Genomic DNA, 112,822 nt, shown 5'->3' with positions numbered 1-112,822 from the left:
CCGCGCCGACCGCACGGTGGGCCGGAGGGTAGGGGAGTGCGCACGCAGCGGGCCGGAGGGCGGGGGAGTGCGCGCCCGTGCGCATGCGCACACGCACACGGGCGGGAAAAAAATCGCCGAAAATCGCTTGTGCGCATGCGTATGGGCCTCCCCTGACCCGGAAGTGCACCAGAAATGACCTCTTCCGGGTCGGGAGAGGCCCATACGCATGCGCACAAAGGATTTTCGGCGATTTTTTGCCGATTTTTTAGATCGTCGCTGCGCCGCGCGCTGTGAGAGCGGGCGGCGGCAGCGGGCGGCGGGGGTCGTCGCGGGCCGGATTGGAAGGCCGATTGGGCCGCATCCGGCCCGGGGGCCGTAGTTTGGGGACCCCTGCTCTAGTATCAACGTCTTTCATTTACCTGTAGAGGACAAATGAATCTTTAAAAATACAAATAGGACCTGAAACAAAACTGTCAGGGGTTGTTGTGGCTACTATTGAGTAACGACCCTCCACATCTGCTTGTCTTTCAGGTGTTTTTATTGGTGCATATTATTTGCAGTGCAAAGTGTCCATAAAACATGTCTGCATCAGTCTGAGTCAGAATATCGCAATGCTTGTTTTCTGTTTCACGCCCAACATAACAGCCTGGGAACTGCGAAGCGCCTCCCCCTGCTCCGACGGGGAGCCGTTCGCCTCAATTCCGGCATGGGGGGCTTCCACTTCTCTCTCTTCCTCCCCTTCCTCATAAGCCTTCCCCCTTACAAAAATGATGCAATATGACGTGCTCCTCATCAGAATTCTAGGATACTCCATTGCATCCTCCTCCTCTTCGTTATCTGTTCTCTGCCTGCTCTCCCTAAGTAAATAAATAAATAAAAAAACAGTCAGCATTGTGTGTCAAGTGTGGATGCTTAATTCTTATTGGACTAGATTCAGGTAGGTAGCTGTGTTGGTCTGATGCAGTCGAAATATATAAATAAAAAATAAATAAAAAATTGTCCAGTATCTGAAGAAGTGTGCATGCACATGAAAGCTTATACCAAGAACAAACTTAGTTGGTCTCTAAGGTGCTACTGAACTTTTTTTTATTATTGGACCTGGGGGGGGGGTTTGGCCTGTAGCGTTTTTTCTAAATAGTTTAATAATAAAAAAGCTGTTTAAAACACCTTAGGGGTCCCACAAGCCGGCTGATATCTCCCCTCTCAGAAGTGGATGGTGGGATTTTGTGACACAAGAATCCACACTTGGATAATGAGCTTGCTAGGGGACAAGTTAATACCCTGCTGCCCAGCACCTTGCCAGCATAACTGCCAAGGGACTAAAAGGTAGTCTCACAATGTTATTCTCTGACACTGAGCCCAGAAATAGGATTGGAGCCATTGTAAAACAGTACTCCCAAATGCCCATTTCAACAAGTCTGTGCTGCAGAATACCATGGCACACAGGAGCCAACTCCTAAGGGTCATACTCCCTTCACCACCTCCATAAAATATTTGAGGGGGCTGCCCCCCAACATTGAGAACCATTGCCATTCAAATGGTGTGCATGCACCACATCATGTGACTGATTATGCATGGTGGGGCTTACCTGCCCCCCTATATTTTAATCAAGTTAACACCCCTGCCATCGCAAATGGTCTCAGAGACCATTGAGAGATCAAAAGAAGAGTAGTGTTCCCCCATGAGCACATGGCATCAGCAAAGGACTTCACAAAGCATGTTGACGCATCAGGGTTTGTTTTCGTGCCAAGTTTTAATGTGCTTAGCTAAAACATGGATAGTGGAAAATCCAGATCTTAAGGTTCAAAAGCCACCCCTAAGTGTGTGTGCTGCCATGCCAGAATTAATTTCAGAAAGTCTCCTAATTAGAGGCAAGAATTGTGGGGCAGAGCAAACCCAGAGAATAATAAAGGAATGAAACAGGGAATCCCTTTATCTCTCATGTCAGTTCAGTAGAATATACAGACAGGAACAATGTGTTTCCCCACACTTTTCCATCTCCTTGTTTTCTCCACAATCCTTTTCTGTTTGCAAAAACATTGAGGGTTGCAGCCTATTAAATTCTGTTGAGAGTAGACCTATTGAAATTAATGGACCCAAGTTAGCCATGTCTATTAACTTGACCAGGTCTACCCTGAGTAGGATTAGCGCTGAGTACAACTCCAAGGCAGGAGGGATCAAGGGATTTTGAGCCAGAACTCTAGGCAACCACTCCTTTGTTGGTTATCACTTTGACAGAATAAGGAAACAGAACACAATGCACTCACCCCAGGAATCTCTCTCCTGTGCACTCTAGCCAGTATTTTTGCTTTTCAAGGACCAAGAGGACCCCTGGTGATGGTGTTGCCTTTGTGGAGCTCGCCCCAGCACTCCTTTAAATATCTTCTTGATCTGTAAATACCCAATTAGAGAAATGCCAGAAGATTGCACTACCCTTTCCTCCAAAGTAAACTCCGAATGTGGGAATGCTGCACCCAGGTCTGTGCCATACCCTGCCCCCGTGTTGTTCTTATTGACCCAGTGTTCATTTTAATTTTATAGGAGTGTGCTTGTTATATTTTCCTTGGAGTTGGAAGCACAGCCATTTGGGTGCTGCAAGTTCCCGCTGCGGATTTTCCTGTGCAAATGGGTGGATGCAGGGGCGTTTGGATCGCAGAATGTTTTCCCAGGTATTGTAGGGACATAACAAACACAGTGTGTGGTACAGAGGGAGAGGCTCTGGAATGCAATAAACCAGAAGATCTGGTCTCTGTTTACAGCTCCACTTGTTTGACCTGGGATCAGTTGTTTCCCTTTACTGTAGAATAAGAACAGAAGTGTTCTTTATTTACATAATCAGCCTCCTCTTAGGCTTCTGTAGCAGTAGTTGAGGTGGCAAAACCCTCAGTTGGTAGAGCATGAGACTCTTAATCCCAGGGTCATGGGTTCGAGCCCCATGTCAGACTAGAAGATTCCTGCATTGCAGGAGGTTGGACTAGATGACCCTTACGGTTCCTTCCAACTCTACAATTCTATGATCTCTTCATCTCATTGGGAGTAAGACTTGTCACAAATACACTGTTATGGGTTTGGTTTTTCCAGATTATTGTGAATTAGCTTATCACAAGGTGCTTCCAATACTTTGGCCCCCTTATGAGAAGAGAAGACTCCCTGGAAAAGACCCTGATGGAGGGCACCAGGAGGAGGGGACGACAGAGGACAAGATGTTTGGACAGTGTTCTTGAAGCTACCAACATGAGTCTGACCAAACTGCAGGAGGCAGTGGAAGACAGAAGTGCCTGGCGTGCTATGGTCCATGGGGTCACAAAGAGTCGGACACGACTAAACGACTAAACAACAACAACAACCTGTAACAACAACAACGTTATTGCAAAACCTTGCAGTTGATGGTAAACAATGGGAGCATAATGGTCCTTCCACTTTCTCTCCAGCCTTTGTAATAACATGCCCATCAGATCAGGGCTGTCTCAAGCCGGTCGGGCACCCTGGCGCCCTGGCGCGGAGATTGCTCCGGCGCCCCCGCCCTAGTGGGCGGACGCAGTGCGCAGCATGGCTTCCACGCGGCTTTGCCGCGCAGCGCCCTCCTGCCAGCCCGGCACCCTGGCACCCCGTGCCACCAAGACTACCCCTAGAGCCGGGCCTGTGTCAGATATTAGAGAGGACCCAGTGAGACAGCTGGAAGCAGCTTAAATTTACATAGACAATAAGTCAGACAAGAGAGCTGGGAGTTCAGCTCAGGCTAGTTCAACATGAAACAATCCAAGGGTGAGGTCTGCAGAGCTCACGCTGGTGCTTTTTGAAAATAATATGCTCCCAAAATACTCTGCTTGCTTACGCATAAGCAAAGGAGGCTCTTCAATAGAGCAAGGTGGGACCATGCCCATGCCTTTTAAAAACACATACTCCCTTAAAAAATGCATGCACCCTTCAAAAAAAAGTTATAACATAAGCATTTTTGATTGATCAGCTTTCCGCAGATATTACAAAGGCACCATAAGTCTCTAGTGCTCTTGTTTACTGCAAAGGAATTAAGTCCTATAAGCAGTGGCGTAGCATTGGAAGGGCACAGGGGTGCAAAATTTCAACACCCAGTGCTGCCCCAATACAACAGTGTGCTTCTGAAACTGGGCTCAATTGAAAACGGCTTCTCCATGCGCCTTATCAACAAGGAGAATGTGGCTTGGGAGCAAGGTATCTACATGGCTGTTTGCTCCATCATAATCCTGTCTGGTCATTGGGACCCTTGCTGTCTGGCACTAGGCAAGTGGTAAGGGGAGATGAGGCCTTCTCAGCTGTCCTGCTTCATTTGTGAGATTCCCTTCACAGACCTGATGCCATTCTTATTTAGTACTAAGTAAAATATGTTTCCTTTGCCCGGACAGTTTAAGTCGGTGCTTTATTTATTTATCTTGACTCGTGTATGGCTATTTTTTTTGTTTAATTTTGCTGTTGCAGTTTGTTACAGGTAGGTAGCCATGTTGGTCTGACATAGTTGAAACAAAATAAAAAAATTCCTTCCAGCAGCACCTTAAAGACCAACTAAGTTTTTATTTTGGTATGAGCTTTCGTGTGCATGCACACTTCTTCAGATACACTGAAACAGAAGTCACCAGACCCTTATGTATATTCAGGGAGAGGGGGGTGATGGGAATGGGTGATGGGCTGATAGGAGTGGTAAACCTGTTGATGACTGTTAACAACTGTTAATGACTGCAATTGGCATTAACGACTGTTAATGACTACATCACTGGCCCCAACAACATCAAACATACCATCTGAAGAAGTGTGCTGCTGGAAGGAATTTTTAAATTTTATTTTATGGTGTATGTGTACACTAGTGTACATATTTCCTACTTGACTATAAAAATGCCAGAAATCTCTAGTGGTGTTTTTCTACAAAAGAAGCTTGCTTTGTTTTTCTAAAAAGGAAACTCACGCTTCAATAATTCCCTCGCTCTGAGAAATAAGAGTGCAAAACAATAACATCTTCTGGCAATTATGAATTCCATCATTTAATGTTGCATACATCACAACCTCAACCTTGCCAAACCTGTATATGTAAATTGCAATCCTTGGCAATTATGGAGTTAGCATACAGTGGTGCCTCGCTTAACGAACGCCCTGTAAGACGAAATTTTCGCTTAAAGAAAGGATTTTTCTAGCGGAGGTTGCCTCGCTAGACAAATTCATTTTATGAAAAATTTGTCTAGCGAATCGCAGTTTCCCATAGGAATGCATTGAAATTCAATTACTGCGTTCCTATGGGCAAAAAAAAAAAATTCAAAAAAATTCAATGCATTCCTATGGGATTCGCTAGACGAATTTTTCGTTATAAGAATAGACCCGTGGAACGAATTAAATTCGTCTAGCGAGGCACCACTGTATATGTAATTTATGTGCACGATTGCAAGCAAGGGTATGTGCCATCCCAGTCATTCTCTTTGGGTAAAAGCCCCAACATCTTTCCCAAGAGTTCAGGATAGATTTACTTGCCCCAAATAGGTTTACAACCTGTGTTAGGTAGGCAAGGGTGTGGGTGGCGCTGTGGTCTAAACCACTGAGCCTCTTGGGCTTGCCGATGGGAAAGTCGGCGGTTCAAGTCCCCACAACAGGGTGAGCTCCTGTTGCTCTGCCCCAGCTCCTGCCAACCTAACAGTTTGAATGTGATAGGGACGCAGGTGGCGCTGTGGGTTAAACCACAGAGCCTAGGGCTTGCTGATCAGAAGGTCGGCGGTTCGAATCCCTGCAACGGGGGGAGGTCCCATTGCTCGGTCCCAGCTCCTGCCAACCTAGCAGTTTGAAAGCACGTCAAGTGCAAGTAGATAAATAGGTACCGCTACAGCGGGAAGGTAAACGGCGTTTCCGTGTGCTGCTCTGGTTCGCCAGAAGCGGCTTTGTCATGCTGGCTACATGACCTGGAAGCTGTATGCTGGCTCCCTCAGCCAATAACGCGAGATGAATGCTTGGTAGTATCTCTGCAAACATGCATGAGTAAAGCACTTCTGTTGAAAAGACAGACTTCATTTAAACACACATGGGACTGATTTACTTGTGTACCTTACAAATATGGTGAATTTGTTATAAAGACTGTTGTGACATGCCTAAACAACTCAGGACTCAACCCACCAACAAATACGTATGATAGGTACCAGGTGGTCGATCCATTCCCTATCTTGGTTGTCAGCTTTAGGTTGCAGAATGGAGAGATCACTGGATGCTCACATTTAGCTTGAGGCAATGTGCTCCTCTGACCCCATCTCTCATGAAGTCAGCTGAGTCAGTCAGCTGAGAAAGTACATGTTGACAACTCAGCTGTTCTTTGTAGTTGACCCACAATGGTGAAACTCCCTTCTCCTCTGGACTCAGCCATGGCTGAGGCTGAAGGCAGAGCAATATGTTCAGGTGTAGCTCTGTGATTCCTTTGAGAACATTCCCCCCTTGAATTAAGACTCAGGGGTGCCCAAACCTTTTTCAAAGAGTGCCAGATTTGATGATCTGAACATGTGTGAGGGCCAACCAGAGTTGCTGAGCTTTTTTATTTTTAGGATTGAAGTTTACCCCAAAGTTGTTGAGGGGATTTTTTGTAGGATTTTACCCCAGGACATTTACTGCCACAGAGGCTGGATTAAATCGACTGTCGAGCCGGATTAGACACACACACACACACACACACACACACACACACACACACACACCGATATGGACTTTGGACATGCCTAAATTAAGTCTTAAAGCAGAGACATCACCTTGCCGACAAAGGTCCATATAGTTAAAGCTATGGTTTTCCCAATAGTGATGTATGGAAGTGAGAGCTGGACCATAAAGAAGGCTGATCGCTGAAGAATTAATTCTTTTGAATTATGGTGCTGGAGGAGACTCTTGAGAGTCCCATGGACTGCAAGAAGATCAAACCTATCCATTCTGAAGGAAATCAGCCCTGAGTGCTCACTGGAAGGACAGATCGTGAAGCTGAGGCTCTAACACTTTGGTCACCTCATGAGAAGAGAAGACTCCCTGGAAAAGACCCTGATGTTGGGAAAGATGGAGGGCACTAGGAGAAGTGGACGACAGAGGACGAGATGGTTGGACAGTGTTCTCGAAGCTACGAACATCAGTTTGACCAAACTGCGGGAGGCAGTGAAAGACAGGAGTGCCTGGCGTGCTCTGGTCCATGGGGTCACGAAGAGTCAGACACGACTAAACGACTAAACAACAACAACAAAATTAAGTGGAAGTGATAAGGCTGTAGTCGGAAGTAGAAGACCAGCATAGTGGAAGACTTTCCAATGTTTTTCCCTTTGCAATGTGTTTCCCGTGAGAAAGCACACACACCCAGCTGCTTTCCCCCTTACTAGGAAAGAGATATGGATACTTCTATATTTTCCCCACATGGGTAAAAAAGGAGGTTTTTCAGCAAGAAATAAACACAGGAAGACATTTTTAAAAGCCCTTCTTTTGCTTTGTTGTCTCCTATTTCAAACTGGAACTTCAGAGGCTGCATTGTGGGGTGGGGGTTTAAAGTCCAGCCACACCCCTCAATCATAGAAATACACACCACATCGCTTCCCTTCTGGTAGTGAAAATTGGCTGGTTCTAATCTTCATGTTAAAGTGGCATTGACACTACAAATGTAAACTGCCACCAAGGCCTTTTATTTGTCCTGGTTACCCACAAAGACCTATAACAGGGCCCCCCCAAACTAAGGCCTGGGGGCCGGATGCAGCCCAATTGCCTTCTAAATCCAGCCCGCGGACGTTCTGGGAATCAGCATGTTTTTACATGAGTAGAATGTGCCCTTTTATTTAAAATGCATCTCTGGGTTATTTGTGGGGCATAGGAATTCATTCATATATATTTTTTCAAAATATAGTCCGGCCCCCACAAGGTCTTGCTGACCCCTGACCTATAGGAATCCACAAGGAAATAATGTAAGGTTACAAAGGATTTTCTGATAGCTTTTAGAATCCAGGCAACTTGTTAACTAGGCAATCGTCCCAATTTCTTTGCAGAAAGGTTGTGGGAATCTTAGAGAACATCGACTACACATTGAGCATTTACTGTGATTTGTATATGGGGAGTTTAGATGAGTCAAGCAAATGTTATTCCACACTTCCCAGTGCATTCCCACCACTTTCCTTATTGCAAATCCTCCTGTTTTGGGGTGTAGGTGGTTGGGTGGGCTTGTTGTTCAAGGGTTTCAAATCACCCTTCATTGTTCAACTTGAATATGTCAGTATTTGATTGAATCCTACTTGAAAATCCACAACTGTCTGGAAGCATCTGTCTGTTTGAGATAATTATACAGAGGGAACCATGATTCCCAGGGTTCTTGTAGCATAGTTAGGGATGTTGCTATCATTGCTATACTGTATTATTCGAAGGTATTAAAAAGTAACAAGTGTTCTTAAAAATATACTGTTCCTTCCTTTCTTCCTTTTAATCTGGAATATATTCAATTGTAGGCTTAGAAACCTTTCTCTATTGGAAGTGTTTTCCTTCTCAACCCCTTCTTTGAAATCTGAAATGGCGTCCTTGAGAGTCAGCAGGCAGGCCTTTGTATTCTGCACAGTTGCTCAAGGCATAAATTGCTAGCCAAGAATTAATTTGGCCCCAGGGCTTGAAAACTGTATAAAGATTATGAATCAGATTATGGAAATGAATTGAAATGGATTAGATAATATTATGAAGGCTTTTCTGTGGTTATAAACGGGTGATGAACACATCCATTCGCACATACAGACAGTGATGAAGCAAAATTCTTGCTAAAATCCTCAAAGGTATTAACCTATCAATGACTTTTTGAATTTTGCGGGACTTTTATTACTGCAGAACTTTCACAAAACTTTTTTTTTTTTTTTTGCTTCATTTGGGCGTTCTCAGATGTATTGCATAAGGAGAAATCTCTGATTTGCCTCTAAAATGCTTTTTAGGTGAAAAATGGTGATACAAAAAGGGGGCTAGGTCTGCCAATGTTATTTTCCCCTGGCCCACAAAAATTCACTAGTTTTATCAGGGAATGTTTTGAGTACTTGATATGTCTCTGGATAATGCAAGAATTGGCATTGCTTTTGAGACCCTTTCTACTGTTTTCCATGAACACTTACTAAACTACACACAGCTCCCACTTTACGAACATTCACTATGCAAAAATTCATTTATCCGAACGCGAGGAATTAGTACCCAAACCTCACTATACACAGCACAGTTTCAGATACTCAATCAGGGAGCATTTATTACTCCCTTGTTTGCCTTTGGCTGAGGAACAGAGGGAGGGAAGGAGGGGAAATGATCAGACAAATCAGATGATGTGTGATGGCTTGGGGAGTGTCAAAATTCCATGGTCAGGAATGCATTAGAAAAATTTCAGTAGGAATCAATGGAAATAGTCAACTCATTATACGAACACTCATCTAATGAACAATTTATAGGAAACAAATTGTGTTTGGTAAGTGGGAACTGTGTGTACTGGAAATCCTGCCATTCTCTGCACTGCCTTGATACCAAGATATATATTTACTTATTCTAAGTAAGTCTCCATTCTCTCTTTTCCCTAGGAATGTAGCTTGTGAATTCATTTCAAGCAAGAGTGCCCTCTCAACCAAACTGTCATTCATTTTAAGGAGATAGTTTGCCCTGAAAACATTTTCCCTTTTGAAGATCTCAGCTTCTTAAGCCTTTTTCAAATGTTAACTTGACAGATACCGTAATAAACACAACTATGATTTGGGCCTCTTTTTTATTGCTGTTTGGACCCAGGTGACGCTGTGGGTTAAACCACGGAGACTAGGGCTTGATGATCAGAAGGTCAGCGGTTCGAATCCCTGTGACGGGGTGAGCTCCCGTTGTTCGGTCCCAGCTCCTGCCAACCTAGCACTTCGAAAGCACGTCAAAATGCAAGTAGATAAATAGCAACTGCTACAGCGGGAAGGTAAACGGCGTTTCCGTGTGCTGCTCTGGTTTGCCAGAAGTGGCTTTGTCATGCTGGCCACATGACCTGGAAGCTGTACGCCAGCTCCCTTGGCCAATAATGCGAGATGAGCGCGCAACCCCAGAGTCAGTCACGACTGGACCTAATGGTCAGGGGTCCCTTTACCTTTACCTTTTACTTATTGCTGTTTAACTCATGAACCATCAAGCCAAACATGCCCACATGTCCTATTTAGCAGCACAACAGGGGCTTTTTAAACCTCCTGGTTTGCTGCCTGCCTGGGATCATGAAACAGGAAAGTTGTCAAATGCTCAGCATGGCACGATACATGGCTGGTGGACGGTGCTGGTCTTCTTGAGCCACAAACTGTTTAGTCCTGGTGTGTAGCAATAAACTGTCTTTCACACACATCATTCACAACAGATTACCTGCATCCTCAATCTGCCCTGATCCTCTCCTAGCTCCCAGCCAAGGAAATGACTCTCCTTTAGCCACATCCATACTTCTGCATGTGTCATCAGTTCCTCCCATACTATCTAAAGAACAATTATAGCAGTCATTAGAAGGAATGAGGTGGAGAAGGCTGCTCCTTGAATGGGTGGTCTGCCAGGGACTGAAAGGGGGGGGGCAGAACTGGTGCAGATAAGGGATAGGTAGGACCATCCCCGTTGAGGCTTGCATGTTTGCTGGAAATTCCTGCTGATGTGAACACACCAGTGTAAACACTTGGAGGAGAAGGTTATCAGTGCCTACTAGACTCAGGGTGTGGTGTGTGTGAAAATAAATAATTGGATGAAATGGACTGGGAAAAGGGTCTGGCTCCTTCTGAGAAAAGATGGCAGGGCGAGTTTTGGCAAGGAGATGGAATCAGGGCAGGGATGGAGCAGAACTGCGTTCAGTCTGCTTTCTAAAGCAACCCAGTTCACAGTTGCTGGGCTTACACATGGATCAGAACACAGCTAATAGTTTGATTATATGGCTCCACAAACTTTGCGATGCAGGTTCCATTTTTTTTTAAAAAAAAAAATGCATACAAAAATGCATTATTTATGGCAGAAATGCATTTGTGCATTTTGTCTTTTTATGCTGGAAACTGCCCTGTGATCTTTGGGTGAAGGGTGTTGGTAAATTCAGTTCCACCTTAAGCATTATACCTTAAGGATTAGACATGTTGCTGAGATAGTGTGTCACATGTCTAGGCATTTCCGTTTTGAGCTGTAGTTGCTGAGTTAGTTGAGGAGGAGTATAGGAGGAGAAGCACTGCTCTCTCTCTCTCTCTTCCAAGTGTTCTAAGATGCTGTAAATAAAACTGCTTATGGAAATACAAGATGCCTCTCATCTGCTTCGTCTTCTCCGCTAACCCTGCTAACCCTGCGTGGATAAGCTCTGCTAATTACGTGCCCAGGCTACTGTGGTCCCTGGGTCGTGTTCCATTTGAACCGGCTCCTGGAGGGAGAGAAGAAGGGGGGCTGTTGGCTTCCCAGTTTCGGTGAATGTCTCAACAAAGGGTGGTACTGTATATTTAATAAATGATGATGATGATGATGATGTCACAGTCCGGTCGGCGGGCGGTTGAAGCCCTGGCTGAGGACATCAGGACCAGAGGCAAGATGGTGGTGTAGAAGCAGGAACAGGTGCAGGGCTGGGGGTCCAGAAGCAGGCAGTTGCAGGGTCAAGGAGCAAGGCAGAGGCGAAGGTCCGGGAGTCAAGGAGCAAGGCGTCGGCAAGGTGAAGGTCCAAGGGTCGAGGAGCAAGGCGTCGGCAAGGCGAAGGTCCAAGGGTCGAGGAGCAAGGTATCGGCAAGGCGAAGGTCCAAGGATCGAGGAGCAAGGCGTTGGCAAGGCAAGGGTCCAAGGAGCAAGAGGCCAGAGGCAACCAGGCAGGGATAGCATTGCTGTGGCAAAGAGCTGAAGGGAAATGCTGGGCTTTTATCCCTCCCAGCTCCTGCCACCAGGTGCAGTGAGTGACTACTCCTTGCTTCTCCAGCACAAGCTGAGGCAGGCCCCAGTCCTGCAAAGCACTACAGGCCCCAGAGCCTGACTACTGCCCATACTCCTGACAGATGTGACCCCTCCCTCCCTCTGGAACCTGAAAATTCATTTTATCCCATATTTCACAAAACAGCATTGAGTCAGAACTCCTCAATCCTGGGGAATACTAAACACTGCAGTCAGCAAAACTGCCCTAGAGGTTGTGCTCCCCTATAGGCTGTCCACCCCTATAATAGTCTTCAACCCTATAACAGTATTCATTTCCCTATACTGTATTGTTTTCTCTCATTCTTGCCCCCACCCTATTCAAAATGATTTGAGGAAGTGTGATTTGTCTGAACAGAACAAAGTATGAAACACTATTTGAATTGCTAGATGTGCGCCATGTATTTTTTCACCCTAGGATTTTGCTCATATCACCCTAGACCCAATTTATTTCGGCTCATGTGTACATTTGTAACTGGACAAATGACTCCTGTTCAGCTCCATTTGGAGTGGTGGTTCTGCTTCTTCTTGACTCTGAGCAATGGCTGTAAAGAGACTGCAGTACGTCAATGTGCTAATCGTGAACCAAACACAGCCTGGTGCCTGTGACAGAGTTGGACAGCAGGTGGCACCAGATGTGGCTGCAGTGAATTGTACCACTGCAGGAAGTCATTGTGATTCAGCTCACCAGACAATGCATCCAGAATCTTAGAGTGGGAGGCAATTTGAGAGGGCTTATTTTATTTTATTTTTTATTGAATGAGCTTGGCAGTGGTAAGCTGGGAAGCAAGCACAGCACTCTAGATCTCCCATTCTTTCTCCAATGAGCTCAGGAAAGGAGCATGGCATTCACTTTCCATCTACGGTAGTTTTCATTCAACCCTTCTTTCAAAAGCTTCAGGGCAGCACACATGGCTCCAGTCGTAAATCCTCACAATGACTCTGTGACTGGTGACTGGCACAAGAAAACCTGATGGCTGAATGGGAATATGAATCCAAGCCTCCCTGGTTGGATTCCAACACTCTAACACAGGCATAGGCAACCTTTGGCCCTCTAGATCAGGCACGTCCAACAGGTAGATTGTGATCTACCAGTAGATCACTGGATGTCTGTGGTAGATCACTGCTAGATCACTGGCACCCCTAAAAAAAGCTCACCCAAAATTATCCTCCTCCCTAAAAAAAAGCTGAAGTATGACCTGAAGCCCTAAACAAAAATGGGCCTCCCTCCCTCCTAAAAGAAGCTCAACAAGTTTGACCTAAACCCCAAAAAACCAGGGCTTCCCTTCCTTAAAAAAAAACCTCAACAGCTTTTACCTGAAACCCCCCAAAAGGGGGTAGATCTCTGTGAGTAGATCAGAGTCTCTTGGGAGGTGGCCACCCCTGCTCTAGATGTTTTGGCCTACAACTCCCATGATCCCTAGCTAACAGGACCAGTGGTCAGGAATGATGGGAATTGTAGTCCAAAACATCTGGAGGGCCAAAGGTTGCCTATGCCTGCTGTAACAAGTGCACTACACTGGCTTTCAAATGGCTGCTTGTTCTGGTAAAGTGGGTTGTCCTGCTTTATTCTCACAGAATTCGCAGAATTCATCATGCGAAAGGCTGGACTAGATGAATCCCAAGCCGGAATTAAGATTGCCGGAAGAAATATCAACAACCTCAGATATGCAGATGACACAACCTTGATGGCAGAAAGCGAGGAGGAATTAAAGAACCTTTTAATGAGGGTGAAAGAGGAGAGCGCAAAATATGGTCTGAAGCTCAACATCAAAAAAACCAAGATCATGGCCACTGGTCCCATCACCTCCTGGCAAATAGAAGGGGAAGAAATGGAGGCAGTAAGAGATTTTACCTTCTTGGGCTCCTTGATCACTGCAGATGGTGACAGCAGTCACGAAATTAAAAGACGCCTGCTTCTTGGGAGAAAAGCAATGACAAACCTAGACAGCATCTTAAAAAGCAGAGACATCACCTTGCCGACAAAGGTCCGTATAGTTAAAGCTATGGTTTTCCCAGTAGTGATGTATGGAAGTGAGAGCTGGACCATAAAGAAGGCTGATCGCTGAAGAATTAATTCTTTTGAATTATGGTGCTGGAGGAGACTCTTGAGAGTCCCATGGACTGCAAGAAGATCAAACCTATCCATTCTTAAGGAAATCAGCCCTGAGTGCTCCCTGGAAGGACAGATCGTGAAGCTGAGGCTCCAATACTTTGGCCACCTCATGAGAAGAGAAGAATCCTTGGAAAAGTCCCTGATGTTGGGAAAGATTGAGGGCACTAGGAGAAGGGGACGTCAGAGGACAAGATGGTTGGACAGTGTTCTCGAAGCTACGAACATGAATTTGACCAAACTGCGGGAGGCAGTGCAAGACAGGAGTGCCTGGCGTGCTATGGTCCATGGGGTCACGAAGAGTCGGACACGACTAAACGACTAAACAACAACAACAATTCTCACAACAAGAGAGGAGCTGTTCTGAAATCACACTTCAGGGCTTGGTGGGGATTTAAACTGAGCTCTCCTCAGCCTACGTCCAACATTCTGACAATTACATCACCCTGATAATAGTCTCACATTCTGGTCCACGTAGGTAATCTGGAAGTCTCCTCCCTCCCACTAGCAATGCGAGAAGAAACCAATGTAAGTCCCTTTAGTCATGGAAAAGTAGTCACCAGTTTACCATTTCATCAGGCTGCCTTGGTGGGAGAGATAGGAAGCAGGGTTCATTGCCTCCGCTTTGCTGGAGGACCAGCTCCATCAGGGACATCCTGCCTCTGAACTGTGCCAGCTGATGAAAGAATTGTGGAGTTAGAAGGGAACGCAAGGGTCATCTAGTCCAACCCCCTGCGATGCAGGAATCAATTTAAGAACAACTGTCTAGAAATTGGTTCCTGAGTTCTGAGTTTATTTTCGCCTTCCTTCCTTGTCCCCTTTCCCTTAAGTGTTGTATTTTATTATTATTATTTATTTGAGTATAAGCCTGCAGGTAGGGAGTGCCTTGTTTTGATTTCATGTAAACCACCCTGGGAGCCTCTTCGGCTGAAGATCAGGGTACAACTGCTTTACATAAATAATAATACATCAATACACCAAAATCACTGGGGTGGACCAACCAAAAAATTAGAAAAGTGTAGCAAGCTTTCAAGTTCTCCAGAAATCTTCATCATGCAAGAAGTCACACAAAGCAGGGGGTGAAGTGAAACATCTTGCCTGATGAAGAGTTCAGGAGAACTCAAAAGCTGGCACTCCTATACATACTTAGCTGAACAATGGTGCTTACCTATGAGTGGTCATGCGTAGGTTTCCACTATTAATGTATTAATTTAAAATAAATTGGAGTTTTAAGATGCAAGTGGCCACCTGGGCCCATGATTCTTCAGTGACCACTGAATGATGTTCCATTCAGAACAGAGTAGTTGTGTCTACCACTGTATCAACAGCATTATACTTCACAAACATAAAACCACAACCTCATTCTTGCCAATAATGTTTCACCCACCTATGTGCTAGGTAGCTGAGAGGCCAGTAAAACAGCCCGAGGAGTGTCCGTGATGCAGAAGTGGAAATGTACCATCCTTTGTAGACCCAGCATCTCAGATGCAGCTTCAGTTTTCAATTGATGGACGGGGAAGATGAAAGGGGTACCAGAACATATCACCCAGTGATATGTTATCTTATGATATCTTAGTAATACAAAATCAACAGAATGCATTATATACAAGTATAACAATACTTCTAGCATTGCTGATTAGGGAGATGTCCCTCTGCCTTAGGCTCTATTGACATCGCATGATAACCAACCACAATGCGAAAACCTTGTATGAATTAAAGCATAGCAAGTAAATTCAAAGGACCCACGAAAGAAGTCAGATGCTCATCACATCACGTGGGTGCTCTCCATTAATAGAAATCGAGACTTTTCAGTTCCACTGTGGACCTTATCCACACATGTAGGGGCATAGCTCTCAACTTCTGGATTGGAAAATAAGCGATCAGCAGTGGCGCGGCACCGGACGTTGTTTCTGCGCATGTCCAGACATGCACAGAAGTGACTTCCAGTGCCGGCTCTGCCCGATTTCCGGTGCCCACACATGGGCAGAGCGGCACCGGAAATCGGTTCTGCACATGTCCAGACATGCGCAGAAGTGACTTCTGGTGCTGGGCTGCCCTTGTCCGCATGTCTGGGCACCAGAAATTGCTTCTGTGCATGCCCGGGCATGCGCAGAGGCAATTTCTGGCAGCACTTGGCAAGCCAAGTAAGCAAGCAGCCAGCCGGGAGCCGGGACATTTATGCAGCTGAGGAGCCTCCCTAACTGGCAGGAGCTGCTTTCTTATTAATCCGGGGGATTTATGGGATATTTTGCAATTCGGGATAACAGCGGGAAATGGGTTTAAATAGGGGGGGTTTCCCACGAAAAACAGTAGAGTTGACAGCTACGTGTAGGGGGTATGGGGATAGCCCCACCCCAAACAGTTCTATATGTACTGGCAAGACCCTCTGAAGGAGCCTGTCTACCTGTGTTCACTTGAATGTAATCAGAGCCTTTCACAAAAATTGGGCCCTTGATAAAGGCTTCTATTTGTGTTCAAGCTAACATGGGAAGGAAATGGTTGAACATAAGAAAGTTGTGGTCAGAGTGGTTAGTGAATGGGATGTTAGAGGAATGGGAGTATGCATGGATTTTATTTAATGTTCCGGCATAACATCTGAACAAGGCTTGTTGGATCACTGCAATGCACAAATTATGAGCTCATATTTTTGGTCTGTGTGCAGCAAGTTTCAAGATGGGTACCTTGAAACACATGATCTGCAAGCAGTTGCAACCCAGAGCCTCATAAACATCTATGTATTCTCATAAACCAGACACTTCTCAGAGACCTATCCACTGTAAAGTAAAGCAACTGTTCATAGTATCTGCTATAACCTGTAAGACCATGGCAGGGGGGAAAAGCCACAGTAAAGTATATCGTTAGCAAACAAGGTGATGTAATGTTGGCAAGATGAATCCCAAGTTCAGTTACATCATGTGAAACCGGTAGAGTGCAGAGGTTTTGAGGTTTGGCCAGATTCAATAAAGGATTCTTCCAAGAGAGACACAGTGGGGGTAGGGAAGATGGTGATTCATTAGTCATGTTTGATTGCCTATGAGCAATGCAGGTTGGATGCTTGATTAGTTTAAGAAAATAAAGTCAAACAGATTTAAAAGAAGCAACGCTTGATCCCATTCATTATGAGTTAGAAGCAAGTCACCCTTAATTCAATGGGACAAAGGCCAATAATAATAATAATAATAATCAACCTTTATTGGCAACAAAAAAACATGCAAACTAAATAATAACAGATTAAAACTATCACTGTGGCGAACGCTGTGTTAAGAGAGAGAAGGGTGTACTCCGCCATCCGCCCTCACGACACTGGGGCCTCCAATAATTCAGACGACTGGAGAATATAACGACGAGAAAACAGCAAATGAAGATAATGAGCCACCGTCTTGGTGAGCACCTGGTCCTTCCCCAACAATAGGAATTGTAAAATTTTCCACTCTGGTCTCCTTCTGGGAATGCAGAGCCAGTCCAGGAATTGTTGACGAAGGTCATTGTAAAGTTTACAATGAAGAACCATATGTAGAAGGCTTTCCACCTGGGGGTCATGACACGGACAGATCCTCTCACCCTCCGCCCTGCCCGAGAACCTTCCCCACAGGAGGTTCGATGGGTTTGCGTTGAACCTGGCCAATGAAAATGCCCTTCTTTCTTGAGGGTTCAGTAGAAAGTCGAGATAATTAGGTTTTGTTTCATGTGCCCACAGGAGGTGGAAAAGAAGGGGGGAACATGTTTTGCCTGCTGCCGCTATAAGTTCTTGGCGCTCAATGTCCCACAACCTACTCATGACTGTGGCTTTGGCAGATTGTAAGGACATTGAGCGGAAAAATTCCACTGAAAGCCCAGTTGCTGTACCTTCCTGTTGAAGTGTTGCAGCCCTGGGGGGAGGAAGGTGTCCGAAAGCATTGCCTGGAGGAAGGAGTCTCTGTCAGAGTCGAGGCAGATTTTTAGCCAGAATATAAGAAATCTTACCCAGGTGACAGATTCAACCTTGTGTTGAGCTCCCTCTAAACATAAAACTGCATATGGGATGCATCGTGGAACAGAGAAAATCTTGTAGAGGAAGGCTGATTGCACTTGCTCTACTATCTGGGTGAATCCAGATTGGAATGCCGTAGAGCAGTTGATAATAGGCATTACATGAACTTTGGGTCTGCTGATACAAGTGGCAGTCCCCCCCCCGGCCTTTTTCTGGTAAAGGTAAAGGGACTCCTGACCAATAGGTCGAGTCACAAACAACTCTGGGGTTGCAGCACTCATCTCGCTTTACTGGCTGAGGGAGCCGGCGTACATTTTCCGGGTCATGTGGCCAGCATGGTGAACCAGAGCAGCGCACGGAAACACCATTTACCTTCCCACCAGAGTGGTACCTATTTATCTATTTGCACTTTGACGTGCCTTCGAACTGCTACTGGTAGATTGGCAGGAGCAGGGACCAAGCAATGGGAGGTCACCCCGTTGCGGGGATTCGAACCGCCGACCTTCTGATCAGCAAGCCCTAGGCTCTATGGTTTAGATCACAGCGCCACCAGTAAAATGAATTATATGGCATGTGACATGATGACATCACCACAGTTTGAGTTTCCCCACCTCCTCCACAGCAACCAAGGAAGTGATGAAAGAGAAACTCGAAAATGCAATGATGTCGCCATTACATACAGTGGTACCTCGGTTTACAAACACAATTGGTTCCGGAAGTCTGTACTTAACCTGAAGTGTACTTAAGCTGAAGCGAACTTTCCCATTGAAAGTAATCAAAAGTGGATTAATCCATTCCAGACAGGTCCTCAGAGTACTTAAACTGAGGCGTACTTAAACCGAGGTATGACTGTATTATGATTATGATTATGATTATACATGTAAATTATATACCACTTTATATTTTTAAGGGGGAAATCTCAAAGGGGTTTACAACACAATAAAACAGCAAATGCAATCCAGAATAAAAGATTGCCAAAGACAGCCAAATATAAAGTATACATTCAAAGCAACCTAATTAACAGGAAACTAAAATATTATCGTAAAGATTTCAAAAGAAAACATTACAAAGGAGGTCAACCACAGAACGCACATTTAATACTGCACAATCAACAAGAGAATAACTTTTTTTTTAATCCTAGGCAGAGAGCATACCTACTGCTGTTGCTGCAGGGAGTGTCTATGGAAGCGCAGGCTCAGTGATGTGGTCTGTACTAAGAGATAGCCAAGATGGAGATTTTGCTACACATTGGTGGGGGAGAAGACAGGATGAGATGTGGTGATCCTGTTTTCAGTGGCACTCATGTGTTTCCCAAAATCCCAAAATATCCCCTTCTGGCCATCCATCCCACTCCTGCACTGATGCCTGGAGGAAGTGACGAGCCATAGGGGTTAACCTGTGTGCGCACACAACAAAGCTTCATTCAGATGACACGGAGAGACAGGTGAGAGCTCAGTCCTTCTGAGTTATATTTTAAACTCTGTTTGGGATGAACAGCTCCTGGCTGTTCATGTTGCAGTAGTGGCTGGGACTGCTTTTTGCAGGTTTAGGCTGGCATGCTTGCAGCCTCTTCCTGGAGAATACAGACCTGGCCACAGCAATTCATGCTGTAGTAACATTCGATTTGAAGCACTATAATGACTGTGTTTTATGCAAGGATGCCTCCAGTGCCAGTGTCAGGCTATTTTGCACCCTGAGCAAGGCTAACTACTTGCACACACACACACACAGAGAGAGAGAGAGACTGTAACACACACCAAAAAAGCCTGTTACCTTTATTTTTCAAAAGCAGATGAAAAGCACAAATTTGAAATTGCTAAATTTATTTTAAATTGCAATAATACATTATACAACAATATTTGACTATCTTTCTCAAAATACAAAAGAAAATGTTTTAGCACACAAATCATGTTGAATAATCCTGTGAATTGTGATGTTGAAATTAAAAAAATTCAATTTTAGGCACATCAAAATCTCACTTTGCATGCCTTCTTCTCCCTTGCAAATTTTTTCCACTAGCTCCTTCAGGCCAACTGCTGATATTTGGGCATGTTCAGTTGATACAGTTGCCAAGCCCACTAGTCATTTTTGCAACATTTGTTGAGCACAGGTTTTTATGTTTGAGCTTTGAGAAACTGTGTTCTCCACTTGCCACTGATAATTGAAGTGTCTCTAAGTTCACACCACAAATATTCGGCAGCAATATCTTTGTTTCCAGTGTGCACCAATGATTTTTATTCGAATTGTTGCAAGCCTTAAGTATTTCTGTTGTTGTTGATACTGTATACAAGGAAGTCAGTTAGGGAATTACCTTCTTGTTGTTGTTGAACTCTCCCTTCAACGGCATAGTAGAAACCTACTTTGAATTTCTGTTTTGGATCTTGCAGTGACTCTTCTTGGGCCTCATACTCAAACTGCTCTTTCTTTCTCCTTTTTCTAACTTGCTCTGTAGCATCAACCCAAACTTGTTGAAAATCCTTATCACACTTCCTGCAAGAAGTTTTGTAAGGAGAACTATATGAATTATTGCGAAAAAGGACTAAGAAGGAGTTTATTTAGGATTTGGATTTTATAGCAATAACTAATGAAATAAAATGCAAAATCAGGAAGAAAGTAAACAATTAGTCGAGGTTGACGGAAGTCCTAGGCTGTGATAGCCAAAGGTTTGTTATATTGTACAAGATGGGATGTTATGTTTGGAAAACATGTGCAAAAACCAATAAAAATTATATATTAGAAAATCCTTATCACACATGCAGCCCACAAGGCAATTATTAGTCACTTGCAAGTGGCTTGTAGCTGACTTTAAGTCACCTTTTTTAATTTTTGCTTGTAAACCTTTTGTTGTTGTTTAGTCGTTTAGTCGTGTCCGACTCTTCGTGACCCCATGGACCATAGCACGCCAGGCACTCCTGTCTTGCACTGCCTCCCGCAGTTTGGTCAGACTCATGTTCGTAGCTTCGAGAACACTGTCCAACCATCTCGTCCTCTGTCGTCCCCTTCTCCTAGTGCCCTCAATCTTTCCCAACATCAGGGTCTTTTCCAGGGAGTCTTCTCTTCTCATGTGGTGGCCAAAGTATTGGAGCCTCAGCTTCAGGATCTGTCCTTCCAGTGAGCACTCAGGGCCGATTTCCTTCAGAATGGATAGGTTTGATCTTCTTGCAGTTCATGGGACTCTCAAGAGCCTCCTCCAGCACCATAATTCAAAAGCATCAATTCTTCGGACCTTCTTTATGGTCCAGCTCTCACTTTGTAAACCTTTTAGGCTTGTGTTATTGACCACTCCACACATCAATGGGGGGCGACTTTTGCATGGACGCACGCAGCCCCGTGGTCCCAGAGATGACTCCCTGGTAGTTCGGGGCTGGCATCGCCTTCCCAGGTAGGATGCCAGGGGTCTCCGCCTACCCAAGCCCAGCGTCCAATCCTGCCTGGGGAGGTGTTGCCAGGGGATGGCCAGGTAAGGGGAGGGACTGTCCGGCTCATGCAAGAGAATTTGAATCTTACCTCCAAGCACCAGTCGGTTCCAGAGCTTCTCCCACCCTCCACACCCTTCATTCATGTTCTTTTGCAGGTAACCTTTTCTCTACAGGTTCACAGGTGCTGCTACGTCAAGGCCGCTGTTGAAGGGTCGGAAATGGTTTTTCCTGCATTGGCAGGTTTCGCCTTTCCCGTAGCAATACGTCACAACTTTGGTGGTGTCAGGCCTTGGGCAGAAATCTTTGGCGATTTTCCTAGAGGGAGGGGCATGAGGCGGAGACCTCACCCCCTTTGCGGCAACAAGATCGGGGTATTAGGGAAAGCCTTGGCCATGCCAATAGGCGTCATAACTTCCCCCTTCCAGCAGCGGTGAACAGGGGGCGGGCTCTCTCTGCTTGAACATATGTTCTCCAGAGCCAGCCCCAATCCCCATACATGTAGATAACCCCGAAGCCTCCCAGAACCCCGACTGGGAACTGGGAAGGATAATGCCCAGTGCCTGAGCCAAGGTCTCCCTACATCTGAATCTTAATAAAGTTGTGGCCAATTTGAATCCCATAGCATGTTGTTATGTGTCTTTATTCCGCTCAGCGGGTCGCCGGGGGGGGGGGGTTGGGGGACTCCCCTGTCCACGCAATAAAAATCTCTATTAAACCATTATATATACTACCAAGAGGATGTCTTGGTGGTTTCAAAGCATTGATCTGACTTTCCCATCTTATTTTGTTATGCCTAGGTCTGATGCATCACGAGTTAGAATTTTCCAATGTTGAGTTGGTGCCAAGAAATAATTATTGATCTGTTGAACCTAACTGAAGAAACTAGTTGCTTCCTCTGTGTGTTTTCCAGAAACATCTCCAAAGAAGTTGAAATCCTCCTGGAATGTGACACCTGCCACCAGCAACAGAATCCAATAATGGAGCACAAGAATGTGAGGAAATTATCTTTAAATACAGGATGGTCTGCCTTTGGTGACAGGATTTTAACTTGTGTGGTAGTTTAGCCCATATAATCTCCCAAAGAAATTGGAAAGCAATAATGACACTAATTAGACAGGGATGAAATATTTAATCTCATCAGTCTATTCACATTCATAATATAATGCATTTTTGCATGTTATTCCACTGCAGTTTAATGAATACTTTTCTTATAATACCTGTGTGTTTTGTTTTGTTTTGTTTGAAGAACCACATTGCAGAATTCAGAGAAGGAAGGATTTTGAACGATAGCTGCATTTTGATTTGTGTATTGATCTCTGAAGTGTAAAAAATTCTTTTCAAACAAAAATGTTAAAAACTTTGAAGCCAGGGAGGAAGAGAAGGGGAAGTCAATCGGGATAAGATGATATGAATATGGATATTGAAATGAAGATGTAGAAGCTAGACCAATAAATATGGCAGAAGATAGGATAAGTTTTATTTGAATGTTTATGATTGTTTATTTGTATATTTTTTGGTTGTTGTGTATTTTTTGTTGGAATTTTAGTTAACTGTTTTGTTTTATAATTATTTTAAATTCAATAAAGGTTATTTTAATTATTTTTTAAAAAAATAGAATTTAAACAAAAATGAATTCCTTCCCCATTCTCATTAACCATGTTATTTTGGTTGCACTGAGGGGTATTTGAAGAATTTGATCTTTGTGAATCACAATGCATTCCAAATCTGTTATTGAGAGGGAAATACGATCCAGCTATAAATATTAGTGTGAACTGCTTTGAGAATCACTGTGGCTGAAAAGCAGTATATAAATCATATTGAGATACACACACAAATTGCACAATAGTTCTGAGACAGCTCCATTTCGGCCAGGGCACTTCCTGTAGGTTCCCTGGTTGTTTTAGATGGTAGTTCCAGATTTCCACACACAATGACGCTATGCCAGTTTTCCTTCCTGGCCTCTGACTCTCCCATCCTTTTACCAAATGTCGCCAATTAGGGCTAGGACATTCATGCCTTTGCAAATTGCACTGGATATCTGACACAAATAGATAGGGGCGGTGTAAACAGGAAAGGTGGGGAAACACCCTTTTAAGAAGTTATCACTCCCAAAGCATCAGGGCTGAAAACAATTACATAACAAAACAAAACAGGAAAATCCATGTCTCTAACATTTTGCCCTGCCTTTCCCCTTACCACAAAACACCTTGATAAGTTATAGGACAGGCCAGGTTTGCCATAAGGTATGAGCCAATATCTTCCTGCCATAAAACATTTTCTGAAATTTGAAGTACAGCCCAGCCTTGGAGAGAGAATGGGAAGGCTTGAAGGGAACTCAAGGGCAACTTAAGGCAATAAGAGAAAATGTTACAGAAAGTCATGCATATATCTGGAGCAATTTGAATGAATGAATTAAATTTTAAAAACAGAGACTTTGTGGGAATTAGGACCTACATAGGATTGCTCCCATTGTGCCTACTTACCAAGGTAAAGGTAAAGGTAAAGGGACCCCTGACCATTAGGTCCAGTCGTGACCGACTCTGGGGTTGTGCGCTCATCTCGCATTATTGGCCGAGGGAGCCGGCGTATAGCTTCCAGGTCATGTGGCCAGCATGACAAAGCCGCTTCTGGCAAACCAGAGCAGCACATGGAAACGCCGTTTACCTTCCCGCTGTAGCGGTTCCTATTTATCTACTTGCATTTTGACGTGCTTTCGAACTGCTAGGTTGGCAGGAGCTGGGACCAAGCAACGGGAGCTCACCCCGTCACAGGGATTCGAACCGCCGACCTTCTGATCAGCAAGCCCTAGGCTCAGTGGTTTAACCCACAGCGCCACCTGGGTCCCTACTTACCAAGAGTAGCTCCAATATTTCAATAATTCTGCTTGTAATCATTACAGTGAGTTTATGGGGGTGTTCACACATTATATCCGGTGAGTATACACTCTGCGTACCTGTGAACACAAATAGCTGAGGTGTATACTCAAAGTTATTCAAATATAACATTCAATAAATGTGCAGACAATGTACCTGTGTACGCAGCAGCTGAGCTGCACAAATCAATGAATATTCTTTCACACAAACAGATATGTACGTGTAGTGACAGCTTGTACCTGTCCTCAGTGAACTTTGTTTGTCTTGCCAGAGTGGTGGATGCTCTAGTTATCTCTCGCTTAGACTACTGCAATGCGCTCTATGTGGGGCTACCTTTGAAGGTGACCTGGAAACTACAACTAATCCAGAAGGCAGCAGCTAGACTGGTGACTGGGAGCAGCCACCTAGACCACATAACACCGGTCTTGAAAGATCTACATTGGCTCCCAGTACGTTTCCGAGCACAATTCAAAGTGTTGGTGCTGACCTTTAAAGCCCTAAACAGCCTCAGCCCAGTGTACCTGAAGGAGCGTCTCCACCTCCATCATTCTGCCCGGACACCGAGGTCCAGCTCCAAGGGCCTTTTGGCGGTTCCCTCACTGCGAGAAGTGAGGTTACAGGGAACCAGGCAGAGGGCCTTCTCAGTAGTGGCGCCCGCCCTGTGGAATGCCCTCCCATCAGATGTCAAGGAAATAAACAACTATCTGACTTTTAGAAGACATCTGAAGGCATCCCTGTTTAGGGAAGTTTTTAATGTTTGGTGTTTTATCATATTTTTTATATTCTGTTGGGAGCTGCCCAGAGTGGTTGGAAAACCCAGCCAGATGGGCGGGATATAAATAATAAATTACAATTACGATTATGATTTGTTCAGTGTAACCAGTGAAATACCATCCATTTTATGATACCCTCAGCCCTCTCTCAAAATCCCAAATGTGCCCAATGGTCCAAAGAGGTTGGTAACTCCTGTTGTAGGACACATGCATGTAAAAGCACACATAGCTCTCTTGGTTTGATCATGCCAAGTTTGCAAGTTCAGTCCCCATATGGGACAGCTGCATATTCCTGCATTGCAAGGAGTTGGATTAGATCAGGCATAGGCAAACTCAGGCCCTCCAGATGTTTGGGACTACAATTCCCATCATCCCTGACAACTGGTCCTGTTAGCTAGAGTTGATGGGATTTGTAGTCCCAAACATCTGGAGGACCGGAATTTGCCTATGCCTGGATTAGATCCCTTCCAACACTTTGATTCTATGATATGAACACGAATGCACATATTGCAGCGCCTACCTTTTCATATGCTGCATCTGTTAAGATTTGTTTTGAACTGCTGATAACATTTTGTAGGACAACTGTGTGTTCTCTATTACAGTGGTACCTCGACTTACGAACGACTCGACAACCGAATTTTTCGACTTACAAATGGGGGTAATGGCCACGCGCTTACAAATGTCTCGACATCCGCAAAAAAACCGCGGCGGTTTTAGATAGGAATTTTTTGACTTACGAATTTTTAGATAGGGTTGCTTCGACTTACGAATTTTTCTGTTTTCAATGCATTCCTATGGGAAATCACGTTTCCAATGGCGGTTTTTGACTTACAAATTTTTTGACTTACGAAGGTGCCTTCGGAATGGATTAAATTAGTAAGTCGAGGCACCACTGTATATCTTTAACAAAACACCCCTTTTGCAGGCGATTGCAGGTGATTTACAGCTGCCAGCAAAGAGCTTCAACAATCTGTAAGCAGTTCTGAGGTGAAAATTCTGGCAGTGATCCAGTGTGAAAATAGGCAAGTTACAAGTGTGATTTTCATCTGCAAAACGTCAGAAGGTATGATACAAAGTGGGGGGAAATAGAACGCATAAGATAGAAAAGTTTAGAGTATTGGCTGCAACAATGAAGCTTATGGAAATGGAGCAAGTTGGGAAAAGACCTATGGGAGCCATCTTGGTTACCCTACAAGGATCCTAGAATGAAAAGCCTAACTTGGTAATAAACCTCACCCTGATCTTTATGGCCAGGAATGGAATGAGAAGAGTATCATGAGAACATTTTAAAAGAACGAGAGGAATGAAGAGTATTTTTAATGCCCCTATCCACAAAGCAAGAGTCAAAGAGAAAACTCACGTATGAGGTTCGTGCATTGAAGAAAGTTTGGATTAGAGCAGGCACCCCCAAACTGTGGCCCTCCAGATGTTTTGGCCTACAACTCCCATGATCCCTAGCTAACAGGACCAGTGGTTGGGGAAGATGGGGAATGTAGTCCAAAACATCTGGAGGGCCAAAGTTTGGGGATGCCTGGATTAGAGGCAAAGGAGGTAATGGAGACTTGAAAGATTTGTTGTAGAAGTTGGAAAGGAGTAAATTTACCCCATGTTGGTTCCCTACAGAAAGCCCCTTCTGCCCAGAGGAGAAGCTAAAGGAGAATGAGAATTTTGGAGTGAGGGAACTGAGAGGAGAAACAGAGAGATTTAGACTAAGAAGAAAAATCCCAAAAGGTGCAGACTCGTAGAACGGAATGAAGGAGGGAACAGTGGCATTCTTACCCACCTCCAACCAGCCTAGCCTCCGGGGTAGCTCATCCTGTTTTGCCACCTGAGGCGAAACAGGAACATGCTGCCTCCTGCCCCTGCACCACCACGATCCACCATCCCCTTCTGCTACTGCTGGAATGCCCCAGTTCTTGCCCAAGCGTGATGAGAGCCAGGGCATTCTGCAAGGCATTGCCACTCATTGGAATGCCTTCCTCTTGGAAGTAGTGGATCAGGCTGGGCACCAGCTCTTGCACTTCTACTGCCTGAAGCAGGTGCCTCACCCCACCTCATGGTTGGGCAGGCTCTGCTAGCAGCTCAATACTGGTAACTCCCCACTTGCACGGGTGTTATGTTCCAGGAACCTACACAGGTTGGTGAAATGGGCGTAAGTGGGGAGTCCTTAGGCTCATGAAGAGACCCTTCCCAGAGCCCAAAGAGGACATCCTCTTCAGACTCCAAGGAGGGTCTCCTTGTGATCTGGAGGGGCAGTGGGGCTTTCTTGAGGAAAAACTAAAAACCAATATTGTTTATTAACATATTGTTGGAGCTATCAGTTTGAAGGACCCATTATGGGACAAGAGGCCTGACCAATTTGGCCTACTGACCTGGTTTCATAAGTGCTGCTGTGCAGGGCTTCTGCTGGTGCCAAGCCACAAATGGCTAACCATGCTCGCCTTTGGAAAGCTATTGGCCTGCCAAACTTCGTTCAAATCTTTACAACGAGTATTAATTATAATTGGTTCGAGACAGCTTTGGGCCATAGTTTTGCAAAAAGAGAGATAATCCCCTCCTTTCTTTGCAAGTTCAAACTGGCAAGACAAAAAAAAAATAATGTGCCCAGTTTTGCGGTTGAGAGAAACAGAGGGCGTTTTCACAGGGAAGAGTTGTGGCCATTTCTTTTCCTTCTCATTCTACTTTAATCAGAATCTGGGATAGGAGGGCAGCTTCCACACACTTCTGAATTTTATGGGAGGAATTCAACGTGGTGCTATGGTGGAATCATCAGCACAAGAATTTCCACTTGCCAGAAGGAATGAATGCTCTTCTCTCTCTGCACGCTGTTCTGTTGGTTCTCCAAACACACACCCAAAGCCAGTTTGGGGAAATATGTGAAGGCCAAGGGGGAAGAGCAAGGGGGGGGGAGCCTGGCTGTGCTATCGGAAGTCCTTGTACGGGCTTCCACCACTATGACCCACTAGTTGAATTTGCCCCTAAGGATTAACATCCTCTGTATCTCATTCAGACCAATGGGTGGTAAATGACTGGAATGTGCTTACTTTGTATATGCAAAGACCCTTCCGTTTCTCCACCTGCTTCACCTCACTGAGCATGCACAGAAATCACAAAGTGCGGCAGGACTTTTGGAACTGTGCACCCACAGAAAATGTAGTGTTGTGCAATTGCCGCTATCTGTCCGCATGTCTAATTCCTGCAGCACCTGTGGATGGTGGGATGACAGCATCTGGAATTTTGTTTTCATAGCACAACAGGGCCTGTGCTCCTTAAAAAAAAAGCTGACATACATCTATGATCTGTTGTACAGATCTGTGGACAATAATTCTTGCAGAACTTCACTTGAGGGTTGTATTCAAAGCAGTGCAAGTACCCTGTTCTGTCAGCACCAGGATTTCTGCTTGCACAATGGAACTAACCCACCTCCCTCAATGTGCCCCCTAAATCTCTTCTCAGGGTTCCCCCAAGCTTCCAGAGTAGATGTGGGCTGTGGGGCATGTGTGGGGTGGGAGAAGGGAAGATTCTGTTGTACAAATGGAAATCCTTGTACTGATAGGATGTGCTAGTTGGATACTGCCCTTGTTGTGGTGGTGGTGGTTGTTAGTAGAAAAGGCAATAATATCGAAAACTGGTAAGATTGGTTTTTCAGTTGTGTGGGAGACCTGGCTCAGGGCCGTCTTAAGCGCCCCTGGCGCTGTGGTGCGCCGGATCTCTCCGACGCCTTCCCGCCCCGTTTCCCAGCGCAGTGGGCGGGTGGGCGCAGCGTGCAGTGCGGCTGCCACAGGCGCTGCTGCGTGGCGGGCAGACACAGCGTGATCTCTCTGGCGCCCTCCCGCCCTGTTTCCCTGTGCGGTGGGCGGGTGGGCGCAGCGTGGCTGCCACAGGCGCAGCTGTGCGGCGGACCGGCGGGCGCCGTGGTGCCCTGCGCCACCCAGCCTGGCCATAGGGCCGGCCCTGACCTGGCTTGCTAGTAAGATTTTTTAAAAGAAGCTTTGGTAACTGTGAGGGTTTGCATACTTTTCCAATGCAATGAACAAAGGTTGGGGGAGCAGCACTGAAATCTGATAGGACTGGCTTTTCAGTCGTGCGGGAGACCTGCACTCTCTCCCTCTCTCTCTCCCTCTCTCTATATATGTATGGTAACTGAGGATCGAGCTGGACTGTGCCCTTCTCTAGACATCTCTTGATGCTCAAAACAATCAAATACTTATGTGGCTACTTCAAAGCTGTTCATGAATTTTTTTTGTCATTCCCCCTGCCATAACAAAGAAATCAAAGATCTCTCGTTGCCACCATGATGAAACTCCTCGATCATTGCTTGCAGCAGTTTTTTTTCAGGGCCTTTTTTCAGTGCCTTCTGGCGGTTCCCTCACTGCGAGAAGCAAAGCTACAGGGAACCAGGCAGAGGGCCTTCTCGGTAGTGGCACCCGCCCTGTGGAGATAAACAGCTACCTGACATTTAGAAAACACCTAAAGGCAGCCCTGTTTAGGGAAGTTTTTAAGCTGTGATATTTTAATGTATTTCGGTATTTGTTGGAAGCCGCCCAGAGTGGTGGGGGAAACCCAGCCAGATGGGCAGGGTATAAATAAATAAATAAATAAATAAATAAATAAATAAATAAATAATAAAGTGAAAGCAAAAAAGTTAACTTGCTATGGCTGCCCATGAAAATAAAATGGTGATGAACCAAACTGGGCCAGAGGAGGCATGATCATAAGCCACACTGCCAAGAAGCATCACATAAGATGTCATAAAAGAACCCCTTGCTGATCAGTTTTGCTTTGGATCGGATTTGAAACAGCCAATTTTTTGACCATACTGGTCATTACTATACTCTCTCTCCCCCCCCCCCCCACTTTAGGGGAAGCTCATGCAATGCTAGGCCTGCGTGGTGGGGGCCCTGGGATATGTTCAACTCCAGCAGGATGTTGTGATGATACACAAAAAATGAATGCCTAAAACACTGCAAATATGAAATAAATGCCTGGAATGGCAGTGCCCAGGGGGATAAGCAGTGCAAATAATATTTGTCCTATGTCATCAGAATTTACCAAACTAATTTGGAACATCCCAAACTGGGGCATCTGATACCAGTCCAACGGTGGAACCAGTTCACACTCCTCCTCAGCAATATGCCTAATAGTTGTTTTCCTCTTAAATATTTCCTAGCCACTTCATAAGTGTTGGCAGACATTTCCCCTTAAATACCACAGCAGTGAAGTGAATGTAAACAGGTAATTACATATATTTCTTATACTACAAAGGGCTAGACAGAACGAGATTAGCTTCTCCAACGAAGTGTAGCTCTGGTTTGGCCTACCCTCCCAATGTCTCTATTTTCCAGGGACAATGCTGGATTAACAGAACCTGTCCTGGTTTCTGATTTAATCCCAGAATGTCCCACTTTCCCCTATTTTCATCTGAGAAATGTTGGTGGGTATGGAATAGGATTTCCCCAGGGCTTCCCCCCCCCAATCTGGAACTCACAGAAATTCAATTCTGGCCCCTCTCAGGTGGGTGCCATTGCCATTATAAGAGAACAAGGGAAATCCACTTAAACCACCTAATTTCAATAGGAAGAGATGTGGGCGTAGACGTGCGCCAGATTGTGGCCACTGAAATCACATGCTTGAGATTGAAATGGCATCTTCATCCGGAAAAACCAGCACCTTCTAATTGTGGCAAGTGTGCTACACAAGCCAAAGTATTACATAGTGCTGTGGTGGGCTACACTACGATATGCACTCTTGGCTTGCCTTTGCATTTTGCTATGTGCATTTTATATCTATATATCTATATCTAATCTACATTTCTCATATTTCTATTTTTTTAAATGCCTTTTGACACTTTAATTGAGCCAAAAATGGAAAAGTGCAAAATCTGCCCATTAGTCCAAGAGGTGCGACTCAGGCCAGTTTGTACAGGCATTTGCAAAGATTGAATTCCTAACCCCTAGTGTATGTTGGCTAGTGGCTGTGTGCTAGTACCAGTGCTTTTTTTAAAAAAAAATTTTTTTGGGTTACTCTCATTTTCCTACTCATAATGAAATACTGCCCCTCAATGAAGCCAAACTTAGATTCACAAAATGTTTAAGGGTATGCGTAACCCTGCCCACCCCCTTGGGGAAAAAAACACCACTGGCTATCACCTATCCCCTTGCATGGAATAATTCTCTACTTTTCACTTTGGTGCATTTAAAATGAACTCACAACCACCTTGTTTTAACTATTAGACAAAAGGAGATAGAAGGCCCTTGTGATATCTCTTAGCATTCAAACAGCCTGAAAAGGAATGAACTGGAAATGCTAAATCACTCCTTAACCAGTGTATAGTTTTTACCACGTGTTTCTTTTGATTCACTCGGTTTGGGTCATTATTGAGAAAACATCCTGACATGCTGTCCTCTCGGCCGGTCGCTCTTCTGTGATCTTTCACTCAACCTTTCAAAGCTCCCTTTTGCCATTTAAGGCTGAGGAAGCCTCTCCACCCTTACTGTGTGTGCATCTAGATGGCTGCAAAGTGAGTAATTTTTTGCTTTGAGTTGTTTTTCTTTTTCTTTTTCAACTACAAGTGCCTGAGCATGTGCGCTCACCTCACAAACAAAACTACAAAAGGCAGGCGGGAAGGAGGAAGGGAGGGGGAGAGAGAGAAAGCCAACAGGTTGATCTGGATTACATCAACAGTCACACCCTCCTTACTTTATGAACATAGCAGAACAGGTGTTTGTAATTCATTAGCTAAACTGAGCTCAGCACAGAGAGGAATTGAAATCTACGCTGCTCCCCGGTGTGCTTCTTCTCTTTTGCAGTAGTACCTAGAAGGGCTTGTGCTTCATCCGGCCTCCTTGTAGCCACAATGACTAGCCACTTGAGGGACTTCCGGAGCCGTAGCAACAGCAGCTCCTTCGCTTCGCCAGGAGGCTCTTTTAGCATGCGGAGAGAGCGTTCGTGCTCCCCTTCTTCAAGGTACGGGGCCTGCAGCAGCCCCACCATGGGTGTGAGCACCAGCAGAAACAATTTCAGCTCTTCGAGCCTCACCGGACACAGCCGCTGCTCTTACCCAAAGGTTTCGGTCAACAAACGGCTCCTGACTCCGCTACACCTGGATATAGATCCCTCCTTGCAGGAGATCAAGACCAAGGAGAAAGATGAGATCAGGACACTCAATAACCAATTCGCCGCCTTAATTGGAAAGGTAAGATTGCATACTATTATTTGAATGGGAAGGTAAGATGATGCCTCTCTTTGTATTGACCAATGTGCAAAACAGTGTGAGAGAGAGCTCCTTTAGGTGGTTGATTCAGGTGGCTACTTCTTGTGGCAGCTTTAGTTTAGAGTACCATTGGAGGGTGGCAAGTTATCACCTGCCTATGTTGCTGTTAATTGCTGTAATTTCAGTTCTCTGCTTCAGGTTACCAGGACAGCTCTGGCACAATCCAAAGACTATCAATATCTAATGCCACACAATATAAGCTTCAAGATTTTGTTTCTAGACTTCCTAGTCCAAAGCCAACAGCAGTTGTGAAGTCCTGTTGTCAGTCCTCAGGTGTAATAGGTGGGGATAGCCTTGGTCTCTGTGTTTATGGGGGATGGATGGTAGCCGTTTACAGGTTTTTAAATGAATGAAATAAGAACAAATATGTTCTCCAGCTTAGGAGAATTAAAGTGTAGAGCTTCAAAGGAATATAATTGGGTTTGCAATAATGGCTAAGCATCAATAAGAACCCTGCTGGTCCAGGCCAAAGTCTAGCATCTAGTCTAGCATCCTGTTCTCGCAGTAGCCAATCAGAGGCCTGTGGGAGACTCATAAGCAGAATCTGAGTGCAACAGCATCCTGCCTGCTTGTGATCCCCAGCAACTGGTATTGAGAGGCAGATTTGCCTGCAATAGCGGAAGTAGAACATAGCCAACGTAAGTTGCCACTGATAGCCTTTTTCTCCACGCCGTTGATTTCCTTATGTTCCTCTTCTGAAGCTGTCAAAGTTGGTGGCCTTTGACACATCGTGCGGCAGTGGATTCCATCGTTTAACTATAGACTCTGTGCAAAAGTACGGTACTTCCTTTTGCCTGTGCTCCCACCATTGACCTTCACCGGATGATGCCCTGGCTCTAATGTTATGAGAGAGGGGTGACAGACTTCTCTCTATCCACTTCCTTCATAGCATGCATAATTTTTGTTATGATAATGTGCTCCTTTACTTGCCTTTTTCCCGCCCCGCCCCCCAAAACTAAGGAAGGCCCAAGCATCATGACCTTTCCTCATAGGGGAGTTGCTCCAGCCCCTCGATAGCCTTAAAAGTTGTCCACAATTTTTTTTGAGGGCTACATAAACACACCCACAGTGGGATGGTACAGAAGAGGAAGCATGGGGAGGGGGGAATATTTGCAGACGGGACAAAAGGTCACAATCCTGCAGACACATGGGGAGAGTGGCTATGTCACTCACTATTCACAAGTAACATTGCAGGCATTATGTAATACGTGACCATAGTCACATGCACATTTAAAGCACATTTATACCATGGCTTCCATCAAGGAATCATGAGAGCTGTGTTTTCCCCTTTAAATATATGTTTTGGATATGATTCATGTTGCATAAAGTAAAATTTCAGTCTGAATGGAGATGAAATGTGATGCAACCACCATTTTCCTTAAAAGGAGATGACGAGGTGTTATGTGACGAATGTTAACAACTGTCTATTAGTGAATAGTCACATGGAAGGCCCCCAGGGTGACAAAAATGCACTTCTGAGGATCTCTGTTGAGAAGCTTCCCAGGGAATTGTGGGGACTGTAGTTTCAGGAGAATTCTGTTAAAGATCGTAACCATCCCGCACACAGAGATGGAGCAACTCCATACCCTCCAACATGCAGCTGTGCCACTATGGGTTCTTGGAGAAGGTAATGTCTATTAAACAAGTTTTCCGTTAGCAGGATAGGTTCAGCCTCATCGTTTGTACCTTGTCCGCTGCTCTATTAGCATCTGAACGATTTGCAGAGAAGAGCAAAGAGGACTCAAAAGTTGCCATTCAGCCATCCCTTCCTGCCCTCTAACTAGCCCTTCATCCCTCACTGTTGCCACTGGTAATAAAAAGAGGCATGAAGATACAGTCATACCTTGGGTTACAGATGCTTCGGGTTGCGCGTTTCCAGGTTGCACACCACGCCGAACCCGGAAGTACCAGAACGGGTTACTTCCGGGTTTCGGCGCTCGCGCATGCACAGAAGCACAAAATGATGTCATGCGCATGCGCAGAAGCACCGAACCACGGCCTGAGCATGCGCAGGCGTGGCACTGTGGGTTGCGAACGCTGCAGGTCACGAATGTGCCTCCCGCACGGATCACGTTCGCAACCCGAGCGTCCACTGTATAAGATAACAGAATTCTAGACTGCACCACTTCGGAATGTGGTGGGGTGCCATATTCCCAAATGCATTCCAAAGTTAAAAGTTCCAAACATGTAATAAACTAACACATCCTAGAGAATATTCCTGGTGTCCTAGTTTACTTCATGGAGGGAGCTTTTTATTTGTGTTGGTGGGGAGAGCTTTCAAAAACATGTCCCCCACATACCACCCTACTGTCTGAAGTGGATTTTAAAAAAGGTTTCATTCATTCATTTATTCATTCATCATGCTTTTCTGCAGACGGTTCTAGGCGCCTAACAAAATCGTCAGGACTATAATAATTATAATACTACAAACAGGATACAAACAGCAGAAGCAGCAAATGAACAAAGTCCATGCATTCATAATGCAAAAAAAAAAGGCAGTGGGTGAATAAAACCCATGAGCTCCCCCAAAATACCATTCAATCAAAACAATTAATATTTATTTATTGCCTATATATTCCATCTTTCCTCCAAGAAGCACAAGGATGGCATACATAGGTCCCTCCCCACTCACAGCAGCCCTATGAGGTAGCTTAGTCTAACAGCTGATAGGTGGCCCAGAATGCAGAAACCAGGTTCTAGTGCTTGAGAGTATGGAACAGCCATTATCTGATGCCAAAATATAGTAAGTACCTAGGGAAGGAGTTCCACAATATTGGTGCCACCACCAAGAAGGCACCTTCTCTCTCCGTTAGCCATGATTTGCCTAATGTCAGAGGGCAACAGCATCTGGAACAGAAGGGCCTGTGACGATCTTTGCTGAGGGGCAGCTTCATGTAGGTGGAGATGGTATTTCAGATACTCAAACCTGTGCCATTTCCGGCTGAACTGGCAAGCGCAGAAGGTCTTTTGATGCAAACACCTCTGTCTTCCAGCACATTCTGCTCAATGTGTACAATAGGTACAAGGCCTTACCTCTGATGACAGGAAGGTCCTTTGGCAGGCACCCACATATAGCCTTATGAAGTTAGGCGAACACCAAGAGATCTTCCTTAGTACTTTAAGCACATGGATACTTTTCATAGATCACTGGAGATGTCCTTTAGATTTGAGTGGAATGAAAGTCTTTAGAAGTTTGAAGAAGAAATGTCATTGCAGCAGCATACAGTTTTCTCCCAACCACCTCTCTCCTGAGGTGTACTAAGACCTCATAGGGAAGGCAGAAGGTTGTTTTCAAAGTGAAACAGTTGAACTACCCAAGGCAGGTTCCTGCAAAGCCCTCATGTTCTGTAAACAGATGGTAATCTCCTCAAGGATTGCTTCACTGAAGTGTCTAACGTAGGCAGCGAGTGCCAATCTGAAAACCAAAAAAAATTACACACACACACACACTGGCAGCACTGTGATTTAATTTTAAGAGACACTGTTTATTCCTCAGTTATGTGAATACTACACCCAGTGTTTATGACATGCAAATGGATAAATGTGCAGGCATGTTCTCTGTTGTGTGAGCTACTGGAGACAAATGCAACTGAACTTTGATCTGGCTTTTTGACCATATATGGATTTTTAAACTCATCCCTGAAGAAGCAGGAGGCACACTGGGAGCCAAAGTGGCCATCCTCGATGGTGTCAAACTGTGTTAAGAAACATTCTGGTCCTTGGTTCCATGGAGTTGTATCTATGATTACTCCATGAAAAATGAACAATGGTTGACAGTTGTCCTTGAAAGGCACCTTGCCCACCACTAGAGATCTTTCCCTGGAATGTAAAACTACAAGGGGAGGGGTGCTGGGAATGTTTTAGGGTGCAATCACAGCTCATCAAGGGCAGGTCTGGACACCAGCCTGCATGTATAACCCTCACCAGAGAATCCTCTGCAACACACATTGTTTTTGTAGGTCTGGAAGTCAAAGTACATGCTAATATGGACTGTAAGGCAGCTGCCAGGCAAAGTCTTTCCTCCCATGCCTCTCTACTGCAACTTTTGTTAACCTGGTGCCCTCCTGATGTCTTGGGCTAAGGCTGATGGGAGTTGTAACCCAAAATTTCTGGGGGAAACTATGCTGGAAAAGGGAGATCTGCTGTAATCTTTAGAAAATGCACAACACAATAGACGATGCTCAGAGCTTCCCTGCCCCAGCATCCCTTCATCATCTGCTGCTTTTTCTGCAGGGGGATGGATAGGAAAACTGAGCATGACATCAAGTGAGGCATCTTCTTTAAATGTTATGGGCAGTATATGAGGAAAGAGATATGTAGCTGCAGCTCTCACTGGCAAAAGATGCACATTCTGCCCAACATGTAGTTTGGGGTCCTTAAGTTCAAATTGTAGCAGCTCGTTCCCTGGAGGCCAGTTCCCATAATCATTTCTTGCACACAAGTGCTCACATGGAGAACAGAAACAAATCGGCTGAATCAGCCAATCACTGATTTAGTTGACAGCTATTTCTATGATTGGAGAAGTCACCCTGTCCACCTTCCACCTCTTGTGATTAAGATTTCAAAGTGTCGGTGCTGACCTTTAAAGCCCTAAATGGCCTCGGTCCAGTATACCTGAAGGAGCGTCTCCACCTCCATCATTCTGCCCGGACACTGAGGTCCAGCACCGAGGGCCTTCTGGCGGTTCCCTTGTTGCGAGAAGCCAAGTTGCAGGGAACTAGGCAGAGGGCCTTTTGGGTGGTGGCGCCTGCCCTGTGGAACACCCTCCCAACAGATGTCAAAAAGGAAAACAACTACCAGACTTTTAGAAGACATCTGAAGGCAGCCCTGTTCAGGGAGGCGTTTAATAGATTATTGTGTTTTATTTTTCTGTTGGAAGCCGCCCAGAGTGGCTGGGGAGACCCGGCCAGATGGGCGGGGTATAAATAATAATAATATATTATTATTATTATTATTATTATTATTATTATTATTATTATTATTATTTGTGTGCTATATCTGAGATCAGCCAGTTCATATGCCTTTACGCAAAAGTGCATGGCTGGAATTCTTTACGGTAAGTTTCGGGAAGTGGGAGGGATGAGCCCTGGGTTATTTTGGCAAGCCAGTCTTTCTCAATCTCTGTTCACCATGTATAAAATGAGTATACTTGCCACCAGGAGTTGTTGTAGGAGATAAAGGAATTGTAAAGCATTTTGTACATTTAAATTACCATAAAAACTATTCACTCTAATACTGCCCCCTCCCCTCGCCAAATGGGCATGATACAAATGACTTTGTAACCCAACGCTCAGCACTGCTGCACCAGCAAAACTGCACATGGTGCCCTTCAGCTACATTGCAGTATCACAGTGCTAGGCAGAATCACTTTGGGGTTGGCGCTTAAGCCCAGTCTCAGCATGTCAGTGTTGAAAAAATTCTCCCGTCTCCAATGTGGCACCAAGCAACATCACTTCTGCAGCCGTATTAGGGCTGGGTACTAGCTATGCTATGAGATAGTCCATCTTCCTAGGAAAGAAATGGTTGGTGAAATTCTGCCAACCTCATGTAACAGTAAGGTAAAGGGTAAAGGGACCCCTGACCTTTATGTCCAGTTGCGGGTGACTCTGGGGTTGCGACGCTCATCTCGCTTTACTGGCCAAGGGAGCCGGTGTTTGTCTGCAGACAGCTTCCAGGTCATGGCCAGCATGACTAAGCTGCTTCTGCCCAACCAGAGCAGCGCATGGAAACACCATTTACCTTCCCACTGGAGTGGTACCTATTTATCTACTAGCACTTTGACATGCTTTCGAGCTGCTAGGTTGGCAGGAGCACGGACCAAGCAACAGGAGCTCACCCTGTCGCGGGGATTTCAACCGCCGACCTTCTGATTGGCAAGCCCTAGGCTCAGTGGTTTAGACCACAGCACCACCCACATCCATGTAACAGTAGCAGGGTTATAAGTATGGATGCAAATTTACAAATAATTACTTACATTTCAGAGAAAGTAAGCCGATTAATATCCCAGCTAAATCTCCCCAAATAAATTCCCCCGTTAATTTCCTTTCCCAGATTACCCAAATCTCCTTTAATTAATTAAAATCCCAGTTAGTTCCCTGCCCTGCTCCTGTTCCAAAATCACTTTCCATTTTGCTTTGTACCCCTATTCATTGGCAGTCATCTCACTGTTATCCCTTCTGCTGTTTTAAAAATTGAATTAATAAGAAATAGGTTGCATGATTCCTTTCAGGTGGAGGAAGGAATTGTGCTATGAGACAAGTTGGCTGGGGGGTGTCTGCCTATCTTTTTAAACTTAATGAAGCAAAAGGAAATCCTTCAGCCAGGGACCAGCCTACCATTAGTCAGAGTGAGGGAGCTGCCTCAGGTAGCAGATGCTGGAGAACAGGGAGCACCAGGAAACTGCTGGAGACCAGAGACATGTAGGTCAAGTAGTCTGTGAGATAAGCTGCTGCTCTCAGGAACAGACTGCCCTGCCCTGTTGCCCGTGTTGAAATGGGATTCAGGTGGTAGCCCTATTGGTTTTTGTATGGGGGGGGGGGGCTTCTTGTTCTTTGCCAAGAGCATCAAAATGTCTTGGGGCAGCATTGCCACTGTCAGCTTTCCGCTGCACTGTGTGAATTGTCATAGAATTGTAGAGTTGGAAGAATACCCCCGAGGGTCATCTAGTCCAACCCCCTGCAATGCAGGATTCTTAGCTAATGCATCCATGACAGATGGCCACCCAACCTCTGCCTAAAAACCTCCAATGAAAGAGACCCCAGCACCTTCTAAGGGAGTCTGTTCCACTGTCTAGCAGCATAGCTGCCAAGTACCCCGTTTTCTCCGGGAAAACCCAGATTTTACTTACCTTTTCCCGGTGGCCCCCCGTATCACATCGTCTCCCGTTTTTCTCCGTTATTTTCTCCTGCCGGCGGCCATTTTTTTTCTTTCCAATTTGCCCTTCTATGGACACCAAAAATGGCCACCGCCGGCTTCAAAAGTCGCATCTATGCATGTCCGGAAGTGCATAGACGCGACTTCCGGTGTCGGCGGCGGCCATTTTTGGTGCCCATAGATGGGCGGAGCGACACCGGAAGTTGCGTCGACGCACTTCCTGACATGCGTACAAGCGACTTTTGAAGCCGCCGGTGGCCATTTTTGGTGCCCATAGAAGGGCAAAGCGACACCGGAAGTTTCGTCGACGCAACTTCCGGTGTCACACGGCTGCCGGTCCCAGATTCTGCAGTCTGGGACTTGGAAGGTAAGGTCTAGCAGCGCTTACCAACAGAAAATTATTCCTTTCTGATTGAAACCTCAAAGGCTCCCAAGAAACAATGCTGCTTCCTTTTCCTTCCCTCGACCCTGGAAATGAAACTGAAATGGGTTGTTTCCCACCCAGGGCACTTTGAGGCTTCATTTGTGGCTTTCCTATTAAGGTGACCACTTATCTGGTCCCCTTTTCTCATTCTGTATTTCCAGTGTTGGCCACATGGAAAGAAGGCATCTCCCTGGGCACCCCTCGAAATACAGGGCTGTCTGATATGAAAAGAGACTGCTTGGCCATACTGGGTGGCAACACTCAAAGCATCCTTCTCTGAAGCGCTGGAGAGCCTTGTAGATCTACTACCAGCAGGCTAGACAGACCAGCAGCCTGAGTCATACAAGGCAGCTATGTGTATTCAGAGAAGCATTTGGGGAGAGTTGTTCATGCCAGAACCAGGCGTATATTAAGGCTGTTAAACCCAAAGCATAACAGATCAGTAATGCATCAAGTTTGGGCAAGGGTTAGAATGTTACACTGTCTAAGTAATGGCATGCCACTGCTCAGTCGTCATAGAATGCACTACTCTTTGGCTAGAAACTCAGAAAATCTGAATTTTATCTTCTATAAATCAGCTAGGTAAAGGTAAAGGGACCCCTGACCATTAGGTCCAGTCGTGACCGACTCTGGGGTTGCACACTCATCTCGCATTATTGGCCGAGGGAGCCGGCGTATAGTTTCCAGGTCATGTGGCCAGCATGACAAAGCCACTTCTGGCGAACCAGAGCAGCACACGGAAACGCCGTTTACCTTCCCACTGTAGCGGTACCTATTTATCTACTTGCATTTTGATGTGCTTTCGAACTGCTAGGTTGGCAGGAGCTGGGACCGAGCAACGGGAGCTCACCCCGCCACAGGGATTCGAACCGCCACCTGGGTCCCGATAAATCAGCTAGCTGTATGATAATGATCACAGGCTGGATTCACTAAAGCAGGGATAAATTAACTCTGGAATTGGAGCCGTTTCCTTTTTCTTTCTCTTGGTCTATATGTATACTCCATTTCCTTCCAAGTTTGTGTCTTTCTTTAACTGGAGCTGTTTTTGAACTTGTGCTCTTTTTATGCCTGTACGAGAGATTGCTCAATAGGACAGCCATCTTCTTTGGAGCCTCTAGGTGCTGTATAATAATGTTATCAGACATATCTCCTTGGTTGTTCATTGACAGTTCCAAACAAACATTGGAAGCAGGAACCAATGGTGGTAATTAAGTAAGGAAGAGGTTGCCAAAAGAGGGGGTGAATTCTCTATCATATGCAATCTTTGGATTAAGAGCGGCAGATGCTCTTCAGAAAGATAATACTCTCTAAGCACAGGTTGGCAGGCTTGTTATCACAGCAGCTTGAGCTAAAGCCAATAATCAAGAAATGTGGATGTGTTTTGATGAAAACTTAACATGTGAGGCTTGCAATGAATTTATAGGGGCTGCCATTTTCGTTCTTGACTCATTGTAAACTTCTTCAAATCTTCATCTGTTGAACTCAATGTGGGTTGTTATTTATAGAGGCTTGTTTAATACATTTTTATTGTTTGCTGTGTAGCAATATGTTCACAAACGAGGGTTTTTGTTTTTTCCCTAGAGAAGAAAGGGGGAAACTAGGAGGAGGGTGTTTGATGGAGTAGAACTGGTGCTCCTTTGAGGAGGCTCAGTGCATGGATTTTGATTTAGCTATGCACAGTCCATTTCACCTCTGCTGATTTCCTTTCACTTCAATTTGCGGAGAGGAGTCACTGATACAGATGGGGAGAAAATAGTTTGAGTTTGCATGTGAATCCACTTAATTCAAACTTCCTTAACTGAAATACAGTGGAATCTCGGTTGCATATGTAGACCTTTCAGACCCCCCCCCCCAAATAAATCCAGACAGGACTCAAATATTGGTTTGGTTTTTGGAAGAATTTAGGCCACAACTTTATTGATTACAATCAAGTGAGCATAGGCTCTGGTTCGACTAGCTCCCTGCACCCTTGCAGGTAGCGCTGACCCTGGGCACAGTGGCATACAAGTGGAGGAGCTGCACGGCAGGCTCCCTTTTCCCTCCGCCAGCTGCGCCGCTCAGGATCTCCGCTCAGGGAGGTAAGCGAGCGGAACAGGGGCACTAGGACCGGCGCTGCTTTTCATTGGCATTCCTGTTGGCAGGAAGGCTCGAATGCCTTCCCACAGTCTAGGACTCTCCCCGCGGCCCGCTGGCTCCATGGCGCCCATCTGGCCTCCGCTGCCGGCGGGAGGGCTCCGGACTGCAGGAGTGGGGCTGTCCCTGCTGGCGCCGCAGGGCCGGGACGCCAGGCCTCTCTGCAGGCCGTGCTCTCTCCTTCCCGGCCCTGTGGCTCTCGGCTCAGCCGAGGCGTCACCCCGAGGCCTTCCGGCCCGGGGGAGACAGCAAGCTCCTCCAGGGAAGGTAAGAGCTTTCCTTTAAAAAAAATGGAGGGGAAGAGCTGGAGGTGCAGAGGTTTTTTTAAAAAAAGAGTGGGGGCAGGGGGGCGCCCGAGGGATCCCTGCACCAGGGCGCCCGATGTGCTAAAGACGGCCCTGCCTGGGCACCAACCATAGGTCAGCAGGGGAGTCTGCTAGGCCTCCATCCAGATGTCCCCTGGACTCAGGCTCAGGGCACAACCCCTCACAGGGAAGACCAACCATGAGTCCGTGGATTCCTTTAGAAGAATACCCAACACATAGGGATGGCTAGGCATCCTGCCACCCCTATCACCTGAACCAGAACCTATCCACAACCTTACAAGTTGTGACGATTTGCTACGTGGCAGGCGAAACCCAAATGGCACCAGTCAATCCTCCAAGTGGGAAAAATTCCTGCCATGCCCCTGTCCCAACGACAGATGACACATGACGGCGTAGCAAGGTCATGCATGCAAGTCCTAAATATAGGGAGAGGTGGGCGGGTTCCGATGCACTGACCCAAAAGAGGAAGCTCAGGGACACGTGCATGGGCTTAAATAGAGGTCCCTTGATAGCATTTAGCTGGCATCCCATTGGTCTGATTGCACCCAGCATCGAGGGACCTCCAATAGGGTGTTGTGGCCATTCCCACCCACAACACAGGTTTTTGGTTGCCAGGTCACACCGCAACACGTGCCCTCTTGTTAGGGAGGACCCGATTTATAGAGGCTTGTTTAATACATTTTTATTGTTTGCTGTGTAGCAGTATGTTCACAAACTAGGGTTTTGGTTTTCTCCCTGGAGAAGAAAGGGGGAAACCTAGGAGGAGGGTGTTTGATGGAGTAGAACTGCGGCTCCTTTGATGAGGGTCAGTGAATGGATTTTGATTTAGCTATGCACAGTCATGGCTAACTAAGTCCATATCGCCTCTGTTGATTTCCTTTCACTTCAGTTTGTGGGGAGGAGTCACTGATACAGATGGGGAGAAAATAGTTTGAGCTTGCATGTGAATCCCCTTAATTCAACTTCCTTAACTGAAACACAGTGGAATCTCGGTTGTCAAACGTTTCAGAAGTCAAACGTTTCGGCTTGCAAATGCCGACAACCTGGAAGTGAATGCTTCCATATTTGAATACGCCTCTGAAGTCAAACAGCTTCTGAGGCATGTTTCTCCATTTTTTTCAATGGATTTTGCCAACCGAGGTTCCACTGTACAGCAATCCTTCGACTTCTTATTTCTCTGAATTTTGCAACTTAGTTCTTCAACTGAGAAATGTACACATTTTTCTGGATTAGGTGGAAGTGTGTGTACTGATGCACCTGTTGGTGATAATGACACACAGAAATGCATTATACTGGGGAAAATTGTGTGCAAAAATGTGTACAGTGGTACCTCGACTTACAAACGACTTGACAACTGAATTTTTCAACTTACGAGTGGGGCAAATGGGGCAAACACTTACGAATTTCTCGACATCCGAACCGGAAACCGTGGCAGTTTTAGATAGGGTTTTTTCGACTTACGGATTTTTAGATGGGGTTGCTTTGACTTACGAATTTTTCCATTTCCAATGCATTCCTATGGGAAATCACATTTCCAATGGTGCTTTTCGACTTACGAATTTTTCGACCTACGAAGCTGCCTTCAGATCGGATTAAATCCGTAAGTCGAGGCACCACTGTATATTAGAAGCACTCTAAAATGCTGACAAATTTTCATAAGGATCTTTCTTTTTAAAAACTTTCAAACTTATGTGGGAATGTGGGGAACTGAACTGAAGACTGGATAAATGAGAAACCAAGACAAACCAACATTGACAGATCCACCCACTGCTAGTCACTGATCTGTGCTGAAATCAGCCTGGATTCTGCTTATCTAATGCTACCAGTGAACCCCATTTAGGTTGTTTTGCAGTGGTGGGTGTCAAGATCTGAACCCAGACTAAGAAGTACTGTAGACTGAAGCAGCTGTAAGACGTCGGCATGGGATTACTGAAAACCGCAGTTGTGTGGTAGTGGTAAGAAAACTTGCACTGCTGGAACGAAATTGTGCCCCTACCCCCAAGCACTGTGAATCTGGAAGAGAGGCAGAGTGGAACTCTGGATAAGATAAGATGCAGAAAGTGAAACTCTTGCTGTACATTATCTGATACAAGCAAGAGATAAAAATCCTTACCTCTCCACCAAGCCCTTTGCACAGAGGTTTGGATGAGGAAGAAGCAGCAAGTGTTCCTCAGCCTCATGCCAATTCCTTATCTTATCCAAACCTGGATCTAAGACTCTTCTTCCTGCTCAAGCTTTGAGCAAGTACAGAGGGAAGGCTAAGTTGTCCTTCCCTTACAATGCAATTGGGAGAAAGGAAGAAACAGTAAGGCAAACACCTGTATCATTTTCTTCCCTTCAACAAAAAGTCTTGGGGATGCTGCTGGGTGTTGTTCCTCTTCACCAGAGTCCAAGGGCACTCACCTCTTGTACTCTGGCCAGTGAAATTGTGGGTGGGTGTCCATAACTACTTCTTTGACATGCACAAGTTGATATTGGTTCATGGCTTTTATATTCTCTAGCCCAACCAACAATTATGGGCTGCATTCAACTGTAATTTTCTATAAGCACAGGAGCACAGGAAGCTGGTCCATCAAGCTCAGTATTGTCTACACGGACTGGCAGTGCCTCTCCAGGATTTCAGACAGGATTCTCTCCCAGCCCCACCTGGAGATGATGGGGATTGAACTTGAACCTTCTGCATGCAAAGCAGATGCTCTACCTTTTCAGAGCTGACCCATTTTAATAAATGGGCCTAAGTTAGCCATGCTTGTTAATTTCAGTGGGTCTGTTCTAAGCGGGATGAGCACCGGATACAATCTTATGTAATTTGCATTGGAGAGCCAATTGTGATAACCCTGTGGATCACTAGGAAACATGGATCAAATGTTTGTATTTACCCCCTTATCATTGTGCACTTTGGAAGAGCTTAGGACACCTATTTGTTGTGTGGCAGTCACGTAAAAGCTCATCGTAGGTTGTCTACGGTCACCCTGTTGTACAGCGAGGCATGCTTTACTATACCATCACAATTACCACCATTCAGCTTGGTTTTAAGGTACAGTAAAGTTCAGGTGGCTGTGTGGCCAGAGGCCAGAAGTGACTGGCTCTCTCTCACAAATTATCAGCTGGATTGATCTCTGGTCTCTCCTCCTTTCTGGTTCCTTTCCATTCTCTACAGTTCTAGAACGAGATGAGTTTAAAAAACAAAACACAAGAGAAGGGGCTTTGGTTCTTGGCATAGTTCTCATACCTGTGGAGGAAAGTGTGCCTACACCTTCAAAAGATATTGATCCAGAAACTTGCCCAGAGACTTCTGGTACTACCGTCTTGGGCAAGACGCTTGCTACATCTTTTGAAATGAAACCTCAGTGATGGAGGCTTTGCCAGGATTTGTGTGGAGAGATATGTACTACGGAAGGAGAAGCCATTAAACAATGCTTTCAAAAAATCTGAAAAATGCTTTAAAGATTCTTGGAAGTGCTTCACGAAGCCAAGGTGTATTTATCTTTACTTTAAAGAGTATTTAATGCAAATATTGAAGAGACTTGTGAGGCAAGTAACACTGTACCAAAACAGACAAATGGTCCTGCAAATATTCACAGTGTGATGTGCTAGGCAGAGATCTAAGTAAATACACAAATGTTAATCAGTCTGAGTGTTCCTTGCTAGGGAGGTATCAGATCCTTGAGTTCTTGGAAGTGGATGAAAGTGATTGGATCTGTAAGGGATTGGAGAGTGGAAAGCACATCTTGCAGTTCCTAAGCAACTCTGAAAGCTGCTGACTTCATTTCTCCTCATCTCTACACCCCCAAAAGGGTTTCAAACAGGTAGCTTTGCATTCAAGGGCAACTACAGCAAGTACGAAGGCAAATAGCTCATGTGCCTCCATTTTGGGGCAAATAAAACAAACAAACAAAATGAAAACATCATGCCATTCTGTAATAACCATACATTACGTGTACGCAGTGGGGTTTTTTCTAGAAAAATAGGTGCCACACTTTTTAACAACGACAACCCCCCCCCCAAAAAAAGTGTCGGTACTGTGTACCCTTGAGTACCCATGAAAAGAAAAGGAAAAAAACATTGCCTGTATAGTACAATGCAATATACTTAAATGAAATAGCTACGTTACAGGTAGGAGACTATTTGGTCCTGGGTGGCATCCAAAAGTTTACACATAAACAAACCCACACAATAAAAGGGTGATAATTTATGATGCCTTCATATGTTTGTTATTGATATAATTTGGGGCAATAGTTTTGCACTGTGCAACAAAACTTAGGTGTAATGTGGGTTGGTGGGGTTGCTGTTGCTGCTTTATCAAAATGCTGGATAAGAATTTTGAGGACTTATTTTGGATATAGTAACTCCTGTATTGGAGATGAAAGGTAGACAAGAGGATCGCCGTAGTCTAATCTTTCTGTTTATTGACAACCTCACAGGTCCAGAGCCTAGAACAGCACAACCAAGTCCTTCTCACGAGATGGAACTTTCTGAAAGAACAAGACAACTCCCTTTCTGAGTTGGATATCAAACTCCTCTATGACCAGTACATGAACAGGCTGAACCTAGAGGTTCGATCAATTGATGCAGAAAAAGAACAGCTGGATTCAGAACTTGATGAAGTGCTAGATGCCATGGATGCCTTCCGCAACAAGTAAGTCTTCTCTTCTTTCTCTAGTATCGAGAACTTGTGGCCCTCCAGATATTGCTGGACTACAACTCCCATGATCCCTGTCCATGGGCCATGATCAGGTTCCCCACTCCTGTTTTAGGTCTTTCACATGTTTGGTGGGCATATTTATAAAGCATTTCTCTCCTCTTTGTCTCTTAATTCATATCTTTCTGCATATTCTGTGCACCCCTCAAAGATTACACCTTCATACTTCACATCTGTATCCACTCCAGATAGTCCTGTACAGTATTGAGATGAGATGTCATTACTGAGAGAGAGTTTTTAGAGGGCTTATAAAATGAAAGGTAACAATTCTGTCCTGTGCTGGAGATGCAAGGATTCGCCAGCAGACCTTTGGTTGCCATACTGCATACTCATTCCACCACTGCCTCCTAATACATATTTTTATTCTCTAAAGTTAAACCATGCACTTGCATGATTGCACAACATAGGAGTTTAGCAGAGCCAGTTTTGCTGAAGCATTGCAGAAGACCTCCTCCTCCTCTTCCTCCTCCTCCTCCTCCTCCTCCTCCTCCTCCTCCTCCTCCTCCTCCTCCTCCTTCTTCTTCTTCTTCTTCTTCTTCTTCTTCTTTCACTCGTAGTGGGGTAAGATTGTCTTCCATGAACACGGCCTTAACAGTGAGTCCGTAAATGACTGGAGGCCAATTCTGGATCCACACATCCTTCCACAGTGGGGACATAGATTTCCGGATGGGTGTTGATCATGGTGAGGGTTTGCCAAATGTGCCTTCCTCTTAGCACATTTCTCCCTTTCATCCTGAGTTTGAGTGTCTTCAAAGTCCATGACACCTTTGGTAAAGGCTATTTTCCAATGGGAGCACTCGCAGGCCAGTGTTTCCCAATTGTTGGTGTTTATACTACATTATTATAGATTTGCCTTAAACCTCTTTTGTTGACCACCAGCATTACACTTTCCATTTTTAAGTTCAGAATAGAGTAGTTGCTTTGGAAGACGATAATCAGGCATCCAAATAACATGACCAGTCCAACAAAGTTGAGGTTGAAGAAGCATTGCTTTGACACCGGTGATCTTTGCTTCTTCCAGTACACTGGCATTAGTTCATCTGTCTTCCCAAGTGGTATGTAAACAATTCTGGAGACACCATTGATGGAATCTTTCGAGGAGTTGGAGATGGTGTTTATAAGTGGTCCATGTTTCACAAGCATACAGTAAGGTTGGTAGTAAAATAAGGCATGGTAGGGTCCTAGCACAACAGCAATGGCCACAAGCTCATTGTGCCAGCATTGAGCCTCCTCTTTTGTTGGGATCTGCTCAGTTGGGCACCGAATATCAGATTGCCAATGTATGAAGAGCTTTGTTCTCTTTTGAGAAACAAATAAAACCCCTAATTTTAGACTTGGTTTTGTGAACCGTATTTTAATGTCATGTTCCAATTGTTGGGCTGATTGCTGGATAATGCATGTTGGCTGAAAAGCCAGTGTGCAAAGTTCAGCCAAATGGAAAGGAAACATGAGAAGCAAAGGGAGCTTAATGTGTAATTGATTATGTGTAAATGTAGTCTACCTACCCTTCAATCTCACTCCTCCTACAACATTCAGCTATTCTTTCCCTGTTCCTTCCTGGAGTCTGCACTCTTCTAATACCAGCCTAATATTAGTACTTGTATTTCCTGCCTACATTCCTTTTCCTTGGCAGCTTTCTGGTTCTAGGACCCCCCCACCCCACCCCACCCAACAGCCAGTTTTTCCTCTTCTATTAGTATATTCACAAGTGATTTAAAGATGCACTTCTTTGGTCAGTCATTGCTTTACTTCATTTTCCTCCTTATCTTGTCCTGTTATAATTAGATTGTAAGGCTTCAGGCAGGGTTTGAGATGATAGATAGATAGATAGATAGATAGATAGATAGATAGATAGACACCCTCTGTTCTTCACCTAGCAGTTATAGGAGTCGTAAATAAAAATGGATAAATAATATACCTACCTGTGAATAGTCTTAAAAAATAAAAAAGATACATGGATGCAGCCGTTTCTGTCATAAGCCCTATTTGCAAGTAAGTATTCTCAAGGTCACACCAACCTAGATAAAAGAGGAATTGGATTGCCAGATGGAATAGTGTTTGATTTGATGCTGGAGAATGAGGCAGGTAGGATTTTTGACACCATATCTTTCACATCCATTTGACAGAGCAGACACAAACTGTGGAACAAAGATCTTGAGAATAGGGATGTAGATCTGGGAGATCATCCAGGTGACCCTATGATCCCAACAACCCAGATGTTCAGGGTCATTTAGGTTAAACCATTGGTATGAGAAGGCATTCCCAGTTCCTAAAAATAAAGCCATCTGGATGTTTTCCTAGATCTGCTTTCCCACTCCTAAGATCTTTATTTTTATTACTCTTGAGCAGGTTTGAATTTTTTTTTTACTTTTATTTTTTTCACCGAGGCAAGAAAAACATGCCAGGATCCAGTTTGAGAACTGTGAAAAGATATCCCCTGACACCATCAGCCATTAAGCAAAGTAATGGGGCTGTTGTTATTACACAAGGGCAATGTTTCCCAAGGGAACCAACAACCACTCACCTGCAAAACCAGGATATGCCAGCAACATATTTAACTGTAGAGTTAAAACCTGTGAAATTTCCTTTTAAAGATATTATGATGTTCTTTTCATAACAACACCTGAGAGTTAATTAAATGTTTCTGTCCAAGGGGCATGCATTTCAAATTGATTCTTAGGGCTTCTGATCACTTTCCCAATCGACTAAAGGTTTCTCTCAGTTTTGGACCAACAAGTTTTATTTAGAGGTGTCATGAAATTCATGATTTTCTGCTCGGAAAATATTATGGGTAGAAAATATGTGGGTGCAGGTGGCGGTCTTGGGCTAGATGTAAGAAGTGTTGCACAATTAAACCAATTGGCAATAATACACATGCAACAATCATTTTCAGGCAGTCCTCTCCTCTTTTCTGCCTCTTTTCTTCCTTTATTCCTTGCATAATGTTGATTCCGAACTGCATTACATATAGGGCTGCACAAATTATGCTCCTGTTTTGCTTTTTGGTCTAGTAATAGTGCTTTCAGTAGAAATACCCCCTCCCCATCCAAACTTTACTTGTAAAAAGTATACACCTATTCTAAACAGTGCTGAACCAAAACAAAGGCTTTTAGTGCAAAAAGACTTGGAAAATGTGCATTTTCCCATTTTGGCAATTGTTCAGCCCTGTGAAATGGATTTAAACTATTCATCTCAGAGGGAGGGCAGGAAGTTTTACTCTTGCTCTGATTTGGCTTCTTGCGATCAGCATAGAGCCAGATTTGGTTGGCTTTGGTATCATCTGGAAGCCTGTACGTAACAAGATATGCCATTGTAGGTAGATTGGATCTATTGGATCAGTCTCCAGCTATTGCAGTTGGTGCCAACGTATCCAAATGTACCAAATCCATTGTTTCTCAAACTTAATCCATTCCGGAAGTCCATTCCAAAACCAAAGCGTTCCAAAAGGTGTGCTTTCTCATAGAAAGTAATGCAAAATGGATTGATCCATTCCAGATTTTTTTAAAAAACCAACAACCCCTAAAACAGCAATTTAACATGAATTTTACTATCTACAAGACCATTGATACACAAAATGAAAGCACTAAACAATGTACTGCAGTCACTCACTCACTCAATCAATCAGTAGCTGAACTGGGTTTCACAAAGTCACAAAAACAAAAAGAGCCTCAAAAACAAAAATGCAAAATAAATAGCAAAACAGAAGACAGACCTCAGCATAACACTCAAAGCGGAAGTGTGGCACTCAAATCGGAAGCGTAACACTCAAAACGGAGCATGTTCGGCTTCTGAAAAACATTCCCAAACTGGAACACTTACTTCCTGGTTTGCAGTGTTTGGGTTCCAAGTTGTTTGAGTACCAAGGCATTTGAGAACCAAGGCACCACTGTATTCAAATATAATGTGTTAACTCTCAAAGCTGTGCTTTTGCTTTTACATATTTATTAACGTTGTTGTAAAAAAATTAACTCAAAAACCCGAAGCCATGCTAAAGGGACTTTCTCCTAATATAGCCCTGCACTTCAACTCAAACCAGCTTGACTTGTTACTGGATTGTTCAAAGGCCCCAGTCTACTGTCACACACAAAAAAGCATATCCTGAGTCTCCATAGTAATCTGGATACCATTTTAGATCCAGCCCTGGATTTACAGAAGCTATCCTGGTTTTTGATATAATCCCAGAATGTCCTGCTTTCCCTTAAGAAGCCCCTATTTTCATCAGAAAAATGTTGGAGGGTATGGAGTTATCCAAACCCCCCCAAGCCATCTGAAGGTAGTCCTGTATAGGGAAATTCTTAAATGTTTAGTGTTTTATTGTGTTTATATATATATATGTTGGAAGGTACTGCCCAGAGGGCCTGGAGCAACCCAGTCAGATGGGTGGGGTATAAATAGTAATATTATCATTACTTTTATTATGGAATAGGACGTTCCTATTTTCATTGGCGAAATGTTGGAGGGTATGATATTTGTGTCTTTGGCACACACATACACCAAGTACACAGGCCTTTTGAATTGTGTCAGATACTTTTGCCAATTATTGGATCAGATCAGTAAGCTGGATATAGCTACTTCTGTAGAATCACATGTGCATAACATTGCCAATTTTATACTGCTTACATATGTCACAGTTTCCCATCTTCTAATGAAAGAGAATCCAAACTCTTGTCAGGAGGATATGTTCGATGCTCTATTTCTTTGCGGCAATGTAAAACTGTGATAATGTCCTCATGATAATGTCCACTTGATCACTTGAATTTCCAGGAACTATCAGATCAGTGGGCTTCCAAACCTTCTTCCCTTAAGGAATCCTTGACATGAATTTGCCTTTCAAGGAACTGGCAAAGGTTTGGCGAGCACGTTGTTAGGTGCAGCCCTCAATTTGTGCAAAGCATCAATGCACCTGACCAATAATATTTAATTACCGTATGTGTTCCACAAGAACTGAGAGTATAGCCAAAATGTCTGGCACTTTCAAGATTGCACATCATAGTAATTTTATTATTTATACCCCATTCATCTGGCTGGGTTTCCCTAGCCACTCTTGGTGGCTTACACATTGCAAGGATACAGTGGTACCTCTACTTACGAATTTAATGCGTTCTGAACACACATTCGTAAGTCTAAAAAAATTGTAAGTTGAATCCCATAGGAATGCATTGGGAGAAAAAATATGTAAGTCGAAGCAACTCTATCTAAACCGCATCCAAGATGGCGGACGGAGCTCTGTTCGTAAGCAGAAACATTCGAGAAGTTGAGTTATTCGCAAGTAGAGGTACCACTGTATATTGTTAAAGGCGTACAAGCTGTTGTCCATCACTGCTGCTCTTCTCATTAATAAACCTCTTAGCCCCTAGGGTTCCCTGGAACACAGTCTGAAAACTTCAGTCTTGGATTGAAAATGGCTGCTTCTGTCTTGTGTGTTGATTTGATTGTTATATTCACTCTCTTTGGTTGTTTATTTTTAAATGTGTTAGAGGTTCCTCTGGGCATCCTTCATGACATGGGTGGGAATCACCAGATGTTGCTGGACTGCAGCCCCATTATCCCTGTCTAATGACCATGCAGAGGGTCAATGGAGTTGATGGGAGCTACTGTTTAAAACATTTGGAGGGCCACAAATGAGCCCATGCTGAGAAAATAAGAAAAGGCAGCACACAGGAAGTGCAAACATCCACTAGGCTAGGCCTCCTGTCATCACATTTGTGTGCAGACACTAACATGAGAGCCACTGTGGTGTAGTGGTTAGAGTGCTGGACTGGGGCCTGGGCAGCCAGGGTTCAAAACCCCACTCAGCCACAAAACTCACTCAGCGATCTTGGGCTGGTCACTGTCTCTAAGCCTAAGCTACCCCACAAAGCTGTTGTTAGCATGAAATGAGGTGGGGAAGAACCATATATGCTGCCTTGAGTCCTTTGTATAAAAGATGGGGTAGAAATGTAATAATAAATAAAATAAAATATTTTAAAATAAGGTATACAATATGGGTTTTAGCTAGTGGCCACTTTACAATTATTCCCCACCACCACCACCCTTGTCCTGCACATGTGATTCTCGGTGAGGATCTCCAACTGTTGTAGTTGGGAAGGAACCTTCCACGTCCGTATGAGTCAACTCCTGGATACAACTCCTTGATACTAGGGACTCCTATGCAATCAGCCCTGGTTAAAGGAACGTGGATGGTTTGGCAGGCTTTGATCAGGTTCTTCTGCAACCCCATCAAGACCGACATGCCTCCTGTTTGCTCCTCTCCTACCTCCCTCGGGTAAAGTATGTCAGAGCCTTGCAATACATAAAGCCTTCTCTCAGGGTGGGCTGAAGGCAGGAGGTATCAGAAGGAGTTGCAAAAGAGAATGGAGAGGGATCGGGGTTGTATGCATGAGGCAGGCTGTAATTAAGTGTAGCGTGTGTGCTCTGGCAACAAGTCAAGCATTCCAGCCAAAGGGCAGAAGAACCAGAAGAACCAACATTTCTGCCACTATCCTTGTCATGGGGCTTATGAAAGAGGTAGCTCCCAGGGTGGGGAGGAGGTTCTGTCATCACCCATTCTGAATTGGAAGAGCTCTCTTCCCTCAGCCTCGGGCTGTTTCTGTTCGTTGGGGCTTTTTCATACACAGTCATGGTGTCTGCCTTGTCTGCACTGCTGGTTCAGGGGCTTCAGGGTTTGACTTAGCCCAGCAAGTCACCTTCGTCTATGCATGTTCAGGTCCCACTTCAAGTACAGTAGAGTTGTGGAACGTGTGGCCACCCAATGTTCTTGGTCTCCAGCTCCCATCAACCCCAGCCTTCCTTGCCAGTGATCAGTAATGAAGGGAGCTCTGGTCCAGGAACATCTGCAGGGCCACAGCTTCCCCATCTCTGGAACAGAGGTTTGCAAGACCAGCTTCTATTATGGCTATCTGTATGAAGCTTCTGTTGTCTTTGTCCATGGAGTTTTCTTGGCAGGGATACTGGAGTGGCTTGCCAGTTCCTTCTCCAGGTGGATCACGTTTAGTCAAAACTCTCCACTATGACCTGTCCATCTTGGGTGGCCCTGCATGGCATAGCTCATAGCTTCTCTGAGTTATTCAAGCCCCTTCTCCACAGATTCGCCACGACAAGGCATTCATTGATCCATGAAGGGATTCGCCATGACAAGGCATTGATCCCATGGACTGCAAGAAGATCAAATCTATCCATTTTTAAGGAAATCAGCCCTGAGTGCTCACTGGAAGGACAGATCGTGAAGCTGAGGCTCCAATACTTTGGCCACCTCATGAGAAGAGAAGAATCATTGGAAAAGACCCTGATGTTGGGAAAGATTGAGGGCACTAGGAGAAGGGACGACAGAGGACGAGATGGTTGGACATTGTTCTCGAAGCTACGAACATGAGTTTGACCAAACTGCAGGAGGCAGTGGAAGACAGGAGTGCCTGGCGTGCTATGGTCCATGGGGTCATGAAGAGTCGGACACGACTAAACAACAACAACATGAAGCTTCAGGAATGGCCAGGCCTGTCCTTCTGTCCTTACCTGGATTTCTGTTTGTTGAATTTGTTCCCTTGCCTCTGCTTGAAGGCTCCTATGCCAGATCTGATAACTGGGTGAACCTTTCCATGGCCCCAGCCTAATTTTGTCAAAGCACTTCATTGTGAAATACAGTGGTACCTTGGGTTACAAATGCTTTGGGTTACAAACTCCGCTAACCCGGAAGTCGTACCTCGGGTTAAGAACTTTATCTCAGGATGAGAACAGAAATCTTGCGGCGGCGGCGGCAGTGGGAGTCCCCATTAACTAAAGTGGTACCTCAGGTTAAGAACAGTTTCAGGTTAAGAATGGACCTCTGGAACAAATTAAGTTCATAACCACTGTAATGGGTAGCGAAGATCATTGTGAAATAGTAAGTACTTCTGGGGTGATAGGCTCTGATATGTCACTGCCAGGGCTTTTTCTCAGCCAGATTTCATTGGAGCTCAGCTCTGGCACCTCTTAGATGGGCACCGTTGCCATTCTAAGAGAACAAGGGAGATGTTTGTACTGAGCTCCAGCACCTCTTCTTCTAGAAAAAATAGCACACATTAGAAAAACACCCTTTTAATGAAGGGCACAAAAGAACCGCTAAGGTGACCAACCATGTGGAGATTGTTCCCATTACCCTACCCAAATTTTCTGTGTTCTGCAAGAAATGAGAGAAGCGTGAGGAAAACAGAAGACTACAATAGTGCAATGTTGATGGTGTCCTGCAAATGCCCTGGAGAAAGACAGTGAACAAAGTGTGGCTATTGCATAGTAAATGCCTAATGTAGAAGTTTATAGATGGCTTTAAAAGAGGATTAGACAGTCTGATGGAGAATAAAGCTATTATGGCTACCAGCGGCGTAGCTAGCCTCCTGGCCGCCCGGGGCGGCAAACCCGAAGGCGTCCCGCCGGGGCGGGGGCGGGGTGTCTGTTGCACGCATTCATCACGCATCATGACGCGCAACTCGTGATGCACGCATCATGATGCACGACGCATGCACACACAGGAGGCATACGATGTGGCGATGTGGCAAACCCCGTGAGCAAGCCGCGGAGTGAGGCAGTCTCGCTTGCATCGGGGCTTCTCCTCGATGGCAATGGCCACGTCGCATGGCAGCCGTAGGACGTGGTCAGCCCCCCTGCTGCCAGCCTGCTGCCCACCACCCAGCCTGCTGCCTGGGGCGGCACGCCCACCCCACCCCCCATTACTACGCCACTGATGGCTACTAGTCAAGAGCCTGCATGCCTCTGAGTACCAGTTTCTGGGGAACAGCAGCAGAAGAAAGCTATTGCCCTTCTGTCCAACTTCTGTGTTTTCCATAGGCATCTGGTTGGGGACAGGATGCAGAAGTGGACCGACCAATCTGTCTCAGCAGAGCTCTTCTTAATTGTGTTCATGTTCAGCCCCCACTTTGCCCCCAGTCTGGCACATTTAAAGAGAGATGCTTATTCTCCAGGTTGCAGCCTGGGAATCCTACTGTGAGGCACTGTGCAATGCTAAGGCACAAGGTGCAAACTGAAACCAACATCTTAAGGTAATTTAAGGAGCTTTCTACCTGGCAGAGTGTAAATGCAGTTTCCTGGTTCTGCCCAGAAACCTAAAGGCAGGGGGCAGCAGTAAAATGTATCATAGCTGTATTGATAATACACAACATCTGCAGCCCTCCAGCCATGCCTCAACACCACTCTCATTTGATCTCAGGAAAGGCATGCTTTTTATTACTTAGACAATAGCAAGATATTGCATTACTGAAGAGAAAGCATTCTAAGTTGTTTGGGGATATTAATGCAGTCCATTGTGTTCAAAGCTTGCCTCAGGGGCCCCTGTGGGACCTGCATGTCACCCAAGGCTACATTCAATTGCTTCCTGTTGAAAATAAAATGGATCACAAGTGTCTTTATGACTGTAGGCTGCCAGCATCACAAAATGGAGTTGCCTCACTCCCATCCCATCTTCTTTAGCTCCTTAACAAACCTGTTTAGAACACCGGCAGTGATGGGGCCTCTTCTGGGAACTTAGATGCCAAGGGGGCGCCACCCTGTCCATCCAGTTCTGTTAAGCCTGGAGATGCTTGCATTGTCATCCTTTGGCAAGGCTGTATGTAAGTTGAGCAGATGAAATTGAAGATATAGGGCTTTGAGACCTTAGTCATTGTAGTTCTAACATTTGCTGCTGCACGCTGTAGAAATGATGGAAGCAGCAGGTGGCGGTGAGCTTTAGTCAACACAATGCATCTCTTCCAATCATAATAATATAAAATGGCAGCAACTGCCCTAGGTGTTTGCTCTGTATTTTGTGTTCTCTAGAAAGGGTTCCATTCGTTGAGCACCTTGGTTCACATTTTGAGACACTATAAATATTGTTCCATGCAGGAGGGTGGCAGATGGATGCTGTTTCTTATACCATAGGATATAATATAAGCATTCTTGATGCAGATAAGGTAAAAGAGAAGCACTGTCATGGGAAGTAACCATATGAAATGGGCATTTGATGCAGAGTTTCCCAAACTTGGGTCTCCAGCTGTTTTTGGACTACAATTCCCATCGTCCTTGACCATTGGTCTTGCTAGCTTTGAATGATGGGAGTTGTAGTCCAGAAGCAGCAGGAGACCCAAGTTTGCGAAACCCTGATCTGATGTGATAAGGAACTGCAGTGTGGTGTTAGAGAGGACCACAAAGAACCTACAGCCGCCATGTCACAATCGTTTTGCACTGTGCTTGGGAAGAAGAAAATGGGGTGGTGCAGATGAAGGAAATCTCTTTTGTTCTTTGAGGCAGTGGGATGACGTGATTAGCCACACGCTAATTAGATATCATTTCCCTAGATCTTCTGCACTTACCTAGTGCCCTTATTTCACCTGCTATTATTTCTCACATTAGTTCTCCTCCCAAATATTTTCTAGTCATTCTACAGACTCTTTAGGGCAGGGGCAATCTCTTACTGCAGCATTATCTGTACAGGATCCAGCAGAATGGACCCATCATTCAAAATTATGTCTCTAAGAGGTATGATAATTCACAAGTTAATGAGATGATAGCTCAGGGGCGACTTTTTTTTGGTGGCGTGTGAGTGCGATGGGATGGATGTGAGGGTAACACCGGTTCTGTCTCCTAAACAGAAAATGGAAATAAATCTAGAGCAGCTAAATTATATGCACTGTTTAAATTATACCTTCTGCCATTCCGTTCATTCCAGCCACCCCTCTTTTCCTTTAGATATGATGAAGAAATAAACAAACAGCTCTTGAGAGCCTAAATTATATACGCTGCTTAAATTATACCTTTTGCCATTTCATTCATACCAGCCATCCTTCCTTTCCTTTAGATATGAGGAAGAAATAAACAAACGCACTGGGATGGAATTCACCTTCATGACACTCAAAAAGGTAAAGTACACCCAAAATTCTTCAGCTTCACATCCATGCAGTGATAATGCTGTTTCCCAGCCCTATACTCACCTCCCTCGATGATAGCTGCATCACTGGCACGTTTACATATAATCTTGTATGAAGAAGAGAGAAAACTTTTAAAGGCTTTTCCATTTTGGGGGGTTGGGCCACTTCTTTTGTTTTAAACCAGGAACCCCAAGATAGTCCCTTGATGAGATTGCCTGCTTTGGAATGGACACAGACAGGCATGAGAGAGAGACAAAAAGAGAGAAAATGGACTGGTTTTGAATGGGGTGGTTATGGTTTCAAAGAGGAAGAAAAATGGAAATAGTGTGGTTAGACCTGACTAAGTTGTGTCTGTCTGAAAAGGATGGTCATAGATCCACTTGGCTGCCACTTACAGGACATGGGAAATTTGCACTGCGATAATTGTCAAATCCTTACAGCATTTGTTATTTCTCGATACTACAGTGGAACCTCGGTTTATGAACACCTCGGTTTATGAATTTTCAGTTTATGAATGCCGCGGACCCATCTGGAATGGATTAATTCACTTTCCATTACTTTCAATGGGATAGTTCGCTTCAGTTTATGAACGCTTCAGTTTAAGTACTCCGCGGACCGTCTGGAACAGATTAATCCACTTTCCATTACTTTCAATGGGAAAGTTCACTTCAGTTTATGAACGGTTCAGTTTATGAACAGACTTCCGGAACCAATTGTGTTCATAAACCGAGGTACCACTGTACTGCAAATGAATCATTATTTTGGGCAGCAGCCATATTATTGTATTGAATAATTTTGGCCTCTGACCTTGATTATAATTGTTCTTCTGAAAAGGAGGTTTTAAAAACATTGGAACCAAGACAACCTGTAATTGGTCATTGTCATCTGGCACTCAGGCAAGCATGTCTGGAACAATCCTGTATGATTATAAGAAACTTGTTCAAGATTTCCATGATGTTTTAAGTGCAAACAGAAATTTCCAGCCTTTCCTGTTCTTAAGGCATAATGACGCTCTTGTGTTACTTCTAAGTTGCCTCACTCCACCTCTTGATGGACAGCCTTGAATGTTCATTGAAGGTGATTGCTATAGGGACCTTTAAGTACGAAACAAAGTTGGGCGTCAAAAATATTCCCTGTGATATACTGTACTGCTACTACTGCTGCTATGAATTACGAATTCCTTTTACATGTGTTCATCCTGCATTGAAACCAACTTGCAACTACCTTTCTGTTTACTCTGCTGGTGCTATTCAACAGCCTAATTTTTTCTTCTAATTGAAAGATTAATTTGTGGACCAGCCCAACTTCCTTCCTTCTGTGATCCACCTAATTTCCAACAGAACGAGGAGTTATATGCAACAATGTCATACCATTTGGGCAAGGACCAGAACTTCCCCTCCCTCTCCTCCCCCCATCCCTCCCAAATCTCTTTATGGAGTCCCCCCTAACCAGAGGCACCATCTTTGCAAGTGGATTGAGGCCCCAATTGACATCCTGATGTCACATGTCGTGAGGAGCTGGGGGCAGCGCAAATGTTCACTGAACATTGAGGGGGTTTGGTCCCATCAAAAAAAAACATTGGGAGGGAACTGGCTTAGCCCCTAGGAGTTGGTGTGTATGCCCCTAACCCTCCAGAGCAAATGGCAGCATGAGGAAAAGGAGAGGGAAGGGAAGTTTGTCGCAGAAGCCCTTGCACAAATGGAACAACTTGGCTGGATGCATCCCTAAAGTAATGATAAAATCTTACATATATTGTGGGACATGGAGCAAAAGGGAAGTGTATAACCCAAACCCTATATGAGGGCAGGTGCACATACCAGAACTCCCTCAATCTGTGATTTTGGTTTCCAAACAGGAAATTTGGAGTTCCTCTAAAGTAGGGCTATGGAACCTGTGTCCCTCTGGATGCTGTTGGACTCCAACTCCCATCAGCCCCATTCAACATGGTTAATGGTCAGGGGTGATGAGGGTTGTGGTCCAACAGCATCTGGGTGGCCTCCTCAAAAGCTTCCGGAAAGTTTCCCAACAAGAAGATAGGTGGAGGAGGAAAAGCAAATCTGGAAAGTAGATGGTACACATGTGCTCTTCCATAGCAACGTGCAGCTTCAGAAGAGGGCTGGGTGAGTGTTGGACGCAGCTCAAATGTGGCAGCAGTGAGACTGAATATGCTTGTCATCACCTGATACAAATTGAGCATCCCCCAGAATAATCTGTACTGCCTGGAGATGCAGTAGTAAATGTGTAAGAGGGTTCATTAACAAAGAAGTCAACATGGAAAGGGTTCCTGAAAAGCAGAAGGTTATTTTTTTAAAAACAAAAACAAAAAACCATTGATCTTTGACATGGTTGTATGTTTTTAAGCAGCTTGCATTTTGTAATGGTGCATATGGAAGTAAGAGAATCAGTGTATGATTTATTCAAGCCCTGTGATACTGAATGGGGAAGGTCAGAGTTATGGTGGGAATGTTTAGAGAGTATCTAAACATTGGTTCAGCAGAGGGTATTTCTCCCCCTCCCCAACAATATGTTGTGGCACTCTTAACTTTTGGTCAAAAGCGAAGATGGGCTGCCTCAGAGCGAGACAAAACCCCACCGGGCATTGGCCAGAAGTCTCGAAAAGTTCCAACTCAAATGAAAAAAACACAAACTCTTATTCTCTTGCTGTTCTATTCAGGATCTGGACAATGGCTTCCTGCACAAAACTGAACTTGAAGCAAAACTGAGTGGACTTCTTGCTGTAGCAGAATTGATGAAAAATATCTATGAACAGGTAAGAGGAAGCATGAAAGAGCAAGGTGGGCTACAGGTGTGTTTTGCTTGCACAAAGATTGGACTGTTGGTCTATGGTAAATTTCCAGAGAGAATTCAGTTTTCTGTATGTTCCTACATCAGTGAAGGTTCTCCGTAGTGCTTGTTCAGTTTTTAAACAAAACACAGAGACACCTGAGGGTTACAGCTCATTCTCCATACAAAATCAGTGCAAAGTAAACAATGTTGCCGCATAATAATTGGTGGGAACCATGCAATTTGATCTTGCAACAACACTGTCTGAGGCGTCAGAGCACACCATGTGACACTTTCTCAGCCAAGGTTGATCCCTTAAGAACAGCCTTGCAAGACAAGGCAAACTCTTTTTTTTCCTTCAAAACAACAACAGCACAGTAGCTTCAATGATGGCCAGAGACAAATTAGGAAGACAACTGCAATTTATAATTTTTTAAAAACAGCAAAAGGGTTTGTTTACTTTGACAAAACGCATAGAGCATGTACCGTAGCTGTGACGTGTGCCCACCCTTCCGAAACATATTACACCAGTTACGGCCCAAGCTGAGAAGCAAGACCTCTAATCCCCACAGGCACAGGATCTGCAACCAGGGTGCAATGACAGCCCTACGTGTTTGAGACACAAACATCTTCAGCTGCTTCAGGAAGGAATTCCCCAGCAGCACTCACTCTCCTGCCCACATCGCCCTCATTGCATTTGGCCTAGATACATAATCAGACGGTGACTTTTCCTTAGGAATTCAAGATATGCTATCCGCAAGGAGAGTCTCAATCTAGCATGACAGTTCCTCTCAGTTCTGGAGACTGGCCCAGCTTTGGAAAGCCCATTGCGTTGAGGACAATCTTTTGCACTCTTGTTTGTCAACCCATTTCTGTTTTGCTCTTGGAATCCTGCTCCAATGTTGTTGTTGTTGTTTAGTCGTTTAGTCGTGTCCGACTCTTCGTGACCCCATGGACCAGGCACTCCTGTCTTGCACTGCCTCCCGCAGTTTGGTCAAACTCATGTTTGTAGCCTCGAGAACACTGTCCAACCATCTTGTCCTCTGACGTCCCCTTCTCCTAGTGCCCTCCATCTTTCCCAACATCAAGGTCTTTTCCAAGGATTCTTCTCTTCTCATGAGGTGGCCAAAGTATTGGAGCCTCAGCTTCACGATATGTCCTTCCAGTGAGCACTCAGGGCTGATTTCCTTAAGAATGGATAGGTTTGATCTTCTAGCAGTCCATGGGACTCTCAAGAGTCTCCTCCAGCACCATAATTCAAAAGCATCAATTCTTCGGCGATCAGCCTTCTTTATGGTCCAGCTCTCACTTCCATACATCACTACTGGGAAAACCATAGCTTTAACTATACGGACCTTTGTCGGCAAGGTGATGTCTCTGCTTTTTAAGATGCTGTCTAGGTTTGTCATTGCTTTTCTCCCAAGAAGCAGGCGTCTTTTAATTTCGGGACTGCTGTCACCATCTGCAGTGATCAAGGAGCCCAAGAAAGTAAAATCTCTCACTGCCTCCATTTCTTCCTCTTCTATTTGCCAGGAGGTGATGGGACCAGTGGCCATGATCTTGGTTTTTTTGATGTTGAGCTTCAGACCATATTTTGCGCTCTCCTCTTTCATCCTCATTAAAAGGTTCTTTAATTCCTCCTCGCTTTCTGCCATCAAGGTTGTGTCATCTGCATATCTGAGGTTGTTGATATTTCTTCCAGCAATCTTAATTCCTGCTTGGGATTCATCTAGTCCAGCCTTTCACATGATGAATTCTGCATATAAGTTAAATAAGCAGGGAGACAATATACAACCTTGTCGTACTCCTTTCCCAATTTTGAACCAATCAGTTGTTCCATATCCAGTTCTAACTGTAGCTTCTTGTCCCACATAGAGATTTCTCAGGAGACAGATGAGGTGATCAGGCACTCCCATTTCTTTAAGAACTTGCCATAGTTTGCTGTGGTCGACACAGTCAAAGGCTTTTGCATAGTCAATGAAGCAGAAGTAGACGTTTTTCTGGAACTCTCTAGCTTTCTCCATAATCCAGCGCATGTTTGCTATTTGGTCTCTGGTTCCTCTGCCCCTTCGAAATCCAGCTTGCACTTCTGGGAGTTCTCGGTCCACATACTGCCTAAGCCTGCCTTGTAGAATTTTAAGCATAACCTTGCTAGCATGTGAAATGAGCGCAATTGTGCGGTAGTTGGAGCATTCTTTGGCACTGCCCTTCTTTGGAATTGGGATGTAGACTGATCTTCTCCAATCCTCTGGCCATTGCTGAGTTTTCCAAACTTGCTGGCATATTGGGTGTAGCACCTTAACAGCATCATCTTTTAAAATTTTAAATAGTTCAGCTGGAATATCATCACTTCCACTGGCCTTGTTATTAGCAGTGCTTTCTAAGGCCCATTTGACTTCACTCTCCAAGATGTCTGGCTCAAGGTCATCAACCACACTACCTGGGGTGTACGAGACCTCCATATCTTTCTGCCTGCTCCAATACCTCTTTCTTAAACCAAGCTTTTCTGCAATCACTCCGACCCCATCTACCACCTTCTACCTGTGCCAGATACAGCACCTTTGCCCTGCCCTCTCTTGAAATGCATGCTCACTTCAAGCCACTTGACCTTCCCTGCTTTGTCTGATGCCAAATAAATTAAGGAAGAGGTGTTTCAAAGCTTTCCTGAGCTTTATCGTGCACATTGAGGTTTAGAACTCCCAATTATTGCTCCCATTTCACAGCCTGTGCTCCAGCGATCAGCATAAAATGACTCCTAAGTTATTAAGGTACATTAATGGAGTTGCCTGTTAATTAAAGTAGCGTTAGTGTGTCACCATGTCTTCTTTGTTTTCATTTTTCTTGTGCATTGGGTGCTTCAGCCAGAAGGTAGAGACCATAATGGTTGCTAGGACTGGCAGAGATTACTTTTCATAGGCTCCCTTCTTTCCGTGGATGTCTTGCATCCTCCTGCGCCTCTGGTCCTCTTCCTCCCCACTTTCTATTTCACAAGCAGTGTTAGTAGGCAGAGACATACCTGCCAAGTCTCTCGCGAAGAAATCCGAGATCAGCAGCCGCGCGTAGACGCAACTTCCGGTGTCGCTTTGCCCATCTATGGGCACCAGAAAATGGCCGGCGCTGGCACCGGAAGTTGTGTCTATGCATGTCCGGAAGTACGTAGACGCAACTTACGGCGGCGCTTTGCCCATCTATGGGCACCAAAAATGGCCGGCACCGGAAGTCACGTCTACGCATGCCCGGAAGTGCGTAGGTGCACTTCCAGTACCGGCGTCAACCATTTTCTGGTGCCCATAGATGCGCAAAGCAGCACCAGAAAAATGGCCGCCGACAGGAGCCAAAATAAGGGAGATTAACGGGAAAGGAGCTCAAACGGGAGACCAGCGGGAAAGGGTAAGAAAAAATGGGGGTTTCCCGGGAAATACGGGGTACTTGGCAGCTATGGGCAGAGAGCCAGCAGAAGTTTCCATATACAAATGCAAATGTCACCAGCAGTAAGAGATCAGTAACAGCAGCAGTGGATTCCCCTACCCGCTGCCCACCTGCTTCTCCCTCAAATTGCACCATACACATTTTAGCACCCTCAGATCCTCAGCTTCAGGGTGCTTTATTTATTTCAAGCAGCTTACTAAAACTTAAGGTTACGAAAGTAAGTTTGAAAATGTGTGGCCGGTGTCTAGGACAAAAATTCAGAAGACAAAGTAGAGGCTGACTAGAATTTCTGGTGTCCAAGACACATAGCTGAATATTCTGGGTAAACACTGGGAGGGGCAAATGGCTCTCAGAAGCAATATGTGAACAGACATGTGCACAGTTGTTTGACCTGCTTCATTCATAACTGCTGTGAGATCTACAGATGGAGGGTGGTACACAAATTTAATAAATAATAATCTAGAAATTTTAAACACAAACAGCCCCACCTCTGTTCTGCATGAACAGAGGAGAGGTCAGAGTTATAACCACGCCTAGCCTGTAGTAGCGTTAGGAGTAGGAATGTACGGATGTGTCCAGGGCTGGATTTAGGCTTGATGAGGCGCTAAGCTACTGAAGGTAATGGGGCCCTTTATATGTCCAGCTGTCCTTTGTCAACAACAAATTGTCGCTGTTTTTTTGTGTTGAATATATGCTATACGGTAATTTATGGACTTAATAGGTATCTAAAGCCATTTGCACATAACAAAATATGTATTTTATCAAAGTAATTGATATAGAAATGAGCAAACCAGTGATATTTTAGGGAGCAGGCTAGCAGACGGGGCCCATTACTTACATCCTAGGAGCCTACACAACACAAAACACTGTTGCTGTATGTAGGATTCATTTGTTTTTAGCATATTTTGGAAATGTACATCCAGTTCTTTTCTCCTTTAAATTTTTTGGGGCCCCCAAGAGAGTGGGGCCCTAACTATAGCTTGTTTAGCTTACACGTAAATCTGGCACTGGATGTGTCTCAATCCACTTTCCTCTAGTATTTTCCATTTCACAGCTATTGGTTAATTTTGCACAAGCCTTTCTTCTGTTTCTCTGTCCAACATTATGGAAATAACTTTTCTAAAATATATCATAGCATTTGAGGTGGGAGAGAAATTCCATTCATTCTATAGGCAAATCTACCAAATTTGCACTTCCCAAACCTATATGCAAATACAGTCATACCTCATGTTACGTCCGCTTCAGGATGTGTCTTTTCGGGATACGGACGCGCCGAACCTGGAAGTCCCGGAACGGGTTACTTCCAGGTTCGGCGTGTGCGCATGTGCAGAAGCGCTAAATCATGCTTTGCACATGCGCAGAAGCGCCGGATTACATCATGCACCTGCGCAGACGCACGTGTTCAGGATGAGGCCTCTTCAGGTTGCGAGTGGGCCTCCAGAACGGATCCCGTTCGCAACCAGGTGGCCTGCGGTGAAATTTATCCTAGGGGAACAGTTAGGGCCAGAGGCGCCAGCTTGTGAGTGTGATGGGTGGGTGGGGCGACGTCACGTTTGTGAGATTCCTGGGCTTTGGGGGAGAAGGCACTAGGGGAACATTTAGGGGACTAGCCTTGTTCCCCATGTCCCCTGCCAGCACCCCACTGATGCAAACCAAAATACAGCTATCTTTCAGCATTTGCAGTTATCCAAATTTTGTGGTGCAGTTATCTAACCAAACAATGTCTACCAAAAAAACAAAAACAAAATCAGTATATGCATATATTAGGGAAATTTGTATCAAGGTGGCATTGTCTGTGCTTCAAGTATCTAGATTGAAGATTCTGGGCCATGAAAAACATGAATGAATGAATGAAAAATATGAATGAAAAGGGTCAAGCAAATGCAGTTGTTTAAAATTTTGTTGAGTAGCCAGTCATGTTCATTATTATTATCTGCTGTTTTAATAAGTTTTAAAGAGTGTACACTGCCCTGATATTTTATCAGAGGGCGGTGTAGTAATACTTCTACCGTATAAATAAAAACGTGCACACATGTCTATCTGATTTGCTCATATATGTTTATATATTGTGTTCTGATAGCCATTTGCCCCTCCCAATCTTTAAACAGAGCCTGCTGCTAAACTGGAAATTCTGTTCAGCCTTCACTTTGTCAGAGTTCATGAATTTACAGAGGGGAGCCCTGTTGGTCTTTAGCAGCAAAATCTACTACAGTACCTTAAAGATAAAATTAATGAAGTGGTTAATGGCTCATCACAAAGCCATCTGCCTGGCTCCGCCTTCTGCCATGACTCTTCCTCTTGGCCCCTCCCCAAAGTTGCCAACCTTAATTGCTATAGAGTTAACATATCCTGTAGCCATTCTTCTGTGAATGCTTCAAAACTGTGCACACATACTTCTCTCTGCATCTATACCTCTAGGCTTTAGTTCCTTTTAAAATGAGGATGAGGGGTGTGCAAAAATTCTTGTTTACTTTACTCAGGAAATAGGTATCTGTGGAAGAGACAGTAATTTGAGAACTCTGCTTGGTGGCAAGCAGTTTTTTGCTACAGGTGGGCAAACCATGGATTCCAGCCTCTGCCTTTGTTCCTTCCCAGTGAGGCAAGAGTCAGGGCAAGCAAAACTGCAACACTCTATGTGGAAACAGTTTTAAACTTCCCATAAAATTGAGGAAAAACAAAAGCGCTGAGACTGGTGGAGTTAATCCAGGGGTCCCCAGACTACGGCCTGGGGGCCACATATGGCCCCTGAGGCTCTTTTATGCGGCCCCCGGGGACCCCCACTGCCCGCTGCTGCCACCCACTCTTACCAGCGCAGTGCAGCACGGCTGCCAACTTCCGACCCGGAAAAGCGACGGAAATAGCTTGCGCGCATGTGCAAACGTCATTTCCGGTGTACTTCTGGGTCGGAGGAGGCTTCTGCACATGCGCACAAGCTATTTCCAGTGCTTTCATGTCAGGAGTGTGCCATAAATAGCGTTTGTGCATGCGCATGGGTGCACACAGCCGCGCACTCCCCCGCCCTCTGGCCTACCACACAATCGGCGCGGCGGGCATCCGGCCCAAAGCCGGGTAAGTTTGGGGACCCCTGAGTTAATCCATTTTCCCAATGGAGATTGGCTGTCACAAACCAAGGTTGTTTGGAGAAAGGCATAGGTTGGAGGAGGAACAGGCTGGACGAAAACACCCAAGGTGTTCTGGCTTTGGAATTCTTCAAGTTAGATCTTGCCTGCCCTTCAGCCATGTGTGTGGTTTGCTAGCTGGGATTATGATGCTTTTGAGAGTTACTGAGCTGGATCCCGTCTTTATTAGGTGCAGCCCGGGCACCCTTCCTCTGTATCATGACAGCATCAGTAATCCTGTGGGTATGTGCCAGAGGTCAAGGAGCTGCTACATGTGTGTTGTGTGTGTGAGTGAGAGAAGGAAGGAAGGAAGGAAGGAAGGAAGGAAGGAAGGAAGGAAGGAAGGAAGGGTCGGTTTTGGATTTAAAGTGAATCTAGGTGTAAATAGGGAATAGCTCATGGGCAGAGCTCATGTTTTCATGCAAAAGATCTCGGGTTCATTTCCAGATGGTATGGGAAACACCCCTTCTTGCGACCCCAGTGTACTGCTGTTGGTTAGTGTCAGGGGTTGTTGCAGCTACTCTTGAATAAAGACGCTCCAGTCCGCACTGTCTTTAAGAGTTTTATTGTGCATACAGAGATAACAGAGAACATGACCGCCTAGTCCGATTCAGAACCCGGCAATGGCTGCCTCCTGCTTTTCAGCCAGCATAAAAACCTGGGCACCCCAAAACGCCGCCCCTTCACCCTACGTGTGTGCACATGCCTCAATTCGGGCGCCGGGAGGAGAGGTTTCCCCTCTTGCTGGCTGGGGCGGCAGCTGGGCTCCGACGTCTCGCTGAGTCCCTCATCCGCTGACCCTCGACCAGAGCAGTGCCAGGGCTCTGACACGTCTCTTAGCCCTACCTGCACTCTCTGTCCTCCATAGCGTTGCCAGGGCTCAGACACCTCACTGAGCCCTCTCTCCAAACCGCTCCATTCCTCATTCCCTCCTCCCGACTCGCTGCTTGTGCTGTCACTGGGCGAAGTGCTGGTCAGAATGACCGGGGGGGGGAGGCTCCCTGTAGGGATTCCCCCTGACAGTTAGAATAGACATTTCTGTGCAAGATGGACCTATGACGGTGGTATGATACTAACCCACCTTGCAGAGTTGTTGTAGGGATTACTGAGGTGTAGGAACATATTTTCCACCTTACACAGGATGGTCCTCTAGTCACCATCTTCCCCACTATGGTGAAACGTATCATATTTCTGTTTAAATTATATTAATTATTTCTAAACTTGCTTCTGCACATATAATGTTTGTGTGTGTGCACCTTTTATCCAAAGCTGTGACCTCCTTTTCCCTCTCTTTGGGCACTGTGCTAGGGTTACCTTATGCTAAGATAATGTTGGTGAAAAGTTTTGAATATCAAAAAGTGGTAAGTAATGTTAACAAATATTATATCCATGCACAGCTGAGCTTCCAGTTCAGGCATCCCCAAACTTCGGCCCTCCAAATGTTTTGGACTACAATTCCCATCATCCCTGTCCACTGGTCCTCTTAGCTAGGGATCATGGGAGTTGTAGGCCAAAACACCTGGAGGGCCGCAGTTTGAGGATGCCTGTTCCAGGTCTTTGTTGCAAGCTGTAATTACCATGACCTTGCATATGCATGGCAACAACTCAAGCCCAGTCTTCTTTCTGTTGTACCTAGGAACTTGATGAGGTGATGTCACAAATCAAGGACATCTCTGTCGTGGTGGGAATTGATAACAACCGATACAACCCTGACCCTCACCGGATCGTGGAGGATGTGAGAGCTCAGTATGAAGATATGGCTATCAGGAGCTGGGAAGAATTAGAGGCACTCACACGAAGCAAGGTACACACATGCTTGTCAATGAGAACTGCCCCCCAAGTCCTTGATGGTGACACCAGTCCTAATGGGAAGACACAGCAAAGGTGGAGGGCTTAAAATGCCAGAGCTGCTTAAAGAGAGAATGCAGAAATGGAGGGGTGAAGAACTTAATATGAACCGACCTGATGCATGCTCTAGTTATCTCTTGCTTGGACTACTGCAATGCGCTCTATGTGGGGCTACCTTTGAAGGTGACCCGGAAACTACAATTAATCCAGAATGCGGCAGCTAAACTGGTGACTGAGAGCAGCCGCCGAGACCACATAACACCGGTCTTGAAAGAACTGCATTGGCTCCCAGTACATTTCCAAGCACAATTCAAAGTGTTGGTGTTGACCTTTGAAGCCCTAAATGGCCTCGGTCCAGTATACCTGAAGGAGCGTCTCCACCTCCATCGCTCTGCCCGGACACTGAGGTCCAGTGCCGAGGGCCTTCTGACGGTTCCCTCGCTGCGAGAAGCCAAGTTACAGGGAACCAGGCAGAGGGCCTTCTCGGTAGTGGCACCCGCCCTGTGGAACGCCCTCCCATCAGATGTCAAAAAGAAAAACAACTACCAGACTTTTAGAGGACATCTGAAGGCAGCCCTGTTTAGGGAAGCTTATAATCTTTAAGAAATTAGTATATTCTAATATTTCTGTTGGAAGCCGCCCAGAGTGGCTGGGGAAACCCAGCCAGATGGGCGGGGTATAAATAAATTATTATTATTATTATTATTATTATTATTATTATTATTATTATTATTATTATTATTCACCTCCCAGACTAATGTGTGGAGATGGGATAGTCTACTAATACATACATATCTGATGTACACCAGAGAGTGGGGGAATTTGGTCTGATTCCCACAGAATGATTATCTGTTCTGAAATATTAACTCATAGAGGAGTTTGCTGGATGTTTTACAGCCGGCCAGACTATATTTCTCCCAATATTTATCTCTTCATACAACATGTTTCTTAAAAGCCTGGAAAAGTGGCGTGAATTTAGGCAGTGTTGGATCACAACCCGAATAGCCCATGGACAGGGCTATTCTTTTTAGTATATGCCCCACATTTAGGAAAATGACAGCTGCTTGGTTCCACCATGGCACTTCATACCCTGCAAAAATATACAGATAGGACAAGTAGCAACAACAGATAAATGGAAAGGGGTAGGCCTGATTCGTCCTTGGTGGGCAGAATTGATTGTCATCTCCCAGTGATGGCAAGGAAGTAACAGACCTCAGGAATTTGGCATGAATGGCGATACCCAGATCAAACATGCTGAAGCGGCAAGGAAAGGGGGGAAAGGAAAGGGGAAGAAAATAAGGATGAATGATGGGAAAGGGGATGTACAAGAAGAAAACAGATTTATCATTCAGTTGGGAAGGATTAGATGATGCCACATTGGTCAAAAGGGTAATTCTATATGTGTGTGCTTAATCCCCAGGCCTCAAGAGTTCTTAGGAAGGAAGGAAGTTTAACATGGAAAGTCCCAGCGGTAATGAGTACAATCATTGTCGCAAGTTTTCTCAGAAGGGTGTCTTGTTTATGGCCCCTCCATTCCTTGATCCTCTTACTTGGTGCCCATGCGTTGCTTTGTTAACAGGAGGGTAATATATTTTCATTTTCTCCTCCAGCTGAATGAAAGAGAAGTGCTGTCTGCTAAGTATGGTGACCATCTCCTTAAGGACCGGAGGGTGATTGCTGAGTTAAACATACAGATCCAGAAAATGAGGTCCTGCATTGTGTCCTTGAAAAGCCAAGTAAGATGTGACTGGTGGGAGGCGGGGAAACAAAAATGGGGGGGGGGAATTAAGACATATGCCAAATCAAGATTTCACATAGATGTTGTACTTAACACACACACACACACACACACACACACACACACACACACACACTGTAAAAGTGCATGCTTTTTGCTATTCTAATACATTCTAAATAGGTGTATATATGGCTGCAGTGCTTGACCTGTCAACATTCATGATGAAAGTGATGCAATATGAACAGCTGAATGTTACAGCAACTATGAAGAAAGACAGCAGGCAAAACAGGGATGTGGTCTTGGCAGTATTCATGCTAGAGGGGCCCTAGCTTAGAGCACATCTTTTACATACATATTGTCCCTGGTTCAATCCAAGGCTTCTCCTAAAACTGAGCCAAGGATGAGGAACTGTGATCTTCCTGGTGTTATTGGTCAAGAACCCCCACCGTCCCTTGACCATTGGCCTTGATGGCTAGGGCTGATGGGAGTTGAAATCCAACAGTATCTGGATTCCCCAGCTTAAACATTATCCCCCATTCCTGGCCTTAAGAAATGTACACACTACAGTGGGACCAGCCTTTCCTTGGGGTAGACCAAGGCAGTTTCCTTGGGCTATGGAATCCAAAGGGGAGGTTCTTAGAATTTTGAAGTGTCAGGCATAGCTCTATTGGCTTTAGCCCAAATGTAGCAGAGTTTTCCTGCACAGCGTAGAAGCTAGTTGAGGTGGAAATGACTAGTCAGCTAGACGCAGAATAACTATTTACAGGATTTATTAAAAGAAAATAAAAGCAGCAGAGTTTCTGCATACAAAGCAAAGCAAAATAAATCCTCTCTGTCTCTCTCTCTCCAACCATACACAGCACTCCTACTCCTAACACCCAACAAGAAACAACTGTGCTAGCATTCCTAGATAACAGAGTTCAGTGCTGGTCATTAACCAATCAGAAAGTAGTTTCCAGGCCAGGCAGACCTTGGCTTTCTGCCAAGAGTAAATTGACACTGCCTTGAGTTAATTGTATGAAGCAAGGATCTGTAAGTTTCCCATGAGAACCAATTAACAGAAACTGAACAGATTTACCCCTGCAAGCACCCCACCCACCCCTGCCACTGCCAGAGAAGCAAGGAGAAGCAGTGGTGGCTCTTGCAAGATCTCACTTCTGCTTCTCCTTACTTCTCCTGAGGTGGGGGGGGGATACCTCCAGCCCCCACTGCTGCAACGGGAAGCAGCTGCGGCTTCCAGGTTCCAGCAAGATATTGTGGGCTTCTTGCAAGATCTCAATGAAAGCCACAACTGTGTGACCCCAGTAAGTGAAGCTTTGGTGGGAGAGGGAATAGTGGCAGTGGTGCTTCATCTTCCTGGTTGCCTCAGGTGGCAAAACAGGATGGGCCACCCCTGCACTACAGGAATGTGGGGATTTTGCCTCACTGAACAGGGAAAGTGTGTGGTGTGGAGGAACATTAGTAAAATTTGTTACAATAGGATCAAAGGACGTCATTTTGCCTGCTATGTTTTGTTAACCTGCTTGGCATATCTGATTTATTGCAAGCAGGCTCTTCCTGATGATCCATTTATTCAGCATTCTGATCTGCGTGCACAAAGTTTACACAGTGGTTAGACTATATTTGGTCTTTATTAAGCATTCATTCTAATTAGTTTGCAGGGCAATTACACGCTAATGAGGATTCACCCTGCATTTGCCTTAATTTTCTTGTTTACACTTCTTCCTGTTAGTCATTCCTTCACCTCACACATTTCAATGCATCTCTCCATTACTCTCCAACCTTCTTAAACTCTGAAGTTTTTCCAAAGTGGGTTTGTTGTGACAGGGTGACAGAGACCTTTAATCCACTTTAAATGCATAAACCCAAAGTTCTGGTATGCACTTGAATCCCTCCTGCAAAATACTAGCAGTCTGGAGGGACCCAGAGCCTGACAGATTTGTTATTGTTAATAAATGAAATTATATATGGGTGTCTCCAGACTGTCTCTCTATTGCTGGAGGGATTCGAGTGCATACTTGAAATTTAGGTTTGTGCAATTAAGGAAGATTCAAGCACTCTGTCACCCTGGTGCAACAAATTCACTAAAAACAACCAGGAATGTTTTTGCAGTTAGTAAAACAGCAGGAGAAATACGTTGAAAAGCGTGGTATGAATGCATCGGTAACAAGATGGCATGCAAACAAACCTTCATGCAAATGTGGATGAATGTTCAATAAAGTCTAGATATAGTCTAACCTCCACAGAAGCTCTGGGCAAGCAAACCAGGATGAATGCTGAATGAACTCAGTATTGTTGCTTTTCCAGTGTGGTTTGGGAGTGGTTGTTCTCAAATTTCACAGCATGATTTGTTACTGACAGAATACTTCAAGTGGTAGAGCAGGCTGGTAAGTCTATCTCTTCCCACCCTCCTCTATCTCTCCATCCCTCTCATGGGAAGTGCTGTAACTTCAGACCCTAGTCTTGCAAGGGACCTAACATCCCCAGGGAGTGCCCACCTCCAGAGATAACATACATGCGAGTGACCCATTCAGCATTTCACTTGGGTCAAATGGAAGGCAGTGAGCAAGAGGAGAGCATGGAGAACTCCCAAGCCATGTGCCCTCATTCATCACCTTCCGTGTTGCCTTCTGTCCATTCTAGTGCCTACGTCTCGAGGAAAACATCAAAGAGGTTGGGACACAAGGTGAATCTGCACTCAATGATGCCAAGGCCAAACTGGCTAAGTTGGAGGAGGCTCTTCACAATGCCAGGCAGGACTTGGCTCAGCTTGTCAAGGAGTATCAAGAGCTGATGAATATCAAACTGGCCCTGGACATAGAGATTCTTACCTACCGGAAGCTGATGGAAGGGGAAGAAATCAGGTGTGTATACCGATTGGAAGCCACTATGTGTGTGATTTGAACAGAGGCCAGAGCTGAAAATAAATTCTGTTCAAAATTCTCCTCTGGGAACTTTGAGACTGAATGTCCTGCAGATAGTATTTGTATATTCAGCTGTTTGACATCTTATGACATTTCATGCTTGATGTTTTTCAAGAAGGGAAACAATCAAGAAATGTCTGCAGCTGCACTCCCGAGAGTACATCCCACTGAAAACAGTGAGATTGCACTGCACAGAACTTGATTTTTCAGAATCTGAAGATCAATGTCTCATTCCAAATGCAGCTTTGAATTTCAAATATAAAATCACACATTCAAAATGTAAATGTGGAAATGACGTTTCAGCAGGTTTTTGACATGGAACATTCTGCATGTCAGTATTCTGAAAGGCAGGGAGGTTCGACGCTTTCCTCGACCTGGAGTTTGTAGCTTTGCCTAGGGATGGCATTCAGAGTGGGCCCATTGAAATGAAAAAAACATGACTAAGTTCATTCCCTTAATTTCAATGGGTCTGCTTTGAGTAAACCTTAATTAAATGCCACCCCGCCACCCCTAAGGAGCTAAGGACTGAGATAATAGGTTCCAGTTTCCGGCGCACGACAGACATCCTGGTCTGAGATCCAGCAATGCTGGGCTACTTACCGAAAGGCATACCTCTGAAAAAGTATGTTGTAAAACAGCAAACCAAATCCAAGGTCTGGTTCAGAGATTAATTCCAACACAGAGAGAAGAGTTCTGCATGCATTAACCATATGGAGGGATCTGTATCTTTGCTGCAGGGTACTACCGGTAGGGCTGTGCTGATGCCTCCAACCCTGATATTATATCTCTTCCTTACTCAACTTCCAAGTGTCAAGATGTTGATGCCTGCATAAATGAAGCCTACATTTACCTGGCTTGGAATCCTGATTGAACAGGTTTCACCCATCAGGCATCCTTGCTCAATGCATGGACACTGGCAACCCAGTGAAGGCAATGGGTGACCTTAAGGGCAGGCCAACTTTGCAGCCCTTGTACACCTGAAGCCCCTTCACATGAGTAACATATGAAATAAGCTTCTAAGTGTTTGGAACTCTGAGGGTTCCTAATCCACCAGCATTCTAAACATTAGTGACGACTCCTATTCAGATCCCAGACTTTTTAACCAAACTGTTGAACTGGACTTCTTTGGATGCCTTTTTTCTTCTGTACCTTAGCTCATTTGGTTGTTTCCCCTTCACAGCATGGAGTCCCCACAGCCCGCTGTCATTAGCAGAATCTACTCCATGCCAAAGTTCTGTAAGTTTATTTTTTTTAGTTGTTTGATTATCAGCTATGCTCATTATTCTGAAGAGCACCCTACGTTTGACCTACGTTTGACCAAGTCTTTCTAAAAGCTGAAAAGGAGATTGAGCTGAGAAGATGGAGAAATATATCATATGTGGTGGCAATGTGAAAGAGTAAAAACATTTTGGGAATTAATTTATAATGAGATAAAAATGATGTTAAAATATACATTTCCCAAAAGGCCAGAAAGTTTCCTATTTGGACTAATGAGAAATGAAATCAAAAAAGAAGATCAAAGGTTATTCATGTATGCCACCACAGCAGCCAGAATGGTGTTGGCTCAAAGATGGAAATCAACAGAAACTCCAACAATTGAGGAGTGGAGGGTTAAAATGATGGACTACTCAGGGAGTTAGCTAGAATGACAGGAAGGATAAGGGAACAAAAGGACCAGAAGTTCAAAAAAGATTGGAGTAAGATTGTGGAATACCTAAAGGAGTACTGTAAGAGTATAAAGACACTAACAGGATTGACATAAAAACCTACAACAGAAACAATCTAGATATATTCAAAATATGGTAATGTAATTAAAAAGATGACAGAGATATGGATGAAGAAAGCACAAAATATATGAAGATGACTTAGAAAACCAAGGTGGTAAAAGGAGGAAGTTGTGTTCGGCAGAACAATAGAATGTATATAGTAAACAGTAATAGAAATGTAAAAGATAAATTGTTTTATTGATGATCATTTTTCTTTTCTGTATATTTGTAACTTTGTGTTTGAGAAAACAATAGAAATTTACTTTAAAAAAAAGAGAGAGAGAAGCAGTGATCCCAAATGGAAAAAGAACAGCAGTTAGGAATGTGGGGACAGTAACAAGGAGGTGGTGAGCCCACTCCGGGAGGTCCCACTAAGGTCATCTTGCCCAAGCGATTCCCCCCCCCCCAAAGAAAAACCCTGAAGCCAGCACTGGAGAGATACTTTAGATTCAAATACTTAAGTAGAATGCCCTTCAAAATGAAAAACACTACAGTAAACGTATAAGAGAAACCTCCCCAAACTGCAACCATCCTCTCTGTTTTTCCTTCACAGCTTCATCAAACACCAATATCACAACAACCTCAAATGCAGCAAGCGTAGCAAAAGAAGTTTCAACAGATAACATGAACCGTAGCAGAAGCAGTTTGGAAAGTGGACTTTCCAGAAGTCACAGTGGTGGAAGCAGAGGGTTTTCGAACGATGATTTCTCTAGAAGCCATAGCAATAGAAGTGCAGGCCCTTCAGAGGGTATCTCAGAGGCTTCAAGAAGTCACAGCAGTATCCGCAAAGGTACCTTGGAGAGTAGTAGTACTACTAGAAGCAGTAGCAGAAGTGGAAATTTTGCAGACATTGAGGACACCATGGATAGCAATGTTTCTAGAAGTCAGGGTCATGGAAGTGGGAGTTATAGAAGCCACAGTATCAGGAGTGGAGATAACCTAGAAGGCAGTCTCTCTAGAAGCCAAAGCAACAGAAGTGTTGGTTTGACTGACAGTGTATTTGCTAGAACCAACAGTGGCGCAAGTGAAGGTGTCCAAGAGGGCAACTATTCTAGAAGTCAAAGCAGCAGAAGTGGAGACTTAGCAGATAAAGTTTTTGCTAGAACTCATAGTGGTGAGAGTGAAGGTGTCTCAGGGGACAGCCTTTCTAGAAGCGATAGTGGTACCAGTGCATCCTATGTGGAAGGTGGCCTTTCTAGAAGCCAAAGCAATGAAAATGAAATCCATGGAAACCATGGAAGTGAAGCATGTGTTGAGCCTAGTGTTTACAGAATGAACAGTGCTGAAGACGGTGGGGTCCCAGTGGGTGGCATATCTAGAAGCAATAGCGGAGCAAGCAGCTATGCCTCAGGTGGTAGCCATTCTAGAATCCAGAATGAAAGTAGCCATGGAAATGAAGGGTATGCTGAGCCCATTGTTTCTAGAACCAACAGTGCTGAAGATGGTGGAGTCCCAGTGGGTGGCATTTCTAGGAGCAATAGTAGGGCAAGCAGCTATGTCTCAGGTGGTAGCCGTTCTAGAATCCAGAATGATAGTAGCCTTGGAAATGAAGGGTATGCTGTGCCCATTGTTTCTAGAACCAACAGTGCTGAAGATGGTGGAGTCCCAGTGGGTGGCATTTCTAGGAGCAATAGTAGGGCAAGCAGCTATGTCTCAGGTGGTAGCCTTTCTAGAAACGAGAATGATAGTAGCCATGGAAATGAAGGGTATGCTGAGCCTACTGTTTCTAGAACCAACAGTGCTGAAGATAGTGGAGTCCCTAGCATATCTAGAAGTCATAGTGGGGCAAGCAGCTACATCTCGGTTAACAGCCCTTCTAGAAGCTACAGTGATGAAAAGGAAGCCCATGACAGCCATGGAAGTGAAGGTTATGCTGAGCCTGCGGTTTCCAGAAGCAACAGTGCTGAAGATGGTGGAGTTCCAGTTGGTGGAGTTTCTAGAAGCAGCAGCAAGGCCAGCAGAGATGGCTCACAAGGTGGTTCTTTTAGAAGCAGGAGTGGAGGCTTTGCAGACACTGTCTTTAGTAGGGCCCGCACTGAAGGTACACAAGAGGGCAACCTTTCTAGATGCTCCAGTGGTACTAATGCAACCTTTATAGAAAGTAGTGTTTCTAGAAGTCATAGTAGTGGAGGCAGAGGCATCTCGGAGGGTAGTCTTTCCAGAAGCCAAAGCAGCAACAGTGGAAGATTTGTAGGTGGTGGCCTTTCAAGAGACCACAGCAGTGAAAGCAAAGAAAGTCATAGTGATGCAAGTGGAAGGTTGGTAGATGATCACAGATATAGTGAGGCCCATGAAATTGTCTTAGAGTCTGGTCTTTGTAGAAGTACAGAAGCCAAAGGTGATAGTTTTGCTAGAAGTCACAGTGGAGAGAGTGGAGGCCCTGTGGAGACATCAACTCCTATTTGGATTCACAGAAGAAGTGGAGATGCTATAGAGCCAAGCTTTTCTAGAAGCCACAGTGGAGAAAGTGGGAGCTTTAAACCAGCTGATTTTTATAGAAGCTCCAGTGAAGTAAGCAGAGGTGCCTCAGAGGCTAGTCTATCTAGAAGCAGTAGCAAAGAACCTGAAAATATTCCAGAGGGCACAGTTTCTAGAAGCTACAGCTATAGATGTGCAGTTATTTCACCCCCTAATTTGTCTAGAACTGAAAGCGAAGATGCTCCAGAAAGCAGCCACAGCTCTGAAAAAGAAAATGTGCCAGAAGTTAGTCTCTCTAGAAGCTACAGCGGCAGAAGTGAAGAGGGCCCAGTGGATAACCTGTGTATAAGCCACAGTGGTGGACATGAAGGCTTCCTAGAAATTGGACCTTTGGTGGAAGGAGGCCTTTCCAGATCCCAAAGTGATGAGCCAGCAGTTGGGATCCCTGTCTGTATGGTCTATGAATTTAGCTCTGATGAACACCACCACCTTCCAACTGGTGAAGTATGCTACTATGTTGAGACTGGCTCTATGGAGTAAGTGTCCCAGGAGCACATGACTGGGATCCAGATACCTTCTTCTAGAAGCCTCATTCCATCCATTGACTCATGGTCCACAGATGGAAATCCACATTAAGCCTTACATTACTGAGGTTAACAGCTGGAAATAAGACTCCACCAGGTGGCAACGAAACCTTCCTTGTCTCTTAGGGTGTGTGGGGGTCAAGTTCACAGAGTAGTATTCTCTGTGGTGAGGGAAAACTAGTATTGGAGTTATAATACCAGCATTACCTATTAGAAGAACCTAGAAGCCAACGGAATCGTCTTTTGACTTATATTATAAACAGTGCCCTTTCCACCTTCTTTCTTTTACTCATACTCAAAAATAATAATATGTAGATTAAATTATTTCTGGGTTTTTTGAAATACAAGTGTTGCGCAGCAAGGGATTTTTGTGTGTGTGAAATACAACCAGTGGGGGCATGTCACTGCTCCTCTTCTGGCTGCTTTTAGGGACACCATTTTGAGTTTTTCTGCTGGATTCTTAAAGGCAGAGCATCCCCCCCCCCCAAGTTCCTCAGAAGGCTCTGGAAAACTAAAATATGTATCTCACAAGTCATGTCATGGTTGGGCCTTGTCTTGCTAAAAATGTGTTAAACATGTGTGTGTTTTTAAATAGGCCCATGTTGCACTTCATACACTTCAGTTGTCTACAGTTTTTTGCTTGTGAGCTATTTCCCCACTCTTGCGTACAGATAAGCACATGTCACATAGGGTCTAAACTTGTCCCCATCTGGACAAGACCTAGTGTATAACGGATGTAGAATTTTGTTCTTCCATCCCAGTTATTCAGAGTGCCTGCCAGTTGCATGAGACAATAGCACAAACTTTTATTCCCTTGCACTCCTAAAGCAGAATGTGAGCATATACAATCTCCAGGTTAGATGCCATGAAACTCCTGGTGCAAAATAGATGCAAAATTAGTGTTTGTAACCATGCTGCCATTAGGAATATGAACTTAATTTGTTCTGGAGGTCCGTTCTTAATCTGAGGTACCACTTTAGCTAATGGGGCCTCCCGCTGCTGCCGCACCGCCAGCGTGCGATTTCTGTTCTCATCCTGGGGCAAAGTTCTCAACCCGAGGTACTACTTCCAGGTTAACGGAGTCTGTAACCCGAAGTGTTTGTAACCCAAGGTGTTTGTAACCTGAGGTACCACTGTAGCTGGTAAGGAATTGCCTATTTGTATTCGCTTTGAGAGAGCACCATAAGAGCCAGACAAAAAGAAAGTGAAGTACAGTCATACGTCGGGTTGCAAATGTGATCCGTCCAGGAGCCGCATTCTCCACCCGCAGTATTCGCAACCCGCAGCGCCGCGTCTGTGCACGCACGTGACGCGATTCGGCACTTCTGCGCATGCGCATGATGTCATTTTGTGTTTCCGGGACTTCTGGGTTTGGCGCGGAGCGCAACTGTAAACACGTAACCCGCAGCGTTCGCAACCCGAGGTATGACTGTAAAGCAGGCATCCCCAAACTGCGGCCCTCCAGATGTTTTGGCCTACAACTCCCATGATCCCTAGCAAAAGGACCAGTGGTCAGAGATGATGGGAATTGTAGTCCAAAACATCTGGAGGGCCGAAGTTTGGGGATGCCTGCTGTAAAGCAAAGAAGGTTCAGCTCAGTGATTCTTAGCATAAATTTAGGGCTAACTGCCTACCCAAACATAGTCACATGCTAGCATGTTGTAGATTCAGGGAACAATGGAGTAGGTAGGTAGGCAGAACTTTGCATGTCTATATGAGCTTAGATAGGTGTTGGTGTAATGACTATAGATAGGTGTTGGTGTAGTGTTTTGTTTTGTTTGTTTGTATCAGCAAGTTGTAAAGCTGAACATGTGTACATCCAGGGACTGTGGAGCCCAGTGATTAGAGACTGAGCAGTTAACTTAAGCCTCATTGTTTACTTCAGCTCCACTGCTGCTGCAATGGCACCATTCCATTGCCCCTCTATTTCTGCTTATGGATTGGACTAGACAAAGTGACAGAAGCTGATCATAATTAAGCCTGGAATCCTGTGCACCCTTACCTGGCAGTAAGACCCAGTTGGACTTACTCATGAGTAGGCATGCATAGGATTGCACTTGCAAATATAGATGAATATATTCTTTTTTAAAAAGAAAAAACCCCAAACAAATTAAAAACAATATGCACATGATAGTTAATCCTAGTTGGTCAAGGAGGAAAATATTTAGGCAGTGATTACTAACTCAGAAGAGGTCCTGTGAAAGTAATGTCAAGAAAACTGAGAAGAATGTGGAAAATTACAAGGGGGAAAGAGAGAGAGAGAGAGAGAGAGAGAGAGAGAGAGAGAGAGAGAGAGAGAGAGAGAGAGAGAGAAGGCGAAGGCAGGAGGCTGACTGTGGAATGTGAAGTGAGGATTATCTCCAAAGAAAGAGAAAATGGGACCTTTCCAGTTTGCCTTGATCACAAGTCAAGGACATGAGCAATGAAACGTATTGGCCCATTTCTCAGGTGAGGATTTTGCTGCAGGTGTACACATTGCATATGAAAGTCAGCTGTTAAAGTAAAAGACAATTATCAGATCTGAGGTTAGGTGCTATTCTCGTAGGATATTTATTAGTATTTGCCGAGATGATACCATTAGCATTACTCATATATTTTGTATAACTTATTTTGGTTCTTCTTAACTTAAGGCTTAGTTTTTCCTTTGTTTGCAACTAAATATATATCCTATAGGGGGAGCATTTCTACACACTGGGGGCAAACTTTGCCATCAACCTGCACTCCTGCAACCTTATTGGTATTGGATCTTGATAGGCTTTGTGCCACAGCCCATAATGGGCATTGAACAGGCCAATGAGACCACAATTGATTTTTCCCAATGAAAATTTCTAGGTCAGTGAAGACACCAATCTTACGCCATGTTGTGGAAGGGGAACATAGTTAATACAGGTGTTGCATATTTTTTGCTCTAAGAGGAGTTGGATAGATGCAACAGCTTACTAAAAAGAGGATGTTGACCTCCAGTGTTTGGCAGTTTTAAAAGCACACTGGGCTGGAGACTGGGGAGTTCAAATTTCACAGCCACTAACCTGTGCAGTGAAATCTGTTGCCAGATTTGGGTTTATCAAAAATTTTAACTGGGTCTCTCCTCATCACCACAAAGTTCGAGAACATCACAATAACCAGGTGGCAACTTAAAGCAGATGAGATTTCTGATTCTTTGCCCATTGTTCTCACTTGCGCAAATTTCTGCGGGCAAGGTATTAGTTACTTGGGAAGCCTGGTCCATAAGGTTACATGATGCTGTTGAAGAAAAGATCCTCTTTGTTTATTTCTGTTGCATTGTATTAAAACATGGCTGTGTTAATAAAAGTTCTGAGCTATTTAAAAACAAAGTGTGAGAAGTGTCATTCATTCCTCAAAAAGATCACATGCCTACTTCTCTGGAAGGAACTAATATCAGTTACTGAGGCTCGTGACCCTCACCTACTTGAATTATATTTATTACTGTATTCTATTTATTGCAATGAAATGTATAGACACCATATAAAGTCCATAATAATGGTCATTTTGCCTGTTCAATAGTTTCTCCAAGCAGGTAGCAAGCAAAACTAATTCCCTTGCTTTCCTGGTTCATCCCACGTAAATTGAGAAAAGTCAAAATGTCAAGTTTTTGGCTGTCTTTCGAAAACAAACATCATCATCCAGGGATCAGGCATTAGTTATTCAACCGCAGTGTGTATTCTTAGTCACCATAAAATGCAGATCCTGCAGGGCAAGGAACTTTTGACAGATTAACATTGTGATAGGTGTACGTATTTCCAAACGGAAATGGCGAGGCAAATAAGGTGCGTCAAAACAGCAATAAGAGGCTCTCCAGAAGTGACTCACCAAAGAATTGCCTTCATGCTTGTAGCCACTATGAGGAAAGTTTTGAGCCAGCCCTGGATGGTTTGCATTCTGTTCAGGGAAGGTAAGTGAGCCTGAGCTGCTGCCTTGAAGCATTCTGGGAAGAGATCTTGAAGAGGAGAGACACATAGACCTTTAATTATCTATTTTTTTGTTTGAGATTTGCACGAAAGGGACTTTCTGTTGTTCAAGAAAGGAGGTGAAATATTGCTAGTACCTCATAGCAAACAGCAGGGTTGGGTTTTTTAAAAATACAGTGGTACCTCTACTTACGAATTTAATGCGTTCTGAACGCACATTCGTAAGTCGAAAAAAATTGTAAGTCGAATCCCATAGGAATGCATTGGGAGAAAAAAAATCGTGAATTGAAGCAACCCTATCTAAAAATTCGTAAGTAGAAAAAATCCTATCTAAACCGCATCCAAGATGGCGGACGGAGCTCCGTTCGTAAGTAGAAACATTCGTAAGTAGAGTTATTCGTAAGTAGAGGTACCACTGTACTGGAAGATGGGGAGCAGCAAATGTAAAAACAATTGTGTTGTTAGGATGAGCAGTGAAATTACCCTAAATTAATCCTGGGGACATCAGATTATGGAGAAAGGGGCAGGTTTAAACATACTCACAAGCACACTCAATTCTGCCCCTTACTCTCTCCTACATAAATCAATAGTTGCCACTGATCTGTAAGGAGTAATGTATATGGCAGCCTTTCTCAAACTTGGGTCCCAAGATGCTGTTGGACTACAACTCCCATCATCCTTAGCTGCCAGGACCAGTAGCCAGGGGTGATGGGAGTAGTAGTCCAACAACATCTGGGGAACCAAGTTTGAGAGAGGCTAGTGTGTGGGTCACAATAGTTGACTGAGGGGAGCCTCAGTCATGCAGTGGATCCCACCAAACATTGACTCAGCTATATTCCTTTATTTTCCTCCAACAGAATGGCTACCATTTACTTTTATGAAAAAAATAAAGCATTATGCCTGGAGGTAGCAGTTGTGGTGGGAGCAAAAGTGCCCCTCTACCCCTGGGTAGTCTGGCCTGTACAGAAGGGGCAGGGTCTCTGTGTGCTTTGTACACAAAAGGTATCTTGCACACAAAAGAGAGAGAGAATTGAATACGGTGGAACCTGGGTTTATGAACACCTCGGTTTACGAATTTTCGGTTTACGAACGCCGCAGACCCATCTGGAACGATGAATTCACTTTCCATTACTTTCAATGGGAAAGTTCGCTTCAGTTTATGAATGCTTCAGTTTATGAACAGACTTCCAAACCAATTATGTTCATAAACCGAGGTACCACTGTACTGCCTTTTCCCTTATCCTAAGAGCCCTCTTGATAGGGTTACAATCTATCTGTTTCTAGGCCAGCTGAATGTAGATGTTTCTGGATGGAAGTTGAATAATGCAGGCAGGTCCCTGAAATATCACAAATGGTTCATTGACAATAAGGGTTGTTGTTGTTGTTGTTGTTGTTGTTGTTTTATTTTTTTATTTTGCAAATAAAATTCTTTATTTGTTGTTGTTGTTGTTTTAAAGAAAAACCGAAATGTAGTGAATTACCCCCAGAAATGGAAAATCTGACTTTAAAAAAGGGGGGGGGGTACTGTTCAGCACTTTGATGGCAACAATGTATAAGTGTTGCAAAAAAAAAAGGTGTGCATAAGGAGCACCCTTCTCATAATAAATACTTGTCCAGAAGCGCCCTAGGAGGAATGCATATAACAGCAGCACACATAAATAGCCCAGTCCCAAAGTTGCATCCATACATTTTCCCTAATAGAGCAACTAGCAGCTTGGGGAAGAGGGGTGATTTTCATCAGGAAGTCAGCATGGGTCTCTTAAACACACACACACACACACACACACACACACACACACACACACACACACGTGCACAAATATTCCATTCAAATCAGGCACACAGCAATAGGGAAGGTTTTTTGTTTTTTTTTTAAGCATGGGTCTCTTAAAAAAACCTTCCCTATTGCTGTGTGCTCGATTTGAATGGAGTATTTGTGCACATGTGTGTGTGTGCGTGCACACACACACACACACACACACACACACACACACATGCTTCTAGCCTGGCCACAAGACGAATGAAAGGGTGGTGAGGCCCAGCTGAGAATGTCTCCCTCAACACACTCTTCATTCATTCATTCATTCATTCATTCATTCATTATGCAAGAGCAGGCAGGTCAAACAAACAAAGGGGGGGAAGCCTCTGGGCTCATATTTTCCTTGAGGAATATTGCAAGGAAGAAGACCACCCTACCCCTTCATAAAATTAAACAATGTGGATGTCTGGACACCCAGAAGCATCAATCAGCAGAAGGAATTCCTCCTGGGCTCCCTCTGCCTGGCTTGTTTCCCCCCCTGCTGTACACAACTAAGTCCAGAGGGGTGCACAGTAGGAATGCCAGGTACAAAAGAGGGCAAAGCTTTTGCACCTTTAATGGTTGTAGAGTTGGGGGAGGTTTGCCATGCTAGCATACACAGGAAATATTAGAAGGGAGGGCAGAGGAGGAGTCTGTGCTCATTGAAGCAACCGCTTGCTGCTCCCTTTACCACAGGTTCACACCTACCGTGCACCCACCCTGCCATAGACCTTAGCCTATGGGAATGAAAACTCGCACGTATCTACAGTGCCCTCTAGCCTTGAGAAGTAGGCATTCACTCCCTTCCAACGACGAACAATGCAGGACTTGTTTTGTCGAGACACTTCCTGGAATGAAAAGGGGCATGGAAGCAAGAGGATTAGAAGCTAAGCTCTGAATAGCATCTCTGTAGACTGAAAGGTGGGGGCGAGGAACTGGAGTGAGAGTGAGGGAGTGACTGGCAGAGAAATGCTTAAGTGTTCAATTTGCCCACGAATTTCTCCTTGCCAATCGATCCTTTCTCTCCTTCATTAGCCAACTTCAGGAGAGTGCTTCCACAAATCAAACAGTTAATTTTTTGGAAACTGGGAAGGGTGGGGGGGGAGCAGGGGACACGTTTTAATTCGGCACCAAATAGAGAAGCTAAATATTTGAACTAGTTTGGCAGAGCAGGACTGGGGCCAAAATTGAAATGAAAAATAGCAGTTGGCTGTAGACAAGGAGGACAGGTTGCTAGCAAGGCGCGCAGGGCTGCTACTCATAGCATTGTTGTGAGCTTTCCAGGTATGTGCTCCTCATTCCAGCTCCCAGTGGTCCTTGAGGCCTGTATGAGTCACTGTTTACCTCCAAGCTGTTACCACACAGAGAAGCTGGACAGGCCATAGCAACCTGGAAGCTAGGGTCATAGCTGCCAAGTACCCCGTTTTCCCCGGGAAACCCCCGTTTTTATTTACCTTTTCCCGGTAGTCCCCCGTATCACTTCGTCTCCCGTTTTTCTCCGTTATTTTCTCCTGCCAGCGGCCATTTTTTTTCTTTCCGATTTGCCCTTCTATGGGCACCCAAAATGGCTGCCGCCGGCTTCAAAAGTCGCATCTACGCATGTCTGGAAGTGCATAGACGCGACTTCCGGTGTCAGTGGCGGCCATTTTTGGTGCCCATAGATGGGCGGAGCGACCCCGGAAGTTGCATCGACACACTTCTTGACATGCATACAAGCGACTTTCAAAGCCGCCGGCGGCCATTTTTTGGTGCCCGTAGAAGGGCAAAGCGACACCGGAAGTTACGTCAACGTAACTTCCGGTGTCACACGGCTGCCAGTCCCGGATTCTGCAGTCAGGAAGGTAAGGCTAGGGTGGAACTGAGATGCGAGCATGCACTGTATTCATTTGTTGCCCTGCATGCATTTAAAATTGTGTGGGCCGAAGAGGTGCCATCGCTGCTATCATATTCCTTGCTGGCTCAGCCCCCGCCCCCAATGTGCATGAGGGATGACCAAAGCAAAGAGCTTGTTCTACATCGGTAGTGCTCCCCGTGCAACGTGAAGGGGTTTAAATCATAGGGGGAACCTATATGTAGAGAGCAGGGTGCTCTCAGTCCTGAAGTTGGCTAATGAAGGAGAGAAAGGATCCATTGGCGAGGAGAAATTCGTGGGCAAATTGAACGCTTAAGCATTTCTCTGCCAGTCAAGTCCCACTCAAGACACACATCCTTACAGGGCAGTCTTAAGGTCATCGGGCGCCCGGGTGCAGGGATCCCCTCGGGCGCCCCCCCCACTCTTAAAAAAAGGAAAACGCTTACCTGGCATGCCGGGCGGCGGGAGCCTCATGGCGGCCCCCGCACCTCACAGCAGGGCCACGCTGTGCCGGAGGCCGCCTGCCTGTCCGATGCCACCAGATTGAGTGGGGGAGGGGGCGCCGCTGCTCTGCGCGGCCTACCTCCCTTCTCCCAGCGGAGCGGGGTGCCTGGGCAGGCCAGGCCATGCCGGGTTCCTTCCCGCCAACAGGGCGCTGCGTTTCATTGGTAGCGGTGCTGCCATGTGGCATCACCTCTACCAATGAAACGCAGTGCTGGGGTGAGGGATGACCCTGGCGCTGCAGAGCGGAACAGGGTCCTAGTGCCCCTGTTCCGCTCTGTCCCTGCTCTCGCAGCACGGCTGGTGGAGGGAAAAGGGAGGCCGCCGTGAAGCTCCCCCACTTGCTGGGGTGCCCCTCAGCACCCCCTGATCGCCCAGGCGCCTTGGTGCATTGCGCCACTAGAGTCAATGGGCGAGCCGGGCCTGCATCCTTACTTATCTACTTCCCCCCACCACAGTAAATGCTCCACGACGACAAATAAACCCAGCCGGGGAATCCTCCTGCTCACCGTCTGCCCTGAAATTCCCCTCCAGCTCATTACTGTTAAGAAGCACCAGGAAAAAAAAAACTGACTTCTACCAGGTCCCACTTATTTCTCCATCTATCCCTGTATTGTCAGCTCTGACAGGCTCTCCAAGGCCTGCGGCTCAGAGGCCTATCTCATCAGCTGAACACTTATTCTTTTACATGGAGATGCCATGGATTAAACCAGGCATCCCCAAACTTCGGCCCTCCAGATGTTTTGGGCTACAGTTCCCATCATCCCTGACCACTGGTCCTGTTAGCTAGGGATCATGGGAGTTGTAGGCCAAAACATCTGGAGGGCCGCAGTTTGGGGATGCCTGGATTAAACCTACGGGTTTGGGCATGCATGCATGCACTCCACTACTTAGCTAGAAAATAATAATATTTTGGCAAAACTGACTTCCGTGGGAGAAGGGAAGGCAACAGTGCTGAAACTGCCCCCTTCAGGACAGGAGGGTGCAGAAGAAGATATGAAATAGGGAAGCTGGAGAATTCTGTCAGGAGCAGGAGCAGGAATTCCTGCAATTTGCATGTTTGTCTGAGGTCAAAAGCAGCAATCATGCAAGCATTTTTTTAGTCCACAAACATTGTAATTATGTTGTGCATTGGTTTTTTTTGTTTTTTTTGTCTCTCTTCAATCGGAATGCATTGCAATTAATTACACAATTAATTGTGTGCATTTTGGCCATCCCGAAAAGCAAGATCAAGAAAGGAGGTTTTAGAGGAAGACAAGGGAGGAAATTGGTTCCTGGTTACATTCCTAGTATGAAGCTATGCACTCCTTAATTTTGCTCCCAGCGCTGTGAGAAGAATGAGGCCAAGTGAGGAATCATTAAGGGAAATGATCATTACTGATCACCACCTACTGGAAGGGACGCCTGTTGTTGTGAAGAGCTCAGAAGAGGCCCACAATTCCAGCTATGTTGCTGGGGGAGTCAACACTCCAGTTTCACTCATCATACCTGAATTCCATGGCCCAAGAGCTGTGTGCTTTTTCTTCCTTCCCTGCCCCCTCCTTGTGCTTCTAAGCATGCACTCAGGCTGCCATCTAGAGCTTTCCAACGTTATTGTCATGCATCAACGTTTGGCCTTTGCATTGCTCACACTGGGGATACAGACATTTCCAAGCTGCTTTAACAAGTCTGTCTATCATCTCAAGTTGCCAAATGTGCATGCTGAAAAATTTAGCGGGATTTATGCTTTCATAGCACAGGGTATGGGGAGAGAGAGCTCTGCCGTCTCTCCTGCCTCATGGAGCTGGTTAAAGGATTCAGGAAACATTTCCTCCTCTAAAAGCTATGTTGTCTCCCAGGACCCACTCTAATTTTCATCTTTACACATTGTTTGTCTTTCTTACTGTACCTTGGAAGCAAAGCTTTGCTGAGGAGCCAAGCCGAGGTGAGAGCTAAGATTTAATGTGTGGGAAGAGAGAAGGTTGAGGTTGAGGCCAAGCCTTGAGAAGACCGCTTCTAGTTCTTCTACCATCCTGTAATATTATTGTTGTTGTTTATTAAATCTGTATACAAGCCTTCATCCAAAGATCCCAGGGCGGTTCTCAACAGAAAAAAAATATAAAATGAGAGCACAAAATACATAATAAAACATAATGAAATAAGAAATTTTTTTGTACTTAGGTGTTTTTGTATTTCGAATGTTTTTTGTTGTTATTTTTGTTGTATTTGTTGTCTGTTATAAAAATCAATCAACATATTTTTTAAAAATACATAATAAAACAAAAGCAAGGCAATAAACCCCACACACATACACACAATATTAATGGCCAGTGTCATTTTTTGGTACTAGCTTCCCCCTTTTGAATTAATTTTCAGATTTAATATTGGACTGCCTTGACCTCACCCCCACCTTCAAAACACATTATCATTAACCTGCAATGGTTCCTTCCACACCACACGTTTAAAGCACATTTGTGGCACTTGGATAGCCATGCGTGTTAACAGGAAGGAACAGGGTGGGGAACCGGAGACCCTCTGCAAGTTGTTGGGCCGCTTGACCTCTATCATCCAGGTCCATTGGCCATGGTGGCCTGGCCTGACTGGAGCTGGAGTCCAACAAGATCTGCAGGGCCAAAGATTCCCAACCTTGGAATGAAATATTGTATGCTCTACATGTTACGCAGTGAATAATGTGGTAGAATCCTGGAATGCTCTACTTCAGATTGGGGGTGACAAGGGGTCATACTTTGAAGATAAGGAGCATGCCATGGAGATGGGTTCTAACCCTAATTTTCTCCTAGACATGCTAATGGTCTAAACGTACAGTATAGGAATGCAAAATTGTATCCTTGAGGGAATATTCACATGTGCAATATTATTTATCATTATTATTCATTTAACTTCTATACCACTTGATCATAGAATCATAAAACTGAAGAGTTGGAAGGTAACCCAATCCCATTTTTAAAACATCAAATAAAACATTATAGAAGAAAGTCAAATATATACGTTCAAAGCATTCCACACAATACTACCCCCACCCCACCCCATTGTCCCTTCAAGGAGGTTGTAAAGTCTGGGAAAATCTTTGCCACTTGATTCTAGTAATGATAAATTAGTCCTTTGTAAATGGAGACGATGTGGTTAGCATTTGACCTGTTGGCAGAAGGAATGAGTCAATTAAGGAGCTTTCCCCATCTATTGGGTTTGGTCAGCGATCTAAACAATCCTAGCTCTTCAAAGGAATCCACTCCAATCAGACCTTGTTGCATCTGAAAACAAAGATTGAGATGTCTGGAGTTGACTCTGAATGATTCATTTCTGAAGAAACAGTCTTGCATTCTGTGGATTCCAATCAGGAGGACGTGTTGCCTTTTCAATGAGACGGGAAGCTGGTGCACTTTAGTGGCAAAGAGGGCGATCTGGTTTCAAATCACACCTCAACCATACAGTAAGCTATCTAGGTGGGCCTAGATAAGGCACTTTCTTCCAGCCTCAGCATCTCGTCTGCAAAATGGGGAGAATAACACTGACCTTCCTTTGGAGGTTGATGGTTGATAGATGATCGGAAGACTGTCTGTAAAATGCTCTGAAGGCCAATAATGCTATTGATTTATTTGATGAAAAGATTGGCTCTTCAGGGCTTGGGAGAACCCCCAACATCACTACAACATTCTCTTGAAAATTACTTAAAATTAGATTTTAAAAGCCTAGATGAACAAGAGGTAAAAACAAAACACCACAAATAAAACAGTTTTAATGGAGAGTCGTAAAAGTTCTTGGTGGTCCAGATCGAAAGACAGAATATGTGCCAAGGAGAAAGCTAAATGAATTTCAGAGAGTTTCCAACAACCAGAAACAATTTGACAGCATCTCAGTGACTTCAGAATAAGTGCAATCCCATTCTCATGTAAGTGAAGGGGTAGTAAAGGTCAGGCTCTGTGGATTTTTCTTGCAGTGAATGCTAAAGTCTTAACTTGATGTGCCTTTAAACTCCCCATGTAGATGTATCTCCTGGCCCAATCAGATAAACAGACATACATTATTTTCACACTTCACGTGGTTGGTGCAGGAAACAGTGGGATAATGTTAGGAGTGGGTGACAATGGCAATTCTGGTTTCCCTCTTTATCACTTTTCCACTTCTAAGTTCAATTCTCCACATCTCTACATAAGTTTGCAATTAAAGGAAAATCTTCATGAAAGTTCACCATCATTTCATTGCAAATTCTCCTAATAGAGACACTTTAATGCATTTTTATGCAATTTTTGCAAAGCTAATATAATGCATTTTTGTACGTTATTTTTGCTAATATATGCAATTATAGCCACACTTTCACCTAATATATGCATTTTTGATACATCCTATTTGGCTGGCGAATCGCACCGCAAAATTCAGAGTGTGAATTTTGAAGGCTGTCTATATTTTCACTTTGTGGATTGGTTCAAAAAGCATGAATTGGGTATGTTTGCCTTTAATTTAGAACTGGATCAAATTTCTCCCCCCAACCCTAATATTTATATTGCTAATATTTATGTAGGCAGTGGAAGACAGGAGTGCCTGGCGTGCTCTGGTCCATGGAGTCACGAAGAGTCGGACACGACTAAACAACAATATTTTATGTATCACTGCAGAAATCAGAACAGGAGAAGAGGTGGGATTCCTGCAGTGTGAAGGGGTTCAGTGTCCTGGGGGCAGGGGAAAAGCGGAGGTCTTTATTTAACACGGTAAAGCATAAATGTTTCATATAAGATTTCTCTGGCAGGTAAGGTGTGCTGTGATTTCCCCTACATGCACATGATCTTTTTCCCCTGCTAGAAAGAAAGAAAGAAAGAAAGAAAGAAAGAAAGAAAGAAAGAAAGAAAGAAAGATCTTTTTAGAAGAGACGGAGAAAGCAGCTCCACCCAACTGAGAAAACGATCACCATTTTTCCAGACAAGTCCAGTCTCTTACATGGGTGTGGCAAAGTACGGCAAGTGTTCTTGTTTGCCTTATAAGGCCATCTCTTGCGCTTCTCGCTGATCAGCCGGCCAATCAGGAGAGGAATGCCAGCATTCCAACCATAACCGAGTCTTGCAACATCTGCCAGGACTTAAAAGAAAAAAACTTCTTTGAGCTCACCAGGTGCATTGGCAGCAGCGCACACAGGCTTGGAGGTGGTGATGTAGCCAAAGCCACTCCCAGGACCTCAGTCCATGGCTTTCGAGCAAGGCTGAAATTCAGCACTCAAAGCCTAGTGCCCATTTTTTTCTTTTTCTTTTTTGAATCCCACCCAAACCAATTCCTTGAGTAACAGATTTCCCAGGCCTTTTGCAATCTTACTGGGCAGTGTGAGAACTGAAGTTTCTTATTCAGGGGTATGGAATACATGATATCCTGAGTGCCTATGAACTGGTGCTCACATCGCAGCCACAACATGGAAACTGCTTCAATTTCTTCCATGTATCAAAGGATGAGTCCTTCTTGAGCAGTGTCTTGCCGCGACCACCACACCAATCAGGCAATTTTCCCCTCCCCCACCACTCCATGCAACACCAATTTTGTGTGATGTGTGATGATGTGCAGAAAATTCATATGATCCATGTGTGAGCCACTTCACACATCTGACCACCACAGGGAGTGTGTCAGTCACACCATGTGCAGCAGCCCTAATGCACAATCATAAAATAGCATAGCTGAGCATTCTGGTCTCTTTTTAAACACTTCGGTACATATTTTAATGCCCTGAGTGTTTGGAAGTTCATCTTTGCGGTGTTCTTACCTACTACCCATGAAAGCTGTATCTTTACATATGAATATTAGAAGAGTCTGCTGGATCAGGCCAATGGCTTGTCTAATCCAGCATCCCGGTTCTCACAGTGGCCAACCAGATGCCTATCGAAAACCCACAAGCAGGATATATCTAATAGACCTACCACTCCTTTCAAAAGTTCTGTGCTCTGGCCGAGGCTGATGGGAATTGAAGTCCAATAACCTATAAAAAGGGACCCCTGACCATTAGGTCCAGTCGTGACCGACTCTGGGGTTGCGCGCTCATCTCGCATTATTGGCCGAGGGAGCCGGCATATAGCTTCCAGGTCATGTGGCCAGCATGACAAAGCCACTTCTGGCAAACCAGAGCAGCACATAGAAACGCCGTTTACCTTCCCGCTGTAGCGGTTCCTATTTATCTACTTGCATTTTGACGTGCTTTCGAACTGCTAGGTTGGCAGGAGCTGGGACCAAGCAACGGGAGCTCACCCCGTCACAGGGATTCGAACCGCCGACCTTCTGATCAGCAAGCCCTAGGCTCAGTGGTTTAACCACAGCACCACCTGGGTCCCATTAATAACCTATACAGCGCCACAAATTCCTCACCCCTACACTAGAGGCAGGGATGAGGGGAAAGCAATGCTATAACAGTGCTCAGTGAGAGGGTACAGAAAGGTCGGCATCCCCTAGTTGGAATCTGCAATCCCTACCTTTCTCCTAATGCATGCCCTATAGCTTTCTGAAAACAGTAGCTCTGGGAGACTGCACAAAAGGTAATGGGTCTCACACACACCAAATTAGAGCACGGTGTCAATAATTGTATATCCCTTTTAAAGCTCCTAAATGTTGCTGATTTCCTGGTGGTTGCTTCCACTTCCTGATCCACAAATCAGCCGAGCGGCTCTCTGGGAAAATGAGCTGGCAGCTGTTCCATTTCCATTCCATTTCCACGCAACCCTTCGCACACAGGAAACTGAGGCTGACCTATAGCAACTTGCCCACGCCCATCCAATGAGTCCATAGCAGAAATGAGATTTGAAACCAGGTCTTCCAAATCCAACTCCAGCTCTATCCACCTCTATCGTGGAGTCTTGCTTTTGGGGGCTGTGTCTTGCCTTCCATTTGGGAAATGTATGCTTGCACATGCACAGCTGAAAGGCATGTGCCTGAACAAACATGACCAGGAATTTCCAGCCAGCTAATAACTTCCTTGCTGAACTTCCAAGTTACATAGCTATCTAGCCTTGGTTAGATCAGAAGGAACATGTGTCTGCCAACCTCTTACACACTTTTTTTTCTAGGAGGAAGGATGGAGAGGTTCTTAAATGTTGTTTTTAGTTCGTGAATCTGTGGGCAGGGACTTGTGTGTTTTATATAAAATGCCTAGCGCATATTATGCATGCAATGTCACTTCCTGGAGGGACATCTGCCTGCCTACCCCCCCCCTCTTTCTGAAACACACACACACACACACACACACACACACACACACACACACACATCACACACATCACACATCTGAATTCCTACAGAAAGGCATTCTGCAAGGCCCCAAAGAACTTTGTGCCCAATGTAAGATGGTAACAGGCACACCCTTCTAGGGTGGCCAAATGAAAAAGAGGGCTTGCACCTATAACTGTGTAGAAAAGGGAATTTCAGCAAATCCAATTTTGTTATGCGGGAGGTGGGGGGCTCTTATTTGCCTTCGGTACTACTGTACTGGCAAAAGTCTACTGATAACCAAGGATCGCCACCAGCACCTTCACGAAAGTGCGTGTGTGGGTGGCTAAGTTTCGTTTCTCTCTATGCAATAATAAAACAGATTGGACAACCTGTTCTCACAAGGGTGGAGTCCTTTTAATTGCATACTTCACATCCTCCTCCAAGCTTCAAGTGAACTAGAACAATAGCGCCACCAAGTGGCCTCCTGAAATTTGTGGACAGGCAGCAAAGGAACACTCAGGCAAGTTAAGATACAGCTGTTGCTTTGGGACACTATGCTCCAAGGACAGATGTGCAGCCATCTTGCCTTTCCCCTTTTCTCCCACTGCCACCCATTCATGAGAACCTGATTTTAATTTCTTTTCAGTTTTAAAGTTCCAAGCCCTCATGATGTTGTTGACAATGCACTGAGAAACATGAGGGCAGTAATGGAAAGAAGAGGGGGGGGGACCTCACATTTAGATGGTAAGGTGAGGTCTTTTACTGCTCCCTCATGTTTCCTTGAAGACACTGAATTATTCTGTCCCTCCTGCAGCCACACAATGTCTTTGCAGGATGTGAGGGGACCCCGACCTATACAAACAAAAAAATCAAATGCCTGGGCATCGAAGTAAAAAGCAATGTGTGTGCAAAATAAGTAGCTTAGCACAAAGTCCTGTGGCTTGTATATGTCATTCTGCGTGCAAACATTGAGGTTTCTTGGTGCAAAGTATGGATTGCTTAGACACGGACTTTAAATTTAGTTTGCTGCTACACATACAATGGAATGAAAGCCTTCTCAGGTTCCTAAGCAGGCCAGTTTCTTAATTCGGTGTGATGCTACTTTAAACAGCCATGGCTTCCCCCAAAGAATCATGGGAAGTGTAGTTCATTAAGGGAGCTGAAAGTTGTTAGGAGATGATGTTGCCCTCACAGAGCTCCAGTTCCTGTAGTTCCCTGGGAAGAAGGATTGACTATTAAACCACTCTGAAAATTGTAGCTCTATGAGAGGACTAAGGGTCTCCTGAAAACTCTCCGTACCCTTAACAAATTCCTGGGATTCTTTAAGTACAGGTGGGGCCCACATGCTTCTTTTTTCTTATTTTTGAAGCATGCTGAAGTTTTCCCCTGGTGAGCAGCAGCCTCACAGGTATCCAAGAGTGGGATTCTTTCTTTCTTTAAGTGACTTTAGGCCTTCAAACCAATGGTGCTCCGAGCCTCTTGCTATTTTACGGAGGGATTCAATCACATACTGGCAGATTCAAACCTGTTCCCCAACCGCCCGCCCACTGGACTTCTTGTGGTAAGGAAAGTGGAACAACTCTTGCTTGATGCAACTTTGTCTAAACTGCCCACAAACAAATCTGAATGAACGCTCATTAGTTTAACCAATTCTGTCTAACCTCGCTGCAAACAAATCAGGATGAATGCTCAGTAAACAGCTTGTCTAGAAGCAGACTGAGCTGGAGAAAAGATGAAAGCATTATTTCATTGTTTGCACACAGCCAGCTAAAGGCTTCCGTGATGATTTTGAGAATGCCTATAATTACCGTACTGGAGACTTTGTGTTTAAGTTTCTTGCACGGATTTATATGTGATGACTGTATCTGGTTGTTTCAATCCTTGTTGTACAATGCCCTGAGCTCAGGTTAGGTATAAGAATGCAGCTGGTATATAAAGAAAGTTAAAAATACCACCAAGCAGCTATTTTGTAGGGTGAGATGGGAGCCGAGTCTAGTCTCCAGTTCCCTTTCCCAGGGGTGGCCAACTCCCAAGAGACTGTGATCTACTTACAGAGTTAAAAACTGGCAGTGATCTACCCCCTTTTTTTGGGGGGGGGGTTTCAGGTCAAAGTTGTTGAGCTTTTTTGGGGAGGAGGAAAGCCCTATTTTTGGGGAGGTGCAGGGCAAAAAAAATTGAGCTTTTTTTTAGAAGAGCCAAAGTTGTTGAGCTTCTTTGGGGGAGTCAGTGATCTACCAGTGATCTACCACAGACGTCCAGTGATCTACCGGTAGATCACGATCTACCTGTTGGACATGCCTGCCCTATCCCACACAGCTGACGTGCAGGATATTAACCTTTCGTAAGTGGCTCTGTAGGTTTGACAGTGAATGGTAGAAGTGCTGGGAATAGGAAATGCAGCCCTAACAGTGTTGAAACGTGTTTGTGTTGAGGTTGAGGGGATTGTCACCTGCCCCATGGACCACCCCTCTCACCATGGGCATCTACAGTGCTTTGCCAGTCTATACCTGAGAGGCTGCTTCTGCAATGGAGCTGAAAAAGCGGAAAAATCACTGCAAACCAGTTCTTTGAGAAGGCAGAAGAGCAAGAAGGGGGAATGAATAGAATGCACTGGTTTGGTAGCTTTATAGCTTGGCTTCCCTGTAGTAAGTGGGGGGGGGCATAGCTGCCAAGTCTCCCGTATTCCCCGGGAAACCCCCGTTTTTCCAGCTGTTCCCAGCCGAAAAACGGATTTTTTTGTTTTTCCCCGGTTTATTCTGGCATGGCGGCCATTTTGGAACTGGGCGGAGCATGCTCAGAAGCAACTTTTGATGCTGCTCTGCCCAGTTCCAAAATGGCTGCAGCGTGACTTCTGGTGCAGTGGCCATTTTGGAACTGGGCACAACAGCATCAAAAGTCACTTCTGAGCATGCTCCACCCAGTTCCAAAATGGCGGCAGCGCTACTTCAGGTCTGCTACTTCCGGTCCGGTCCCTTATTTCCCGGGCTGGAACTTGGCAGGTATTGGGGGGGGTAACTGAGTTCACTGCCACAGCACCCACAGAGTCCAAAACCCAGTCTGTGATGGCCTGGTTCACTTAACATAAAACCAGTGAGCCTCCTGCCAGCACCAGCACCACTAGGAATGGGCAAATATGTCCATTTAGGTTTCTCATTTTTCCAGTCTCAACTTCAGCTCTCACTACTTCCACATTAGTTTGCAAGGTGTGTTGTTGTTGTTGTTGTTGTTGTTGTTGTTGTTTTAAAAAAGTCCTCATAAAAATCCATCTGCATTTCTCCTAATTACTCATTTCTGCAAAGCAATTCCCCCGAACATAATGCTTTTTTTGTTGCTTTCAGGTATACACACATTTTAAAAATGTATGCTTAACCCTAGAATATGGATTTGGGGACACGTTGCTTGGCTGGAGAAACGCATTGCAAAATTCTGAGAACTGCGAACTTTGGAGGATTGCTGTGTTTTGGATGGCATATTGTTAAAGAAAGGGTTAATTAGGTAAATTCACCTTTAAATGTGAGCTGAACCAAACTTCCTACCCTCTGTCCTCTCCCCCCTTTGTTAAATACTAGGCCTTGTGTGAGCAATTGTGCATGGCTGTGGTATTTCATAGTCCAGGGTGGAGGAGCACTGTTGAAGGCCGAAGGACAGGTAAAAGGGTGAGTCACTCCCAAGGGCAGGGCAGGCGAGCCGGTAGGAGAGAGAAATAGCACACTCAAAAGCTTTCTGCCCCATTTCCCCCCGCCTTCTGCAGCCGGCTGTGGGAAATAAGGCTGCAATTGTGAGACTCTAAGAAGGGGATTAGAAGGAACTCTGCTATCAAAATGGGTGGAACAAAGAACCAGTCCTTCAGAGTTGGCTGCTTGATCTGGCAAGGGCCAAGTAGGTGGCAGTAGGCCAGGTATAGGTTGCCTCTGCTGCGTAGCAATGGGAAAGACTCTCTCCTCTTCCTGCTGGAGCCTGCGCGCATTTGTGAGCCTAGCAGACACACCCTCTGATTCAGGGATTTGGAAGAGAGAGAAAACATATCTGAAAAGAGCCACCTCATTGCTGAGGAATCCCAGGGTGGGGAGCTGCCCGCAGGAGCTGGGATGGGGGTGGGTGGGTTTGGGGGGCGGGAAGGCCCATGGAGAAAATCAGTCTAGATAGCTCTAGATCAAAAAGGGCAGTTTCTCCTCTCCAACCAGTGCAACGAGAATGTGCAACAGGAAAGGGAATTAGGTCCCTTAGCTCGCGTGCCCATCCAGTTCTTATGCAAGACAAGTGGCGGGCAATCGTTGTATGCATGCACATAGGATAGCAACAGGCAGTGCAAAGGAGTGTCCAGATAAGTGTGCCAGCATGATCAGGGAGCACAGAAGCTCGTGCAGTAAAGAGCTCAAAATGGCTCGTGCAAGCAAGCCAAGCCACAGGAAATTCCTTCCACTGCCAAGTGCAGGGAGGCCCAGAGTTCAGTGCAGGCCGTGTGCTTTCATGTGCTAATGGTTTGATATCTGGCAGCCACAGTTTAAAGGCTCTGAGGTCCCATAGCTACAGTGGTTTACAATGGAGCACATTTTAAAAAATCATGTGCTCCTTGTCTAGCTCGACCCTCAGTATAGGGCATGTACATAAGTTTAGAGTCCCTTCCCACCCTGACTAAGGTTCAAGGTTCAAGGAAATGTGCTGGATAAAGTTGTTGTCTTTTAGTGCAGAGGTGGGGAGCCTCAGGACCCAGGGACTGCCCCCCCCCAAGCCTCTCTATCTGCCCAGGGGACTCTCCGCAGGCTACACTCTTTTGCTAGCCGCTGCCGCTCCCAACTGGCGCAGCTTCAAACCAAGTGTTTTTGCCTGCCTAGGATCTGTCCTTCAGTGATGATAATGCCTCTTGCTTGCCTCTCTGGAAGACAAAGAGGCAGGGGCGTACCCAGGATCAAAATTAGGGGGGGGCAAGGGGCAGGGCCAAGGCACCAGGGGGGCCACAGTGGGAATGTGGGCAGGGCTATGTGGCCTGTGCCTTTCAGCTGTTCAGAGGAAGCGGCCCCAGGCTCCCGCTCCCTGCACGAGGGTCCGGAGGCGCGCGGGGAGTGTGAGCCTGTGGCTGCCTCCTCCGCGCCTCCCAGCTGTTCCGAGGAGGTGGCCCCAGGCTCCAGCTCCCCGCACGAAGCTCTGGAGGTGCACAGGGAGCGTGAGCCTGTGGCTGTCTCCTCCGCGCCTCCCAGCTGTTCCGAGGAGGCGGCCCCAGGCTCCCGCTCCCCGCGCGAAGCTCCAGAGGCGTGCAGGGAGCGTAAACCTGGGGCCGCCATGCTGCGCCCCTCAGCCTTTTGCTTCTAGGGGGGCAACTGCCCCCTGCCTACGCCCATGCAAAGAGGGGTGTACAAGCATGTGTGGAAGCAAACCTACTACACAAAGGTGGGGCATATGGGGTGTTAGGTAGTACCTCTGGTGTGGGACATGTTATACTTCTTCAGGGGTAGTTGCCACCTTTTGTCCCCACCCTGCACTCAGCTCTTACCTGTCAGCATGTGACAGCTGCCACACAGCAGGAATAGCTTCGACTGGCCAGCAGACCCCCCACCCCCACCTGTTGATTTGCTTAACCTAGTGCAAGAAAAGCCAGTTTTTAAAGAGTAAAATAGGCCTCTTTTGATATTAAAAGAGAGAAGCCCCCATCCTAGGGCTTGCATGCGTGCGCACACCTATTCAGAAGAGCTTGCTCAAGACCTTCGGGCATCTAAGGTGAAAAATCCCCAAAGCTACGCCTTGGTTCTCCCTACATGAGCGCTCCATATATTGCTGCAAGTTGACGGCATTCACTGTGCAAGTTATTTGCTGATGCAGATCTGATAGGTTGAACAAGCTTAGGCAGACAAACTACACCCCCACACAGTCACACACATATACAGGAGGACATCTGTTCCTCACATTGCACAGGGCTTTCCAATTCCCCTGTGCACGTGGACAGGCCAAAGCATTTATCCAGCTGCATCCGGACAGTGCAAATTCTCACAATGGCCAACCCAGTATACTGAGGTAGCCAGCTTGCTGCCGTGCAGGCATGGTTGATTCTGATGTGCAGTAATGATTGTGAGTATGGAAGAAGAAGTGGCATCAAGTTGAGTGAGCACCAGTCAAATTTGTTTTGGCCACCCCTACAATCCTACTTATTTGCTCCCTGGCCAGCAAAGTGGATAGGATTTCCTTCTTGGATGGAGAGAGAGATGAAGCTGAGAAGCTCTTCGTGTGTGCGTCTATGTATGTATATACATAATTTCCTATGCATGCCTCACACTCATTAGTGGCATCAAACAACTAAGGAGCAAGTCTAAACCTGAAGAGAAGGTTCCATGGTTTCACCAGCGCCTTTACCCATGTAGAGCTGCACTCCCGGTTATTATACAACCTGTCTTGCTATGCGGGACACTGGCATGCACTCCCCACCCAAATTACAGCCTACCAGGAAAAGACACTTGGTAGTGCAAGAATCTGAGAGACAGCCCTGGGTTTCCATGGAAGAGCTCAGAGTATCCCCAGAAACTTTTTGCTGTGTGGTATCGAAGGATCGAAGACAAAAGCTGTCCAGGTCTTTACAAATGTGTGGTCTTTATTTAAATGTTGGGCCCATGTGGCGCCCTTAGGCCCGTTGGGATTTTTTAAAATTGTCATTGTCATGGGTGCAACCACAACACGGCTGCCATGAGGACACGTCTAGTCACAAAATGGCTGCTGTGGGGTGTGGCTAGTCTCAAAATATTGGGAGCACCCCTTTCTCTCTCTGTTCTTCCCCATGCAACTCATTGGGGCCATTGCTCCATTGACTTGCATAGTGAGAGGCAGGTAAAACCTAGAAGGTGCCTCTGTAGGGCCTCACACCCATGATGCCCAGGGCAGAGGGGGGCGTAAATGTGTGTGTAGTTGTATAGAGTGACACCCACCCACTCCCAATATTCCTGCCATTGAGAGCTCAGCCACCCAGTGCCAGGGATGCAGGGCAATTTTTTCACCTTTGTTGCAATGGTGATCCAAATGCATCAGTTTTTCTCGGCCTTCCCAATAGGCCGAGAATGACAGCCATTCACTTATAGGGGGGAAAGTAAAGGGGAGACATGACTGGTCTCATGGTATCTAATGAGTCAAAACATGTATCTTCCCCAAGAACCCAAACTGTTCAAAATCTAATCTGTTGTCCTTGCATAGTCCCACATCTTCATCTACATAGCCTCAAACCAGGATCTGTTTCTTGGTCACACTAATGTGTGACAGAATGTTGGGTGCTTGTTCATTTACATACCTACAAGTAAAGTGGATCCCACTCCCAATTCTAATTAAAACTATAAACAATCTTGAAAAAGTAATAAATCTTAAGTACCGTTGCAGCTGGACCATGGCAAATCTGAATTCAGTTTCCTCCTGACCTCTGTACCACAAGATGGTGAGGCCAATTATTTGGCCTAGAGAGGCCACCTATGTGAGTTGATCACTCATGTACTTCAGTGCCATGTAATTTTTTAAAAATATATATTTACAAAATATTAATGTACTTTACACCCAAATAATTTAGGAATACAGAGCCTTTTGTGAATATTAAGAGACATGCATCATTCTTTTTCCTTTTTTGTCATGTACAGTTTAGTGTTTCTGAGTGGACTGCTTTTCAACAGCTACTAAGATTACCTGAGAATATAGATAATAACTAGCATAAATACTACATATAAAAGAACTAATGAGTAATCAATTGTTACATTATTAAATATTGGTCTCAATCCCATTTCATTTCAAGAAGAATATGATTTATGTTAAAAATAAATGCAATCTCTTCCATCTCCTGAAACTGCTAGATCTTTTTCAAACACATTGCATTGCTAGCTTACACCCCATTTGTAACTTCTCTAAATCTTTTTTCATTTCTAATTGTGGCAGTTAATTTTACAGTATTTAGCTGTTCCCACCACTAAAAGAGAACATTGGTGTCATGTACTTAGGACTTGCAGCAAAGTCGCCATGCTTCCTCCTTGACCTGACAGCTGTATGAGAGGCAGTGATTCAACAGGTGTAGCCTTGCTACCTTACCTGCCTAAGTGAAACAGCCACTGCAGGTCCAGACAGTTTAAAAAAAACACACACACCTCTTATCATCTCTCACACAATTATTTTCCACAGAGACAGTTCACTTTCACACTCAGCTACGAGTCAGTGGTAGCTCAGGCCTATGCATGCTTGCTCAAAATTAATTCTCACACAATGATACGGGGTCTACTCCCAAGTAAGCACTCTTGGGGATGCAGAATGATTATTCTGTTGTTTAGTGTTTAGATCTAGCAATATACCTGTATGTGTGGATCCTGCACCTAGACATTTTTATTCTGTTGCAGCCTTCCCCATCCTGGTGCTCTCCAGATGTTCCATTTATTTACAATTATATTCCACCTTTCCTCCAAGGAACTCGAGGGGGTGAACATAGTTCTCTGCCTCACAACAACCCTGTGAAATAGGTTACGCTGAGAGACCAGCTCAAGTACACTTCATAGCTGAGTGGGGAATTGAACCCTGGGCACCCAGGTCTAGTCCAACAGCCCAGCCACTACATCACACTGGCTCTCATATTTTGGACTACAACTACCACCAGCCCCGTTGTTTGTTCTGGCACAGCTGTCAGGAACTGTAGTTCAAAATATCTGGACGACACCCGGTTTTTGAATGTGTGAGTCCCTTCTTTCTGCTCCCACTCCTGGTGGCTGCTGAGCTTTGTAAAGTCCTTCCTTGGGTAACCTAGTTGAATAAGGGAGGGGATTCCTATAAACCCTCTGAACCATCACTGTACACTTTTGGAAACAGGGTGTTAGATTCAGCAAAACATTCCTCTTCAGGGCCATCTTAAACATATCTGGTGCCCTGGCACCGTGGTGCGAAGATCCCTCCGGCGCCCCCTCCTCCGCCCCGTTTCCCAGCGCAGCTGTCTGGTGGGAGCAGCGCGGCTGCCGCGGGCACAGCAGCATGGCGCCCTGTGCCACCCAGCCTTGCCGTAGGGCCGGCCCTGTTCCTCTTCTCCCAGGCCTTTGACTAATTAAACAAGATATGGCCTTTTAAGCTTTTGAGCAGTGGCAGAGGGCAGGCACGGATATTGTTTTGTTTGTTTTTATGTATTTGCAGCACTTTTGGGGGGGGGACATGTGGGAATGCACCAAGATGGTTGTTTGTTTATTGTGGACCCAGTCACAGTGCTGACACCCCCCGGGCAGTGGCTAAATGTAAAATGTGATTAATAAACTCAAGCAGACAATGATCTGGATTAGAAATAGCCACAACTTTATTGATTACAGATACAGCTGGATTTTTGGCTCAGGCATTGGATGTATATCCTTCCTGGGGGGGGGGGCTGACAAAAAATTATTATTATTTAATTTAAAAATGGCAAGAGAACTCGGCTCCCCTAAGTTCCTGCTAAACAAAAACCCACCTGTGTATTTGTGTGTTTTTATAATGTAAACCACCCTCGGATGAAGGATGATATATAATTGTAGTAAATAAATAAATTGTTCAGATGAGAGCTGTTGAGGTGCATCTTACTTTTTAAAAATAAATACATTTGGTTTCATGGATTAGGACATGAGACTCTAAGCCTCAGCTGAGTGCTGGTAGAAGTTGGAAGCAAATTCAGGTAAAAATGCACACAAGTTCTGAGAGAGGTCAAACAGGTCATAACCATATTAAATGGAACCACCATATGACAAAATGAACCCATGTGAAACTGACGTGAACTAGAAATAGGCTGCTGAATCCTCTCTCTCTCTCTCTCTCTCTCTCTCTCTCTCTCTCTCTCTGCCTTTGTGTGTCATTGTTTGTAGCCTTTGCATGGATCACTGAGATGTGCAAAGAAATCAGCATTTCTAAGCTATGCCAAGTCATGCAAAGAATGAGGTGGGGTAACTTGTGGCACATCAGAGCAGGCAATGTATGGGCTCCCGCCCCACCATCTCTCACAAAGCAATGCTTTCCTAAACACTTTTTCTTTCATGATAGCATCAGGGAGTGTGTGATTCCAACAGTCCCATACCCAGTAATTAAAACAGAGCCAGCGCTTAAGAAATAAATAAATAAAAAAAATTAAGTGAAGGGAGAGAATGAGAGATTAAGAGATTCTGAGTAAGACACTTTGGTATTGCAAACATCCTGTCTTCCTTGTGTGGTACGGAAGGAGTGTGCTTCTGTCCTCTCCTCCTACCAGTAAGGAAAGAAATGTATAAGTTTTGAGCTGAACTTTCTCTCTTTTGCAGCTTTAAATCACTAGTTCTCTCCTATGGAGTTTTGAGCAAATATTCAGATACCTCTAAGGCAGGAGAACGTGATGAAATTGGAGAACTTGTGACAGTTCGGAAAGGACTGTCATTGCTTTCAGTGTTTATTAGAGGCTTTGCAGGGATTGGGGAGGAATTTGATCTGGTTCACATTTTCAGCTACACCTATCTAATCTGCACTTCTGGGAAGATTATGCACATCAGAACATGCATATCTTTCAAAATTTGCATGTCTCTGTATTTTGTGATGCAGTTCTCCAGTTTGGAAATGTGAACAAAACTGAATATGCTGCAGCAAAGTGTACATAAAAACACACATATAAATGAAAATAACAGGCAGACATCCATTATATTAAGGAAGCATCCATACAAAAATGTCAATAATAATTAGGAGGAGAAATTTCCATTAAAATGTTTATGAATTTTCATGAAGACTTAAAAACAGAAACTATGTTGAAGTTAGGGTTGTAGTTCATATTACCTCTACTCAGAGTAGACCCATGGGAAATAATGGCCATGACTAATATAGGTTCATTATTTTCAGTGCATCTACTCTAAATATAATTTCTTTGTATATAACCACTAATATTAGCTGGTAGAGATAGGGTGGGGGAACTAAATTCAGTTCCCATTTAAAAACAAATTTACCTAATTCACATTTTCTGAAACAATAGACAAATCAAAACATCCCTTCTTCAAAATTCACACTTCTCTGAATTTTGCAGTGCAAAATTGTACGAACAAGTAGTGTGCATATACATATAGTGAAAACAACATACAAAAAGGCATTATATCATGGGAAATGGCTTTGCAAACATATGTATATTAGGCACACACAAAAACCAGCACACTGTTGTGGAAATGTGGAGGACTGAACTTATGTCTGGAAAAATTAGAAATGGAGAGAAACTGAAAATGACAGACTCGCCCATCTCTATTGACTGGTGGCCGTTGGAATACTACAAAAGGCCTACTGTGGATTGGCTTGGGAAGGCAAGATGGACTGTATCATGCCAGACAGCAGGAAAGGCATCACATCTTAGCACAATTCCCTAGGTGAAAATGCTCTGCAGTCAGAAAATTAACACAGAAAGGAATGGGCTCGAATAGAATGGGTAAGCCCCAACTCCCAACAAGCCAACTTGGTAGAAGAAGAAGAAGAGTTTGGATTTGATATCCTGCTTTCTCACTACCCTAAGGAGTCTCAAAGTGGTTAACAATCTCCTTTCCCTTCCTCCCCCAAAACAAACACTCTGTGAGGTGAGTGAGGCTGAGAGATTTCAGAGAAGTGTGACTAGCCCAAGGTCACCCAGCAGCTGCATGTGGAGGAGCAGGGACACGAACCCGGTTCACCAGATTATGAGTCTACCACTCTTAACCACTCCGCCACACATGGAAGAGCAAGACAGGAATGAACAATGGCCACCTCTGCCACCTTAGGACTCTTCCACAGCATTCTGCTGCTTGGGTAGACTAGGCCTTACTACTCAATGCCTCGAAGATCAATTTGTGTTAATGTGAACTGCATTGAGGGGAAAGAGTCACATTTCAGGTGAACTGAGGTGGTGATGTGGAGGCTCTTCCAGGCAAGTCTTATCACTTCATGTTGCAGTCACACAACGAACATTTGTGTGCCAATCATTGGCTTTTGACTAGCCATTTAGGGAAGGGCAAACTTTTAATTATCAGTCTTTTTTTTTAATATGGCGTATATATAAAAAATAGTGGCAGAGTGGTGACCATGGTACGTTGCATAAACTTGGGCTGAGGGTAGTTGCACAGCTGCTGAAAAATCCTGCTGGGAAAACAGTGGCTGAGTGAATCCATCAAGCTGTGACAGGTTTGCCCTCCATTCCTGAGGGAAAAACCTGCAAACGACACATCAAAAGGCCAAGGCAGACCTTCAGTGTTCTCATAAATGAAAAGAAAAAAAGGGTGTCATTTGCTTTGGCTCACAGATGGAAACACCCTAACTCTACTCTTTCTCCCTGAGTGCATTCCCCACAATGTTGGATTCCATTCCCACTGTTGACTCTATGTCTTCCTTGAGTACCACAGGCTAAAGTCCTCTTCACCGCTCCTGCATGGGAGGCACCAGCAGCTTCAGAAGATGTCAGGTCATATTGCGAGTGTTCTTGACCTAAAGTTGCATGGGGTGTCAAGTCCTCACTAATTTAAATCAGTAGTAAACAATAAGGGGTCTTCAAGATGTTGATGGACCACAGATCCTATGATCCATGCCTATTGGCTGTGCTTATGTAAGTTGGAGTCCAGCATCATCTGGGAGGGACAGGTCACACACCACATTGCCTCCCCATGATTTAAATAGTCTCAAAGTAGAGCCTGGATATATGGAAGCTGCCCTTTCGGTATCCTCCAGAGATCAGATTGAATATGAAGAAAGGGAAATGGTTCCATGTAAGAAGGGAGGGGAGAGAAGGTGTTCTCCATAGTGCTCAGTGTCTGGGAAGGTTCTGGCAAGGCCAGTTCGAGAGGTCCACATAAGTCTGGCCAATTGGCAGCTCAAGAACCAGACACAGCTCAATTTTCACCTCTGGTGACCCTGCAACTTTTTAATCAAGGTGTGGTTTTGTTTTGTTTGAAAAGCTTGTTCAGTTTCACTCATGAGGGGAAAAAAATCTGTTCTCATCAGTTGCAGAAGCCAGAAATATTTTGTGCATGAATGTTGACACCAGTCTCTGGGGTTTGATGTGCCACCTGGAGTTGTTCTCTCGGGATTTTGGAATTGCAAATTAAGTGGAACTAATTCAGCGGGAATCCTTTGCTGCTGTTGCCTTTTATTGTTCTGTTTGTTTGGTTTTTTACAGGGCATGGGCAGTTTGATACAGCTTTCAACCCCTTTAGTTCATTCATGCCTTCCTCTCTGGTGTACCTCATCTGAGGTCAGGAGATAAATAATGTTCAAAGGCAGAAGAGCAGGAGTGGGGGAACTTTTTCAGCCTAAAGGCTGCATACCCTCTGCCCAGAGTTCCTCACTTCTGTACCAGAAGGTTAGTGTAGAAGAGACACATTTTTTTTCCAACTAAGGCTGAACCCAGCAGTTCAAGGAGTGGGGGGGGGGGGAACCTTGCCTTGTGGTTAAGGCAGGCTCCTTGCTGCTCCCTGTTCTCTCTTGCTTGGAATTTCTGAGCCATGTTGTCACTGGGAAAGGTTGTGCTTTCCATGCCAAGGTGACAGGCCCTGGCTGGTAGCTGCTCAGCTTTGTGTGTGTGTCTGCATCTTTTTCCTCCAAGGACTTGCCTTGGCTGGTTTTGTAAGATGTGCTGACTTCAGCTGCCCTAGGAAGATGCCGGGGGGGGGGGGGGTTACGAGAAAGCAATTCTGAAGAGCATTACTATAGGTTACTATAGGTTTGCAAAAGTTTCTTAGTTTGTGTGCTTAAAGAAAATGAACAAATGAGCTTCCAAGGGAAAAGCCGAGAAAGGACAGAAAACATTGGTGCTGGGAGTGTGAAATATTTCAGAAATGCTTCACTGAGGTCAGTGCGTCTTCCAGCAATTCTTAGTGTTGACTTTCAATCACAATCTGCAACACAGGCACCACTTAAAGTAAACTCCCAGCTCCCTGCTCCCTGCTCCCTGCTCTCTCTCTCTCTCTCTCTCTCTCTCTCTCTCTCTCTCATTCATTCATTTGCCATCTATTCACCTTCCTCAAAAAGAAAGAAAAGAACAGTAAATGGGGTGATCTCCCTGGTATGATGCAATTTTAATTCAAGAGTAGGACCCAGCTGTACATCATGGCCCACCAGCTGAAAAGCCAACAATTTATAACATAGGCATTTTTGTGGGTGCACACGTGCATGCAAAATCTTTGGGTAAACATCTGTGTGACGCTGCATAGTGTGCTGGGCACATGTGTGTGTGTGTGTTGTTATCGTTGTTGAAGAATATAGGAAGTCAGGGTGGGACATAATATTGCAGAGTAAATGCGTATTTCTTCATTATCTATTTATTAAAATCATTTCTATGCCAACATTGAACTTAAAGTTACCAAGGCAGCATTCTTCTCAGTTACTTTAAGACAATCCACTGAAACATACCCAACATCATTAAGAGCAGGCATCCCCAAACTGCGGCCCTCCAGATGTTTTGGCCTACAACTCCCATGATCCCTAGCTAACAGGACCAGTGGTCAGGGATGATGGGAACTGTAGTCCAAAACATCTGGAGGGCCGAAGTTTGGGGATGCCTGATTAAGAGCATCCTAATTTATCTGTCTATCTAAGGAACAATAAAAACTGGTATAGAACTGGTACAGTACAATATAATACATTGTACTATAATACATTAGGGGGAGATCCTTGGGGTGAGGATAGGGATGTTACAAGTTCACAGCAATGCCCTTATTTTTTATGTTGCAGAAATGCAAAATGGCAAACTTAGTTCATATCCACTCACTTGAAATTTCAGCCCATTTCCAAGGTAATTCTGAATTGGTGGCTGGTTGTGGCAATACGTTTAAAGTGTCTGGATTCCAGCAAGGAATCATGGGAACTGTAGTTTGTTAATGGTGCTGCGAATTGCAGCTGCGTGAGGAGTAAATTCCAGGTCCCATGGTTCGTTGGGGGAAGCCATGACTTCTAAAAGTGTTTGGGTGTATAGTTTCATTGTGATCTTAGGGTGACTCTACTTATCTAGGTAGAGTCCGTACAGTAGGGTGAAAGGGGCCTTTTGGATTTATCCAATCTGAATAGATTAATTGTCCCACTTGCTGACAGAGCCCTGTTTATTCTTGAAAGCCCCAAAGAGACTTTGGCCTGTGCACATAAAGTAGGGGAGGGGTGGAGTGGAGTGCAGAAGCAGGTTGGAGCCGCCACTGCCCCCTCATTTTCATAATTCCTCATCCCAGTGGATGCTGCAAGCACAAAGGAGAAGCATTGGGCGGTGCCTTTTTCAGGGAACAATGCTGACATCAAAAAGGCCCCAGGCCAGGGCAGATCTGTCAGCCTCAACCAAGGGCAATTTTTCTCTTCCCAGTGAGGTGGAAAAAATTAGCCAAAGGACTGTGTCATACTGGAGGAGAACCCTAGAGATTTTAACAATGGAATCCAACACTGGATTTTGCAACTCTGGCGCCCAGATGAGCAAATTCAAGATTGCGTCTTTCAGTCCTTCCCCATATTTAGATACCTAGCATTGCATATGGCCCTAAGAATTATGGGTAATTAGAATGCTTGCCCACAAAAATGGTGTCACGGCCAACATCCACCTCTTCCTCAGATGTGCCCACCCACTTTAACCCGATTGGAGGGAAGATAGGAGGGAAGAGACTGTCCATGGATGGGGAGGCAGTCATATCCCATTCTAATCGCCCTTCCAGCTGGCCCTGAGGAAAACCCTTCACATTTGTGGTGTTCCTGATAAAATGCCCCTCCAGGCTCAGAGGTGGCCACCAGCTGGACCACGAAACAAAAAGGAAGAGTTGTGGCTCGGTGGTAGAGCACATGTTCTACATGTAGAAGGTGTCAGGTTCAATCCCTGGCATCTTCTGTCGGAGAACCTGGAGAGCCATTGCCAGCCAGCATTTAGACAATATTGCAAAATGAACTAATGGTTTGACTTGCAGTTTCCTATATTGAAGTATCCCTATATTGAAGAATGCCTGGCATGCTCTGGTCCAGGAGGTCACGAAGAGTCGGACACGACTAAACAACAACAACATATTGAAGTGAAGCAACTGCCTCAGCTGACAAATTTGGGGCGCCGTGAATGGTAGCATCGTGGCATATTTAATCCATGGGACACGATCCATTAGGATGCTCCCCTGTTCTAACCTCAGTGAAAAGGAGGAGTTGTTCTGGGGTTTGCAGTGAATGGAGATCCTGGCTTCCAAAGGAAGACTACCCAGTTTATCTAGGAAGGTGTTCCACCCAGATATCCTACCTCAGGCACCAAAATGCAATAGGCCAGCCAAGCTAAGGCTGACATAGCATCATGTGTTCTGAGGAGGAATGAACTGCTGGTATATAAGGGGGTGGCTTTTGTATTTGATTTCTCATTACAAAGAGAAACATGATGGGGCACTAGGAATGTTGGAATGTGTGGCTCATAAGCTGTTGCAAAGGCCAGCTGCACAAGCAGGACAGTTTAGGGAGCTCCACATTTGTGGTGAAAGCACCACTTAACTGTGGTGTGTAACCTGTCCCGGTGCACCTATGTTCTGCTAGGACTTTTGAGCAGATAGGACTTGTAGTGATTGCAGTAAGTTGTAGACATTTCCTTACAAAGAAACATTGGGGCGGGAGTCTGGAGATGATCCCTTGGGAATGGCGTGAGAGGGTGGAGTCTGGCTTGCTAACAAAGCTCCAGCGGAAAACTAGTGTTTGTTGTAAATCCTACTTAATAAAACCACCACGTTATCTATCGTCTCAATATATTAAACTCCAACTTATTACAGGACTTGTGTGTCCACACACTGCCAAATGTCAGCCCTGGCTAGCCAACTAGCTTGCAGTTTGAATTTGGAGAAGGAATCCATTAGAACACCATAGTATGCTTCCTGTTTCTAGAACAATCAGCCCCTTGGCTTGTTTCAGTAGAAACATGTGCCTCCAGCTCGACAGGAAGGGCAAATGATGCTACACGAGGCCTCATCATGTACTTGGTAATGTGGTTCATGGTCCAAGAATGTTTAGGAGGGAACATACCTGAGGAACCAGGGCAGAAATGGGGAACCTGTGAATGTTGCTGGACTACACCACAGGTTCTCTGGACTAGGAGAAAGCCCAGCAATCCCCAATTGGCCTTGAGGGCAGTTGGTTGCCTCAACCATCCTCTGCCTTGGGTCCCCCCCCATCTCTTAAAAGGAAAAGAAAAAAGCAAGCTAATAATTACTTGCCACAAAGTGGGTGGTGTGAGGCTTAATTACCTTAAATGCATGGCAGGTGCAAATAGTCTTTAACCCAAATGACCGTGAATGTCAATAGCTAAGCACTTAATGAAACTCCCTGTACCTTTCATCTGAGTTCCCCACCAAAGGGCTTTGCAACCATCCTGGGGTCAATCTGCCAAACTGCACTCCCTGTGGGAGAGGAGGGCTGAGTCACAACTCTGTCATCAATGGTAAGAGGCACTCAGAGATGATTACTGGTGTTTTTAAACCTTGGCAAAACTGCGTACTTGAGAAGGACTACACCCATGGCTAGGGTGGAATGGGGTTCTAGCAACACCACAGGACAGTTCTGAGGAAGCAAGCTAGTCATCTCTTATACCGTATTCCCACTAAGGAAAGAGAGAAGCCAGACTATCGGGGGGGGGGGAGAGATGTGCTGCTGTTCCAGGAACATAGGAAACCACCTTATACCAAATCAGATTGTGGGCCCATTTGGCTGAGTATAGTCTACACCGACTGGCCATGGCTCTCCAGGATTTTTTCATAGTTGCCTTTTGTGAAAGCCACTTGCTGATTAGGGTGCAGTAATTGCACGAGAGGGAAAGATTACAGCTTGAGAGGTCCAAAAGCTTGCTGCTGCATGTCCATGATAATTAAATTCCACTGGGCTCAGTGCTTGTTCTGGACTCAGCAGAGGCCCTGTATCCTCCTACTGCCCAGGTCAGCCACCATTTCTCAGGAGGCTGCCTATACGAATGGAGTCATGGGTAGAAGGTCTTCTTGTTTGCTATTGTTGAATGAGATGTTTATATCCCACTTTTTCCTCCAAGGAGCTACATACATACATACATACATACATACATACATACATACATACATATGCAGGCAGGCAGGCAGGCAGGCAGGCAGGCAGGCAGGCAGGCAGTAAGTACTCTCCATGCTTTATCCTCACAACAACCCTGTGAGGTGGTCTTTGTTGAGAGAAGGAGAGAGTCACTGGCCTAAGCTGTCACCATGAGGGAACATGAACCTGGATCTCCCCACTCCTTATCTGACATGCTAGCTGTGTCACCAAACTGGTTCTTTGTTGCCGCAGATGCTGCTCCTCTCGCTCCCCTTCACACACCTCTCACATCTCAGGGTCGGCCACAGGAAGCACCTTCAGCAGGCTAGATTTGGGTCAGATTTACTGTCTGTCCCCCTTCCCACCCCAGTTCCGCATCTCCTGCACCACCGTTCTTCAGCCTTGCCCCCGCCAAGGATGTTGAACGACACGCTTCCCTTACCTGGCGCCCAGAGGGCATTCGGAGCATAACAAATGGTGGTGGCTAGAGAGCAGCTGAGGTCTGGTGTACTGGACAGCATGCTGTGCTTGGACAGGGGAAACCTCAGTTCAGATCCTCTCTCAGCCATGAAATGCAATGAGTGATCTTGCACCAGTCAACATTTCTAACCCTAACATAACAGACACACAAAACAGGGTTGCTGTGAAGATCAAAGGGGACAACTCCACCTATATTTATATTGCCCCGAGGAAGGGATGTGATAATGAATAAAATAATGCACTTGGATCTTGACCAGGTTTGGATATGAGAATCTATTCCATCTGATTTTGGATTTTTCCAGCCTTAGAAAATGAATCAACATGTCCCCCACCAATGCTTCTCCCACTGGGAAATGTTGCTTGTATTGTCTACCTCTTTTCTCCTGCAGTTTATATTGACCACACAGGCAGCTCTCCTGGCTTACATGAATATGTTGAGGGGTATCTGGGCATGGCTGATCCTCCCCCGAATGATCAACTCCCACTCGGAAACCAATGTCCCCACTGTGGAAGGACGTGTAGATCCAGAATTGGCCTCCACAGTCACTTATGGACTCATTGTTAAAACTGTGTTTATGGAAGACAATCTTACTTGGCTACGAGGGATCGAAGAAGAAGAAGAAGAAGAAGAAGAAGAAGAAGAAGAAGAAGAAGAAGAAGAAGAAGAAGAAGAAGCATGCCCCAACTTTTGCAAATCCCAGGGCCCTAGTATGTACAAGCGCCCAAATCCTGAAACCTGCATTGACAGTACTGCACTAAGAAAGGAATCTTGATGCTTCAGAAAGTCCTTGCATCAAGAGTTAAACCGGACACCTCACTGCAAAACTCTCTGGATGATTCTCAGAAAGGGAAGTG

The 112,822-nt window shown here is 45.0% G+C and overlaps 1 protein-coding gene across 1 annotated transcript; it reads left to right on the top strand.

Moving 5' to 3' along the window:
* The first annotated feature begins 31,434 nt into the window (after nt 1-31,434).
* LOC118077436 (filaggrin-2-like) lies at nt 31,435-81,330 on the top strand. Its single transcript, XM_035101053.2, has 9 exons — nt 31,435-32,229; nt 46,488-46,702; nt 57,588-57,648; nt 60,332-60,427; nt 68,626-68,793; nt 70,448-70,573; nt 73,219-73,439; nt 74,680-74,735; nt 75,819-81,330. The coding sequence occupies exons 1-9, from the start codon at nt 31,891-31,893 to the stop codon at nt 78,221-78,223; spliced, it is 3,687 nt and encodes a 1,228-aa protein (XP_034956944.2). The 5' UTR covers nt 31,435-31,890; the 3' UTR covers nt 78,224-81,330.
* Nucleotides 81,331-112,822: the final 31,492 nt, after the last annotated feature.

Source organism: Zootoca vivipara, chromosome 2 (assembly GCF_963506605.1).
Source record: "Zootoca vivipara chromosome 2, rZooViv1.1, whole genome shotgun sequence".
In the NCBI taxonomy this organism is placed as follows: domain Eukaryota; kingdom Metazoa; phylum Chordata; class Lepidosauria; order Squamata; family Lacertidae; genus Zootoca; species Zootoca vivipara.
The sequence above is the reverse complement of the archived record's forward strand: the minus strand, read 5'-3'. Positions and strand labels throughout refer to the sequence as shown.

Bases quoted from the DNA above. Each gene is read 5' to 3' on its own strand.
- LOC118077436 (XM_035101053.2), top strand. From the start codon at position 31,891: ATGACTAGCCACTTGAGGGACTTCCGGAGCCGTAGCAACAGCAGCTCC. The intron at 32,230-46,487 runs GTAAGATTGCAT...ACAACCTCACAG, and splicing joins TCGCCGCCTTAATTGGAAAG to GTCCAGAGCCTAGAACAGCA. The intron at 46,703-57,587 runs GTAAGTCTTCTC...CCTTTCCTTTAG, and splicing joins ATGGATGCCTTCCGCAACAA to ATATGAGGAAGAAATAAACA.